We start from the raw sequence: 144,179 nt of genomic DNA, 5'->3' as shown, positions 1-144,179 counted from the left end.
CTGAACCTAACACTTATGAAAAGTGTCCCCTCCTACCGTGATACCGTCCGGTTGGTGGAACTTTCCTTTGTGATGTGACGCAGCACAGCCGTCATTCTTACCCCCTTGTCGCCGTGCGCCGCCTCCTCAGCGTTGTTTGAATCAGTCCCGTAGCCTGCGCTGTTAGGTTAGCCCTTGGCCATGCACACATTTTGTGCTGCCCGTCTTCTGACATCATTTGGTGTCAGGCTGGCTGCGCCTGTGCGGCCGCGCTGGCCGAGATCCCGCCTCGTACTGTCTTCTGATTTAATCCCACTGGGGGCCTGAGATCCATGGACATGCGCAGTGCATATCTGAACCTCCACCTCTCACTCATCTCCCTACGGCTTCTTCAGACTGTGCGGTGTCAGCTGGTCCCTAATAGCATGCCACGGCCGTGACACCGCACAGTCTTAAGAAGCCGTAGGGAGGGGAGTGAGAGGCGAGGATATGCACTGCGCATGGCCACGGATCCCAGGCCCGCGGTGGGATTACATTAGACGACACTGCGAGGCGGGATCTCGGCCAGCGCAGCCGCACAGGCGCAGCCAGTCTGACACCAAATGATGTCAGAACACGGGCAGCGCAAAATGTGTGCATGGCCAAGGGCTAACCTAACAGCGCACGCTACGGGACTGATTCAAACAATGCTGAGGAGGCGGCGCACGGCGCCAAGGGGGTAAGAATAACGGCTGTGCTGCGTCACATCACAAAGGAAAGTTCCACCAACCGGACGGTATCACGGTAGGAGGGGACACTTTTCATAAGTGTTAGGTTCAGCATGTGCAAGGACCATAATTAAAAGAGCTAAGTTTACCTTTTCCAGCATTAGTGCTGTACACGATGGCTCTTTCAGCTACAAACGCCTGGGGGGGGGGTTAAAGTTTCCCTTTCAACTTGCTCCAGTGCAGGCTTCGGCCTACACTCTGCTCCCTCTCCTCCTCCTGCTGACCCTGGGCTCTAACACCGCCAGTTGGGGCCCAGATGTGCTAGCTGCACAGAGCCAAACATGTTGTGAATTCTGTTTGTGGGCTCCCCCGGTGGTGTTTTATGGTAGTGCCACTTATTTGCCTTCTTCTATCCTTGATCACCTGTTGACACCCATTAGGGGAGTTTCCTATTTAAGGCTGCTTGGCTGCTGGTCTGATGCCGGCCAACAATGTATCAGTAGCATTCTGTTGCATTCTCCTGCCTCAAGATCCTGTTCAGCTAAGTTGAATTTTGTTTCTAGTTTATGCTATTTTTGTCCAGCTATTTGCAATGTGACTCTCTGTAGCTGGAAGCTCTCGTGGACTGAAATTGCCACTCCAGTGGCATGAGTTGTCACTGGAGTTTTAAAGTAATTTCAGGATGGTGTTTTTGAGTAGTGTTTTGAAGTTGACCGTGAAGTGACTCTTTCCTGTACTTCTGCTATCTAGTAAGCGGACCTCACTGTGCTAAATCTGCTGTTCATCCTACGTATGTCTTTTCCTCTTGACTCACCGTCAATATCTGTGGGGGGCTGCTATCTCCTTTTGGGGTTCATCTCTGGAGGTAAGGCAGGCCTGTATATTCCTCTGATAGGGGTAGTTAGATCTCCGGCTGGCGCGTGGTGTCTAGGGCATCGTAGGAAACACTCCCCGGCTACTTCCAGTGTCGTGTCAGGTTCAGGTCACGGTCACTTTAGTTCCCATCACCCGAGAGCTAGTCCGTTGTTATTTTGATTTCCCTGCCATTGGGAAAACCATAACAGTTTGGCCGGCCTACATGTGTTAAAACTATGCACTAAAGCAGGAAAGGATATGAAAAGGTTTTATTTCCTTCGGTGTTTGGAAAGTGCACCTTAGTGCTTATTTGTACTCCTTGCTTAAACTGCAGTCTTCAGCCTTTTTTTTTTTTCCTCTCCTCTTAATCTCTGAATGGCTTTGGTTACACCTGTTTGAATCATGGATCCACAGAGTTTGGTTGCAGGTCTGAATAACCTGGCTACAAAGGTCCAGAACTTACAAGATTTTGTTATACGTGCTCCAATGTCTGAACCTAAGATCCCTATGCCTGAATTTTTTACCGGAGACAGATCCCGTTTTTTGAATTTCAGAGAGAATTGTAAATTGTTTTTGTCTCTGAAATCTCACTCTGCTGGTGATCCTGCGCAACAGGTTAAAATTGTTATTTCTCTATTGCGGGGTGACCCACAAAGTTGGGCATTTGCATTGTCGCCAAGGGATCCTGCGTTATTAAATGTAGATGCGTTTTTTCTGGCTTTGGGGTTGCTTTATGAAGAACCTAATTTGGAGATTTTGGCTGAGAAAGCCTTGATAGCTCTTTCCCAAGGGCAAGATGAAGCTGAGATATACTGCCAAAAATTTCGTAAATGGTCAGTGCTTACTAAATGGAATGAGTGCGCTCTAGCAGCTAATTTCAGAGAAGGTCTCTCTGATGCCGTGAAGGATGTCATGGTGGGGTTCCCTGTGCCTACAGGTCTGAATGATGCCATGAAATTGGCTATCCAGATTGATCGGCGTTTACGGGAGCGCAAATCTGTGCACCATATGGCGGTATCTTCTGAGCAAAAATCTGTGCACCATATGGCGGTATCTTTTGAGCAAAAACCTGTGCACCATATGGCGGTATCTTCTGAGCAAAAACCTGTGCACCATATGGCGGTATCTTCTGAGCAAAAACCTGTGCATCATTTGGCGGTGACCTCTGAAAAGGCACCAGAGCATATGCAATGCGATAGTGTATTGTCTAGAGGCGAACGACAGAATTACAGGCGCAAAAATGGGTTGTGCTTCTATTGTGGAGATCCAGCTCATGTTATATCAGCATGCTCTAAACGCATAAAGAAGGTTGATAAAAAGGTTGATAAATCTTTTTCTATGGGTACCTTGCAGTCTAAATTTCTTTTGTCCGTGACATTGATTTGTACTTTATCATCTGTTACTGTGGATGCTTATGTGGATTCTGGCGCCGCTCTGAGTCTCATGGATTGGTCCTTTGCCAAGCGTTGTGGGTTTGATTTAGAGCCTCTGGAGGTTTCTATTCCCTTAAAGGGTATTGATTCTACACCTTTGGCTAGCAATAAACCACAATATTGGACACAAGTGACTATGCATCTTTCCCCAGACCATCAGGAGATTATTCGTTTCCTTGTGTTATATAATCTACATGACGTATTAGTACTTGGATTACCATGGTTACAAATTCATAATCCAGTCTTGGACTGGAGATCAATGTCTGTGCTGAGCTGGGGATGTCAGGGGATTCATGGGGATGCACCTTTGGTTCCCATTTCTTCATCTACTCCCTCTGAGATCCCAGCATTTCTGTCAGATTTTTATGATGTCTTTCAGGAGCCTAAAACTGATTCTCTCCCCCCTCACAGAGAGTGTGACTGCGCTATTGAGTTGATTCCCGGTAGTAAATTTCCTAAGGGTCGCTTGTTTAATTTGTCTGTACCTGAACATACTGCTATGCGGGAGTATATCAGAGAATCTTTGGAAAAGGGTCATATTCGCCCCTCTTTGTCTCCACTGGGGGCAGGGTTTTTCTTTGTGGGTAAAAAGGATGGTTCATTGAGACCTTGTATCGACTATCGACTTCTGAATAAGATTACAGTTAAATACCAGTACCCGTTACCTTTACTGACTGATCTTTTTGCTCGCATAAAGGGGGCGAAGTGGTTCACTAAGATCGATCTACGTGGTGCGTATAATTTGGTGCGGATTAAGCAGGGGGATGAGTGGAAGACCGCATTTAATACGCCTGAAGGCCATTTTGAGTATTTGGTAATGCCTTTCGGTCTCGCGAATGCCCCTTCCGTTTTTCAGTCCTTTATGCACGATATTTTCCGTGAATATCTGGATAAATTTATGATTGTGTATTTGGATGATATTTTGATTTTTTCGGAGGACTGGGAATCTCATGTTCAACAGGTCAGGAGAGTTTTTCAGGTTTTACGAGCTAATTCTCTATTTGTGAAGGGCTCAAAGTGTATTTTTGGGGTTCAGAGAATTTCCTTTTTGGGATATATTTTTTCCCCTTCATCTATGGAGATGGACCCTGTTAAGGTTCAGGCTATTTGTGATTGGGTACAACCTACTTCTCTAAAGAGTCTTCAGAAATTCTTGGGATTTGCTAATTTCTATCGCCGATTCATAGCGGGTTTTTCTGCCATTGCTAAACCTTTGACTGATTTGACCAAGAAGGGTGCTGATGTTGCTAATTGGTCCTCTGCGGCTGTGGAGGCCTTTCGGGAGCTTAAGCGCCGCTTTTCTTCTGCTCCTGTGTTGCGCCAGCCTGATGTTTCGCTCCCGTTCCAGGTTGAAGTAGATGCTTCCGAGATCGGAGCAGGTGCAGTTTTGTCGCAGAAAGGTCCTGACTGCTCAGGGATGAGACCATGTGCGTTTTTCTCTCGAAAGTTTTCGCCCGCTGAGCGAAATTATGATGTTGGAAATCGGGAGCTCTTGGCCATGAAGTGGGCATTTGAGGAGTGGCGTCATTGGCTTGAGGGTGCTAGACACCAGGTGGTGGTCTTGACTGACCACAAAAATCTAATTTATCTTGAGTCAGCCAGGCGTCTGAATCCTAGACAGGCGCGCTGGTCATTGTTTTTCTCTCGATTTAACTTTGTGGTTTCATATCTGCCTGGGTCTAAGAATGTGAGGGCGGATGCCCTCTCTAGGAGTTTTGAGCCTGACTCGCCTGGTGATTCCGAACCTACTGGCATCCTGAAGGATGGGGTGATATTGTCAGCTGTCTCCCCAGACCTGCGGCGCTCTTTGCAGGAGTTTCAGGTGGATAGGCCTGATCGCTGTCCGCCTGGTAGACTGTTTGTCCCTGATGACTGGACCAGTAGAGTTATTTCGGAGGTTCACTCTTCCGCGTTGGCAGGTCATCCTGGAATTTTTGGCACCAGGGATCTGGTGTCTAGGTCCTTCTGGTGGCCTTCCTTGTCTCGAGATGTACGTATTTTTGTGCAGTCTTGTGATGTTTGTGCTCGGGCTAAGCCCTGCTGTTCCCGGGCCAGCGGGTTGTTGTTGCCCTTGCCTATTCCTAAGAGGCCTTGGACGCACATCTCTATGGACTTTATTTCTGACCTTCCTGTTTCTCGTAGGATGTCCGTCATCTGGGTGGTGTGTGACCGTTTTTCCAAGATGGTTCACTTGGTACCTTTGCCCAAATTGCCCTCCTCCTCTGAGCTGGTCCCTCTATTTTTTCAGAATGTTGTGCGTTTGCATGGTATTCCTGAGAATATAGTGTCTGACAGGGGTACTCAGTTTGTGTCTAGATTTTGGCGGGCGTTCTGTGCCAGGATGGGCATCGACTTGTCTTTTTCGTCTGCATTCCATCCTCAGACTAATGGCCAGACTGAGCGTACTAATCAGACCTTGGAGACTTACTTGAGGTGTTTTGTGTCCGCTGATCAGGACGATTGGCTTGATTTTTTGCCATTGGCAGAGTTTGCCCTTAACAATCGGGCCAGTTCTGCCACTTTGGTTTCTCCATTTTTTTGTAATTCAGGGTTTCACCCTCGCTTTTCGTCCGGTCAATTGGAGTCTTCGGATTGTCCTGGAGTAGATGCTGTGGTTGATAGAATGCATCAGATTTAGGGACAGGTTGTGGACAATCTGAAGTTGTCCCAGGAGAAGACTCAACAGTTCACTAATCGTCATCGGCGTGTCGGTCCTCGTCTTTGTGTTGGGGACCTGGTTTGGTTGTCTTCTCGATTTGTTCCTATGAAGGTCTCGTCTCCTAAGTTTAAGCCTCGGTTTATCGGCCCTTATAGGATTCTGGAGGTTCTCAATCCTGTGTCCTTTCATTTGGACCTCCCAGCATCTTTTACTATTCATAATGTTTTTCATCGGTCTTTGTTGCGGAGGTATGAGGTGCCGGTTGTTCCGTCTGCTGATCCTCCTGCTCCTGTGCTGGTTGAGGGTGAGTTGGAGTATGTGGTGGAAAAGATCTTGGACTCCCGTGTTTCCAGACGGAAACTTCAGTATCTGGTTAAGTGGAAAGGCTATGGTCAGGAGGATAATTCTTGGGTGACAGCATCTGATGTTCATGCTCCTGATTTGGTTCGTGCATTTCATAGTGCTCATCCAGATCGCCCTGGTGGTTCTGGTGAGGGTTCGGTGCCCCCTCCTTAAGGGGGGGGTACTGTTGTGAATTCTGTTTGTGGGCTCCCCCGGTGGTGTTTTATGGTAGTGCCACTTATTTGCCTTCTTCTATCCTTGATCACCTGTTGACACCCATTAGGGGAGTTTCCTATTTAAGGCTGCTTGGCTGCTGGTCTGATGCCGGCCAACAATGTATCAGTAGCATTCTGTTGCATTCTCCTGCCTCAAGATCCTGTTCAGCTAAGTTGAATTTTGTTTCTAGTTTATGCTATTTTTGTCCAGCTATTTGCAATGTGACTCTCTGTAGCTGGAAGCTCTCGTGGACTGAAATTGCCACTCCAGTGGCATGAGTTGTCACTGGAGTTTTAAAGTAATTTCAGGATGGTGTTTTTGAGTAGTGTTTTGAAGTTGACCGTGAAGTGACTCTTTCCTGTACTTCTGCTATCTAGTAAGCGGACCTCACTGTGCTAAATCTGCTGTTCATCCTACGTATGTCTTTTCCTCTTGACTCACCGTCAATATCTGTGGGGGGCTGCTATCTCCTTTTGGGGTTCATCTCTGGAGGTAAGGCAGGCCTGTATATTCCTCTGATAGGGGTAGTTAGATCTCCGGCTGGCGCATGGTGTCTAGGGCATCGTAGGAAACACTCCCCGGCTACTTCCAGTGTCGTGTCAGGTTCAGGTCACGGTCACTTTAGTTCCCATCACCCGAGAGCTAGTCCGTTGTTATTTTGATTTCCCTGCCATTGGGAAAACCATAACACAAACACCAGCCAATGTGTCAGTGGGGTTCAGCACCGCCAGCTGTTCCCCTGCTGTGTAGCCGGCAACGTGTCCTGCAACAGCCACGCAGGCACAAGAACTGAAATTGAAGGAAACCTGTCCCCCCTCCCCCAGGCGTTTTTACGTTTTACAGCCACCTTGTACGACAGTAATGCTGCATGTGTGCAAGGTGGCTCAGAAACTTATTCTCCTTGCCCATGTTGAAGTGAACACGTCTAAAAATGAGTCCTCTGCGACCATTAAAACGTCCCTCAGGTGTGATTTTCCTTTGTATTGACACGCAACAAGCTCCTTGGTAGCGCTGCCCGTCTTCTGGCACCATTGTTTGGCTGCCTGCGCCTCTGCGGCCGCCTTGCCCCACACAACGCCCCTCGGTGTCTTATTTATTGGGACTGCGAGGGTGTGATTGATGGGCATGAACGGTGCATTTCTTCGCCTGTCCCTCATCTCCTTCCGCCTTCTTCGGACTGTGCGTCTTCATGGCCGTGGCATGCGATAAGGGATCAGCTGACGACGCATAGTCTGAAGCTGGTGTAAGAACCCAAGCGAGAGGCGAACATATGTACTGCGCCAGGCCATGAATCCCAGCCTCGCAGTGTTTTAACAATGTTAAGACACTGGGGGGCTGGGAGTCATGGTCATCGCAAACCGCAACGGCCGACATAACATGATGTCAGAGGATGGGCAGCGCTAACAGCGCAAGGCCAAGGGATAACACAAAAGCGCAGACTCCTGTGCAACAAATAACGATGCTCAGGAGGCCGCGCAAAGCACCAAGGTGGCATTTTTGCCAGCTGTACTGCGTCTCTTTACGAAGGGAACTCACGCCTCAAAATCAGTTTGACTGTGTAAGGGCCTAAATGTTATACGTGTTCCTTTCAGCGTGTGCAAGGAGCAACATTAAAAGAGCAACCTTTGACTTGTGCAGCATTACTGCTGCATAAGCTGTGGCTCTTCTACTTTGTAACCCCTGAGGGGGGGTTAAAGGTTACCTTTGAAATTGGTTCAATTAGGCTTCGGCCTACACTCTGCTCCCCCTGCAGAGCTCGGGCTCCAACACCGCCAGTTGGGGCCCGGTACTGCTAGCTGCACAGAGAAAAACACCAGCCAATGTGTCAGTGGGGTTCAGCACCGCCAGCTGTTCCCCTGCTGTGCAGCCGGCAACGTGTCCTGCAACAGCCACGCAGGCACAACAGACCCAAAGCTGCCGCCAGTGCAGGCTTCGGCCTACACTCTGCTCCCTCTCCTCCTCCTGCTGACTCTGGGCTCTAACACCGCCAGTTGGGGCCCGGTACTGCTAGCTGCACAGAGCAAAACACCAGCCAATGTGTCAGTGGGGTTCAGCACCGCCAGCTGTTCCCCTGCTGTGTAGCCGGCAACGTGTCCTGCGACCGCCACGCAGACACAAGAACTGAAATTGAAAGGAACCTGTCCCCCCTCCCCCAGGCGTTTGTATGTTTTACAGCCACCTTGTACAGCGGTAATGCTGCATGTGTGCAAGGTGGCTCATAAACATATTCTCCTCGCACATGTGGAACTGAAAACACGTCTAAAATGTGTCCTCTGTGTGACCATTTAACCGTCCCGGAGGTGTGACTTTCCTTTGTAATGACACGCTGCAACCCCCTTGGTAGCGCTGCCCGTCTTCTGGCATCATTGTTTGGCTGCCTGCGCCTCTGCGGCCGCCCTGACCCACACAACGCCCCTCGGTGTCTTATTTATTGGGACTGCGAGGGTGTGATTGATGGGCATGAGCAGTGCATCAGTTCGCCTGTCCCTCATCTCCTTCCGCCTTCTTCAGACTGTGCGGCTTCATGGCCGTGGCATGCGATAAGGGATCAGCTGACGCCGCACAGTCTGAAGCGGGTGTAAGGACCCGAGTGTGAGAGGCGAACATATGTGCTACGCCAGGCCATGAATCCCAGCCCCGCAGTGTTTTAACAATGTTAAGACACTGCGGGGCTGGGATTCATGTTCATCGCGAACCGCACCGGCCGACATTAAATGATGCCAGAAGATGGGCAGCGCTAACAGCGCTAGGCCAGGGGATAACACGACAGCGCAGACTCCTGTACAGCAAATAACAACGCTCAGGAGGCTGCACCCAGCACCAAGGTGGGATTCTTGACATCTGTGCTCCGTCTCATTACGAAGGGAACTCGCGCCTCCAACACAGTTTGACTGTATAAAGGGCTAAATGTTATACGTGTTTCATTCAGCGTGTGCAAGGAGAAACATTAAAAGAGCAACCTTTGACTTGTGCAGCACTACTGCTGCATAAGCTGTGGCTCTTCTACTTTGTAACCCCTGAGTGGGGGTTAAAGGTTACCTTTGAAATTGGTTCAATTAGGCTTCGGCCTACACTCTGCTCCCCCTGCAGAGCTCGGGCTCCAACACCGCCAGTTGGGGCCCGGTACTGCTAGCTGCACAGAGAAAAACACCAGCCAATGTGTCAGTGGGGTTCAGCACCGCCAGCTGTTCCCCTGCTGTGCAGCCGGCAACGTGTCCTGCAACAGCCACGCAGGCACAACAGACCCAAAGCTGCCGCCAGTGCAGGCTTCGGCCTACACTCTGCTCCCTCTCCTCCTCCTGCTGACCCTTTGCTCCAACACTGCTAGTTGGGGCTCTAGGAAGACAAGCTTGAATAGGTCCCCATCCTGGTTCCAGCACCATCAGCTGGTTCCGGGCAGAGCCTTTGGCTTAGGTGCCTCCCTCTGGGTATCCGAGTTCCACCAACGTCAGGTGGTCCTTGGTAGTGCTTTCAGGCACGGGTACCTCCTGCTTAGTAACCGGGTTCCAGTAACGTCAGCTGGTCCTCGGTAGTTCCATTGGCTCTTGGACCTTCGGCTACCCATCCGGGTTCCAGCACCGTCAGCTGGTTCTCGGCAGTGTCTTTTGCTCTTGTACCTTCTGCTCCCCATCCTGGTTCCAGTACCGTCAGCTGGTTCCAGGCAGAGCCTTTGGCTTAGGTGCCTCCCTCTGGGTATCCGAGTTCCACCAACGTCAGGTGGTCCTTGGTAGTGCTTTCAGGCACGGGTACCTCCTGCTTAGTAACCGGGTTCCAGTAACGTCAGCTGGTCCTCGGTAGTTCCATTGGCTCTTGGACCTTCGGGTAGCCATCCGAGTTCCAGTTCCATCAGCTGGTTCTCGGCATTTTCTCAGCCTTCTTGTACCTTCTGCTACATTTCCAAGTTCAAGAGACTAAACACGATGACCCGGAAGACCACACCTAAGATGACGACGACACCAGAGACGACAACCACCGTGATGACGATGACCCTGGAGACGATGACCCTGAAGACCACCCCGATGACGACGACCCCGGAGACGACGACCCTGAAGACCACCCCGATGACGACGACCCCGGAGACGACGACCCTGGAGACGACGACGACCTGGAAGACCGAGAAGCAGAAGAACAAGAGGCTGCAGAACAAAGAGCAGAAGAACATTAAGCATAAGACTAAATATCAGAGCAAAAGATATTATCTAAATTATAAGCAGAAGAAGACTAAGCAGTGTATGGGGGTGAGTCCGTTCCTCCTCGTGGTGCCCCTGGATAAAGCCTGATGCTGCAGGCCAAACTGAACGCGGACAAATGTAACTGTTTTGTGACAGGCAGAACGGAAGGTGTAATCTTCAAACTTTTATAGATAACAACTACGGGAATGCCTGTCACAAATAAGAATATGATGAAGAAGTAGAATATGATGAAGATAATAGTAAAATAAAAAGAATATGAACAATGTAACCAAAAAAATAATAGGTAGAAGATGAAGAAGAAGATGAATAAGGTGAAGAAGTTGATGTCAAAGAAGCTGATGATGAGGATAATGAAGAAGAAAGTGTGGGAGAAGTAAAAAAGAAGGTGAAGGGCGTGGAAGTAGTGAAACATCATTATCTGACAAAATAAAAAAAAAATTAACATAGTCAAAATCTTTCTAACGCCGAACGTCATAAAAAACAAAACAAAATCCTGCTATTCTATTTGATTGGGCTAAACCTCTGTGCCTTTAATGTCTCCGCCACGTCCCCCAATACATCCTACATTATTCTTAGTTGTTTTCCTTCATGTAGAATGAACCTACAAGTTTATAAAGGGTTTATTTTAATTCCGATATTTTCGTCCCATTGACTTGCATTGGGATCGGGTATCGGTATCGGATTAGATCCGATACTTTGACGGTATCGGCCGATACTTTCCGATACCGATACTTTCCGATATCGGAAGGTATCGCTCAACACTAGCTAGAACATGATAACGCAATATCAAAGCTGACAGTGGCCAAAAAAACATAATAACATTAAATGATCAAAAACTAATCTCTGTGTTATGGGGTTACCTTGACATTGTGGAGCCAGAAGATCCACAGCGTCTGATTGCTCCTTCTTTGGCGCTGAGAAGATGCACATCTCCCTCATTTTAAATGTGTTTATTTCTTCTGGCAGAACAGGGGTTAATCGGCCATGTTGGAAATCCTAGTGTTCACAGCTGTGCTCAGTTAGCCACTCCTTTCCCTTTTATAATCTGGGCTCTGTTACAAATCCTTGTCAGAGCTAGAATTTGCTGCATGGCTAACGGTGGGAGAGGAGTACATATGAGAAGAAGAGTTGGAGGAGCTATCTGTGACTGTTGTTTGGTTTGTATGTGTGGTAATTCCCATATCTTTCTCCATTTTGGTTTATTCCCCCACCTTCACACCCCGGTGCATTCCTCTGTTATATGTGAGTGAACATTTTGTATGCCTGGCGTTTTCTGTTAACCTTTGTCTGTGTTGCCTTGTTTGTCGGGTTGGTGTACAATGGTGCACAGTAGCATCCTTTCTTCCCTGGGTAGGGGACGAGAACAGACAAAAGGCTAACTCAGGAGATAAGGCAAGGGCGGTGGCCCTGGCATCTTCACCATCTGAAGCATCCTGGGGAGCCGGGTGAGCTAGAGTGCCCCCTAGTGATAGGGACATGGAAGGAGCGCCTGGTCCCAGGTCACCCCACAGCTGTATTGTGACACCCTGATTACCTAGTAGTTGGAGAATGCCACGAATCCATTAGTACCAGTCATAGTGCCCACACACATTGCTACACTAAAAAGCTAGCGAAAAGAATATCCCTTAACTACAAAGAGCAGTAAAAGAGTGAAAACAACATTCCCAAAGCCAGCCACAGCGTCAAAGATTATAGCAAGCCAAAAGATGCTGTATGGGACAGTTACGGTATATCAGGCCTGCACCTTTAGCATTAAATTAATGTACAGTACATGTGCACAAATATGCTATGTGGTCAATATACAAACATATTCAAATATAATGCATCAGAATGCTGCGACTAATGGATACATTTAATCAAAGAGCCCAAATGCCACATCAAGATGTATCTATATATGGATAGACCCTATCACATGGAGAGGTAGGACATAAGTGATAGGGTCCATCCATATTTAAATATACCTTGACGTGGTTAGATGGCTTTTGTACTTCTGAAACAACAACCTAAAAGACAAAAATTCAAAAAACAAACCAGAAAAAAATGCTTACCAACACCAAGTCAGATCACAAATGCACAAGCAGGATGCAGCAGACCCCAATTATAAAGGTGGGGGCAGCACAGGTGCAAACTAGTGGGGTCTGCTGCATCCTGCTTGTCCATTTGTGATCTTAGTGTTGGCAAGGCTGTTTTTATCTGGTTTGTTTTTTGAATTTATGTCCTTTAGGTTGTTGTTTTAGAAATTAGTGTTAAGACTCGCAAGCGTGAGGACCCTTGACGTGGGTTGGTAGCTTGTCTATTATTGCCAAAATATCAACCAATACCTCATTTAATGTATTTATCATATACATTATTTTTCATCTTTTATTGCGCATTTTACCATTTTTGCAGGATGCATCCAGGCCCCTTTTTTGTTGGTTGGGTGTACTAGGGCATCTGTCCTTGTGGGGTGCACTCATATAGTGCTGGGCAGCCCACCTGACATAATATTATGGGTGTCATTAATAGGCTGTAAGCTGGACACTGTGCATCACACATACAGTACCTGTGTGACTGGCATTCTATTCAAGCCTCATTTGTGTGCATTTTTCACTAGGCAGCAACCCCCTCTATAATTTGGCAGGCTTGTGAGCGGCTGCTTTCATCAGTAGTTTGCACCTGTGCTGCCCCGCCTTTGTAATTGGGGACTGCTGCATACTGCTTGTGCATTTGTGATCTGACTTGGTGTTGTTAAGTCTATTTTGTCTGGTTTGTCTTTTGTATTTCTGATCAAAAAATGCTAAGAACCTGAGATTTTTAACATTTACAGAAATAGTGGAGAATTGTGGTGTACAGAAGCATAGGGTATGTTTGTTGTTATATCACTATGAACATAACTGTGTAGGATGCTAGCAGGTGCGTAGTATGCAGTGACACACAGGAGGCAGAACAAGGGTTAACAGGTTCTTTATGTATAAGAATAGTAATGGTACAAGCAGTGGGGTGAGGAATGTGATTGGAGGATAGGGGGAAAGTCAAATGCAATAGAATGTAATAGGTTAACTTATCAGTCTCTGTGTGCTGAGGAAGGCGGCTGAAAGATCCCACGGTGGCGCCTCAGATGTCTCCGATACGGTCACGCAGATGAGCGATGCACTTTCTCCTTGCGACGATGAATCCTCCGGGTTCTTCAGCACGCGATCTCCTGATCCATGAGCACGGTGAGGCAAGGGTGATGGTAGGCGGCACAGAAGAAGAAGCAGAGAGTTCAGTGAGAAAGGCCGAAGTAGGAACACACAGTCCAGCGGACACAGCCACAGGCATGGGCCGGTTCTCAGCAGGCACCGCAAGGATGGGACTAAGCGGTGCCTCCGCGGTAGTGAGCGGAGCGAAGATCTGTACTTTATCTTGGTCACTACCCGGTGAGGAAGTCTCTCTGTACAGCGGGTAGGAAGCACCAGCAGTCTGGCTAGCTGGGGGTATAGGCACAATTAGCGGGCGTGGGTCCGTGAAGAGGGAGTTAACCGTCTTACTGCTCACAAGCTCGGTCCCCGCCGTTTCCTGTTTTCCCGCTCAAACTGCTATTTAAGTCCGACCCACCCCCCCATCAGTCAGGTGCCCTGTGCTGCTCTGGTCATTAATCTATTCTCCCTGCAACACTGGTGACAGCCCCGATGGTTCCAGCCCAGATACGCAGGAGAGATCATCAACTTGGTTCTCCTCCCTACACTCCAGCGCTCTTTTTCCTTGCCATTCCACTAGTGAGACTCTTTGAGAAGCGTATGGCCATCTTCTCTTCCTTTGTGCGAATTGTTGCCAGACAAAGTTCTCTTGGTCATAGCATTTGGGGGGCTTGCCAGCTGTTGTCCGCTCGAAGTATCTCAGTTCAGAAGAAGTAGTGGAGCCCTCTTGTGGGGCCGAGTCCAGCTGTGGGGGAAGAGCCATGAGGGAGCTTGCATCCTCTGGTTCTAAGCTCTCAGAGCCTACTTCTTCACCCCCTTCTTTGTCCTCTGCTTCTACCGGTATATGGACCATTTCAGGAGCTTCGGGCTCTTCTACTCGAACAGGGTTCTTAGACAAGCAAGGTCAGAGCATGTTCCGATGAAGAATTCGAGTGGGGGCATCTTCTCTTCCCTTAAGTTGAACTTCATAAACAGGTCCCTCTGGACTAACTCTTCTCTTCACCCGATATCGGTCTTTCTCCCAACAATTTTCCAGCTTGTCTCAATGGTGCTTCTCCCATACTAAGACATGGTCTCCAACTCAAAACTTTGTGGCTCCGGACATGGTCCTCTCTGCATGTTCTAGTTCCTGTAACCTGGTCTGGACCAACCAGTGTAAGGTCTGCAGGCAGTGTTGATGTTCTCGAACCCAGGAGGACACCACTGTCCATGGGTAGTCCTCTTCTGGGTCCTATACCAACTTGGTGATTCCTTTTCCATCTCGGCCGAACAGAAGGGAATAAGGTGTATATCCCGTGGTTCAATGTATTCGATTATTGTTGTCAGGACTCTGAACATTTTGATTAACTTTTGTGCATTACTGCCCTTTTCCAAGATGGCATCTTTGGTCTCATGTGCACTGTGTCTTCCTGCTACCACCCCAGCCTTCAGTCTGTGCTAGAGTATTCTGCCTTGCATCCAGCTCCTGATCACTCCCTGGCTTTGCACCTGCACCTGCTCCTGTGAACCTGTGTGGAGATCCGGCTACTCAGCTCTGAGTTTCTGCTGCATACATCGGTTTCCAGTAATCCCCCATCTGGCTGATTGTGTTTGTTTCCATCTGCATTTGCTCGACATGTAAGCTGTTGCTGCTCTGCTTAAACCTGAGACTTTTACCCAGGCCTCCCTGGTTGTGCAAAGATATTATTTGAACTGCCTTATAAGCATATCTATCTGTGTTTGGACTACAAAGGACTTATTCGTGTCAAGTATCCTCAAGAATAATTGTGCTTCATAGACTTTCTGCATGATTGCATTTTCCTCTGAAGTTTCCTATAGACTGTTAAGCTTCATTTAATATTTACACCAAGTGTTGTGGACTTGAGTTTCTCTCTGCACCTGTTTGAATCACTGTGTGATAATATAGACTTTACCACTTATAAAACTGTGTCCTGTAGTTGTATTGTTCTATGCAAAGAGTCTCCTGAGTTATCCCTTATAATCATTACAGGATACTCTAACCTCAAAAGAGGAGACTGCTGGAACAATGACTGCAGAAAGCAGACTAGAGCAGGTGTTCTCCATAATTAGATAACTGCAGAAAGATGTGGAAGGTCTGCAAAAGAAGTTTGGAAGCTTTGAACACAATCAACAAGTGTTTGGACAAACTTTGCAGGACTTAAGCACCCGCATGGCAACCCAGGAAAGCAAACTTGCTGGCATAGAGTCCCAGTATGGACGGACTTTTCAGGACATAAGCACGCAAATGGCTGCACAAGCGACTTTACCATCTGGGCAACCGCCACCAGCTAGCCCACCTAAGTTGCCCCCATTCAGATTTAATGGTGATCGTGACAAATTTCGTGGCTTTGTGAATCAATGTATGCTATACTTTGATGTGCATGATGACTGTTTTACTAATGATAGATCCAAAGTATTGTGTGTAATAATGCTGCTGACCGCACGAGTGCTCACCTGGGCGAATCCGATGATTGAGTCTTATGACCCGCGGTTAAATAATTTGGACGATTTTTTGTCCACTATGGCATTAATGTTTGATGACCCTAATTGCCATGCAACCGCTGAATCTGCTTTATTGTCTTTACGCCAGGCTAAACGTTCTGTTATTGAGTATGCTACTGAATTCAGGAGATTAGCGGTAGATACTAATTGGGACAGTTATGCACAATTACCTATTTTTAAAAGGGGTCTGTCTAGCATTGTAAAGGATGAATTAGCTCGCTCTGAATCACCACAAGAGCTAGAACCATTTATACAGCATTGTGTGCGCATTGACATTCGCCTTACTGAGCGTAGGCAGGAGAAGTTTGCTGCATATAACCGTGTTTCTAACTTTTCCCTTCCTTCCAAAGAGCCTGCATGTAAAACATCTCGAGAGGTAGAGGAGGTGCCCATGCAAATTGATTCTGTTCAGTGGCGCGAGAGTAATGAGCACCGGGAGCATCGCCTTCGAGAAAGTCTATGTTTCTACTGCGGCTAGTCTGACCACTTTCTAATCAACTGTCCCATGTGTCCCAAGTGGCCTAACAAGGTGCTAGCAGCAATAGGGGAGTATGACAACTGTGATGATGAATCTGACATCTCTGAATGTAGCCTGCCTTTAAAGGGTGTATTCCATTCACATTCTATGACTTCACAAGCCAAGGAGCTAAATGAAAGAACTCTCACTGTTCTCTCCCAATTAAGATCCTGTGTACAGGACAGTGGATTTCCAGTGCAGCTATGATTAACTCTGGTGCAGGTGGCAATTTTATGGATATGGCATTTGCCAAAGAACATGGTATTGAAATTCAGCAAAGAGCCTCTCCAATTACCATGGAAACAGTGGATGGGTCACCTTTAATCTCCAGGCCTGTGGATCAGGAGACCGCACCCCTTGAGATTTTGTTGGAGCCTAATCATCAAGAGCAACTCTCTTTCTTGTTAATTTCTTCTCCTCATTTTCCTGTGATTTTAGGCATCCCTTGGCTGCTTTCTCAGAATCCAACTATCAACTGGAAGACCAAGGAGATTATCTTTCCAACAAGGAGCAACATAGCATTAACTGAAGCTGTCCCCAAGTCCACAGCTACGGGACCACCAGTACAGGAATTTACTTTACCTTCAGCATATAAAGAGTTCTCTGACATCTGTGACAAGAAGAATGCAGATCAGCTTTCTCCACACAGGCATTATGACTGTCCCGTTGAGTTGCTTCCTGGGGCAGCTATTCCTTTTGGTAACGTATATCCTTTGGTGGCACCTGAGCTTCGAGCCTTAAAGGAGTATATTGATGAAAATCTGGCCAAAGGCTTCATACGTCCTTCTTCCTCACCAGCAGGGGCACCTATATTTTTTGTAAAGAAGAAGGATGGGTCCCTGAGACCCTATGTGGACTATCAAGAGCTCAATAAGGTAACCCTACGGAATCGTTACCCTTTGCCTCTGATTCCCGAATTACTGGAAATAGTCCGCCATGCTAAGGTGTTCTCTAAACTGGATCTTCGTGGGGCTTATAATTTGGTGCGTATTCATCCAGGGGATGAGTGGAAGACAGCATTCCGATGCCGTTATGGACACTTTAATTATCTCATGATGCCCTTCGGGCTTTGTAATACCCCTGCAACGTTTCAACACCTTGCTAATGACATTTTCAGAGATTTGTTGGACCAGTTTGTGGTGATCTATTTGGACGATATTCTAATCTTTTCTGACTCTCTACAGGAACATGAAGAACATGTCAAAGCTGTTTTAAGACGTCTGAAAGAGAACCATCTGTATATCAAGCCGGAGAAATGTGAGTTCCATCGTTCTGAGATACAGTTCTTAGGTTATATCATCTCTCCCCAGGGGCTGAACATGGAATCTGGTAAGATTCAGGCTATCCTTGACTGGCCGGTACCCAAGAACGTTAAGGAGGTCCAACGTTTTATTGGTTTTGCAAATTTCTACAGACGCTTCATTGAAAATTTTTCTGATATTGTCCATCCCATTACTTCCTTGACAAAGAAGGAAAAGCCCTTTAAGTGGTCATCACAGGCTCAAGAAGCTTCGGCTTAAGATCTGTTTCACCTCAGCACCGTTGTTCATACACCCAGATCCAACACTTTCTTTCATTGTGGAGGTGGACGCTTCTGATAATGCCTTGGGGGCTATTCTGTTGAGAATTCTGCTCTTGGGTTCCCTCCGGTGGTTGTTGGTAGTAATGCAGTTGTCCCTGGGTTGCAATCCTGGGCAGGTGTCCCTGCTGATTGCAGCTCTGACTGGGATATTTAGGTGTCCAGGATTCATTAGCCCTTGCCAGTTGTCCATTGTTCTTGGAGGTTTTGAATCTCTGTCTGGTTCCTCCTGCCCTGCTGCCAAATCAGCAAAGATAAGTGTCTGGTTTTGTTTCTACAGCACACATGCTGTGTGCTTTACAATTCAGTACTATTCAATGTTTTTTCTTGTCCAGCTTAGACTGTGTTTGGATATTTCAGTCAAGTTGGATTCTCAGGAGATGCAGATATACATTCCATGTCTTTAGTTAGATGGTGGAATTTTTATATTATCTGCTGTGGATATTTTTAGGGTTTTAATACTGACCGCTTAGTATTCTGTCATATCCTTTCCTATTTAGCTAGTGTGGCCTCTTTTGCTAAATCCTGATTTCTGCCTGCATGTGTCTTTCCTCTAATACTCACAGTCAATATTTGTGGGGGGCTGCATATCCTTTGGGGTTCTGCTCTGAGGCAAGATAGAATTCCCATTTCCATCTATAGGGGTATTTAGTCCTCCGGCTGTGTCGAGGTGTCTAGGATGTGTTAGGTACACCCCACGGCTACTTCTAGTTGCGGTGACAGTTTAGGGTTTGCGGTCAGTACAGGTTCCACCTACTCCTGAGAAAGTCTCATGCGGCTCCAAGGTCACCGGATCATAACACTATTCTCTCCCAAAGAACTGGAAAGAAGGGTCTGCTACATCCTTGTGCTTTCTTTTCCCGTAGACTAACCTCAGCAGAGAAGAATTACGATGTGGGAGACAAGGAATTGCTGGCTATTATTGCGTCTTTCAAGGAATGGAGGCATCATCTGCAAGGAGCTGCACAACAGATCATAGTGCTTACTGACCATCGCAATTTAGAGTTCCTCAGATCCGCTAGATGTCTTTCTCCTCGTCAGGCTCGTTGGAATTTATTTTTAAATCAAATTAACTTTGTTATCTCGTACCGTACAGGTTCTCGTAATGGGAAGGCTGATGCTTTATCCCGAATCCATGCTGCGGATTCCGTACCTGGAGCCCCGTCCAAGACCATTCTATCTGATGCCAATTTCATCGGAGAAATCCACGATCAGGACTTGTGGAAGAAGTGCAGGGAGGCCTATGACAGTGATGTATTTCTGGCCAACCCACCTATTGATATTAATCTTGTCTTTAAGGGTGGCATGTGGTTCAGAGATCGACGTATCTACGTCCCTGAGGTCGTCCGTCTGCAGATCCTCAAGTTGGTACATGACTCCAAGTTGGCTGGTCACAGGGGGGTACAGAAGACACAAGAGTTCCTAAGCCAATTTTTCTGGTGGCCAACTAAGGACTATGTTCTCTCTTGCGATGTATGTGCTCGTTACAAGACTCCTCGTGTGGCACCTACGGGTCTCCTGCAACCATTACCTGTTCCGTCCTGACCTTGGGGGTCTATATCAATGGACTTTATTGTGGAGCTGCCTATATCGGGGGCATGAATATGATCATGGTAGTAGTTGATCGACTGACTAAAGCTGCTCATTTTGTTCCATGCACCGGCCTCCCCTCAGCTAAGGATACAGTGAACTTGGTTATTCAGAATGTCTTCCGGCTGCATGGGGTCCCGGATGAGATCATCTCTGACCGTGGCGTACAGTTCACTTCAAGATTCTGGAAGGGGTTTTGCTCTGCACTCAATATCAATGTCTGTCTCTCTTACACTTACAAATCTGGAGGTTCTGAAGGAATCCCTGACCACGGCTCAAAAACGTTATAAGAGATCGGCTGATAGATTCCGTAAACCTGCACCCATGTTCAAGGTAGGAGATTCTATGTGGTTATCAACTAAGAATCTGAAGTTAAACATTCCTTCACAAAAACTTGGACAGAAATTCATTGGCCCTTTCAAGATCAACGGTATTGTGAGCTCTGTGGCCTGCCATCTGAAGCTGCCTAGGACTATGAAGGTACACCCAGTTTTTCATGTATCTTTACTAAAGCCTGTATCCCCTAATACCTTCCAGGGACGTGTTGTGCCACCTCCGCAGCCTGTGGTGATTGATGGGCAAGAACAATTTGTGGTGGAGGAAATTATTGATACCAGGATTCGCAGGAATCGGCTCCAATATCTTATAAGATGGCAGGGATATCCCCCTGAGGAAGACTCTTGGGAACCTGTGGAAAACATCAATGCCCAACAGATCTCTCGCTTTCATCAAAGATTCCCTGAGAAACCAGGTCCAGGATCGTTCTGAGGCCGCTTCTAAGGAGGGAGTAACGTCAGGACTCTGAACATTTTGATTACCTTTTGTGCATTACTGCCCTTTTCCAAGATGGCGTCTTTGGTCTCATATGCACTGTGTCTTCCTGCTATAAAACTCCACCCCAGCCTTCAGTCTGTGCTAGAGTATTCTGCCTTGCATCCAGCTCCTGATCACTCCCTGGCTTTGCACCTGCACTGCACCTGCTCCTGTGAACCTGTGTGGAGATCCTGCTACTCAGCTCTGAGTTTCTGCTGCATACATCGGTTTCCAGTAATCCCCCATCTGGCTGCTTGTGTTTGTTTCCATCTGCATTTTCTGGACATGTAAGCTTTTGCTGCTCTGCTTAAACCTGAGACTTTTACCCAGGCCTCCCTGGTTGTGCTAAGATATTATTTGAACTGCCTTATAAGCATATCTATCTGTGTTTGGACTACCAAGGACTTATTCGTGTCAAGTATCCTCAAGAATAATTGTGCTTCATAGACTTTCTGCGTGATTGCATTTTCCTCTGAAGTTTCCTATAGACTGTTAAACTGTGTTTAATATTTACACCAAGTGTTGTGGACTTGAGTTTCTCTCTGCACCTGTTTGAATCACCATGTGATAATATAGACTTTACCACTTATAAAACTGTGTCCTGTAGTTGTTTTGTTCCATGCAAAGAGTCTCCTGAGTTATCCCTTATAATCATTAAAATTGTATACCCACACCAGTTCCGAGACGTATTCTGGCCACCAGGCCTTCCAATCTTCCTCTAGAGTCCTTAGCATCTGGATCAGTGTACGGTTGAATCGTTCACATGCACCATTACCTTGAGGGTGGTACGGTATGGTGCGGGATTTGTCAGATGGTGCAGTTCATCCATTACTTTTCCCAAGAAATAAGCTCCATGATCAGAGTGAATTCTCTTTGGACACCCATAGGGTTGAATGACGTTCTTACATATTGCATATGCAGCAGACTGCAGACTGATCCCGTGTCAGAGTCACCTCGGTGAACTTTGTAAAATGATCCACCATTACTAGGCAATGTTCGTAGCCTTGATGGGCCGGGCTGATGGTCAGATAGTCAAGAGTTCCAGAGGAGCGGAGGTTATAATGGACTGAACGGGAGCCTTCTGTTCTGGCGGCTTAGCCAGTTCACGTTCGGCACTTTTTACAGGCCTCATCCACTTTTGCCTTCAACTGAGGATGGAAGATGAACAGTTGTAGCTATTGGAAGATCTTATCTGGACCGAAGTGGACTCCTTGCACGTGTGCAGTGACAGCAATTTCAGATAGTGACGTTGTTGGATTGAGGACTTGCCAGGTCACATTCGACTCGGTCCGCAGTTACGCTTTTTGATATAGTAAGCTGTTCATCATTCTTAGTTGTTCCCACTGTTGTAGGATCCACAACGCCTCCGGGGACAAGGTCCCCCTTTCCGATGAGCTTGGTAGTCTCTGAGAAGCCACACTGTTGTGAGTTTGGTTTTTGGGCTCCCCCGGTGGTCACTGGTGGTACTGGACTTGTGTGCTTCACTTTCTCTGTTCACCTGTTTCCATCAGGATATGGGTGTATCCTATTTAGCCTTGCTGCTCAGTTATTCTAGTGCCGGCCATCAATGTAACCAGAGCCTTTCTGTTGCATGTTCCTGCTTCTAGACTACTATCAGCTAAGTTGGACTCTTAGTCCTAAGTTTGTTTTGCATTTTTGTTCCAGTTCACAGTTATGTTATTTTTCTGTAGCTGGAAGCTCTTGTGGGCCGAAATTGCCACTCCGGTGTCATGAGTTGACACATGAGTCTTAAAGTAATTTCGGGATGGTACTTTAATAGGGTTTTCAGCTGACCGTGAAGTTTCCTATTGTATCTTCTTGCTATCTAGTAAGCGGACCTCGCTTTGCTGAACCTACCTTCATACTGCGTATGTCTTTTCCTCTGAACTCACCGTCAATATATGTGGGGGGCTTCTGTCTCCTTTTTGGGGGAATTTCCCTAGAGGTAAGCCAGGTCTGTCTTTTCCTCTATTAGGGTTAGTTAGTCCTCCGGCTGGTGCTAGGCGTCTAGGGATAAAACGTAGGTACGCCACCCGGCCACTGTTAGTTGTGTGGTAGGTTTAGCTCACGGTCAGCTCGAGATTCCATCACCCAAGAGCTGTTCTGTTATTTATGTTCTCTGACGTTCCCTTGCCATTGGGAACCATGACAGTATGGCCGGCCCAGTGTTAAAACCGTTGGCAGAAGAAAGGAGAGAAAAAGAAGTCTGCAGATTTTTTTTTTTTTTTTTCCTCTGAGCTTGCTCTATAGTTGACTTAGTTGCATTTCTGCTCTAATTGCAGCCTTCGTCTCTCTCTCTCCTTCTAATCCTTGAATGGCTCTGATCTCACCTGATTAAAATGGATCCTCAGAGTTTGGCTACAGGTTTGAATAATCTTGCTACGAAGGTTCAAAATTTACAGGATTTTGTTATTCATGCTCCTATATCTGAACCTAGAATTCCTATACCAGAATTTTTCTCCGGGGATAGATCTCGTTTCCTGAATTTCAAAAATAATTGTAAATTATTTCTTTCCCTGAGATCTCGCTCCGCTGGAGATCCCGCACAGCAGGTTAGGATAGTAATTTCCTTGCTGCGGGGTGACCCTCAAGACTGGGCATTTGCATTGGCACCCGGGGATCCTGCGTTGCTCAATGTGGATGCGTTTTTTCTGGCTTTGGGGTTGCTTTATGAGGAACCTAACTTAGAGATTCAGGCTGAAAAAGCCTTGATGGCCCTATCTCAAGGGCAAGATGAAGCTGAAATATACTGCCAAAAATTTCGTAAATGGTCTGTGCTTACTCAGTGGAATGAGTGCGCCCTGGCGGCGAATTTCAGAGAGGGTCTCTCTGATGCCATTAAAGATGTTATGGTGGGGTTCCCTGCACCTACAGGTCTGAATGAGTCCATGACAATGGCTATTCAGATTGATCGGCGTTTGCGGGAGCGCAAACCTGTGCACCATTTGGCGGTGTCTTCTGAGAAGGCTCCAGAAAATATGCAATGTGATAGAATTCTGTCCAGAAGCGAACGGCAGAATTTTAGGCGAAAAAATGGGTTGTGCTTCTATTGTGGTGATTCAACTCATGTTATATCAGCATGCTCTAAACATACAAAAAAGGTTGATAAGTCTATTTCAATGGGCACTTTACAGTCTAAGTTTATTCTGTCTGTGACCTTGATTTGTTCATTATCGTCAATTACCGCGGATGCCTATGTCGACTCTGGCACCGCTTTGAGTCTAATGGATTGGTCCTTTGCCAGGCACTGTGGGTTTGATCTAGAGCCTCTGGAAGTTCCTATACCTCTGAAGGGTATTGACTCTACACCATTGGCTAGTAATAAACCACAATACTGGACACAAGTGACTATGCGTATGAATCCAGACCATCAGGAGATGATTCGCTTCCTTGTGTTGTACAATCTACATGACGTTTTGGTGCTTGGATTACCATGGTTACAATCTCATAACCCAGTCCTTGACTGGAAAGCAATGTCTGTGTTAAGCTGGGGATGTCAGGGGGCTCATGGGGACGTACCTTTGGTTTCCATTTCGTCATCTATTCCCTCTGAGATTCCGGAATTTTTATCTGATTATCGTGATGTTTTTGAGGAGCCTAAGCTTGGTTCACTACCTCCTCACAGAGATTGCGATTGTACCATAGATCTGATTCCGGGCAGTAAATTTCCAAAGGGTCGTTTATTTAATCTATCTGTACCTGAACATGCTGCTATGCGAGAATATATTAAGGAGTCCCTGGAAAAGGGACATATTCGTCCTTCTTCATCTCCCTTAGGAGCCGGTTTTTTCTTTGTATCTAAAAAAGATGGCTCTTTGAGGCCGTGTATTGATTATCGACTCTTGAATAAAATTACAGTCAAATATCAGTATCCTCTGCCACTGCTGACTGATTTGTTTGCTCGAATAAAAGGGGCTAAGTGGTTCTCTAAGATTGATCTCCGTGGGGCGTATAATTTGGTGCGAATTAAGCAGGGGGATGAGTGGAAAACCGCATTTAATACGCCCGAGGGCCATTTTGAGTATTTAGTAATGCCTTTTGGTCTTTCAAATGCCCCTTCAGTCTTTCAGTCCTTTATGCATGACATTTTCCGTGAATATTTGGATAAATTTATGATCGTGTATCTGGATGATATTTTGATTTTTTCGGATGACTGGGATTCTCATGTCCAACAGGTCAGGAGGGTTTTTCAGGTTTTGCGGGCTAATTCCTTGTGTGTGAAGGGTTCTAAGTGTATTTTTGGGGTTCAAAAGATTTCTTTTTTGGGGTACATTTTTTCCCCCTCTTCCATTGAGATGGATCCTGTCAAGGTTCGGGCTATTTGTGATTGGACGCAACCTTCTTCTCTTAAGAGCCTTCAGAAATTTTTGGGCTTTGCTAATTTTTATCGTCGATTTATAACTGGTTTTTCTGATGTTGCTAAACCTTTGACTGATTTGACCAAAAAGGGTGCTGATGTTGCTGATTGGTCCCCTGCTGCTGTGGAGGCCATTCGGGAGCTTAAGCGCCGCTTTTCTTCCGCCCCTGTGTTGCGTCAGCCTAATGTTACTCTTCCTTTTCAGGTTGAGGTCGATGCTTCCGAGATCGGAGCTGGGGCGGTCTTGTCGCAGAAAAGTTCCGACTGCTCCGTGATGAGACCTTGTGCGTTCTTTTCTCGAAAATTTTCGCCCGCCGAGCGAAATTATGATATTGGTAATCGGGAGCTTTTGGCTATGAAGTGGGCTTTTGAGGAGTGGCGTCATTGGCTTGAGGGGGCTAGACATCAGGTGGTGGTATTGACCGATCACAAGAATTTGATTTATCTTGAGTCTGCCTGGCGCCTGAATCCTAGACAGGCGCGTTGGTCGTTGTTTTTCTCTCGGTTTAATTTTGTGGTCTCATACTTACCAGGTTCTAAAAATGTGAAGGCGGATGCCCTTTCTAGGAGTTTTGAGCCTGATTCCCCTGGTGATTCTGAACCTACAGGTATCCTTAAGGATGGGGTGATATTATCTGCTGTTTCCCCAGACCTGCGACGGGCTTTGCAGGAGTTTCAGGCGGATAGACCTGATCGTTGCCCGCCTGGTAGACTGTTTGTTCCTGATGATTGGACCAGTAGAGTCATCTCGGAGGTTCATTCTTCTGTGTTGGCAGGTCATCCCGGGATCTTTGGTACCAGGGATTTGGTGGCTAGGTCCTTCTGGTGGCCTTCCCTGTCTCGAGATGTACGAGTTTTTGTGCAGTCTTGTGATGTTTGTGCTCGGGCCAAACCTTGTTGTTCTCGGGCTAGCGGATTGTTGTTATCTTTGCCTATTCCGAAGAGGCCTTGGACTCACATCTCTATGGATTTTATTTCTGATCTCCCTGTTTCTCAGAAAATGTCTGTCATCTGGGTGGTGTGTGACCGTTTTTCAAAGATGGTTCATTTGGTGCCCTTGCCTAAGTTGCCTTCCTCATCCGAGTTGGTTCCTCTGTTTTTTCAAAATGTGGTTCGCTTGCATGGTATTCCGGAGAATATCGTTTCTGACAGGGGGACCCAGTTCGTGTCTAGATTTTGGCGGGCGTTCTGTGCTAGGATGGGCATTGATTTGTCTTTTTCGTCTGCGTTCCATCCTCAGACTAATGGCCAGACTGAGCGAACTAATCAGACCTTGGAGACTTATTTGAGGTGTTTTGTGTCTGCGGATCAGGATGACTGGGTTGCCTTTTTGCCGTTGGCGGAGTTTGCCCTCAATAATCAGGCTAGTTCTGCCACTTTGGTTTCTCCTTTCTTTTGCAATTTGGGGTTTCATGCTCGTTTTTCTTCCGGTCAGGTGGAGTCTTCGGATTGTCCTGGAGTGGATACTGTGGTGGATAGGTTGCATCGGATTTGGGGACAGGTGGTGGACAATTTGGAGTTGTCCCAGGAGAAGACTCGGCATTTTGCTAACCGCCGTCGTCGTGTTGGTCCTCGTCTTCGTGTTGGGGACTTGGTGTGGTTGTCTTCTCGTTTTGTCCCTATGAGGGTTTCTTCTCCTAAGTTTAAGCCTCGGTTCATCGGCCCGTATAAGATTTTGGAGATTCTTAACCCCGTGTCCTTTCGATTGGACCTCCCAGCATCTTTTTCTATCCATAATGTCTTCCATCGGTCATTATTGCGCAGGTATGAGGTACCGGTTGTGCCTTCCGTTGAGCCTCCCGCTCCGGTGTTGGTTGAGGGTGAATTGGAGTACGTTGTGGAGAAGATCTTGGACTCCCGTGTTTCCAGACGGAAACTTCAGTATCTGGTCAAGTGGAAGGGCTACGGTCAAGAGGATAATTCTTGGGTGACAGCCTCTGATGTTCATGCCTCTGATTTGGTCCGTGCCTTTCATAGGGCTCGTCCTGATCGCCCTGGTGGTTCTTGTGAGGGTTCGGTGCCCCCTCCTTGAGGGGGGGTACTGTTGTGAGTTTGGTTTTTGGGCTCCCCCGGTGGTCACTGGTGGTACTGGACTTGTGTGCTTCACTTTCTCTGTTCACCTGTTTCCATCAGGATATGGGTGTATCCTATTTAGCCTTGCTGCTCAGTTATTCTAGTGCCGGCCATCAATGTAACCAGAGCCTTTCTGTTGCATGTTCCTGCTTCTAGACTACTATCAGCTAAGTTGGACTCTTAGTCCTAAGTTTGTTTTGCATTTTTGTTCCAGTTCACAGTTATGTTATTTTTCTGTAGCTGGAAGCTCTTGTGGGCCGAAATTGCCACTCCGGTGTCATGAGTTGACACATGAGTCTTAAAGTAATTTCGGGATGGTACTTTAATAGGGTTTTCAGCTGACCGTGAAGTTTCCTATTGTATCTTCTTGCTATCTAGTAAGCGGACCTCGCTTTGCTGAACCTACCTTCATACTGCGTATGTCTTTTCCTCTGAACTCACCGTCAATATATGTGGGGGGCTTCTGTCTCCTTTTTGGGGGAATTTCCCTAGAGGTAAGCCAGGTCTGTCTTTTCCTCTATTAGGGTTAGTTAGTCCTCCGGCTGGTGCTAGGCGTCTAGGGATAAAACGTAGGTACGCCACCCGGCCACTGTTAGTTGTGTGGTAGGTTTAGCTCACGGTCAGCTCGAGATTCCATCACCCAAGAGCTGTTCTGTTATTTATGTTCTCTGACGTTCCCTTGCCATTGGGAACCATGACACCACACATCATCTTAGTAAACCCAGTTCGCCATCTTCCTGTTAAAGCTGAACCCGCTCATCTCAGGTTCATCCCAGTATGTTGTCTTGGGCTGGGGTATGTATCTGTCCCTGCGTTGCCACCACCATCCTGGTGCTCGGGTCTGGTACTCTTCCTCATGGCATCGGCATGTGTATTTTCTGCCCCTCTCCTGTAGGTGATTTTATAATGGAACTTCGCCATCCTGGCTACCCACTGCTGTTCCAAGGCCCCTTCAGTCCTGCATCTGTGACAACACAGCCCCAAGTCCCAGCAGACTCCTGTCAGTGTGGAGAATGAACAGTTGAGAGAAATCCACGTAGGCCAGGATGGGAGCTTTGGTGAGTGCCCTTTTGAGATGTTGAAAGGCTTCATCTTGAGGTTCCTGCCAATAAATTCTCCAGTTCTTGCCACCAGGGGGTACCTTCTTCAACAGTTCCTGTAAGGGCTTTGCCCATCGAGCGAAATTCTTCACAAACCGCCTGTAATAACCAGTCAGTCCCAGGAACGCTTGCACATCCTTCATGTTCTATGGAGTGGGCCAGTCTTGAATCATGGTGACCTTCTCTGGAGGGTTCCACCCCTTTCGGAAGAAACGACATGACGACATGCGGAACAAATGCCACTTCTGGGGCTTCACCTTTAGTCCTTGCTTCTGAAGGCGGGCCAACACTTGTTCCAGGCATTGCAGATGTTCCTTAAATGAAGCTGCAAAGACTATAATGTCATCCAGATAGATGAGGGTCGACTCAAAGTTCAAGTCCCCAGGCACCTCTCCATGAGATGCTGGAAAGTTCCAGGAGCATTGGCTAGGCCAAACGGCATGCGGTTGAACTCGTAAAGTCCCATGGGAAGAATGAAGACAGTCTTTGCTCGATCTTGTTCAGACATGGGGACTAGCCAGTAGCCGCTGGCAAGGTCCAGTGTAGAGAAGAACTTGGCTTTCCCCAGGGCAGACAGGGACTCCTCAATCCGGGGCAGTGGGTACGAGTCCTACACCATACAGGCATTAAGTTTTTGGTAGTCCACACAAAACCGCAAGGTGCCATCTTTCTTTCGCACCCACACAATTGGGACAGCCCACGGACTCTGGCTCTCTCGGATCACACCGGCTTGTAACATCTGATTCAGCATGTTTTTCACTTCCTGGTACAACTGTGGGGGAATTTGTCGGTAATGCTTTCATATGGGCGTGGCACTTCCAGTTGGTATTTCGTTCACAATGGCCGCGAAGCAGCCAAAATCATCTTCGTGGAGGACGAAGACTTCCTTATACTTCCCCAGCAGAGCTTCTACCTGTCATACCTGAGTGGGTTCGTGTTCGGCCAGTTCAGCCCGCATTTGTTCCAATATGAGCCAGCCTTCCTTGATGTAACAAGGTTCTGACACTGAGATGGAGTTCACTGACACAGTCCAGGGGTTTCCAGGTTGTGCTTCCAATTGCACTGGTTGGGGGGGGTATTACTTCTTCTGGTAGGTTCATGATTCAGGCCACCACACTTCTGGGAATGACAGTAATGTCCTGATCTTCTAAGTTAATGCAACGCACCGGAACGTTTCGCATCTCGGCTTCAGAAAAATGGCCGCCGCGATCTCCATCTGCGCACGCGCGGCATCCCACGGCCATTTTCCTGAAGCCTGGGGCAGCAGAGAGCTCCATCTGTGCACGCGCGGCCTCAGGAAGATGGCCGCCCCCACCGATCACCAGGGAAATAGCGCCGATCGCGCTCTTTATCTTCACCTGTGATGTGGATTCGCCAGTTGGGCATGCGCAAACCACTACGCCACCAACGGAAAAATAAGCAAGATCTGGGGGAAGAAACAGCGATGTCACCACGCCCCTTTGACCAGACCACCTGGATTGACAGGCGAAAACGGCGACTTTGGTAACGTATTTTGGCAGCATAGGTGGGTTATCAGGGTACACAAAATACACTATTGTAACACACAGCTCAGGCCCTATTTACCGGTATTTTTAGCTCATACTGAAAAAACGGGGTGACAGGTTCCCTTTAATTAAGTGGAACTAAATGGCATTGGAATTAAACTCACCAGAGGAGTAATATAAATAAGCCATGGGCTTAATAAAGTCCATACACTAATTTATATTGCTCGTCAGGTGAATTGCGGTTCCTATGCATTTCAGTTCAGCCTAAGCATAGTGTTCACTGGTGCCCATAGGCAGATTATAATGAGCGCAATCTGGGCTACTACCCAGAGTCCAAGGCTCCAGGGGAGCTATGGCCAGATTGCCCTCATTACAATATATTGTGCGCCACCATTGGCATTGCTTTTTGCTGGGCATGGAGCCTTTCTGAAGCTCCAATGCCCGCAATAGAGAATGGCAGAACCTGTGAAGGGGAGCTCCCGTCGCCTTCTCTATGACTCAGAAGACATGTACTTGCCAATCACAAGATGAAGTGATGCCACAGGAGATTGTGTGGAGAGGTACGTATTATTTTCTTTTCCAATAAAGTGAATTAAATGGAGGTGGGAGAGAGGATATTATATTATAATGAATTGAGGGTGGAAGAGAGGATATTATAAAGAATTGAAGGTAAGGGGTGGGACAGAGGAAATTATAATGAATTGAAGGTGGGGAGTGGTAGAGAGGATATATTATAATGAATTGAAGGTGGAGGGTGGGAGAGAAGATATTATAATGAATTGAGGGTGAGGGGTGGACAGAGGAAATTATAATGAATTTGTGGTCGGGGTGGGAGAGAGGATATTATATTATAATCAGGCCCGCCAACAGGGCATTATTGCCCTGACTGGCGTATGGGGCCCGATGACCAGAGGAGGCCCTGCATCGGGCCCCGTTTCTTCTGGTCATCGGGCCCCAGTGGCAGGATTCTGCCGGTGCAGTAACTGAACCTGTGCCCCTGACACAGGATCAGTTAAACTCTATTGCCGTGCAGGCCTGGGCCCACACGTCAATAGTTAAAAGCTGCCAGCCAATCGGAGGCTGATGTCAGCGCACACGTCGCCGGCGTATGATGTCATTTTCATTCACTGGCAAGTGCATACCTGGACTGCGTTGATGGAACTTCACCACAGGAGCACGGCCAGGTAAGAAGAAAGATATTTTTATTTTTGTTGAAAGAGGCAAGCTCGGGGCAGAATGGGAGACACGGGGGCAGGATGGGAGACACGGGGGGGGGCAGGATGGGAGAAACAGGGGAACAATGGAGATACAGAGGGAAGAATGGAGACATGATTAAATATGGAGTCATAGGGGGAAGGATGGAGATATGGGGGAAGAATGGAGATGTGGGGGAAGAATGGAGATATGGGGGAAGAATGGAGATACAGGGGAAAGAATGGAGACACGGGGAAGAATGGAGATACAGGAGGAAGTATGGAGACACGGGGAAGAATGGAGATACAGGGAGAAGAATGGAGACACAGGGAAGAATGGAGATACAGGGAGAAGAATGGAGGCATGGAGAAGAATGGAGACAAGGGGAAGAATGGAGACACAGGGGGCAGGATGGAAACACAGGAGGCAGGATGGGAGACCCAGGGGGCAGGATGGGAGACCCAGGGAGCAGGATGAGAGACACAGTGGGCAGGATTGGAAATACAGGGGGCAGGATGGGAGACACGGGGGGCAGGATGGGAGAAACGGGGGAACAATGGAGATACCGAGGGAAGAATGGAGACATGATTAAATATGGAGTCACAAGGGGCAGAATAGAGATGCAGGGGCAGAATGGAGATACAAGAGGAAGAATGGAGACATGGGGCAAGAATGAAGATACAGGGGGAAGAATGGAGACACAGGGGGAAGTATGGACACACAGGGGGAAGTATGGAGACATGGGGAAGAATGGAGACACAGGAAAGAATGGAGACATGGGGAAGAATGGAGATACAGTGGGAAGAATGGAGACATAGGGGGAAGGATGGAGATATGGGGGAAGAATGGAGATACAGGAGAAAGAATGGAGACACGGGGAAGAATGGAGATACAGGAAGAAGTATGGAGACACAGGGGGCAGAATGGAGATACAGGGGGAAGAATGGAGACACAGGGAAGAATGGATATAAAGGGAGAAGAATGGAGGCATGGGGATGAATGGAGACATGGGGAAGAATGGAGATACAGGGAGAAGAATGGAGGCATGGGGAAGAATGGAGACACAGGGAAGAATGGAGACACAGGGGGCAGGATGGAAACACAGGGGGCAGGATGGGAGAACCAGGGGCAGGATGGGAGACCCAGGGTCAGGATGGGAGACCCAGGGAGCAGGATGAGAGACACAGTGGGCAGGATGGGAAACACAGGGGGCAAGATGGGAGACACGGGGGGCAGAATGGGAGAAACGGGGGAACAATGGAGATACAGAGGGAAGAATGGAGACATGGGAAAATATGGAGTCACAAGGGGCAGAATAGAGATGCAGGGGGCAGAATGGAGATACAAGGAGAAGAATGGAGACATGGGGCAAGGATGAAGATAAAGGGGGAAGAATGGAGACACAGGGGGAAGTATGGACACACAGGGGGAAGTATGGAGACATGGGGAAGAATGGAGATATGGGAAAGAATGGAGATACAGGGGGAAGAATGGACACAGGGAAGAATGGAGATACAGAAGGAAGTATGGAGACACAGGGGGAACAATGGAGATACAGGGGGAAGAATGGAGACACGGGGAAGAATGGAGATACAGGAGGAAGTATGGAGACACAGGGGGCAGAATGGAGATACAGGGGGAAGAATGAAGACACAGGGAAGAATGGATATAAAGGGAGAAGAATGGAGGCATGGGGATGAATGGAGACATGGGGAAGAATGGAGATACAGGGAGAAGAATGGAGGCATGGGGAAGAATGGAGACACAGGGAAGAATGGAGACACAGGGGGCAGGATGGAAACACAGGGGGCAGGATGGGAGAGCCAGGGGCAGGATGGGAGACTCAGGGTCAGGATGGGAGACCCAGGGAGCAGGATGAGAGACACAGTGGGCAGGATGGGAAACACAGGGGGCAAGATGGGAGACACGGGGGGCAGAATGGGAGAAACGGGGGAACAATGGAGATACAGAGGGAAGAATGGAGACATGGGAAAATATGGAGTCACAAGGGGCAGAATAGAGATGCAGGGGGCAGAATGGAGATACAAGAAGAAGAATGGAGACATGGGGCAAGAATGAAGATAAAGGGGGAAGAATGGAGACACGGGGGAAGAATGGAGACACAGGGGGAAGTATGGACACACAGGGGGAAGTATGGAGACACGGGGAAGAATGGAGACACGGGGAAGAATGGAGACACGGGGAAGAATGGAGATACAGGGGGAAGAATGGAGACATAAGGGGAAGGATGGAGATATGGGGGAACAATTGAGATATGGGGGAAGAATTGAGATATGGGGAAGAATGGAGATATGGAGAAGAATGGAGATACAGGGGGAAGAATGGAGACACAGGGAAGAATGGAGATACAGAAGGAAGTATGGAGACACAGGGGGAAGAATGGAGATACAGGGGGAAGAATGGAGACACAGGGAAGAATGGAGATACAGGGGGCAGGATGGAAACACAGGGGGCAGGATGGGAGACACAGGGGGCAGGATGGGAGACCCAGGGGGCAGGATGGGAGACCCAGGGGGCAGGATGAGAGACCCAGGGGGCAGCATGGGAGACACAGGGAGCAGGATGAGAGACACAGTGGGCAGGATGGGAAACACAGGGGACAGGATGGGAGACACAGGGGGGCATGGTGGAGACAGGGTGCAGGATGGAGACGTGGTATAGGATGGATACAGATGGAGCAGGATGGAGACAGATGGTGCGGTCAGGTAAAGAGAAAGTTTTTTTATTTATATTGAAAGCGGCAAGTCGCAATATGTTTTGACGGCAGGATGGAGACTCAGGGGGCAGGATGGAGACATATGGGGCAGGATCATAGGGCAGGATGGAAACAGATGGGGCAGGATCATGGGGCAGAATGGAGACAGATGGAGCAGGATCATGGGGCAGGATGAAGACAGATGGGGCAGCATGATGGGTCAGGATGGAGACAAATGGGGCAGGATCATGGGGCAGGATGGAGACAGATGGGGCAGGATCATAGGGCAGGACAGAGACAGATGGGGCAGGATCATGGGGCAGGACGGAGACAGATTGGGCAGGATCACGATGCAGGATGGAGACAGATGGGACAGGACATGGGGCACGATGGAGACATTTGAGGCCTTCATTCCACTGTATTTGCTGTCTGTTACCCTCGTTCTATACAGTATTTTGGGTGTAAAAAATACAAAAATACAGGCCACATATTGAGCATTGTCGTACCTCTGTCAGACGCCTGAGCTATCTGTGGGCTACAAATTTGGGCATTTCAGGCCTCCATTCCACTGTATTTACTGTCTGTTACCTGTTATGATCTGGTGGCCTAAGAGCAGCATGAGACATACTCTGGAGAAGGTGGTACCTGTACTGACCGCAGACCCTGAACCTAACAACGCAACTAGAAGTAGCCATGGAATGTACCTAGCGCTCCCTAGACATCTCGACACAGCCGGAGGACTAATTACCCCTAGAGATAGAAAAGGGAAAACTATCTTGCCTCAGAGAAAATCCCCAAAGCACAGGCAGCCCCCCACAAATATTGACTGTGAGAGGAGAGGGAAAAAACATACACAGACTGAAATCAGAATTTAGCAAAGGAGGCCACTTCTAGCTAAATAGAAAGGATAGGACAGAGTACTATGCGGTCAGTATTGAAATACTAGAAAATATCCACCACAGAAAATACAAAAACTCCACAGCTAACTAAAGACATGGAGGGTATATCTGCATCTCCAGAGATACCAGCTTGGCTAAACAAATCCTTATACAGACCAAGCTGGACAAGACAAAACATGGAAAATAACTGAACAATAAGACCACAGCATGTGGACAGCAAAATCAAGGCCAGAACTTATCTTTGTTGAAAAGAACTGCAAAGCAGGAGAGACCAGGCAGAGATGTGAATCCTCCAGGAACAATGGACAACTGGCACTGACTAAAGGGTGAAGCAAGACTAAATAGCCCTGTCCAAATTGCAAAAAGTGAAAACACCTGATAAATGCTGTGATTCAGAGAAAGCAGCGCTACCACTTACAACCACCGGAGGGAGCCCAAGAGCAGAATTCACAACAGTGCCCCCCCCCTTGAGGAGGGGTCACTGAACCCTCACCAGAGCCCCCAGGCCGATCCGGACGAGCCAAATGAAAGGCACGAACCAAATCATCAGCATGAACATCGGAGGCAACAACCCAAGAATTATCCTCCTGGCCATAACCCTTCCATTTGACAAGATACTGAAGCCTCCGCCTCGAAAAACGAGAATCCAAAATCTTCTCAACCACATACTCCAACTCCCCATCAATCAACACCGGAGCAGGAGGATCAATAGAGGGAACAACGGGCACCACATATTTCCGCAACAAAGATCTATGAAAAACATTATGGATGGAAAAAGAGGCTGGAAGGGCCAAACGAAAAGACACTGGATTGATAATCTCAGAAATCCTATAAGGGCCAATAAACCGAGGCTTAAACTTAGGGGAAGAAACCTTTATAGGGACATGACGGGAAGACAACCAGACCAAATCCCCAACCCGAAGCTGGGAACCAACACAGCGACGATGGTTAGCAAAATGCTGAGCCCCTTCCTGAGACAACACCAAATTGTCAACAACATGAGCCCAAATTTGCTGCAACCTGTCAACCAGAGAGTCCACCCCAGGACAATCAGAAGGCTCAACCTGCCCTGAAGAAAAACGAGGATGAAAACCAGAGTTACAAAAGAAGGGTGAAACCAAGGTAGCAGAACTTGCCCGATTATTAAGGGCAAACTCGGCCAATGGCAAGAAAGCCACCCAATCATCCTGATCAGCAGACACAAAGCATGTCAAATAAGTTTCCAAAGCTTGATTAGTTCGCTCGGTTTGGCCATTTGTCTGAGGATGAAATGCGGAAGAAAAAGACAAATCAATGCCCAGCCTAGCACAAAAGGCCCGCCAAAACCTAGAAACAAACTGGGAACCTCTATCGGACACAATGTTCTCTGGAATGCCATGCAAACGAACCACATGCTGAAAAAACAATGGAACCAAATCAGAAGAGGAAGGCAACTTAGGCAAAGGTACCAAATAAACCATCTTAGAAAACCGGTCACAAACCACCCAGATAACTGACATCCTCTAGGAAACCGGAAGATCCGAAATAAAATACATAGAAATATGCTTCCAAGGCCTCTCAGGGACCGGCAAAGGCAAAAGCAACCCACTAGCGCGGGAACAGCAAGGCTTGGCCCGCGCACAAGTCCCACAGGACTGCACAAAAGAACGCACATCCCGTGACAAAGAAGGCCACCAAAAGGACCTACCAACCAAATCTCTGGTACCAAAAATCCCAGTATGACAGGCCAACACAGAACAATGAACCTCCGAAATCACTTTACTAGTCCATCTGTCAGGAACAAACAATTTCCCCACTGGACAGCGGTCAGGTTTATCAGCCTGAAATTTCTGAAGAACCCATCGTAAATCAGGGGAGATGGCAGAAAGAATCACCCCTTCTGTGATGAGGGAACAGCCGCCATCTTGGACGGGCCTACTAACAGAGATTGGCGTGACTCCATTTTGTCTCCTGGTCACAGGTCTGCAGAGAGGAGTGCTCCTGGCCCCCACCTTTTCTAATGAACATAGTGCCTATTAGTATGGTAATCGGCTGAGCTCAGTGTAGATTGCAGAAGGTACTTCAAAGCTCAGTTAAGGCCCCGTCTCACTAAGCGATTTACCAACGATCACGACCAGCGATATGACCTGGCCGTGATCGTTGGTAAGTCGCTGTGTGGTCGCTGGGGAGCTGTCACACAGACAACTCTCTCCAGCGACCAACGATCAGGGGAACGACTTCGGCATCGTTGAAACTGTCTTCAACGATGCCGAAGTCCCCCTGCAGCACCCGGGTAACCAGGGTAAACATCGGGTTACTAAGCGCAGGGCCGCGCTTAGTAACCCGATGTTTACCCTGGTTACCAAAAAAAACAAACAGTACATACTCGCCTTTCGGTGTCCAGGTCCCTCGCCGTCTGCTTCCTGCTCTGAGTGAGATCCGGCCGTACAGCGAGAGCAGAGCGCAGCGGTGACGTCACTGCTGTGCTCTCACTTCTCACTGTACGGCCGGCAGTCAGTGAGAGCAGGAAGCAGACGGCAAGGGACCTGACGGACATCAGAAGGCGAGTATGTACTGTTTGTTTTTTTTTACATTTACGCTGGTAACCAGGGTAAACATCGGGTTACTAAGCGCGGCCCTGCGCTTAGTAACCCGATGTTTACCCTGGTTACCAGTGAAGACATCGCTGGATCGGTGTCACACACACCGATTCAGCAATGTCAGCGGGGCCTCAACGACCAAAAAAAGGTCCAGGCCATTCCGACACGACCAGCGATCTCGCAGCAGGGGCCTGATCGCTGGTACGTGTCACACATAGCGAGATCGCTATGGAGGTCGCTGTTGCGTCACAAAACTTGTGACTCAGCAGCGATCTCGCTAGCGATCTCGCTATGTGAGACGGGGCCTTTAGGAAGCCACACCAGCAGGGGGCTTGGAAATGCTTTGGGGCTTAATTAAACCACGCATGTCAAGTGGCCACTGGATACACATCTATTATGGCCGTCCAGTCGAACCGTCTCCAACATGGAATCGTGAATTATGGACGCATCGTCCGAGGTACCGGCTCATAAAAAATATTCCCCTTGCCCTAAAGAAATGGTGCATCTAATAGTGCGACTCCTGTGTCCGTGGGAGGTCTGAAACCCGAGATATAGAGATCAGCCTCCCACAGGGACCGAATGGGTCCAGGTTTGATCCCAGTACGACCGGCAGAACAAACCACAGGCGCTGGTACTGCCCGTGTGCTGACCCGATCATCCTGAGAGCAGTTATCCCATATATTAGATATTGGAATAAATCTTGCAGGGAGGCAGAGGGGGTGGAGATTGCTAAGCCCACCCAGCTACAGGCGGAGGGACCCAAAGGTTTAAGGTCTGAGGACCTGGAGAGGCAGGGACACACAGAAGATGACCAACTAAGAAACAGGGCATATGCCAGCCAGAGGGGGGCAAGCACATGCTTTCTGGGGGCTGCCCGGCAACTAAAGTTTTGGACCTGCGGAACGCTGCGCCCCCCGGCTTCCACAAGCAACCTCTAACCTGGTAAATTGACCTCCAGCTTTATACCTTAAGCCTTGTATCATTGTTGTTATATTGTACTCTGACTGTAACTCTTGATATATTGTGATTGTATATTTCTTGTAATTACCTAGTGCGCCCTTAAGGCAATTAAATCATAAATTAATTTTGGGCTGATCCTTTTACTCTGATTGCGAATCTTAGAATACCCAGCGTGGGTAACATGGCAGTCTTCCCGGCGGCCATTTGCTCTAGGTGCAGTTCCCTTACTGACCTGAGAGACAAAGGGGGCGCCGGAGAGCTGTGCCTGTGTAGTGACGTCACGGATTGGTGACGTGGGAGGAACAGGGACTTCCTTCACAGTGGTGGCAGCGTACGTGGGATCAGAGTAATAGTGTGCGTGGGACCCCTACTCCCAGACACTAAAGACTACCAGTGGTAACTTTCGCTGCTGGGGTCTTAAGGTCAGCCCAGCACTAGACGGTCAGAGTGTAAATATAATAAGTTGTGTGCAAGGTCAGGGTTACAGCTGTGTCAGTAACCAGAGGTTCCAAAGATGGCAGAGGGCACCAGGAGTGCAGTGAGGGCGCAGGCCAGTGCTATGGTCGATGAGGAGGTGGTGATGGACTTTACTGTTCAAGGCGAGGGGGAGCTCAGCCCAGACTCCCCAAGGAGCCAGCCACCCGTGCTTAGTCCGGCAAGGGACTACCCACCACCTACCCGCCCCAGCCTGTCCACATCAGAGGCCCTTGTTGCAGCGGCAGTGGCACGTCTCGAGGCGGGTAATGAAGACGCCTATATGAGACTCATGGCAGCTGCAGAGAAGGCAGCGGAGGCCGAGCGTGCAGAACGCCGTGAAGCGGCGGAGCAAGAGCGTGCAGAACGCCGTGAGGCAGCGGAGCGGGCAGAGAAAGCTGCAGAGCGGGCAGCGGAGCAAGCAGCGGCAGAGAGAGCAGCGGAGCGCCAGCACCAACTGGAGATGGCTCAACACGGGCTCCCGCTGGATGCCCCAGCACCACCAGAGTCCAGGGTTTCCAAAGTCCGGGCCGAGGACTTCCCTCTGCTTGAGAAGGATGGAGACCTGGATTCCTTCTTGCTGGCCTTTGAAAGGACCTGCCTTCAACACCATCTGGCCCCGACTCAGTGGGCAAGATACCTGACCCCCCGTTTGAGGGGTAAGTCCCTGGAAGTTTTGGGGGACTTACCTGCCGGGGCGGAGCAGGACTACAGCAGCATCAAGCGGGCCCTGATCCAACACTACAACCTCACCCCGGAGTCCTACCGCAAGAAGTTCCGGAGCCTGCAGCGGGGCCCAAAGGACACCTGGACCAACCACATGCGGGCGTTGCTGAGAGCTGCAGAGCACTGGACCTCGGGTCTAGCGCTCACCACCCGCCAGGAGGTCCAGGAACTGTTCGTCACGGAGCAGTTCTTGTGGAACTGCCCAGAGGACCTCCAGCAGTTCCTTCGTGACCGGAAACCGAAGGGGGCTTCTGCTACAGCCGCCCTGGCAGACGAGTATGCCAATAACAGGGCACCTGAGCCGAAGAAGCCTGCCAGCAGCACCTGGAGAGGGGGTAAGCCCAATCCTGCCCCTGTTTCCCCAGCCCCCAGAGTGCAAGGGGTGTACCCCCTGCTGCCCTCTCCAGGCCCGACGCAGAACCCAGACGTTGTCATCACTGCAACCAGCTGGGACACTTCAAGGCTGTATGTCCCCAGCGTCTTAAGACCCTGTCCCTGGAACCGTCCACTGTTTTATGTGTGGGAGGGGGTGGTGGGAGGTCCCTGGACAATTACCAACCCGTCACTATCGGCCGCTCAGCGGTCATGGGACTGCGGGACACAGGCGCTGAACGAACCCTGATATGTCCTGAGGTGGTGTCCCCTCAAGACTTGGTGCCGGGGAGAACCCTTTCCGTCTCCGGAATTGGAGGCGTGGAACCGGCGCTGCCTGTCGCCAAGGTGTTTTTGGACTGGGGCGCCGGAAGTGGAGTGCGGGAGGTGGGAGTAACGTCAAATATTCCTGCCAATGTATTACTTGGGACCGATTTGGGGCGGATAGTGTCTCAGTATGTGGCCACTGAACCCCCAAGTTCGGCTCCCCAAGAATGTCATGACTCTACTGTGAATGTTGATGTATTGAATGTGCCTCCAACAGTGGAGGAGGGATTGAAACCTGAGGGTAATCCATGCACGGACACCACACACACAGGGCTCACAGGGAGGACAGGTGAGGAGACTGTAGGGGAGAGCTCAGAGGTGGAGGGAGGGGCTGCTATGGGCAGTGTAGGGCCCCTAGGTGAATCCAGCCTGCTGAGTCTAGGGCCCCTGCAGGAAGAGGAACAGGCCATGGGGGGCGGAGGCGTCCCAGGAGAGGAGCCACCAGGTAAGACCCCAGGGCAGGAGTTCCCCACACCCGGGATGTCAGGAGGGCAGGGAAGTCTGCCTGACCCGGCGACTTGGTCAGGAGCCGGGGGGAAGCAGGCGCTACCCATGGGCACAGCGGCCGTGGCCGCTGTCCCCAGGAGTGGGAGCGCCGGAGCCCAAGGAGCCTTGCAGAGGTCCGACGGCTTCCCCCTCTCTGACCAAGTGGTGGCCGAGTCAGACAGCGGCCAGGAGACAGATCCCGGGGAGCTGACAGCGGATGTGGCAGTGTCGTCCATTCTCGCCACATTGAGTCAGGGATTTCAGTGTTGTGATTCGGTTCGTGGGCTCCCCCGGTGGTCTCTTGTGGTACTGGTGTCCTGCAAGCTTTGCCTTCTCAGTTCACCTGTTCCTATCAGGATGTGGGAGTATCCTATTTAACCTTGCTCCTCAGTCATTCTAATGCTGGCCATCAATGTATCCAGAGTGATTCTGTTGCATGTTCCTGCTCCCAATTTTCTGCTCAGCTAAGTTGGACACTTTAGTCCTTAAGTCTATTTTTGTATGTTTTGTCCAGTTTGCACTTATGTGAATCTCTGCAGCTGGAAGCTCTTGTTGGGCTGAAATTACCACTCCAGTGGCATGAGTTGTCACATGAGTTAAGGTAATTTCAGGATGGTGTTTTGAAGGGTTTTGCAGCTGACCGCGAAGTCCTCTGTTGTATCTTTCTGCTATTTAGTTAGCGGGCCTCTCTGTGCTAAATCTGCTTTCATACTACGTGTGTCTTTTCATCTGCTCTCACCGTTATTATATGTGGGGGGCTGCTATCTCCTGTGGGGACATTCTCTGGAGGCAAGCCAGGACTGTGTTTTCTTCTACCAGGGGTAGTTAGTTCTCCGGCTGGCGCGCGGCATCTAGAGACAACGCAGGAATGCCCCCTGGCTACTTCTAGTGTGGTGTGTAGGTTTAGCATCGCGGTCAGCTCTAGTTTCCATCACCCGAGAGCTTGTCCGTTTATTCTATGCTTCTGATGTTTCCTTGCCATTGGAAACCATAACATTTCAGGCAGCGTTGGAAGCTGACGCTAGCCTGAAAGCTCTCAAGGAGCAGGCGGCACAGCCTCCTGGGGAGTCAGACCGCGAGCGGGTGGTCTGGGACCAGGGATGGCTGTTCCAGGTAACGGTCCAGCAGGGTTCACCGGAGGCGTGGCCCAGGGACCGACAGTTAGGGGTACCCTATCTGCTCAGAAAGAGGGAGGAGGGGGCAGAAACAGCCTCAGAGAGAGACAGAGGAGGAGGCAGAGACTGCCTCAGGGAAAGAGAGAAGGAGGCAGAGACAGCCTCAGAGAGAGACAGAGGAGGAGGCAGGGACAGCCTCAGAGACAGAGAGGAGGAGGCAGAGACAGCCTCAGAGAGAGACAGAGAAGGAGGCAGAGACTGCCTCAGGGAAAGAGGGAAGGAGGCAGAGACAGCCTCAGAGAGAGACAGAGGAGGGGGCAGGGACAGCCTCAGAAAGAGAGAGGGAGAGGCAGAGACAGCCTCAGAGAGGGACAGAGGAGGAAGCAGAGACTGCCTCAGAGAGAGAGTGGAGGAGGCAGAGACAGCCTCAGAGAGAGACCGAGGAGGAGGCAGAGACAGCCTCAGAAAGAGAGAGAAGGGCGAGACAGCCTTAGAGAGAGAGGAGGGGGCAGAGACAGCCTCAGAGAGAGACAGAGGAGGAGGCAGAGACTGCCTCAGGGAAGGAGAGAAGGAGGCAGAGACAGCCTCAGGGCGAGACAGAGGAGGAGGCAGGGACAGCTTCAGAGACAGAGAGGAGGGGCAGGGACAGCCTCAGAGAGAGAGGAGGGGGCAGAGACAGCCTCAGAGAGAGACAGAGGAGGAGGCAGAGACAGCCTCAAAAAGAGGGAGGAGGAGACAGAGGCAGCCTCAGAGAGAGGAGGAGGAGGGGGCAGAGACAGCCTCAGAGAGAGAGGAGGGGGCAGAGACCGCCTCAAAGAGAGACAGAGGAGGAGGCAGAGACTGCCTCAGAGAGACAGAGGAGGGGGCAGAGACAGCCTCAGAGAGAGAGGAGGGGGCAGAGACCGCCTCAAAGAGAGACAGAGGAGGAGGCAGAGACTGCCTCAGAGAGACAGAGGAGGAGGCAGAGACAGCCTCGGAGAGAGAAAGAGGAGGAGGCAGAGACCGCCTCAGAAAGAGAGAGGAGGAGGCAGAGACAGCCTCAGAGAGAGAAGGAGGAGGGGGCAGAGACCATGGTAACGCTGCTGGGTTGTCCCGGCAAGGAGGAGGTGCGGAAGGGCGCATGGGGGAACACAGGAATGTGATGCCCCCTAGCGCCCTCTAAAGCAGGGAGGTGTGATGAGGGAACAGCCGCCATCTTGGACGGGCCTACTAACAGAGATTGGCATGACTCCATTTTGTCTCCTGGTCACAGGTCTGCAGAGAGGAGTGCTCCTGGCCCCCACCTTTTCTAATGAACATAGTGCCTATTAGTATGGTAATCGGCTGAGCTCAGTGTAGATTGCAGAAGGTACTTCAAAGATCAGTTAGGAAGCCACACCAGCAGGGGGCTTGGAAATGCTTGGGGGCTTAATTAAACCACGCATGTCAAGTGGCCACTGGATACACATCTATTATGGCCGTCCAGTCGAACCGTCTCCAACATGGAATCGTGAATTATGGACGCATCGTCCAAGGTACCGGCTCATAAAAAATATTCCCCTCGCCCTAAAGAAATGGTGCATCTAATAGTGCGACTCCTGTGTCCGTGGGAGGTCTGAAACCCAAGATATATAGATCAGCCTCCCACAGGGACCGAATGGGTCCAGGTTTGATCCCAGTACGACCGGCAGAACAAACCACAGGCGCTGGTACTGCCTGTTATGATCCCAATGGCAGAGGATCTCTGATATTCCGGCAAGATAGCAAAAACATAAATACTGCTCTAGGGAGGTGGAAACTGGGCTAACCGCATACCTGATCTTAACACACACAACTAAAAGCAGCCGGTGAACGTGCCTACGTTGGTTCTAGACGTCTCGAGCCAGCCGGAGAACTGACTAACCCTAAAGGGAAAATAAGACCTCACTTGCCTCTAGAGAAATTGAACCCCAAAGATATAGAAAGCCCCCAACAAATAATAACGGTGAGGCAAGAAGAAAACACAAACGTAGAGATGAACTAGATTTCAGCAAAGTGAGGCCCACTAGTCTAGATAGGCAGAAAATAGATAGTGGACTATGCGGTCAGCAGAAAACCCTACAAAAACATCCACGCTGAACATTCAAGAACCCCCACACCGACTGACGGTGCGGGGGGAGAACATCAGCCCCCTAGAGCTTCCAGCGAGCCAGAAAATCAAATATAAAGCAAGCTGTTGTGAAATTGGATTTTGGGCTCCCACGGTGGCCACTGGTGGAATTGAACTGGTGTGCATCATCCTCTCTGTTCACCTGTTTCCATCAGGATGTGGGAGTCGCTATTTAGCCTTGATCCTCTGTCACTTCCATGCCGGTCAACATTGTAATCAGAAGCCTTTCTGTGCATGTTCCTGCTGCTAGACAACTCCCAGCTAAGTTGGACTTTAGTCCTTGTTTGTTTTTGCATTTTGTTCCAGTTCACAGCTGTAGTTTCGTTTCTGTGTCTGGAAAGCTCTTGTGATCTGAAATTGCCACTCTGATGTTATGAGTTAATACTAGAGTCTTAAAGTAATTTCAGGATGGTGTTTTGATAGGGTTTTCAGCTGACCATGAAAGTGCCCTTTCTGTCTTCCTGCTATCTAGTAAGCGGACCTCAATTTTGCTAAACCTATTTTCATACTACGTTTGTCATTTCATCTAAAATCACCGCCAATATTTGTGGGGGCCTCTGTCTGCCTTTCGGGGAAATTTCTCTAGAGGTGAGCCAGGACTATATTTTCCTCTGCCAGGATTAGTTAGTCCTCCGGCCGGCGCTGGGCGTCTAGGGATAAAACGCAGGCTACGCTACCCGGCTACTGTTAGTTGTGCGGCAGGTTTAGTTCATGGTCAGTTTAGTTTCCATCCTTCCAAGAGCTAGTTCTTATGTTTGCTGGGCTATGTTCTCTTGCCATTGAGAACCATAACAGCAAGCTGGACAAAAACACTGAAAAATGCAAACGATCCAAATGGTTCAAAACAGACTTAGCTTTTCTTGCATGAGACAGACTGAAAGGAATCCGGAGGAGACCAAATAGGTCTGGATACAACGATGCCAGGCAAGAGACTGAGTCCAGAGGAGACTTAAATAGGGAACACCCGCTGCTTAACGACACAGCTGGAGCTCAGGCCTGCAACAAGACATGCCTAACACAATACCGTTAGTGACCACCAGAGGGAGCCCAGAAACACAGTTCACAACAGTACCCCCCCCTTGAGGAGGGGTCACCGAACCCTCACCAAGACCCCCAGGGCGATCAGGATGAGCAGCATGAAAGGCATGAACCAAATCAGCCGCATGAACATCAGAGGTGACAACCCAGGAATTATCCTCCTGACCATAGCCTTTCCACTTAACTAAATACTGGAGCTTCCGTCTAGAGATACGAGAATCCAGAATCTTCTCCACCACGTACTCCAACTCGCCCTCAACCAAAACCGGGGCAGGAGGCTCAACAGCAGGAACCATAGGCACCACGTACCGCCGCAACAAGGACCTATGGAACACATTATGAATAGCAAATGACGCTGGAAGGTCCAAGCGAAAAGACACCGGGTTAAGGATTTCCAAAATCTTATAAGGACCGATAAAGCGAGGCTTGAACTTAGGAGAGGAGACTTTCAAAGGAACATGCCAAGAAGACAACCAAACCAAATCCCCAACACGAAGTCGGGGACCCACACCGCGGCGGCGGTTGGCAAAACGCTGGGCCTTGTCTTGTGACAATTTCAAATTGTCCACCACATGGTTCCAAATTCGCTGCAACCTATCCACCACAGAATCAACCCCAGGACAGTCAGAAGGTTCAACCTGGCCCGAGGAGAAACGAGGATGAAAACTAGAGTTGCAGAAAAAGGGTGAAACCAAAGTGGCAGAACTAGCCCGATTATTAAGGGCAAACTCGGCCAGTGGCAAAAAGGTAACCCAGTCGTCCTGATCAGCAGAAACAAAACATCTCAAATAAGTCTCCAACATCTGATTAGTTCGCTCGGTCTGGCCATTAGTCTGAGGATGAAAAGCCGACGAAAAAGACAAATCAATACCCATCTTAGCACAAAAGGATCGCCAGAATCTGGACACAAACTGGGATCCTCTGTCAGACACAATATTCTCAGGGATGCCGTGCAAACGAACCACATTCTGAAAGAACAAAGGGACCAAATCAGAGGAGGAAGGCAACTTAGGCAAGGGCACCAAATGGACCATTTTAGAAAAACGATCGCACACCACCCAGATGACAGACATCTTCCGATACCGGAAGATCCGAAATGAAATCCATGGAAATGTGCGTCCAAGGCCTCTTTGGGATAGGCAAGGGCAAAAGCAACCCGCTGGCACGAGAACAGCAAGGCTTAGCCCGAGCACAAATCCCACAGGACTGCACAAAAGAACGCACATCCCGCGACAAGGAAGGCCACCAAAAGGACCTAGCCACCAAATCTCTGGTACCAAAAATCCCAGGATGTCCCGCCAACACCGAAGAATGAACCTCAGAAATAACTCTGCTGGTCCATCTATCAGGGACAAACAATCTCTCTGGTGGGCAACGATCAGGCCTATCAGCCTGAAATTTCTGCAGCACTCGTCGCAAATCTGGGGAAATGGCAGACAAAATCACTCCCTCTCTGAGAATACCAGCCGGCTCAGAGACTCCCGGAGAGTCAGGCACAAAACTCTTAGAAAGTGCATCAGCCTTCACGTTCTTCGAGCCAGGCAGGTACGAGCCCACAAAGTCAAAACGGGAGAAAAACAACGACCAACGAGCCTGTCTAGGATTCAGGCGCTTGGCAGACTCGAGGTAGATCAGATTTTTATGATCAGTCAAGACCACCACACGATGTCTAGCTCCCTCGAGCCAATGTCGCCACTCCTCAAATGCCCACTTCATAGCCAACAACTCCCGATTACCAACATCGTAGTTCCGCTCAGCAGGCGAAAATTTCCTTGAAAAGAAGGCGCATGGCTTCATCACGGAGCCATCAGAACTTTTTTGCGACAAAACAGCCCCTGCACCAATCTCAGAAGCATCAACTTCAACCTGGAAGGGAAGAGAGACATCCGGCTGGCACAAGACTGGCGCTGAAGTAAACCGACGCTTCAGCTCCCGAAAGGCCTCCACGGCCGCAGGAGACCAATTAGCAACATCAGAACCCTTCTTGGTCATATCCGTCAAAGGTTTAACCACGCTGGAAAAATTAGCGATAAAACGACGGTAAAAATTAGCAAAGCCCAAGAACTTCTGCAGGCTCTTAACAGACGTGGGCTGCATCCAGTTATGAATGGCACGGACCTTGACTGGGTCCATTTCCACAGTAGAAGGGGAAAAAATAAACCCCAAAAAAGAAACCTTCTGTACCCCAAAGATACATTTTGAGCCCTTCACAAATAGAGCATTCCCCCGCAGAACCTGAAACACCATCCTGACCTGGTTCACATGGGACTCCCAATCATCAGAAAAAACCAAAATATCATCCAGATAAATAATCATAAATTTATCCAGATATTTCCGGAAGATGTCATGCATGAAGGACTGAAACACAGAAGGGGCATTAGATAATCCGAAAGGCATCACCAGGTACTCAAAATGACCCTCGAGCGTATTAAATGCCATTTTCCATTCATCTCCCTGCTTTATGCGCACAAGGTTATACGCACCACGAAGATCTATCTTGGTGAACCAACTGGATCCCTTAATCCGAGCAAACAAATCAGACAACAATGGCAAAGGATACTGAAATTTAACCGTGATCTTATTCAGAAGACGATAATCTATACAAGGTCTCAAAGACCCGTCTTTCTTGCCCACAAAAAAGAATCCTGCACCAAGAGGGGACGAGGATGGGCGAATATGTCCCTTCTCCAAAGACTCCTTTATATAACTCCGCATCGCGGCATGCTCTGGCACAGATAAATTAAAGAGTCATCCCTTAGGAAACTTACTACCAGGAATCAAATCTATAGCACAATCACAGTCCCTATGAGGACCTGGTCTCATTAAATACATCCTGAAAGTCTGACAAAAACTCAGGGATCTCAGAAGGAGTAGAAGAAGCAATAGACACCAATGGAGAATCGCCATGAATCCCCTGACACCCCCAACTAGACACAGTCATAGCTTTCCAATCTAAAACTGAATTATGGGCCTGTAACCATGGCAGACCCAAAACGACAACATCATGCATTTTATGCAGTACCAGAAAACGAATCACCTCCTGATGTACAGGAGTCATGCACATGGTCACTTGCGTCCAATACTGAGGTTTATTCTCTGCCAATGGCGTAGAATCAATTCCTCTAAGAGGAATAGGATTTTCCAAAGGCTCCAGGACAAAACCGCAGCGCTTGGCAAATGACAAATCCATCAGACTTAAAGCAGCACCAGAATCCACAAAAGCCATAACTGGGTAAGAAGACAATGAACAAATCAAAGTCACAGACAAAATAAACTTAGGTTGAAAAGTACCAATGGCGACAGGATTAACTTCTTTTTTTAAACGTTTAGAGCATGCTGAGATAACATGTGTTGAATCACCACAGTAGAAACACAACCCATTTTGACGTCTATGATTTTGTCGCTCGGCTCTGGTCAGAATTCTGTCACATTGCATAGAATCAGGTGACCGTTCAGACAGCACCGCCAAAGGATTATCAGCTTTGCGCTCCCGCAAACGTCGATCAATTTGAATGGCCAGAGCCATTGAATCATTCAGACCTGTAGGGATCGGAAACCCCACCATCACATTTTTAATGGCTTCAGAAAGACCATTTCTGAAATTTTCGGCCAGTGCACACTCATTCCATTGAGTAAGCACGGACCATTTCCGAAATTTTTGGCAATATACCTCAGCTTCGTCCTGACCCTGAGAGATAGCCAGCAACATTTTTTCAGCCTGATTTTCAAGATTTGGCTCCTCATAAAGCAAACCAAGTGCCAGGAAAAACGCATCAACATTCACCAATGCAGGATCGCCTGGCGCCAGAGAGAAGGCCCAATCTTGAGGGTCGCCACGCAAGAAGGAAATAACAATCCTAACTTGCTGAGTGGAATCACCAGAGGAACGAGGTTTCAGAGACAGAAACAATTTGCAATTATTCCTAAAATTCAGGAACTTAGATCTATCTCCAAAAAACGGCTCAGGAATAGGTATCTTTGGTTCAGACATAGGGCTATGGATAACAAAATCCTGAATGCTTTGCACCCTAGCAGCAAGCTGCTCCACACTAGAAGTCAGAGTCTGGACATTCATATCTGCAGCAGAGTTTCAGCCACTCAGAGAAAAAGGGGATGGAAGAAGCTAGGCAAACTGCAGCAACACAAAAAAAAAAAAAAACTCAGAACTTCTTTTTAATCCCGCTTCTGCGATGCATTAAACATTTTCCTTTTGGCCTGGCATTCTGTTATGATCCCAATGGCAGAGGATCTCTGATATTCCGGCAAGATAGCAAAAACATAAATACTGCTCTAGGGAGGTGGAAACTGGGCTAACCGCATACCTGATCCTAAGCAGCTGGTGAACGTGCCTATGTTGGTTCTAGACGTCTCGAGCCAGCCGGAGAACTGACTAACCCTAAAGGGAAAATAAGACCTCACTTGCCTCTAGAGAAATTGAACCCCAAAGATATAGAAAGCCCCCAACAAATAATAACGGTGAGGCAAGAAGAAAACACAAACGTAGAGATGAACTAGATTTCAGCAAAGTGAGGCCCACTAGTCTAGATAGGCAGAAAATAGATAGTGGACTATGCGGTCAGCAGAAAACCCTACAAAAACATCCACGCTGAACATTCAAGAACCCCCACACCGACTGACGGTGCGGGGGGAGAACATCAGCCCCCTAGAGCTTCCAGCGAGCCAGAAAATCAAATATAAAGCAAGCTGGACAAAAACACTGAAAAATGCAAACGATCCAAATTGTTCAAAACAGACTTAGCTTTTCTTGCATGAGACAGACTGAAAGGAATCCGGAGGAGACCAAATAGGTCTGGATACAACGATGCCAGGCAAGAGACTGAGTCCAGAGGAGAATTAAATAGGGAACACCCGCTGCTTAACGACACAGCTGGAGCTCAGGCCTGCAACAAGACATGCCTAACACAATACCGTTAGTGACCACCAGAGGGAGCCCAGAAACACAGTTCACAACAACTGCCCGTGTGCTGACCCGATCATCCTGAGAGCAGTTATCCCATTTATTAGATATTGGAATAAATCTTGCAGGGAGGCAGAGGGGGTGGAGATTGCTAAGCCCACCCAGCTACAGGCGGAGGGACCCAAAGGTTTAAGGTCTGAGGACCTGGAGAGGCAGGGACACACAGAAGATGACCAACTAAGAAACAGGGCATATGCCAGCCAGAGGGGGGCAAGCACACGCTTTCTGGGGGCTGCCCGGCAACTAAAGTTTTGGACCTGCGGAACGCTGCGCCCCCCGGCTTCCACAAGCGACCTCTAACCTGGTAAATTGACCTCCAGCTTTATACCCTAAGCCTTGTATCATTGTTGTTATATTGTACTCTGACTGTAACTCTTGATATATTGTGATTGTATATTTCTTGTAATTACCTAGTGCGCCCTTAAGGCAATTAAATCATAAATTAATTTTGGGCTGATCCTTTTACTCTGATTGCGAATCTTAGAATACCCAGCGTGGGTAACATGGCAGTCTTCCCGGTGGCCATTAGCTCTAGGTGCAGTTCCCTTACTGACCTGAGAGACAAAGGGGGCGCCGGAGAGCTGTGCCTGTGTAGTGACGTCACGGATTGGTGACGTGGGAGGAACAGGGGCTTCCTTCACACTTTCCTTCAGAATACTGACCGGCTCAAGGACCCCAGGAGAATCAGGCAAAAAGCTCCTAGAGAGGGCATCAGCCTTAACATTCTTAGAACCCGGAAGATACGAGACCACAAAATCAAAACGGGAGAAAAACAGGGACCATCGGGCCTGTCTAGTATTCAGCCGTTTGGCAGACTCGAGATAAATCAGATTCTTATGATCGGTCAAGACCACAATACGGTGCTTGGCCCCCTCAAGCCAATGTCGCCACTCCTCAAATGCCCACTTCATAGCCAACAACTCACGATTGCCGACATCATAATTGCGTTCCGCAGGCGAAAACTTTCGAGAAAAGAAGGCACATGTTTTCATCAAGGAACCATCAGAATTCCTCTGGGACAAAACGGCCCCTGCCCCAATCTCAGAAGCGTCAACCTCAACCTGAAAAGGAAGAGAAACATCCAGCTGACGCACCACAGGGGCAGAAGTAAATCGGCGTTTAAGCTCCTGAAAGGCAGAAACAGCCACAGCGGACCAATTCGTAACATCAGCGCCTTTCTTCGTCAAATCGGTCAGGGGTTTAACCACACTGGAGAAGTTGGCAATGAAACGGCGATAAAAATTAGCAAAGCCCAAAAATTTCTGAAGGCTCTTCACGGATGTGGGCTGGATCCAATCATGAATGGCCTGAACCCTAACTGGATCCATTTCTATAGATGAGGGAGAAAAAATGAAGCCCAAAAAAGAAATCTTCTGTACTCCAAAGAGGCACTTAGACCCCTTCACAAACAAGGCATTATTACGAAGGATCTGAAATACCATCCTGACTTGTTTCACATGAGACTCCCAATCATCTGAAAAAATCTAAATATCATCCAAATATACAATCATGAATTTATCAAGATAATTCCGAAATGTATCATGCATGAAGGACTGAAACACAGATGGAGCATTAGAGAGTCCGAATGGCATCACAAGGTATTCAAAATGGCCTTCGGGCGTATTAAACGCAGTTTTCCATTCGTCCCCCTGCTTAATACGAACCAGATTATATGCCCCTCGAAGGTCAATCTTAGTAAACCAACTAGCCCCCTTAATCCTAGCAAACAGATCAGAAAGCAAAGGCAAAGGGTATTGGAATTTGACCGTGATCTTATTCAAGAGGCGATAATCAATACAGGGTCTCAAGGAGCCATCTTTTTTGGAAACAAAGAAAAAACCTGCTCCCAATGGTGAAGAAGATGGCCGAATATGCCCCTTCTCCAAGGACTCCTTCACATAGCTCCGCATGGCGGTATGTTCTGGCACAGACAGGTTGAAAAGTCGGCATTTAGGGAACTTACAGCCTGGAATCAAGTCAATAGCACAATCACAGTCCCTATGCGGTGGAAGGGAACTGGACTTGGGCTCATTGAATACATCCTGGAAATCTGACAAAAACTCAGGAATTTCAGAAGAGGGGGAGGAGGCAATTGACATCACAGGAACGTCACCATGAACCCCCTGACAACCCCAACTAGTCACAGACATAGATTTCCAATCTAATACCGGATTATGCACCTGTAACCATGGGAAACCCAGCACAATAGCATCATGCAAATTATGCAACACCAGAAAACGACAATCTTCCTGATGGGCTAGCGCCATGCACATGGTCAGCTGTGTCCAAAACTGAGGTTTATTTTTAGCCAACGGTGTAGCATCAATGCCCCTCAAAGGAATAGGACTCTGCAAAGGCTGCAAGGGGAAACCACAACGTCTGGCAAATTCTAAGTCCATTAAATTTAGAGCGGCGCCTGAATCCACAAATGCCATGACAGAAAATGACGATAATGAGCAGATCAGGGTCACAGATAACAGAAATTTAGGTTGTACAGTACTGATGGTAACAGAACCAGCGATTCTCTTGGTACGCTTAGGGCAATCAGAAATAACATGAGCAGAATCGCCGCAGTAAAACAACCTATTCTGACATCTGAATCCTTGTCGTTCAGCTCTAGACACAATCCTATCACACTGCATAGGCTCAGGACTGTGCTCGGAAGACAATGCCATAGTGTGCACAACTCTGCGCTCGCACAAGCGCCGATCAATTTGAATGGCCAGAGACATAGAATCACTCAGACCAGCAGGTGTGGGGAACCCCACCATAACATCTTTAACGGATTCAGAAAGACCCTTTCTGAAGATTGCCGCCAAGGCATCCTCATTCCATTTAGTCAGTACAGACCATTTTCTAAACTTCTGGAAATATGATTCTGCCGCTTCTTGACCCTGAGACAGGGCCAACAAGGTCTTCTCAGCATGATCCACTGAATTAGGTTCGTCATACAATAACCCAAGCGCCTGAAAAAGGTGTCTACATTAAGCAACGCCGGATTCCCAGGTTCCAGGGCAAATGCCCAATCCTGGGGGTCACCACGCAGCAGAGATATAATAATTTTAACCTGCTGGATGGGATCACCAGAGGAACAGGGTTTCAGAGAAAAAAACAGTTTACAGTTATTTTTAAAGCTCAGAAATTTGGACCTATCCCCAAAAAACAAATCAGGAGTTGGAATTCTAGGCTCTAAAACTGGAGTCTGAACGATATAATCGGAAATACCCTGTACTCTAGCAGCAAGTTGATCCACACGATAAGCCAATCCCTGAACATCCATACCAGCGCCGAACTCCTGAGCCACCCAGAGGCAAAGAGGGAAGAGAAAAAAAAACACAACAGACTACAGAAAAAAAAAATGGCTCAGCACTTTCCTTCCCTTCTTCTGAGATGCGGTTAACTCATTGTTGGCCAGTTGTACTGTTATGATCTGGTGGCCTAAGAGCAGCATGAGACGTACTCTGGAGAAGGTGGTACCTGTACTGACCGCAGACCCTGAACCTAACAACGCAACTAGAAGTAGCCATGGAATGTACCTAGCGCTCCCTAGACATCTCGACACAGCCGGAGGACTAATTACCCCTAGAGATAGAAAACGGAAAACTATCTTGCCTCAGAGAAAATCCCCAAAGAACAGGCAGCCCCCCACAAATATTGACTGTGAGAGGAGAGGGAAAAAACATACACAGACTGAAATCAGAATTTAGCAAAGGAGGCCACTTCTAGCTAAATAGAAAGGATAGGACAGAGTACTATGCGGTCAGTATTGAAATACTAGAAAATATCCACCACAGAAAATACAAAAACTCCACAGCTAACTAAAGACATGGAGGGTATATCTGCATCTCCAGAGATACCAGCTTGGTTAAACAAATCCTTATACAGACCAAGCTGGACAAGACAAAACATGGAAAATAACTGAACAATAAGACCACAGCATGTGGACAGCAAAATCAAGGCCAGAACTTATCTTTGTTGAAAAGAACTGCAAAGCAGGAGAGACCAGGCAGAGATGTGAATCCTCCAGGAACAATGGACAACTGGCACTGACTAAAGGGTGAAGCAAGACTAAATAGCCCTGTCCAAATTGCAAAAAGTGAAAACACCTGATAAATGCTGTGATTCAGAGATAGCAGCGCTACCACTTACAACCACCGGAGGGAGCCCAAGAGCAGAATTCACAACAGTTACCCAAGTTCTAAACAGTATTTTGGGTCTAAAAAATACAGGCCACATGTTGAGCATTGTGGTACCTCTATCTGACGCCTGATCTATCTGTGGGCTACAAATTTGGGCATTTCAGGCCTCCGTTCCACTGTATTTGCTGTCTGTTACCCTACACCGTGTGCAGAATTATTAGGCAAGTTGTATTTTAGAGGATTATTTTTATTATTGATCAACAACTGTGTTCTCAATCAACCCAAAAGACTCATAAATATCAAAGCTTAATATTTTTGGAAGTTGGAGTGGGTTTTTTAGATTTGGCTATCTTAGGAGAATATCTGTTTGTGCAGGTAACTATTACTGTGCAGAATTATTAGGCATCTTAATAAAAACCAAATATATTCCCATCTCACTTATTTATTTTCACCAGGTAAACCAATATCTCAACACAAAATTTAGAAATAAACATTTCTGACATGCAAAAACAAAACCCCAAAAAAATAGTGACCAATATAGCCACCTGTGATGCTGTAAGAATCAGGCTGCACTCAGATGTCATCCGAGTGCAGTCCCATTTGAGAGAGTAGATTCAAACAGGGGCAACGGAGAGTGGACCCACTGGACCGTGACGACGAACCCCTCTCGGACGAGCTGACCAGGTGGACTGCCCCCTATACAGGGAGCGTTAGGGGCAGGCCCGTGAGGGACTATCGCCACGGAAGCTGGAGGGTCGACTGAGATAAGAAGGGTACACTGCAGGAACACAGGGACCGAAGGAAACAGCGGAGGAAACAGAGGGAATGGCAAGGAACTACTGAGACGAGGGAGAAGATGGGAATACTACAGAGACACGGAGGCTGACGAGACAATATGGAGACACAGAGGCTGACGGGAGCAAGGTGTGGTAAAGGAGCCGGGCAGGTACCGCAGAGAAACAGGAACTGAAGGAACAAATCAGGAACACAGGAAAATCAGGCAGGTACTTGCAGAGGAAGGAGGAGTCCCAAGGTCAGAAAGCTAGGAACGCACAGAGACCACAGGTGACCAGAAGCACTTGTAAACACAAATGATCATCAGGCACAGAGGAGCAGCAGGAAGCAGCTTATATACCAGTGTGAGAGCTAATTCCGGGTTACAGTCCTCCAGGATGACGGAGAGGACAGGAAGGAGTGCCAACAGAGGAATCAGATGTGCGCACGCGCAGAGCTGAATGCGCCGCGCGCGCGCACCCGGCGAGCTGCAGAAGCCGGGGGCGAGCGCTGCATGACAGTACCCCCGTCTTTACGCCCCTCCTTTTTAAGACTTGAAAGAAACCGGGACAAAATGCGAGGGGCCTGAATGTTCTCACGAGGCTCCCAGGACCTCTCCTCAGGACCAAAACCTTTCCAGTCAACCAAAAACAAAGTTCTCCCTCTAAGTTTTTTCATGGCTAAAATGTCCCTAACTTCAAAGACATCATCCTCGGAAACAGGCGAAGGAGAACAAAGGTTAGAAGAATGAAACTGATTAAAAACTACGGGTTTAAGGAGAGACACATGAAAGGAATTAGAAATACGCAGAGAGGCAGGCAACTTAAGTTTGTAAGAAACGTCATTAATACGAGACAAAACTTCGAATGGACCGATATAGCGAGGACCCAGCTTATGTGAAGGAATTTTGAGACGGATAAATTTAGAAGAAACCCAAACCTTGTCCCCAGGATGGAATATAGGAGAATCGAGGCGTCTTTTGTCCGCATGTCTCTTCATCCTGACTTGAGCCAACTCAAGGGCAGACTTGGTCTCCTGCCAGACCCTGGAGAACTCTCTAGACAGAAGATCAGCCGCTGGTACAGTAGAGACAGGAGGAACCGGAAGAGGAAGGCCAGGATGTTGACCGTAGACAATAAAAAATGGAGATTTGTTAGTAGCTTCGCTGGAATGGTTATTGTAAGAAAACTCAGCCCATGGCAGCAAGTCAGACCAATCATTCTGATGGGAATTGGAAAAATGACGGAGATAAGTTACCAAGGTCTGATTAGTACGTTCCACCTGGCCATTGGACTGCGGATGGTAGGCCGAAGAAAAGTCAAGCGAAATGTTCATAGATTTGCAGAGGGATTTCCAGAAGCGGGCGGTGAATTGAACACCTCGGTCAGAAACAATATGTAAAGGAAGACCATGAAGACGAAAAATATGGTGAACAAAAATCTTTGCCAATTCGGAAGCAGAAGGCAAACCAGGTAGTGCAATGAAATGAGCCATCTTGGAGAAACGATCCATGACCACGAAGATGACGGTACAACCAGATGAAGAAGGCAGGTCAGTGATGAAGTCCATCGATAAATGTTGCCACGGAGTGGAGGGTACCGGTAAAGGATGCAAAAGCCCGGAAGGTAGTTGCCTGGGAATTTTATTCTTGGCACAGGAGGGACAAGAGGCGACAAAACTTTGGACGTCCTTGGACAACGTAGGCCACCAGTAATAGCGAGAGATCAGACGGAGGTTTTTTTTGAGACCAACATGTCCAGCTAATTTGGAGGCATGACCCCAAAGTAAGACGCGTTCTCTGTTCTCTTCAGCAACTAAGGTCTTACCCGGAGGCAACGAGGAAAGAGAGAGAGGAGCAACTGTGATGACTCTTGCAGGATCGATGATGTGCGCAGGTTCTTCCTCCATATCCACCGCCTGGAATGACCTAGACAGAGCGTCGGCTCTGGAGTTTTTATCTCCTGGCAGGAAACGAAGTTCGAAGTCAAACCTGGCGAAAAACAAGGCCCACCTGGCCTGCCGAGGATTTAGTCTTTGCGCAGAGCGGATATATGCCAGATTCTTGTGATCTGTGTAAATTACAAAACGATGTAAAGCCCCCTCCAAGAGGTACCGCCACTCCTCCAATGCCAACCTGATTGCCAAAAGTTCTTTATCACCGATAGAATAATTCTTTTCAGAGGAGGAGAAGATCTTAGAGAAAAAACCACAGGGCACAAGACGACCAGAAGAGGATTTCTGCGAGAGCACAGCTCCAGCTCCAATTGCAGAAGCATCTACTTCAAGGATGAAGGGTTTATTGGCCACAGGACGATGAAGAATAGGAGCGGAGGCGAAGGCCTGCTTGATGGACCGGAAAGCCTCTTCGGCCTCAGACGACCATAGATGAGGATTGGCACCCTTCCGAATCATGGAGGAGATTGGAGCAGAAAGAGAGGAAAAGTGAGGGATAAACTGCCGATAGTAGTTAGCAAATCCAAGAAATCGCTGAATTGCTTTCACTCCAAGAGGACGTGGCCAGTTGAGCACGGCAGAAACTTTTCCTGGATCCATACACAAACCAGCGTTGGAAATGATGAAACCCAAGAAGGGAAGAGATGACTGTTCGAAGACACATTTTTCCAGTTTTGCGTACAGCCGATTCTCTCTCAAACGCTGAAGTACTTGCCGTACATCTCTTCTGTGAGTAGACAGATCTGGAGAGAACACAAGGATATCGTCCAAGTACACTGCAACACAGGTGTAAAGTAGATCCCGAAAAACATCATTTACAAACTCCTGGAAGACTGCGGGTGCGTTGCATAAACCGAATGGCATAACCAAATATTCATAATGACCATCTCTGGTATTAAACGCAGTCTTCCACTCGTCACCGGAACGGATACGGACCAAATTATAAGCTCCTCTGAGATCCAATTTGGTAAAGATTCGTGCTCCACGTAGACGATCAAAGAGTTCTGGTATGAGAGGAAGTGGGTACTTGTTCTTGATCGTGATAGTGTTGAGACCCCGATAGTCTATACATGGGCGAAGAGAACCGTCCTTCTTCTTGACGAAGAAGAACCCAGCTCCTGCAGGTGAGGAAGACTTTCGAATGAAGCCTCTGGCCAGATTCTCTTGGATATATTCGGACATGGCTTGAGTTTCGGTAGGAGACAATGGGTAAATACGTCCTCGAGGTGGAGTAGAACCAGGAACAAGGTCTATTGGGCAGTCATAAGAGCGGTGCGGCGGCAAGATCTCCGCCTCCTTCTTGTTAAAGACATCCGAGAAGGCGCAATAGGCTGGAGGAATTCCCGTGGATTCCGAAGCAGACCGAAAGGAGGACGCAGGCTTGACAGGAAGCAGGCACCTGTTCAGACAAGACTGTCCCCACCGTAGAACATCTCCAGAGCGCCAGTCCAGAGTGGGTTCGTGATCTCTCAGCCAAGGAAGACCCAAAAGGAAAGAATGAGACAATGAAGGTAAAACATAAAAGGCCAGTTTCTCACGATGAAGAGCTCCAATCTGAAGTTCAACTTCCTCCGTAACTAAGTTGACGGTCTCCCGCAAAGGCTGACCATCGACGGAAGCTATTTGTCTAGGAGTCTCCAAGGGTCTAATAGGTATCCCAAGCCTGTTAACAACCTCGAGCTGAACAAAGTTCCCAGCCGCTCCTGAATCAACATAAGCCTCCAGAGAAAAGTGACGGGAACCTAAATGTAGAATAACAGACAAAACCAGAGGTGGAGAGGAGTCATAACCACCTAGGAAGGCCTCTCTTACCTGTCCTAGGCGGAGGCGTTTCCCGACCTCTGGGGACAGGCGCGTAAGAGATGAGAGGCACTACCGCAGTAAAAACAGAGACCTTGTGTGAGTCTCTCCTTGCGGCGCTGCTCGGAAGACTCAAAGCGATCGTCCTGCATGGGTTCAGGAGAAGATGAAGAAACCACCGGGGCTGTTTGAGAAAAAGAAGTCCCTCGAGCAATAGTGGTCTGGCGAAGAGGTCTCTTTTCTCTGGCAAGCTCGCGAGTGCGCTCCTGAAAGCGCAGATCAATGCGTATGGCCAAGGAGATAAGATCACCCAAAGAGGTGGGAGTGTCCCGTCCTGCCAGCTCATCCTTAATCCGTGAAGACAAACCACGCCAAAACGCTCCAACCAAAGCCTCATTATTCCACCCAAGGTCTGAAGACAGAGTCCGGAAACGGATGGCGTACTGAGCTACGGAGAGAGTAGCCTGGCTAAGGTTAAAGAGGGACTCTGTGGTAGAGACCAGACGTCCAGGTTCATCAAAAACCTTGCGGAAGGTATCCAGGAACGGATTGAGTTGGGAGACCAAAGGATCATTACGCTCCCAGAGGGGATTAACCCACGCCAAAGCCTCGCCCTCCAAATGGGATACTATAAAAACAACCTTAGCTCGATCGGTGGGATAAAGTAGCGGAGACAATTCAAAATGCAACTGGCATTGATTAAGAAAGCCGCGGCACGCTTTAGGATCCCCACCATACCGAGGCGGTCTAGCAAGTCGGGGCGAGGGTTGTGGCGCAGAGACAGGAGCGGAGACAGAGGCCACATTCTGGAGGGCGAGAAGCCGATCATTAATAGAGGCCAAAAAATTTGAAATATGGGACTGAGTGTCCCATTGTAGACCTAGCTCCAGCTGAAGGGCAACCAACTGCGGAGCAATACCAGGATCAGAAGGCTGTAAAGCCGCTAGGCGAGACTCCATATTTTTTAAAAACGACATGATCCTAGTCTGGTTTTCACGCAAAAAGAGTAAGTCTTTTTGAGTAGCGGAAGCTCCAGCGGGGTCCATGGCCTGATGATACTGTGATGCTGTAAGAATCAGGCTGCACTCAGATGTCATCCGAGTGCAGTCCCATTTGAGAGAGTAGATTCAAACAGGGGCAACGGAGAGTGGACCCACTGGACCGTGACGACGAACCCCTCTCGGACGAGCTGACCAGGTGGACCGCCCCCTATACAGGGAGCGTTAGGGGCAGGCCCGTGAGGGACTATCGCCACGGAAGCTGGAGGGTCGACTGAGATAAGAAGGGTACACTGCAGGAACACAGGGACCGAAGGAAACAGCGGAGGAAACAGAGGGAATGGCAAGGAACTACTGAGACGAGGGAGAAGATGGGAATACTACAGAGACACGGAGGCTGACGAGACAATATGGAGACACAGAGGCTGACGGGAGCAAGGTGTGGTAAAGGAGCCGGGCAGGTACCGCAGAGAAACAGGAACTGAAGGAACAAATCAGGAACACAGGAAAATCAGGCAGGTACTTGCAGAGGAAGGAGGAGTCCCAAGGTCAGAAAGCTAGGAACGCACAGAGACCACAGGTGACCAGAAGCACTTGTAAACACAAATGATCATCAGGCACAGAGGAGCAGCAGGAAGCAGCTTATATACCAGTGTGAGAGCTACTTCCGGGTTACAGTCCTCCAGGATGACGGAGAGGACAGGAAGGAGTGCCAACAGAGGAATCAGATGTGCGCACGCGCAGAGCTGAATGCGCCGCGCGCGCGCACCCGGCGAGCTGCAGAAGCCGGGGGCGAGCGTTGCATGACACCACCTTTCTTTATGATGACACTCAACAGCCTTCTATCCATAGATTCTGTCAGTTGCTTGATCTGTTTACGATCAACATTGAGTGCAGCAGCCACCACAGCCCCCCAGACACTGTTCCGAGAGGTGTACTGTTTTCCCTTCCTGTAGATCTCACATTTTATGAGGGACCACATGTTCTCTATGGGGTTCAGATCAGGTGAACAAGGGGGCCATGTCATTATTTTTTCTTCTTTGAGACCTTTACTGGCCAGCCACGCTGTGGAGTAGTTGGAGACATCTGATGGAGCATTGTCCTGCATGAAAATCATGTTTTTATTGAACGATACCGACTTCTTCCTGTACCACTGCTTGAAGAAGTCTTCAAGAAACTGGCAGTAGGTCTGGGAGTTGAGCTTCACTTCATTCTCAACCCGAAAAGGTCCCACAAGTTCATCTTTGATGATACCAGCCCATACCAGTACCCCACCTCCACTTTGCAGGCGTCTGAGTTGGAGTGGAGCTCTCTGTCCTTTACTGATCCAGCATCTGGCCCATCAAGAGTCACTCTCATTTCATCAGTCCATAAAACCTTTGAAAAGTCAGTCTTAAGATATTTCTTGTAGGAAAGCTGCGGAGACACCATCATGTGTTTCTCGACGCAAGCAGTGAATAGCCAGACCTTTCCCCGGGAAGGAACAACCACGGGAAGGGCAGCATCCAATAAAGGAAAACATCCAATACAGGAAAACCACCTATGCCAAGCATGGTATCCATCCACAGACAGCTGTTTCGGGGTGTTTGCCCCTCATCAGTGTGGAGTAGGAATGAGGGGCAAACACCCCGAAACAGCTGTCTGTGGATGGATACCATGCTTGGCATAGGTGGTTTTCCTGTATTGGATGTTTTCCTTTATTGGATGCTGCCCTTCCCGTGGTTGTTCCTTCCCGGGGAAAGGTCTGGCTATTCACTGCTTGCATCGAGAAACACGTGATGGTGTCTCCGCAGCTATCCTACATGCATTTGCATATTTCCCATAAGGGATGGGGGCAGTGTTCTGGATCACTGCGTTGAGAAACACGTGATGGTGTCTCCGCGGTGTTGGATGTTTTGGTCTCCCCGAGGCCAATCATCTGTTCCTTCACAGCCTTTTACTAGGCACTTCTCCTAATAGCCAGATTCCTACTCCACACTGATGAGGGGCAAACACCCCGAAACAGCTGTCTGTGGATGGATACCATGCTTGGCATAGGTGGTTTACCTGTATTGGATGTTTTCCTTTATTGGATGCTGCCCTTCCCGTGGTTGTTCCTTCCCGGGGAAAGGTCTGGCTATTCACTGCTTGCGTCGAGAAACATGTGATGGTGTCTCCGCAGCTATCCTACATGCATTTGCATATTTCCCATAAGGGAAGGGGGCAGTGTTCTGGATCACTGCGTTGAGAAACACGTGATGGTGTCTCCGCGGTGTTGGATGTTTTGGTCTCCCCGAGGCCAATCATCTGTTCCTTCACATTAAGATATTTCTTGGCCCAGTCTTGACATTTTATCTTATGTTTCTTGTTCAAAGGTGGTCATTTTTCAGCCTTCCTTACCTTGGCCATGTCCCTGAGTATCGTACACCTTGTGCTTTTTGTTACTCCAGTAACGTTGCAGCTCTGAAATATGGCACAACTGGTGGCAAATGGCATCTTGGCAGCTTCACGCTTGATTTTCCTCAATTCATGGGCAGTTATTTTGAGCCTTTTTTGCCCAACACGCTTCTTGCGACCCTGTTGGCTATTTGCCATGAAATGCTTGATTGTTCGGTGATCACGCTTCAAAAGCTTGGCAATTTCAAGACTGCTGCATCCCTCTGCAAGACATCTCACAATTTTGGACTTTTCAGAGCCTGTCAAATCTCTCTTCTGACCCATTTTGCTAAAGGAAAGAAAGTTGCCTAATAATTAAGCACACCTTACATAGGTGTTTGATGTCATTAGACAACACCCCTCCTCATTACATAGATGCACATCACCTGATTTACTTAATTTGTAGTTGGCTCTCAAGCCTGAACAGCTTGGAGTAGGACAACATGTATAAAAAGTACCATGTGATCCAAAAAACAACTTGCCTAATAATTCTGTGCGCAGTGTAGTTCTAAACAGTATTTTGGGGTAAGAAAAAAAACAGACCACATATTGAGCATTGTGGTACCTCTGTCAGACGCCTGATCTATCTGTGGGCTACAAATTTGGACATTTCTGGCCTACATTCACTTTTTTTGCAGTGTGTTACCCTAGTTCTATACAGTATTGTTCTGTTTAAATTAAAAATATATAGGCCACATATTGAACAGTGTGGTATCTCTGTCAAATAACTCGTCTATCTGTGAGCTAAAAATTGTGGCATTTGAGGGCTCCTTTGAACTGGTTTTGCTGTGTCTTACCCTAGTTATTACCAACAGTTTAAAAAAAAATTTACCTACAGTCCGGATAATTTAAATTGTGGTTTTACGCACACTGATCACATATAAGTTTGCTCCAAATTCAGCCATTTGTAGTGAACGTGGAAAATATTGTAGTAGTCCATTTAAAATGAGCAAGGTGCATGGCAAGGGATGGGGAAGTGGATGTGATGCTGATGGTGCATGCCGAGACTGTGGGCAAGCTGAAATTAGGCCACAACAAACACCCACATTTTCTCGCTCGACCTTCCTATCCCAATTACTAGGGGACCGCAGCACACCACTATTGAACCCAGAGCAGTGTCAAAAGGTTGTTGGTTGGATAGCGGATAATGCTTCCAGTCACTGTACCACCACCACGTCTTCCAGACGGTGAAGTCTGAGTAGCCGTGAGTCTGGACCGCATATTACTCACCCTGATCCTCCTTCCTCCCACCATGCTCAGTGCTTGGAGACAACTGTTCCCACACTTGGACACTCCGATGAGCTGTTCACTTTTCCATTTATAGATTCAGGACTCTTGGCCGGTCTATTTGAAGTGGGGCAAGATGAGATCGCATGTAGCAATGCCCAAATATTTGGGAAAGTGTCACAAGAGGTGAATGATGATGAGAGACAATTGCCAGAAAGTCAGGAGGAGGACCAGGGTGTGGATATAGAAGACGAGGTGGTGGATGATATATTAACTGACCCAACCTGGCAGGAGGACATGCAGAGCGAGGACAGCAGCACACATGGGGAAAGAGGCATAGCACCCCAACAGGCAGGAAAAAGCAGTGTGGTGGCCACAGACAGAAAGCGTGCATCCGTTCCCCGTAACACCAACATGACAGAAGTTGCCAGTCCAACTGTTAGGCCTTCACGAGTCTGGTTGTTAAAGACTCTGCCGATAATCTCAAACAGGCCATTTGCACCACCTGCCATGCCCGCATCAGCAGGGGTAACAAAACTACCAGCCAGACCACCACCAGCATGATCAAGCATATGGCAGCAAAGCACCCGACTTTGTGGGCGAACCCCAGGCTCCAGAAACAGTGTCTGCAGGTGACACCACTGCTTCTTCCACTGTTGTGCATGCAAGCGAATCCCCTGTCCACGGTGCATGCGAAGATGCCTCGTGCCCTGCACCTGTCATTCGTCACAGTCAACTAGCACCATCATCAAGCACATCCACGTCCTTGTCCCAGCGCAGCCTTCAGTTCTCCATACCCCAGTCATTGAAAAGCAAGCGGAAATACGCAGCCAGCGCCCCACAGGCCACAGTACTAAATTCACACATTTCTCATCTGCTTGCGTTTGAAATGTTGCCTTTTAGGCTCGTGGAGATGGAAGCTTTCCACAACCTGATGGCAGCGGCCATCCCAAGGTACTCAGTCCCCAGCCAACACTATTTCTCCCGGTGTGCTGTCCCGGCATTACACAAGCATGTGTCCCACAACATTACCAGTGCTCTCAACAATGCTGTTATTGGGAAAGTCCACCTAACCACAGACACATGGACAAGTGCTTGTGAGCAGGAATGGTACATCTCACTGACAACACACTGGGTTAACTGTTATGATCCTTAGTGGCTGAGGATCACAGATAGGACTAGCTAAGTTACTGAACATAGAACGAGCTCTAGGGAGGTGGTAACTGGACTGACCGCAAAACCTGATCCTAACCAAACACACTAAAGGTAGCCGGTGAACGTGCCTAAATTCCTGGACGTCTCGACGCAGCTTGAGAAACTTGCTACCCCTATAGAGAAAGTAAGACCTCACTTGCCTCAGAGAAATGACCCCAAAGATATAGGAAGCCCCCAACAAATAATAACGGTGAGGTAAGGGGAAAATACAAAACGTAGAAATGAAAACAGATTCAGCAAATGAGGCCCACTAATACTAGATAGCAGAAGACAGGCAGGGAACTGTGCGGTCAGTAAAAAACCCTATACAAAATATCCACGCTGAGAATTCAAGAACCCCCACACCAACTAACGGTGTGAGGGGAGAAACTCAGCCCCCTAGAGCTACCATCAAGCAAGGAAATCACATATTAGCAAGCTGGACAAGGACAAATAAATAACCAAGAAACATATTGAACTCTGATGAGCAAAAAATAACCAAACAGAAACTTAGCTTCTCTTGGCGAGACTGATAGCGAGGGAATTCAGGAGTGATCAAAATAGCACTGAATACATCGACAGCAGGCAACAACTGATAGTCCAGGAGAGCTAAATAGGAAACCAGCTAACAGATAACGAGACAGCTGATCCAGCCTCAGACCTGCAGAATGACACAAAGAGCCACCAGAGGGAGCCCAAAGACAGCACTCACACAGTACCACTTGTGACCACAAGAGGGAGCCCAAAAACAGAGTTCACAACAGTACCCCCCCCTTGAGGAGGGGTCACTGAACCCTCATCAAAACCCCCAGGGCGATCAGGATGAGCCACATGGAAGGCATGAACCAAATCGGCCGCATGAACATCAGAGGCGACAACCCAGGAATTATCCTCCTGACCATAGCCCTTCTACTTAACCAAATACTGAAGCCTCCGTCTAGAAATACGAGAATCCAAGATCTTCTCCACCACGTACTCCATTTCACCCTCAACCAGCACCGGGGCAGGGGGCTCAACAGAAGGAACCACAGGCACCACATACCTCCGCAACAAAGACCTATGGAACACGTTATGAATGGCAAACGACGCTGGGAGGTCCAGACGAAATGACACCGGGTTAAGGATTTCCAAAATCTTATAAGGACCGATGAAGCGAGGCTTGAATTTAGGAGAGGAGACCTTCATAGGAACATACCGAGAAGACAGCCATACCAAATCCCCAACATGAAGTCGGGGACCCACACCGCGACGGCGGTTGGCAAAGCACTGAGCCTTCTCCTGTGACAACTTCAAATTGTCCACCACATGGTTCTAAATCTGCTGCAACCTATCCACCGCAGAATCCACCCCAGGACAGTCAGAAGGCTCAACCTGACCCGAGGAAAAACGAGGATGAAAACCAGAATTGCAGAAAAAAGGCGAAACCAAAGTACTCAAAATGGCCTTCGGGTGTATTAAATGCTGTTTTCCATTCATCCCCCTGCTTAATACGCACAAGGTTATACGCACCACGAAGATCTATCTTGGTGATCCAACTGGACCCCTTAATCCGAGCAAACAGATCAGATAATAATGGCAAAGGATACTGAAATTTCACCATGATTTTATTTAGAAGACGATAATCAATACAAGGTCTCAGAGAACCATCCTTCTTGGCCACAAAAAAGAATCCTGCACCAAGAGGGGAGGAGGACGGGCGAATATGTCCCTTCTCTAAAGACTCCTTTATATAGCTCCGCATCGCGGCATGTTCTGGTACAGACAAATTAAAAAGTCGTCCCTTAGGGAACTTACTACCAGGAATCAAATTTATAGCACAATCACAATCCCTAGGAGGAGGTAGGGCACCGGATCTGGGCTCATCAAATACATCCTGGTAGTCCGACAAAAACTCAGGGACCTCAGAAGGAGTGGAAGAAGCAATTGACACCAAAGGAGCATCGCCATGAATCCCCTGGCAACCCCAACTTGAAACAGACATAGCTTTCCAATCCAGTACTGGATTATGGGCCTGCAACCATGGCAGACCCAAAACGACAACATCATGCAAATTATGCAGCACAAGAAAGCGAATCACCTCCTGATGTACAGGAGTCATGCACATGGTCACTTGAGTCCAATACTGAGGCTTATTCTCAGCCAATGGTGTAGCATCAATTCCCCTCAGTGGAATAGGGAATTCTAAAGGCTCCAGGACAAAACCACAGCTCCTGGCAAACGACAAATCCATCAGGTTCAGGGCAGCACCTGAATCCACAAAAGCCATAACCGAGTAGGATGACAGAGAACAAATTAAAGTAACAGACAAAATGAATTTAGGCTGTATAGTACCAACGGTGACAGTTTTAGCGATTTTTTTTAAGCGCTTAGATCATGCTGAGATAACATGAGTTGAATCACCACAGTAAAAGCACAACCCATTTTGACGTCTATGATTTTGCCGCTCAATTCTGGTCAGAATTCGGTCACATTGCATAGACTCAGGTCTCTGTTCAGAAAACACCGCCAGATGGTGCGCAGATTTGCGCTCCCGCAAACGCCGATCAATCTGAATGGCCAAAGCCATTGAGTCATTCAGACTTGCAGACGTGGGGAACCCCACCATAACATTCTTAATGGCTTCAGAAAGACCTTCTCTGAAATTTGCAGCCAGGGCACACTCATTCCATTGAGTAAGCACCGACCATTTCCGAAATTTTTGACAATACACCTCAGCTTCATCCTGGCCCTGAGAGAGAGCCAGCAAGGCCTTTTCTGCCTGGTTCTCAAGATTAGGTTCCTCATAAAGCAAACCAAGCGCCAGAAAAAACGCATCCACATTCAGCAATGCAGGATCTCCTGGCGCCAGGGAGAAAGCCCAATCTTGAGGGTCGCCACGTAACAGGGAGATAACAATTCTAACTTGCTGAGCGGAATCACCAGAGGAACGAGGTCTCAAAGAAAGAAATAATTTACAATTATTCTTAAAATTCAGAAACCTAGATCTATCTCCAGAAAACAACTCAGGAATAGGTACTTTTGGCTCAGACATAGGACTGCGAACAACAAAATCCTGAATGCTTTGCACCCTTGCAGCAAGATGATCCACACTAGAAGTCAGACTCTGAATATCCATGTCTGCAGCTGAACTCAAAGCCACCCAGAGATTAAGGGGATGAGAGAAGCTGGACAGACTGCAGCAAAGGGAAAGGAAAAAAAAAAAAATTGTACTCAGGACTTCTCATATCCCACTTCTGCGATGCATTAAACACTTTTTGGCCTGCTGTACTGTTATGATCCTTAGTGGCTGAGGATCACAGATAGGACTAGCTAAGTTACTGAACATAGAACGAGCTCTAGGGAGGTGGTAACTGGACTGACCGCAAAACCTGATCCTAACCAAACACACTAAAGGTAGCCGGTGAACGTGCCTAAATTCCTGGACGTCTCGACGCAGCCTGAGAAACTTGCTACCCCTATAGAGAAAGTAAGACCTCACTTGCCTCAGAGAAATGACCCCAAAGATATAGGAAGCCCCCAACAAATAATAACGGTGAGGTAAGGGGAAAATACAAAATGTAGAAATGAAAACAGATTCAGCAAATGAGGCCCACTAATACTAGAGAGCAGAAGACAGGCAGGGAACTGTGCGGTCAGTAAAAAACCCCATACAAAATATCCACGCTGAGAATTCAAGAACCCCCACACCAACTAACGGTGTGAGGGGAGAAACTCAGCCCCCTAGAGCTACCAGCAAGCAAGGAAATCACATATTAGCAAGCTGGACAAGGACAAATAAATAACCAAGAAACATATTGAACTCTGATGAGCAAAAAATAACCAAACAGAAACTTAGCTTCTCTTGGCGAGACTGATAGCGAGGGAATTCAGGAGTGATCAAAATAGCACTGAATACATCGACAGCAGGCAACAACTGATAGTCCAGGAGAGCTAAATAGGAAACCAGCTAACAGATAACGAGACAGCTGATCCAGCCTCAGACCTGCAGAATGACACAAAGAGCCACCAGAGGGAGCCCAAAGACAGCACTCACACAGTACCACTTGTGACCACAAGAGGGAGCCCAAAAACAGAGTTCACAACAGTTAACATAGTGGATGCCGGGACCCAGTCAGACCTTGGGATGGAACACGTCCTCCCGATGCCGAGGATTGCGGGCCCTGCATCAATCAGGGTTGCCCACACAGTCTACAGCTCCTGCACTTCCTCCTCCTCTTCAGCCTCCATCTCTGAATTGAGCACATCAGTCACAAGCTGAAATAGGCTGTGCGGGATCTAATCTGCTTAGGTGACAAACTACACAATGCTAAATAGTTGTGGACAGCTCTGAAAGAGCATTCAGATTTGTGGCTGACACCGCTGAACCTACAGCCAGGCAGCATGATTGTGTGTGACAACGGCTGGAACTTGGTGGCGGCTCTGAGGCGAGGTGAGCTCACACACGTACCATGCCTGGCCCATGTGCTTAACCCTAGAATGCGTGACCATAGAATTCTACACTATTACGTACCTGGGGCCTTTGAGGCCTGTTTTCAAATAACATGGAATAACTCAAAAAAATTTTTTTTTTCAAAGTTATTTGAAAGTAAGCATGCATTCCCACTAGCTCTGGGGTCCGCCAGGAGGGGATCCGTAATGGATCTGACCTCCTGGTGACCTCAGCTAAGGCTGGTGGAATCCCGGCATTCCATCAGCCTTAGCTGGAGTTACCAGGAGGTCAGATCCATTATGGATCCCATTCTGGTGAACCCCAGCGCTACTTGGAACATAGCCTAAGATGTGTATAATTCCAAAAAAAAATTATGTACATAAAACAACAAAAATGTAACTAAACGGGCACGCCCAATATATTCACTCAGTACAATTTTTTATGATGGATACATTTTTTCTTATAAAAAGTTTTTACATAAAGTCTGTAGCAAACTTGGTGCAGGAATATTTATTTTCCACTTTACATATTCCCCCGACAATTCTTGCATATTATTTTTTCTTCAGAATGTTCCCTGCATACATTTTGTCCGCAAGTAGAACAGAAACGCTCCGATTTTCTTTCTTTCTTTGCTGGACAAATATAGCAGCGCTTTCTTTTTTTTTCTCTTTGCTCTGGCTGTTCCTGAAAGCATATTCCACATCGGATCATTGCCTCTGTAATTTGCCTTGATAAGCATTTTGTGCTGCTTCTCTCTAGCATAGTAGGCATCAAAAGTTCATAACAAAGTTCTGTCAAAAATATACGTCTATTGTCCTTCCTGTTGGCATGGAATTCTGGATTAGTTTGACAATAAACAATATAGCTATTGAGGGATGACACATCAAGGATATTGGAAAAAAGGGCAACAGGCCAACGTTTAGTCTGCCTTTTACATGAATATTCAGTAATCATTTCGTCCATCTTGTCGACACCTCCTTTTGTCTTATTATAATGAAGTATAATTTCAGGTTTTTGTTTCCTGTCATTGGTGTCAATACTTTCATCGTGATGCATTGTGCTCAGTAATATCACAGATTTTTCTTTCTTGGCTTTATAGGACACCATTGTTGCCTCATTGCAGAAACCGAATACACTCTCGTAGATTGGTCGCTGTGCATTGTGCTTCATTATTGGTGGAATTTCGCGGCGGTTTGGTCTCATTGTACCAACAAGTGTTAGTTGTTTCTGAAGCAAAAAATTGGCCAGTTCTAAATTAGTAAAATAATTATCCATAGTGATATTTTTTCCAGAATGGAAAATTGGTAAAGCTAGTGTTTTCACTATGTTGGAACATAGATCTTTCTGGACTGGAGCGTCAGCTTCTTTTCCACAGTAAATCATGCCATTCATCCCATAATAAGTTGCTGAATCGCACATCCAGAAATTTTTTATGCCGTATTTAGCTGGCTTACTGGGCATATATTGGATAAATTTGCAACGTCCCCTAAAGGCAAGAAGTTGTTCGTCCACTGTCACATATTCGCTAGAATTGTAAAGTTTGTAACAGTTCTTGATAAAAAGATTCCATATATAGCTAATAGGCGCTAATTTATCGGTTGCCAACCTCACAGGCCGAGTTCTCTTTTCATCAAAACGAATGCATCTCCGAATAGCCTCAAATCTATCTACGGACATAGTGGCTTTGTAATGTGGATCTGCAAATGGGTTCAGAAATAACTGTCTGATTGGCACATCATATGATTTAGTCGACCCTGCCAGAAGAGTAAGGCCAATATAGGCATATAGTTCCTCTTTAGTTAAATTTTTCCAAGTTTTTTTTTTTTCCGAAGCAATACGTTTACCTTCCACATTCGTACACAAAACTACCTCATCTGCAATATCATCTGAAACAAATTTACTGAAAACATCTTTTTTGGACATGAATTGGGAAATTCCGACAGCTCCTTGAGGAACTCTAATAATGTTATGTGATGGGGTGCGTGCATGAGCCACAGCAGTACTGTTCCAAAAAACATTTGTTTTAGATGTTCTACTTGCACATTCTGCTGGATCCATTACTTCTTCATCATCTGAGGAATCGCTGGACGATGAAGTTGATACATTAGCTGGTGGAATATACTCTTCATCCGACAAAGAAATGTCACTGTCTTCATCACTATTGAAAATAATCACCTCAATTTCTTGGACAGTCAATCCCCTTGATGTAGACTGTGCCATTGTAATCTTAGATGTGAGTAAACTAAAATGAAAAGTAAAAAATAAAGATTACAATCAGGCTTGTGCACTATACACTGTGTGTGCTAAGACTTTGTTAGTGTTTGTGTGCTTAGGGTAAAGTACAGCCCCCCTACTCTTACCTTCAACAGATCACTTTCTTGTAAGTGCAGTAGAAGCCTCTGGTTTTGGAGCTCAGAAAGGTTCTTTGTTACAGACCAAAGAAAGCTGACTTCTTCCTCCAAAGTCTCTCCAGCAACTAGGATTTAGGACTAAAGGACCTGTACTGACATCATAATCACGTTACTTTGTGAGGGGAAACTCCCTTCCAGGATCACATTACCATGTCAGGCAGAATCCACACTCTTCCCAGCAACAGCCATCGACCAATAGTCATAAAGACTGAGTCATAAGTTCTTCCCCAACAACAGTACAGACAAAAAGACTGAGGAGTACATGTAAACCAAAGCAGGCCTCAAAGGCCCCAGGTACGTGAATCTGGGGTAGTCACAAAAAAAGCGTTGCTATACGAGATGCCTATAACATAAAAATATATGAACAACTGGATATTACTAACAACTATATACCTGAGGATTACCTTGAGTTTCAAAATTCTAACTAATGTAGTTTTACAGATAATAGAAAACAAGTAACCTAGCAGGCCTGCGAGGCCCCAGGTACGCGTTCTAGGGTTAACCTCATCGTTCAACGGTTTCTCAAAAGCTACCCGGAGCTGCCGGATCTGCATGTGAAAATAAGCCACCTGTGTGCCCATTTTAGAAAGTCAGCTACAGCTTCAGCTGCCCTTGCTATGCTTCAGCAGCATTTGCAGCTTCCAGCTCACCAACTGGTGTGTGATGTCCCCACACATTGGAACTCTACACTGCATATTTTGGAAAGGATTTGTGAGCAGAAGAAGGCAATTGTTGACTACCAGCATCAACAAGGCCATCGTTATTCAGTTCAGACTCCACACATAAGACCTCAGGAGTGGACATAGATGTCAGACATATATACCATCCTGCAAAACTTTGAGGACTCCACCAAGATGGTGAGTGATGATGATGCCATAATTAGCATCACCATCCCACTTCTCTGCATTCTGAAAAGCTCTCTGCTCACAATGAAAGAGGATGCATTGCAGGCGGAGCACTAGGACATGGAGCAAGGAACCATACAGGGTGGTTACACACAGCCCAGCCTCATGTCCTCCCAACATGGATTGGTAGACAATGAGGAAGAGGAGGAGGAGGAGGAACAGGAGCTACTTTCATGCTCTACAGACTGTACTAGAAGCACAACTATCATACCGTCTGTTCAGCGTGGATGGCCTGAGGACAGGGATGATGTGAAGGAGGAGGACAGCATGGTCAGTCATCCTGTTGGTGAGGACATGGAAGTCTTGCCTGTTAGCAGTCTGGCACGCATGGCTGACTTTATGTTGCCCTGCCTTTCCCGCGACCCTCGCATTATGAAAATTTTCCGTGACACTCATTACTGGTTGGTGACACTTCTAGACCCACGCTACAAGGATAACTTTCAATCTCTTCTTCCAGAGGCAGACAGGTGTACTAAAATAGTGCAGTACCAGAGGGCCCTTGTTGCGGAATTACTAAAAAATTCTCATCTGAGAATGCTGGTGGCAGACGTCCTAGTTCATTGGAAAACCAAGGAGTACAGACAAGAGAGACACAACTACAATCCAGCAGAGGCAGGGGAACACTGGCAAAATTCTGTGAGAGTTTTGTCAGACCCTGCCATCACCCTGGCCCAGAGGCAAGGGGTACTGTCACAAGGAGTGCAATGTTTGGGAAGATGCTGAGGGAGTACCTTGCTGACCGTACCAACATTCTCCGTGATTCCTCTGTGACTTTTAATTATTGGGTATCCAAGCTGGACATGTGGCATGAACTGGCTCTCTACGCCTTGGAGGTCCTGGCATGCCCTGCTGCTAGCGTTTTGTCAGAGCGGGTTATTAGTGCCGCTGGTGGAATTATAACTGATAAGCACATTCGCCTGTCAACTGAAAATGCTGACAGGCTGACTCTTATAAAAATGAACAAGGGCTGGATTGGGCCAGACTTCTGTACACCACCAAATGATAACAGTGAAACATAACCTCCAATACAGTGTCTTTTTTTGGGTATACTCTTCCTGATTTTGACAATTTGGTGTTATCTTCCTCCTTCTCCTCATCCTCATCATCCACCACCACTAGAACACCAGGGTGAACGTGTTCCGTGATGCTACAGCCACTCTAGTTTTTTGCAAGGTGTTTGTGATGGCCGTAAATAATAAAAAAAAAAAAAATGTGTACCCCCCAGTGGGAAATGTTTGTCCCATACTCTTAGTGTATGGCCATGCCAAGTATAGGAGACCTGCTCCTTTAAATTGGGAATAGATTCATAGGAGGACATCGTCACCGTCTCTTCAGACACCACAACTAGAACACATGGGTGAACGTATTCCGTGATGCAACAGCCACTCTATTTTTTGGCAAGGGTGTTTATGATGCCCATAAAAAAATGTAAAAACAAAAAAATAATGTGTACCCCCCCAGGGGGAAATGTTTGTAAGCCCATACACTTAGTGTATGGGCATTACAAGTATAGGAAATCATTTCCGTTTTAATGGGAACATTTTTTTATATGGCCCTTCTCCACATCTTTCAAGAGGCATTTGCGTGCCTCCTAATTTTTTGCAGGCCTTGCATTCACTGCATAGGCAAACACTATGGGAGACCCACTTGCTAATAATGGGAACATTGTTTTCAGGAGGCCCACCTCTACGTCTCTTCCAAGGCTTATTGGGGTGCGTGTGAATTTGGTGCAGGCAGGCCTTGCATTCAATGCATAGGCAAACAGTATGGCAGTAACAAATGAATAATGTGAACTAGGTTTTCCTGTGGCCATCCAGTACGTGGGCTCAAAGGCTTATTGGGGTGTGTGTAACTTTGGGGCAGGGCAGGCCTTGCATTCAGTGCATAGGCAAACAGTATGGCAGTAACAAATGAATAATGTGAACTAAGCTTTCCTGTGGCATCCAGTACGTGGGCACAAAGGCTTACTGGGGTGTGCAACTTTGGGGAAGGGCAGGCCTTGTATTCAATGCATAGGCAAACAGTATGGCAGTAACAAATGAATAATGTGAATTAGGTTTTCCTGTGGCCATCCAGTACATGGACTCAAAGGCTTATTGGGGTGCATGTAACTTTGGGGCAGGGCACGCCTTGCATTCAATGCATAGGCAAACACTATGGGAGACCCACTTTCTTATAATGGGAACATTTTTTCAGGAGGCCCTCCTGTATGTCTCGTGAAAGGGGTATTGTGATGCGTCCTAATTTTTGCCAACCCAGCCACTCACTGCCTAAGCAATAACAGTATAGGAGACCCACTGTTTAATAATGGCCCTTTAAGAATATTAATGCCGCCTGATGCCACTATAAAAATAGGGTTTGTGACTTTAAGAGTCCCTCCTTCATAAATGAAACAAGATGAGATGTGTCTGATGATGTGTCACACACCACATGGACAGCCAAGGTTGTTAAATGTTACAATGACATTTCCCGGGGAATGCATATGAATTGGTTGAAAGCAATGCTAAAGTTGAAAAACCCATCCAAATTGCTACATGTGAACATAGCCCAAGTGGTTGAGGTACATTTTTGGGGGTATCATTATTTTGCCATTGCAGCACCCCAGGTTACCAGTTGCTGCAGTGATGTTGCTTTTCCTTCGGGGAAGGTGATGTCATGCTCGGAGGCAAAGGAGTTCTCTTCACCAGGTAAGGCACACACGTGCAACACATTCTAAATCCAGGCCAGGAGGGGGAACTCAAGACCCGGATTCAGGGGAGCTTCCCTATGCTTTATGTTTCCTGACCTGGAGGAGGAGCTAGTTCAGTTGTAGAGAGACACAGAAGGAGAAGGGCGTCTGGAAGACGTGAGAGTCCTGGCAGCCAAGTGGAGCTGCAGCCTCTGGGAAGGAGAAACCTGTAGGGTTGCATGTGGAGCAGCTGGAAGGGAAGGAGCACAGGAGAGAGACAGAGCTCAGAGGGGAACTGTGGCAGGACACCCTCAGAGCTAAAGAGCAGTAATCCGGGAATCGGGAGCCCAAGGCTTTCCTGGACTCTAGGACACGGAGCAGAAACGGAGGGCACTACACTGTACGTCACCTGCCAGCACCACGCCTGAGATGCAGCAGCACCTGAGGAGCCCAGGGCATCTGAGAGTCCCTGTAAAAAGGCTCAAGCTGCCCGTCATGCAGGTACCTGTCCCAGGACAGGGGGAAACTGGAGGACATTGTAGGAAGCTTAAACCAGGAAGGACCTCACTTAGAAAGTAAGAAAGGCTCATGGACCTCTACTAGGAAAGGAGAACTCTCACTTGCCACTGAGCCGGCCGGACCATAATCACCCGTGCCTTCTACCCTGGACTGTGGCCTGTCACCCACAAAGTAAACCAGGTAAAGACTTATCACTTGTCTCCTCCATTTATTCACCGGCTACACCATCTACGCCACACACCATAGGACCCCTGGGGACCCCGCTCCACCTGTGGGAAGTGTAACATCTGGGCTGCCGCAACATCCCCCAGGGGACCCCTTTAATGCAGCGCCGGTCCCCCTATTGACCCAACTCCACAGGTGGCGTCACGACAAACTTTGAACATTAACCCCTTTAATGTTTATGCCCAGGGCCACGGACCGGGTCGCAGCCACCGTGACATCCCCTTTGCGTACCAAGTACCCCACTGCCCTGTGGGTGCATCAACTTTTGGCGTCTCGCACTGGATTTCGTGCCCTGGCATCTCCGGGTACTGTGCGCCATGGATTACAATGGACTGTGATATACTGTGTGAGATTGAAATATGGCTGCCATTGCTGCACCACGAGGTGGATAAAGCAAGAAGATGTGTTGCCATGGGTGGAGTTCAAGAACCGGCACGAAAGCTGGATCCACCCCCTACCGAGACTGTAATGAAAAACAAAGATGTCCGTCACCAGGACGGGTCCGCCCCCAGAAGGAGCTGGCGGAAAAGTGCGTGAGACACAGAAAGAGGTACCACGTGGAACAGCAAGGCAGCAGGATGGCTGCGTTTAACCTGGTCAAGTCCCTGGTAAACAGCGAAGAGGCGCTGCCAGAACAAGGAGATACCATAAAAGATGTCCCCGGTCCACAGCGGCATGAAACCTCGGACCTGCAACCTATCTTGGACCCGGAGCTCCTCGCTGCAGAGATGGAGGAGCTGGCCCAGCAACTGATGAAGACCCAGATGACATTGGTGGCCGCCTGGAAAGATTTCCTGGCCTGGAGAATAAAGACCACCCAGCCACCACACCACTTACCAGCCGTGTTCCCAGTCCCAGCAGAACCTGCACCGTCGACCTCGGTGGAGCCGGAGAGCAACATGCTGATGAAGGAGATGCCGCTGACGGGAGATCTGGAATCCGCTCCTACAGCACCGACAGAGCCAGAAAGCAAGACCCTGCCGGAACGTGAGACAACATTGCTGATGGGAAACCTGGTCCTTGCGACTACCGCCCCAACGGAGCCAGAAAGTGAGGCCCAGCCAGAAAGCGAGACACCAAACACTGAGATGACCACGCCGCAGCACCAGGCCCTGCAGCCCGCGGATCAAGCACAGCAACAACCAGAATTCCAGACCCCAGCGGAGAAGGCCAAACAAGACACTGGCACCAGTGAGACAGGTATGTTCACTGCCCCGGTAGCTGAAGACACTTTAATGGGACCACTAGCACCCCCGCCAACCTTAGTGCTCAAACAAGTTACAACTGCCATGACTTGGGACTGCATAACTGACGCATGTGACACATTGACTGAGCCCTTGATCCCTGTAGCATCGCCCCTGAAGGCATGTAGACCTAAAAAGACACTTCACTGGAAACACCCTCAGACAGACCTTATGGGATTTCCTATAGAAAACCCAATCTGCAGCTAATAGTGTGACAATAACTGAAACAGAGGACTACTGCAACAAGCAGATTCTAAAACTGGCTAATGAAGAAAGACAGAGACAAACTAAATGGGAGGCTATGGAGCAATATAACTTATCAGCTAAAGCTCAATCTCGTTTAATTAAACCTGCCAGTAGAGGGCCCACTAGAATTGGAACTGTAGTATCCTTTAACTTGGACAGAGGTTGGGGATTTATCAGAGAGCACGTTGGCCAAAGAGAACTGTTTGTAAACTGCAGGGATGTGGAATCACACCTGTTAAGAGGACACCCTGACCATGATTTGTACCCTGGTGACAAAGTCGCTTATACCCGGCACCATGGAGAAAGGGGATACTACGCCCTTCATGTGAAACAGTGCCATGACCCTTATGATCATCCCCATGTAGCCACTGAAAGTGGAACTGAAACACAGACTCGGGCTACACAAACAGTGGAACTTGGACGTTCTTCTAAGGAGTCACCTGCTGACCCCTGTGTTCATGGAATTCCCCAGTCAGGAAGCTGTATACACCAGGATCGCCCTGGAAAAAGCAAATGTAAAAGGACATTCACCTGCGTGAAATAACCAATGTAAATATGTTGTTTTGATGTCTTTTCTTTTGCAGTACTTATGGACAAAATGTTTCCCTGGTAACTGATTTTATAAATAGTTGGCACCAGATAAGGGGCACCCTGGTTCTACCCACTTGCCGGCATGGGTAGGGCCTTGTTTGCCTTGTTTACATGGTTTCTTTACAGACTCAAAGCAGAATTGTATATATGTGAACCCGTTTTGCTTTTCAGGACTGGAGCAAAACTACCTGGCGCAGAAGAGGACCAGGACTGGTCAATGCACCTTGTTCCTTTTAAGTTTGCACTTTAACCTGTGTGCACTTGTAATAAAGAGTTATTTTATTGTTCTGTTATGCAACGTTCAAAAACCGAACCTCTCATAAAGGGATGCTCAAGTTTAACCAGTTTCACCTGTTGATATGCATATCCGAAATTGTCTTTAACCTGTAATGCTGTTTTTCTTTTCCCAGTCCTGGAGTACTGGTGTTAACGGGGGGAGAGTGCAACACCCCAGGTTACCAGTTGCTGCAGTGATGTTGCTTTTCCTTCGGGAAAGGTGATGTCATGCTCAGAGGCAAAGGAGTTCTCTTCACCAGGTAAGGCACACACATGCAACACATTCTAAATCCAGGCCAGGAGGGTGATGCTCCTTAACATATTTCCCAGGAAAACCCATTTTGGTTTTGTTTTTGTATGTTTTAGTGTGCACTTGTAAAAGTGGCTTCATACTCTGACAACATATATGCAAATATCTTTTTAGGCTGGTGGGAGGAGAATGTTGTGTACCCATCCAAGATTTTCCAAGATCAGGTCTGTCATTGGCATCACTATATTGCTGCCATATTTTTTCTATGGATGGGTACTGAAGTAGATTGAATACAATTTTTGAATGATCTCAACATTAACTCTTACAACATTTTCTTCATGCACTGTATTTCTAACAGCTCCGTCACCTTTTTGGACTTGAAGATATTTGTGCAGGGTCACCGTCTGGCTACTGACCTTTTTCGTAAACCGACTGCAACCCACTCATTGTCGGAATTCAGCAGCTTTCCTCCCATGCATACGAAGGTGGGTGTGCCCAAAGGTCAGTTTTCATGCATTAGACGCAACTGCACTCATTACCAAGACTTTCTATCACAGGCCCGTGGACTTACTGACTGATTTAAACAAAGGGGATACCCTAAACGGGTCATATCAACAGCCTTCCAATGGGCACGACAACAGGACCAGACATCACTCTTATCTTCCAGACCATGTAGCCAAGTTCAGCAAACTAGATTCATCATGGATTATAACAACAGCTGGCATCAGGTGAGAGGCATTCCATCAAGACATTGGTCGGTTCTCAGAACTGATGCCTAGACGGCTGTGGTCACCAGTGACAAGCCTCTTCTTACGGCAACAAGAGCCCCGAATTTATGGGAGCTTTTTTATAGGAGCTACTTTTCCAGGCCTACTACTAGGCTCAGTAGGGGCATTGTCCTTGAGGGTTCATTCCCTTGTGGGGACTGCAATATTTGCCCCTTTATTACCCCGGGATGCCTTTCTAAATCCAGTTAATCTCAGCAGCCATCCACTAAAATCCTTTATTAATTGGAAATCTAGGGATGTGATATATGCTATAGTCTGTCCCTGTAATAAGGTATATGTGGGACAAACATCCCAAGAATTGAGGACGAGGGCTCAGAAACATATATCTATGATTCATTTGGCAGCTGCTGATCAGAGAAGGAGCAAAACTCTCACATCTGTAGCCGCTCATTTTTCAGCAGCACATAGGGGCTCCACCTCAAATATGAAGATTATTGGATTACAGAAAATCCCTTTTGGTGGCAGGGGTGCCAGTACACAGAAACGTTTATTGCAAATTGAGCCCAGGTGGATTTTTGATCTTCGATCTGTGGCACCAACCAGGCTAAATGAAGAGCTCCTTTTCACGGGCTTCTTGAGCAGAATTACTGTAGATAATGACTATGTCTGAATGATTTATAGTTTCTTAAAAATCTTTTTCTCTTTATATCAGGTGGCATTAGGCGAGATCCCATTGTGGACTCATCCCGGCATGACCCATGTTAACCTTTTTCTGTGTGGCCCCAGTTTCATCACCAGACATGTTGTCTTATTTACTCGATTGAATATCCCGGTATATCATTCTTCAGTGACATTACAGGCCTTGATCCACAAACTGAACTAATCTATGTAGTCAAATTAGGTGGCATCTATATTTACACAGTCCATCTGCTTTCCGTTGAAAGACAGAAAAAAACATTGTTCTATTTATACCTTTGAGTACGACCAAGAATTGAAGGATATCCACTCACTCGTCTTTATTTTGGGAGGCACAGTGTGTGGTCCACTTCTTATCTTCATCAGGCGGCATTGGGTGAAATCTTATTATGGACTTATCAGGATGTGATGGATGACAAAGGCGCTTTATCTTTTCCCAATGTTGGATATGTTATTTCATTCAATGGATTGTGTTGTTCAATACATCACCTTTCAGTGCTACTATGGTCTTTTGACCCAGAAACTTACAAATTTATAAAGGTACCGTCACACTCAGCAACTTTGCAAAGAGAACGACAACAATCTGTGATGTTGCAGCGTCCTGGATAGCGATCTTGTTGTGTTTGACACGCAGCAGCGATCTGGATCCCGCTGTGCCATCGCTGGTCGGAGCTAGAAGTCCAGAACTTTATTTAGTCGCCAGGTCGGCGTGTATAATCATGTTTGACATCAAAAGCAACGACGCCAGCAACGAGCATAGGGGGCGTCGCAGCGTCTCCTTCTAGCCAGTCGGTACACTCCGGCTGTTTGACATGGAGCTAACAACCAGCGAGAACGAGAAGTGAGTCGCCGTTACGTCACTGGATCGCTCCTGCATCGTTCTGGAGTTGCTGTGTTTGATGTCTCTACAGCGACCTAAACATCGACGCTCCAGCGATCTAGTTTAGGTCGGCTTGTTGTCTATATCGCCGCAGCGTCGCTGAGTGTGACGGTACCTTTAGGTCTGATTGGATGGTGTCTATGGCCATATGGTCTAATTGTGTTCTGTCAGGATTCCACAAAACACATTGCTTCATCAGGAATGGATGGCATTGTAGTCCATGTTACGCTATTATCATTTTTCATTTCCCTTTTTTGAATTTAGAACCCCTCTATCTCATTTATTTGACTGAATATCTGGGGGCATTACCATCTAGATGGTTCCATTCAACCTTGCCATGATGCTATGGTCTCATTTATTTGACCAAGTTTTTGATCTATTGTCTCCCAGTATATCTGAGGAGTCCCTTATAGTCACATGGTATTTCTTGGGTTTCATTCTGATGAATTATCTTGTTACATATTTTTCTAACTATGTATTCCACCTAACAGTTATATGGGATATATATATGGTTCTTTTTACATATTGGGCTTCTCCACAGAATAAAATATTGGTCATTGATCACATTTAAATATTTACTGTTATTCATGCTATTTATCTCTCTTTAAATGAAATCAATTATCATGGCCAATAAGCTTTCTTTATACTGATTTAATATGAGGTCTGTCTGAGGGCTAATATCTATTACACTGGTCAACAAAAAAAAAAAAAAGATTTTCTGGCATGGACTTTAAGAACAGTTTTAGACTAATTTGGGGGTGCTGAATTCAAATCTGATCTTATAATTTCTCTATCACATCACGTTTTTGCGCTAAAGGTATATAGCCCATTTTCATGAATTCCATGATAAATATAAGTAGTGTATGAAAAGTGCCGGTTTGTATGGTTCACTAAGGTAAATTTAGTTTTCATTTAGTCTCCCAATAAATGTGAGAATATCTTTGTTTTCTTTGAACATGCATAATTCCCATTTGTTATGATAACACCCTTGTTTTCTGTGCTACTGGGACAGTAGAGCTACAGCAGAGCATTGGGTGAAAACTGAATGGCCTCAGCGACAGAGTTTGGCATCTGGCGATAAGAATGTCATCCATGATCCTCTAGTGGATAGGAAGGACATTGTCTTTCCTCTCTTAAATATTAACATAACATAATTCTAATTCTAGGCATTCAGGACCTGAAAATTACGTCACGGCTTGCTGTGATTGGTCGCGTCGCGGCCACATGGGCGGCACGCGACCAATCACAAGCCGTGACGTCACGGAAGGCAGTAAACGCGCGCATTTTAAGCAAAGAACGCTGCCGGTTCCCTCGGTAAGGTCCAGGCTGCATCGGAGAGGTGAGTATAGCAATATTTTGTATTTTAATTCTTTTTTTTACACATTAATGTTGTTTCGATACCGATACCCGATACCACGAAAGTATCGGATCTCGGTATCGGAATTCCGATACCCGCAAGTATCGGCCGATACTTGTGGTATCGGAATGCTCAACACTAGTTATTGGTCATGTTTACATGTGTTTAAAATGGTTTTAACATTGTCTTGTTTGAGGTGTAATAAAAGTTTTTGGATATTTTATTATCTTGTGGATGTGCATACCATTATTAGTCTAGTCTTTTTTCCTTCCTATGTCCACACTCTGACAACATTGGTTACAGCTGTAACCTAGGAGTCAGAAATGCTTTCAGGGGTCTTCCCCATGATGTTCCCATGTCATTTGAGCACTGTTCCCATTCATTTCTGTCGTCTTTAGACCGTAAAAGGACCCCCGTGGGGATCACAGCACAAATGCTCGGGTTTCCCATAGACTTACATTGGGCTCGTTGCTCGGGTCGAGTACCCGGGTATTCCAATTTGCTCAACCCGAGCAACGAGCACCTGAGCATTTTAGTGCTTGCCCATTACTACTGTACACTAATACTGTATACACCTGGATCACTATATTACCTGTACACTATACATTGTATACAGAGCTCCTGTGTATAATGTCACCGGTAATCACTGTATTACCTCTACACAGACACTGCATACTAAGTGCAGATCTCCTGTGTATAATGCAGGGCCGGACTGGGTCTAAAATGGGCTGCGTCAGCTAACGTAACCTCCGGCCATCAGTAAAACTGAGTCCAAAATGAAGGGCTGCCTTATATCTCCTAGGCTGCTACCTCACACATATGCTCCCCCCCCCCCGGGTGGTGCAGCCTCTCCTCCCATGTCTGAGAATATGATTTTCTGCCTAGAACTGTGGCTGGCCCATTTCTTTGTGCCCGAAGCTCTGAATGGGTTGGTTGTACTGCTACTAGATTCCGCTGGATTTTATCTGCGCATAGAGACTAAATATGACTACTGTATATAATTACTGTTAGCTATGCTTTAGAACTCTATAATCCAGAGTGCTACAGGTGGCTAAATAATATGGGCGCTGACAGCTGCATTTAAATAGCGCTTCCAGCCATCGGACTGGAAATGAGCGCATCGCTGACCCCGTCACGTGATTGGGGGTCAGCGATGCATTGGCATGACAATCAGAGGTCTATTGAAGACCTCTATAATTGTTGATGCCGTATTGCTGTGAGCGCCACCCTGTGGTCAGCCCTCATAGCACTGCAGCAATTCTACTAAACAGGAGCGATCTGAGCATCACTCCTATGTAGCAGAGCCAGTCAGGCTATGCCAGCTTCTAGCCTCCCATGGAGGCTATTGAAGCATGGCAAAAGTAAAAAAAAGTTTTAAAAAATATGAAAAAAGTAAAAAAAATATAAAAGTTTAAATCAGCCCCCATTCGCCCAATTCAAAATAAAACAATAAAAAAATAAAATATACACATATTTGGTATCGCCGAGTTCAGAATTGCCCGATCTATCAATAAAAAAAGGATTAACCTGATCGCTAAACGGCTTAGTAAGAAATAAATTTGAAACACCAAAATTATGTTTTTTTGGTCGCCGTGACATTGCATTAAAAAGCAATAACGGGCAACCAAAAGAATGTATCTGCACCAAAATGGTATAATTAAAAACGCCGGCTCGGCATGCAAAATATAAGCCCTTACCTAACTACAGATCACGAAAAATGGAGACGCTACAGGTATCGGAAAATTGCACAATTTTTTTTTTAAGCAAAGTTTGGATTTTTTTTTTTGCCACTTAAATAAAAAAGAACCTAGACATGTTTGGTGTCTATGAACTCATAATGACCCAGAGAAACATAATTGCAGGTCAGTTTTAGCATTTAGTGAACCTAGAAAAAAAGCCAAGCAAAAAACAAGTGTGGGATTGCACTTTTTTTGCAATTTCACAGCATTTGGAATTTTTTGCCCATTTTCTAGTACATGATTTGCAAAAACCAATGATGTCGTTCAAAAGTACAACTTGTCCCACAAAAAATAAGCCTGCACATGGCCATATTGATGGAAAAATAAAAAAGTTATGGCTCTGGGAAGGAGGGGAGCGAAAAACGAAAACGCAAAACCGAAAAAAACTGAGGTCATGAAAGAGTTAAAGGGACTCTGTCAGCACAGAATGACTGTTGAAGCCAAGAGCAGGCGGGGCCAATCATTTATATACAATTTCCTGCCTGCTTGTTTTCCCTCAATCTCCACCCTTGTCTTACTTAATTGACAGCTCTGGCTTCATTGGGCCAGAGAAGGGTGGTGATAGATGGAAACCAAGCTGGTGCGAAGGTGCATATAAATGATTGGCCCTGCTGTGAAGCACAGACCACCTGTACTTGGTTTCAACAGTCATTCTGTGCTGACTGAGTACCTTTAGGCTATGTGCACATGTTGCGGATTTCCTGCAGATCCGTTGCATTTTTTTCCATGCAGAAACACTGCAGATCCGCAAGTGATTTACAGTACAATGTAAATTATTGGGGGGAAAAATGTTGTGCTAAAGGTGTGGAAAATTCCGCACTAAAAACGCAGCATATTCAAAAAAGGACCATGTCAATTCTTTTTGCGGATCTGCAGTGATTCTGCACCCATTGACTTCCATTGATTCAGTCAAATCTGCAGCAAAACTGAAGGATCTGCGGTTTTGCTGCGGAGTTGGGTGCGAGATCGGGAGGGGGAAGAGTGTGTGGGCGGAGACTATGTGTTTGGGCAGAGTGTGTGTGTGCGGAGAAAATGTGTGTGTCTGTGTGCGGGTGTTTGTGTGTGTCTGCGGTGGTCTGCGGGGCTGTGTGTCTGCGGTGGTCTGCGGGGCTGTGTGTCTGTGTCTGTGTGTGGGGGTCTGCAGGGATCGTGGGCTGTGTGGGGATTGTGAGGCTGTGCGGGTATCGCGGGGCTGTGTGGGGATCGCGAGGATCGCGGGACTGTGTGGGGATTGCAGGCTGTGCGGGGATCGTGGGGCTGTGTGTATCTGTGTGGATGTGCATGGGTGTGTGCGGGGTTCTGTGTGTGAGGGTCTGTATGTAGGTAGGCATCGTCCGATGGGACTAGTAGTCCCATCCTGCTATGCCTGCTACAGTGACCTGCCCCATACCGCTGGGCCCTGGGCTACCACCCAGATTGACCCTATTATAATCCACCCCTGTGTGTAATGGAGTGTGGGTTGGACAAATGTTAAAGAGGAGGTTGGACCAGAAATGACATCACTCACAATTCTTTTTTTTTTTTTTGTTCAATAATAGATCTTTATTTAACTTTCAAAAATGCATACAAATCTGCATTAAAATGCATCAAATCCGCACCTGCGTTATATGCCAAGAGATGCAGATTGTGTGCGGAAAATTCCGCAGGCCAATCCGCAACGTGTGCACATATCCTTACAATTTCCCTGACAAAAATTTGAAAAACACATACAAATCTGCATTAAAAAAAGCATCAAAAAACGCATTATAAAACACATTAAAAAAACGCATAAAAAACACAGCAAATCCAAACCTGCATTTTCTGGCAAGAGAGGGAAGAATCTGCACAGAAAATTCCACAGGCAAATCTGCAACATGTGCACATACCCTAAAACACAGCTAAAAATTAGCATAAAAACTAATTTAAAAGGCAGCAAAAACACCTAGTGTGAACTTAGCCTAAAATGTATTCTATTTGACAGTCCAGAAATTCTGATTCTTTAACATATGTTCCAGCACTGAACCACACTATAATCTAAGAACAAACAGCGCTTCCTGGTGTGGTACAACAGAAATAACCAAGAAAAAGAGGGACAGTATACTGCTCACCTCATGCTGTGCAAGCACAAAAAATATGTCAGGATTTAACAAAAAAGTTCTGCTGCACTTCTACTGAAAAAATGCGAGAACCCAAACTCCCTCCAGAGGAGAAACAATAAAGAAAACTGTTCCAGGAGGAACTGTAGAGGCTCACACAGTACCAGCAAAGCCTAAAGGTACCTTCACACGAAACGACATTATAACGATATCGCTAGCAATCCGTGACGTTGCAGCGTCCTCGCTAGCGATATCGTTTCGTTTGACACGCAGCAGCGATCAGGATCCTGCTGTGATGTCGCTGGTCGCTGAATAAAGTCCAGAACTTTATTTGGTCGTCCGATCGCTGTGTATCGTTGTGTTTGAAAGCAAAAGCAACGATACCAGCGATATTTTACACTGGTAACCAGGGTAAACATCGGGTTACTAAGCGCAGGGCCGCGCTTAGTTACCCGATGTTTACCCTGGTTACTAGCGTAAAATGTAAAAAAAACAAACAGCACATACTCACATTGCGTCCCCTGCAGTCTGCTTCCTCCTCTGACTCAGCGCCGCAAAGTGAAAGTGAAAGCAGCACAGCGGTGACGTCACCGCTCTGCTCTCACTGTACGGCGCTCAGTCAGTCAGGAAGTGGACGCAGGGGGACGTGAATGTAAGTATGTGCTGTTTGTTTTTTTTAGATTTTACGCTGGTAACCAGGGTAAACATCGGGTTACTAAGCGCGGCCCTGCGCTTAGTTACCCGATGTTTACCCTGGTTACCAGGGGACCTCGGCATAGTTGATCGCTGGAGAGCGGTCTGTGTGACAGCTCTCCAGCGACCAAACAGCGACGCTGCAGCGATCGACATCGTTGTCGCTATCGCTGCAGCGTCGCTTCGTGTGAAGGTACCTTAAGAGATTTTAGATATCTCCTGCACACAGCTTGTTGTTTTATTGTCATCAGTATTTTGTGCTTTCCATGGTTTATTTAACAAAGAGCTTGTCACTTCTTTCAGCGATTTTTCGATGGATGATGAAAAATGCTATCAAATGAAAAAAAAGCATGTACAACAGTATTTGAAACCCATTTATTTTTGTGATTTTTTTTCCAAATTTACCATCTTGTCTTGGTAACCAGAGATGGTAGTTTGGATTAGCACAGTTGAATTAAATTAGTGATGTGTACAAAGTAAACATTGACCTACAAACATGTGAAATTTAACAATGCCTGTGGCTGACCAAGGTGTGAAGGTGCACAATGCCTAAGCAACTCAATGGCAGACCAAAGTATTAAACAGTGTCTTACAAACTCAATGCACTGCCAGTCTTTTTCCAGACCAATTCACCTCCCTCAGCTGTTACCTTTGTTTGTGTATTTTTTCATGAACATATGCCTTGTATTGGTGATCTGTGTTCATTAGAGTTGAGCGACTTTTACTTTTTTAGGATTGAGTCGGGTTTCTCAAAAGTCGAGTCAGGTGAAATCGGCCGATTATTGCGTAAAGTCGGGGGGCCGACCGAAACACAAAACCCAATGCAAGTCAATGGGGAATCAAAGTCGGCAGTGAGTGGAGGACAGGAAAACACCTACAGTGCCCATTTTAAATCCAAAAATATCAATTCTTGTTACTTAAGCTTGTCAATCTTAATTTACCTTATAATAATAGTTAGTCATTGAAAATTGGGGGTCATTTGCCTAAAGTTGTGGGGGGGTAGGGCTGGTTCAAGTTTTTTGTAGGCCCAGGAAACACGGACTATGTCACGGCGGTGGAGCAGGGAGAGGTAAGTATTTAAACTTTGCAAGTGCTGTGATCCTGAGCAAGCAGGGGGGACCACTCGTTCGCATTGGCGCTGGCACAGGGCCCCTCAAAGTACGGCGATGTGTTTGATAGCAGGGCGCCTCCCACTGGCAGAGACACTTTTGCGTACTATGAGGGGCCCTGTGCCAGTGACGTCGCCAACGAGTATGCCCCCCACCTGATGAAGGAACCTGCACTTTCATCTGCACCTTCCTCTTTGTCCCCATGTAAGGTGGTATAGTATGCGGGAAGGGGAACCTGACTTTCAGCAGGGTCAGATTCTGGCTGTGTAGAGTGCAAGGGGAATGTAGTGGTCTGAGTCAATGTACCAGCAGACTCATCTAGCAGTGGCTGGGCAATGGGCAGGATGAGAAGGAAACACAGTTAGTAGGCCCAAATAATAAAGTAGGCTAAATGCAGATTGAATGTGGTAACAGGACTAAACAGGCGGCATTGCTTTGTTCAGTGCAGGACAACTGTAATGAGTGGCAGACACAGTTAGTAGGCCCAAGTAATAAAGTGGGCCAAATGCAGTTCAAAATTGATAACAGGAGTAAACAGACGGCACTGCTTTGCTTAGTGGAGGAGAACAACAAGCAGTGGCAGACACCGTTAGTAGGCCCAACCAAACAAGTAGGCCAAATGCAGTTTAATATTCGAAGCAGGATGAAAATTGAGGCTCAGCTTTGTTCAGTGGAGGAGAAAAGCAAGGAGCGGCAGACACCGTTAGTAGGCCCAACCAAACAAGTAAGCCAAATGCAGTTTAATATTCGAAACAGGATGAAAATTGAGGCTCAGCTATGTTCAGTGGAGGAGAAAAGCAAGGAGCGGCAGACACCGTTAGTAGGCCCAACCAAACAAGTAAGCCAAATGCAGTTTAATATTCGAAACAGGATGAAAATTGAGGCTCAGCTTTGTTCAGTGGAGGAGAAAAGCAAGGAGCGGCAGACACCGTTAGTAGGCCCAACAAAACAAGTAGGCCAAATGCAGTTTAATATTCGAAACAGGATGAAAATTGGGGCTCAAAGTTGTTCAGTGGAGGAGAAAAGCAAGGAGCGTCAGACACCGTTAGTAGGCCCAACCAAACAAGAAGGCCAAATGCAGTTTAATATTCGAAACAGGATGAAAATTGAGGCTCAGCTTTGTTCAGTGGAGGAGAAAAGCAAGGAGTGGCAGACACCGTTAGTAGGCCCAACCAAACAAGTAGGCCAAATGCAGTTTAATATTCGAAACAGGATGAAAATTGAGGCTCAGCTTTGTTCAGTGGAGGAGAACAAAAAGCAGCGGCAGACACCTTAGTAGGCCCAACCAAACAAGTCGGCCAAATGCAGTTTAATATCTGAAACAGGATGAAAATTGAGGCTCAGCTTTGTTCAGTGGAGAACAACAAGCAGCGGCAGACACCTTTAGTAGGCCCAACCAAACAAGTAGGCCAAATGCAGTTTAATATCTGAAACAGGATGAAAATTGAGGCTCAGCTTTGTTCAGTTGAGGAGAAAAGCAAGGAGCGGCAGACACCGATAGTAGGCCCAACCAAACAAGTAGGCCAAATGCAGTTTAATATTCGAAACAGGATGAAAATTGAGGCTCAGCTTTGTTCAGTGGAGGAGAAAAACAAGCAGCGGCAGACACTTTTAGTAGGCCCAACCAAACAAGTAGGCCAAATGCAGTTTAAAATCCGAAACAGGATGAAAATTGAGGCTCAGCTTTGTTCAGTGGAGGACATCTGCAATGGGAGACAGACACAGTTAGTAGGCCTAAATAAGTAAGTAGGCTAAATAGATAAACTCAAAATTATACCGCGCTTAGGTGATTCAGGGTATTCTATCTCTAATGACCGGAATGTCATCCAAGTACCTGTGATGATAAATGCGAATGTACAACTACAAATGGTGGTGGACTCAGTGCTAGACTACTGAGCCACCTGGTAGCCTATATGTATTTGCAAAATGCACTGAACACACAAAGAAGAAGCCAAAAAGGAGCCAAAAAATGCCCTGTTTACCATGAATGTCGGTACACAGCGAACCCCGCATGAACCATACATATAAGTACTGAAAAGCCCTTACCGTGTGCTGTGACTGGTTGATCATGCGGCTCTTCCTAGTAAATGTCCAGGAGGATGTGCGGTGTGCTTCAGGAGAATGTGACAGGTAAACGCACAAAGTGTGCCTGCGGGTAACGGGCGACGGGTGGGCACACAGATGATGGTCCTGTGTGACCTGTGTGGGGTATCGCTGGTAAGTGCAGAGCCAGAGAACGTCCCGGCCGGAGGCGTTCCTGGTTGCACTTGGAAACAAAGATGGCCGGCGCTGCCAGGCAGCGTGTGACGTCACAGGCCTACGGAGCCCTGCTGGGACCAAAAAGCAAACCAACGCGTTTCGAAGGGTAAACGCCCTTCTTCATCAGGGTTGAAGCCTGCAGGAGAGCTCCTCTTCAATATATGCCTTCGCTACCCCTATGTGCCCACCCCCTAAAACCACTTGCCCGTCCCAGTCAGCTCAATTGACAGTGAGCTGTGAAAGCTGCCAATCACCATAGCATCAACCTCCCTATAATACACGGATTGCCCCTAGTTTGGGAACATGGATCAATGTACATACATGAAGATGGCAACCCTATGATGTATATAGAAAAAATTTTTAAAAGTACAGATGCCCAAAAAATAAATAAATAACAATACCTTTTATTAATAAAACATGCTAAAATATGCTGATAAAAATTAAAATACACAAATGGAATAGAATGCGGTGTGATTCTATGCCCTAAAAAGGCGTGTATATGCCTATTAAAATGATTATAAATGTGCACGCTCATGTGTCCACTAAATATGTGTGTAAATGCATGGGGACTGTGCGATGGAACAGGGCAGAAATCATACTCACACCTCCGTCTGCCCGCAGTCGCTACGCTAAAAATCTAAGATAAAACCATATAGTATTACACTCATGCCATTAAAATGCGTATAATTCAAACTCGTGGTTCAGGCCTTTAGGGGTAAGGCAATCTAACCTGAATATCCATTCTGACTCGACTTTGGACATTTGTTTCAGGAAATTGCCCCCTCTCAAATTTTGGTGAACTTTCTGAATTCCGCAAAAATGCACCTCCTTCACACTCCTATTGTGCACCTCTCTGAAGTGACGGGATAGAGGGTGGCCTAGGAACCCCTTCTGGATGTTTCTCAGATGTTCCTTTATACGTATCAGAGGGCATAGAAGAACTAGCAGCCAACATCTTACATAGACTAAAAAATAAAGAAAATGAGATCATTGATAAAAAAAATCAGGAAATTCAAGAGGGACAATATACCCGAACATATATACAATATTTATCCCACACGGGACATTAGAGATTGCGAATCCATTAAAGATCAGCAGCTGAACTCCAGCCAGCTGGTGGTCCTGGATGAGTACATCTCAGAGCAGCAATGTAATGGAACAGATAGTGTAATTAATCTATCATTGTATGCAGATTCTAACTCAACGCAGTACACACCGGTCCGCAGTAGAGGCCATATCTCGGAGTCGGCACCTAGTCCCTCAGCTTGGGATGATAACTTGACTAGGTCACCTCCAGATTCCACTGATCCAAATAAAACCTTGGAATTCTCCATATATCCCAATACACCTTTGGGTATGGAAACCAGTCCCCTATTGGACCGTACTATTCAGACTATTGCCCCTGTATCGGTCTCCAATCGTTTTACCCCTCTGTCATCATATAGGGAAGAGGACCATGCCGCCGCATCCCCACCAGGGGAGGGATGTTCTAGCACGGCGCGGTCCGAGATAGTAAGTGGCGCAGAGGGGGGTCATAGACCAGGGAAGGCAACCAATCCCCCTTTCAAACCCACAATCACAAAACCTAAGACATGTACATTAAAAACTGTAACTAGCAAAGGTTTTAAGCCCAGCATAAAGGGAAAGGGTTCTGCCCCTATGCAGAAAGGATCAAAAGGGGCAGGTGGGCATATACCACTCAGTAAGGATTTTTTTCGGGTAAGATCTTTAAAACCAAAAGAGGTAAGAGGGGAGGGAAACTCACCAAAAAGAAAATAGTGGGTTCAACCGGTAATTCCCAAAAAATATACAACTTAAGTTTATACCAGCTAACAGAGAGTGATGTCTCCCTCCTGCAGAAGGGCCTAAAATTCGCCCCATCCACCTCGGCCAAACCCTTTAATTTGTATATTGGGATGAAAAAGTTTCTACGTAACCTGGCCCTAAAGAAATATTTTTTGAAAAAGGAACGGACAGGTACAACGAACAATATTCAAGAACCACCCAAATTTATTCATACCACACTATCCAATCCGTCCTCCTTTAACCCCATACAAGAATACTCCAATGCGTTCCATACATTCGATACATTGGTCACTGCGGACATTAGGAAATTACAGAGAGGCAAAAGGATGCATACATCCAGTAATTTAAATTTTCAGGAAAGAATCTCTCTAAAAAATCTGCAAACCAATAACGATATTATCGTCCGCCCTGCTGACAAGGGTGGGGGAATCATCATCTTGGAGAGGACTAAATATCAGGAGGAAGCGGAACGACTCCTTGGTGATACAATCACCTATAGAAAATTATTGGGCGATCCCACCCCGCAGTATGTGCGAAAACTGAACATTTTAGGTCAGAAGGGGAAATCATTGGGTATCCTTAACAAAAAAGAGTTGATGTTCATTATTAATTCTAATCCCAGTGTGGCCTTCTTTTACCATATACCCAAGATACACAAAAACTTGGTGAACCCTCCAGGGAGGCCCATTATCTCGGGCATTGGCAGCCTTACGGCAAATTTATCAAAATACGTTGATACCCACTTGCAAAAATGTATGGCCCTGATTCCGGCATACTTAAAGGATACAGGTCACACCTTGGAGATTCTGGAAATGATCGAGTGGAACCCCAAATACCTCCTAGTAACCTTGGATATTAAATCCTTGTATACTGTTATCAACCAGGAGATGGGTTGCCAGGCATCGGGGAATTTCCTCCACAAATTAGGTACATATTCCACAACCCAGATTGAGTACATACAGGAATGTATTATGTTTATTACCAAACACAATTACTTCATGTACGAGGGCCGGTTTTTCCTACAACAATGGGGCACGGCAATGGGGACGCGTTTCGCTCCCTCGTTTGCGAACATATACGTAGCCAAGTGGGAGGAGTCAGCCATCTATGATAGAGGCCAGCTACGTACGGGGGTGGTGCTGTGGCGTCGGTTTATAGACGACGTCATCCTCATTTGGGAGGGCTCCAGGGCTGACCTGGACTCATTCATTCACGGTTTGAATACTAATAACTTTGGCCTGGAATTCACACCCACTGTGAGCGGCAGCACCATCAACTTCCTTGATTTGACTATCTTCGTGGACGAGGGCCACTTACGCACAAAATGTTACCGGAAAGAGGTGGATTCGAATAGTTTTATTCATACCAGCAGTTGCCACCTTCCGGTGTGGCTCACAAACATCCCGAAGGGACAATTTACCAGGATCCGACGCAACTGCACTAACCTTGATGACTTTGATCAGGAGTCCGGGCATCTCACACAACAATTCCTGGAGAAGGGGTACCCTTTGCCACTGGTGGAACAGGCAGTAAAAGAAGTAAGGGCCATACCCAGGAATACTCTGATACACAAACAGAGACCCGACCCCCAAGGAATAATATCTATTTCCGAACAAATTAAACAACTGCCCATTATAACACAATTCCATGCAGGTTATAGGCAGTTTCAGGGGATCATTCGGAAACATTGGGCAACCCTGCAAAGGGATAGGATCATAGGGGAATTTTTACCGCCATACCCCAGGTTTGTGTACAAAAAAGTTCAGACGCTAAACAATCTGTTGGCCCCTACGGCCAAATTGGCCTATAATAAGCAGGGTCCGTTAGGAAACCAGCAGTCCAACCCCAACGGGGGTTTCGTGACATGTGGGGGGTGCTACTGTTGCATCCAGACAGGCAGTAAGAGAAGCTGCCAAACTATATTTAGGAATTCCAGCGGTACGGAGATATTCAATATCCGGGACAAGATAACATGTTTTTCAACAGGTATAATCTATTTGATTCAATGTCGCTGTGGTAAAGTGTATGTGGGCAGGACCAAGAGAAAACTAATGATACGTATAAAGGAACATCTGAGAAACATCCAGAAGGAGTTCCTAGGCCACCCTCTATCCCGTCACTTCAGAGAGGTGCACAATAGGAGTGTGAAGGAGGTGCATTTTTGCAGAATTCAGAAAGTTCACCAAAATTTGAGAGGGGGCAATTTCCTGAAACAAATGTCCAAAGTCGAGTCAGAATGGATATTCAGGTTAGATTGCCTTACCCCTAAAGGCCTGAACCACGAGTTTGAATTATACGCATTTTAATGGCATGAGTGTAATACTATATGGTTTTATCTTAGATTTTTAGCGTAGCGACTGCGGGCAGACGGAAGTGTGAGTATGATTTCTGCCCTGTTCCATCGCACAGTCCCCATGCATTTATACACATATTTAGTGGTTCAATCACCAATGTCCCAAAATGATGTAACTGGCACTTCTAAATACAATATAATCACCGATAGTTACCCTAGGGAGTAACTATCATGAAGAGATCCAGAGTAACAGTAATTAAAGCTTTTATTGGAAAAATTTATAAAACGCATAAAAATGCCCAAACACCCTAACATAAGGTGGAGGCTAGGTGCAGTACATCATTCAATTATATCAATTGCAAGGTAGTGATGTCCTCATGATGTATACATTTCCGTGCATATAGGTTGCATATAGGTTGCCTAAGCATACCAACAGTATATAAACAATACCAATGTACACAGATCAAAATAAACAATCCCAGTGATATCTACCTGCAGGCTGCACCGCTCTCCGCCTCACCCCAACGCGCGTTTCGCACCGAGCTTCTTCCGGGGGCGTGTCTGGAGTGGGTAGGTGCAGGGTTTTTAAAGTAACCATCTGCCAATGGCAGCGAATGTTTGTGAGCATGTGACCGGGAGTAGCGTGGGGTCGTAACCTGGTTACCTGATGACAATCGGCGCCTACACCGCCGCCTGCTTCCTGAAATGAAGGTCACTTCCGGACCTGCGCTCCCTGGAATGCTCGCTGGTACGGAGAGCGGTGCAGCCTGCAGGTAGATATCACTGGGATTGTTTATTTTGATCTGTGTACATTGGTATTGTTTATATACTGTTGGTATGCTTAGGCAACCTATATGCAACCTATATGCACGGAAATGTATACATCATGAGGACATCGCTACCTTGGAATTGATATAATTGAATGATGTACTGCACCTAGCCTCCACCTTATGTTAGGGTGCTTGGGCATTTTTATGCGTTTTATAAATTTTTCCAATAAAAGCTTTAATTACTGTTACTCTGGATCTCTTCATGATAGTTACTCCCTAGGGTAACATATTTAGTGGAAACATGAGCGTGCACATTTATAATCATTTTAATAGGCATATACACGCCTTTTTAGGGCATAGAATCACACCGCATTCTATTCCATTTGTGTATTTTAATTTTTATCAGCATATTTTAGCATGTTTTATAAATAAAAGGTATTGTTATTTATTTATTTTTTGGGCATCTGTACTTTTAAAAATTTTTTCTATATACATCATAGGGTTGCCATCTTCATGTATGTACATTGATCCATGTTCCCAAACTAGGGGCAATCCGTGTATTATAGGGAGGTTGATGCTATGGTGATTGGCAGCTTTCACAGCTCACTGTCAATTGAGCTGACTGGGACGGGCAAGTGGTTTTAGGGGGTGGGCACATAGGGGTAGCGAAGGCATATATTGAAGAGGAGCTCTCCTGCAGGCTTCAACCCTGATGAAGAAGGGCGTTTACCCTTCGAAACGCGTTGGTTTGCTTTTTGGTCCCAGCAGGGCTCCGTAGGCCTGTGACGTCACACGCTGCCTGGCAGCGCCGGCCATCTTTGTTTCCAAGTGCAACCAGGAACGCCTCCGGCCGGGACGTTCTCTGGCTCTGCACTTACCAGCGATACCCCACACAGGTCACACAGGACCATCATCTGTGTGCCCACCCGTCGCCCGTTACCCGCAGGCACACTTTGTGCGTTTACCTGTCACATTCTCCTGCGGCACACCGCACATCCTCCTGGACATTTACTAGGAAGAGCCGCATGATCAACCAGTCACAGCACACGGTAAGGGCTTTTCAGTACTTATGTGTATGGTTCATGCGGGGTTCGCTGTGTACCGACATTCATGGTAAACAGGGCATTTTTTTGGCTCCTTTTTGGCTTCTTCTTTGTGTGTTCAGTGCATTTTGCAAATACATATAGGCAACCAGGTGGCTCAGTAGTCTACCACTGAGTCCACCACCATTTGTAGTTGTACATTCGCATTTATCATCACAGGTACTTGGATGACATTCCAGTCATTAGAGATAGAATACCCTGAATCACCTAAGCGCGGTATCATTTTGAGTTTATCTATTTGGTCTTTTCAGAAGTGGCACATGTTCTGAGGTACCAGCAGCTGGGCAATTATACCGGTTAGTCCCACAGGTTTAGTGGGCAGCAGTGTTGAGCGCCAGTGGTACTGTTTTCAAGTAAGTAGGCTAAATGCAGTTCAAAATTGGTAACTGGAGTACACAGGCAGCATAGCTTTGTTCAATGGAGGACAGCTGTAATGAGTGGCGCAGACAGACTTAGTAGGCCTAAAATAAAAAAAGGAGGCTAAATGCAGTTCAAAATTGGTAACTGGAGTACACAGGCAGCATAGCTTTGTTCAATGGAGGACAGCTGTAATGAGTGGCGCAGACAGACTTAGTAGGCCTAAAATAAAAAAGTAGGCTAAATGCAGTTTAAAATTGGTAACAGGACTCAACAGGCGGCATTGCTTTGTTCAGCGGAGGACAATTGTAAGGAGGGGCTGACACAATTAGTAGGCCCAAAAAAGTAAGTAGGCTAAAACCAGTTCAAAACTGGTAACAGGAGTAAACTGGCGGCATCACTTTTTTTAATGGAGGACAACTGTAATGAGTGGCGCAGACACAGTTTGTAGGCCCACATTAAAAAAGTAGGCTAAATGCAGTTCTAAATTTGTAACAGGAGTACACAGGCGGCATAGCTTTGTGCAGTGGAGGACAACTGTAAGGAGTGGCGCAGACAGACACAGGTAGTAGGCCCAAATGATAAAGTAGGCGAAATGCAGTTCAAAATTGGTAACTGGAGTACACAGGCAGCAATGCTTTGTTCGGTGGAGGACAACTGGAAGGAGTGGCTGACACAGTTAGTAGGCAAAAATAGTAAAGTGGGCTAAATATCTGCCAAAACAATGTTCCTAAATAAACAGGTGGCATAGCTAAGTACAGGGGTGGGCTCCTCTGCTGAGTAGCAGACAGTGGTAGTTCGCGCACAGTATTAACTGGTCTAAATGGAGGGCAGGGCCCCTGTATATTTTTACTATCATCTATCATTTCAACAAATTTGTATTGGCAGTGCCATTGAAGGATTTAACAGCAGAGACTAAACAGTGGTGGAGCAGTGAGAGGTAAGTTTTGCAAGTGGTAGAGCACTGTTTGACCTGGGGGGAACACTCTCTCATGGGCGGCAGTACTGGCATAGGGCCCCTCACATTACGACGGTGTGTCTGACGTTGGGTGTGCACCACCACCATCAGAGACACTTCATTGTACTATGAGGGACCCTGTGCCAGTGCCGTAGCCCAAAAGTGGGCACACCCACCTGTCCAGGCAAACGGCACTTGCACGGGTGCTTGCGCCAAGTGGTGACCACGGCCCTGTGGGGGGAGTCAGACCATTTAGGGAGGTATGAAAATGGCCTATGGTGGACATTCAGCAGCTGCAAATGGAGGAATTGGAGCAGTCAGTAAGAGGAGGCCAAAAGCAAGACATTTTTCAGGCAAGCTACGTGTCAGCAGGGGAAGGTGGGGCAAAATAATTTGAAATCCATGATTTCGGGTAGCCAGATGAGTCCTTTTTTCGGTCAGTATTGAACCAGCAGCACTGAAGACTCTTTCTGATAGCACACTAGCAGCTGGACAAGCGAGCTCCTGTAATGCATATTCTGCCACTTCAGGCCAGGTGTCTATTTTAGATGCCCAGTAATCAAAGGGGAATGACCTGTGAGGGAGAACATCGATAAGGGAGGAAAAATAGTTCATAACCATACTGGACAAATGCGTCTCCTGTCACTTTGAATCGATGCAGCAGTACCTGTCATGTCTGCGGTGATTGCGAAATCACTCCACAACCTGGTCATAAAACCCCTCTGTCCAACGCCACTTCTGATTTGTGCACCTCTAACACCTCTGCCCTGTTGCCCCCTACAGCTCGTGTGAGAACCATCACCGCCGCTGTGTGCTGGGAATGCGTGAACCAAACGGTCTACAAGAGTTGCTTGTTTGGTAGCCAATATTTGCTCAAAGTTCTCATGTGGCATGATATTTTGTAATTTCCCTTTATATCATGGATCCAGGAGGCAGGCCAACCAGTAATCGCCATCGGTCATCATTTTTATAATGCGGAGGTCGCTTTTTAATATACGCAAGGCATAACCAGTCATGTGGGCCAATGTTCCAGGTGTCAATTCACTGCTTGTGCTGGGTTGAGGAGCACTTTCTTGCAAATCAACATCACTTGATGTACCTGACCTTGCAACGCCACCAGTTTCTATTGCCCCCTGAGAAGCATCCTCCTCCCATAAATATTCATCCCCATCATCCTCCTCCTCCTCTTCATCCGCCACCTCATCCAGGAGAGTTCCCTGAGCAGACAATGCCTGACTGTCATCAAGGCTTCCCTCCTCCTCAGCCACAGACGCCTGCTCCTCAATGTGCATCAAACTTTGCATCAGCAGACGCATTAGTGGGATGCTCAAGCTTATGATGGCATCGTCTGCACTTACCAGCCATGTGCATTCCTCAAAACACTGAAGGACTTGACAGAAGTCTTGTAGCTTCCACCACTGCACACCAGACAACTCCATGTCTGCTATCCAACTGCCTGCCCGTGTATGTGTATCCTCCCACAAATACATTACAGCACGCCTCTGTTCGCACAGCCTCTGAAGCATGTGCAGTGTGGAGTTCTACCTTGTTGCAACATCGATTATTAGGTGGTGCTGGGAAAGCTTCAGCGATCACTGATGGTTCAGCATACGGCTGGAGTGTACGGGCGACCGGCGGATGTGCGAGCAAAGTCTTCGCAGCTTCAAGAGCAGGGCTGGTAACCCCGTATAATTTTTCAGGAAGCACTGCACCACCAGGTTCAAGGTGGGAGCCAGGCAAGGTACAATATGTGTTTCAGTTCTGAAAGGGCTATGGCAGCCATAAAATTCCTTCCCTTATCACTGACTACCTTGCCTGCCTCAAGATGTACACTGCCCAGCCATGACTGAGTTTCTTGCTGCAAGTACTCGGCTAGTACTTCCGCGGTGTGTCTGTTGTCGCCCAAACACTTCATTTCCAACACAGCCTGCTGACGCTTACCACTAGCTGTTCCATAATGGGACACCTCGTGTGCAACACTGGCAGCTGCGGATGGAGTGGTCGTGCGACTGCGCTCTGTGGATGAGCTTTTGCTTCTGGAGGAGGAGGGGTTGCGAATGCCTACAGCCATCTGTTTCCTAGACCGTGGGCTAGGCAGAACTGTCCCACTATGGCTGTCCCCTGTGGACCCTGCATCCACCACATTAACCCAGTGCACCGTGATGGACACGTAACGTCCCTGGCCATGTCTACTGGTCCATGCATTCTACTGTCAGAACTCTGAACATTTTTTACCTTTTGTGCATTACTGCCCTTTTCCAACATGGCGTCTTTGGTCTCATGTGCACTTGTCTTCCTGCTATAAAACTCCACCCCAGCCTTCAGTCTGTGCTATATTATTCTGCTTTGCATCCAGCTCCTGATTACTCCCTGGCCTTGCACCTGCACCTGCTCATGTGAACCTGTGTGGTGACCCTGCTACTCTGCTCTGAGTTCCTGCTGCATACACCAGTGTTCAGTAATCCTCCTTCATCTGCTGCTCGTGTTACTTCCATCTGCATTTGCTGGACATGTAAGCTGTTTGCTGCTCTGCAAAACCTGAGACTATTAACCAGGCCTCCCTGGTTGAGCTAAGATATGATTTTAACTGCCTTATAGCATATCTATCTGTGTCTGGACTAAGTCAAGGATCTATTCGTGTCAAGTTTCCTCAAGAATAACTGTGCTTCATAGACTTTCTGTTTGTTTGCATCTACCTCTGAAGTTTCCTATTGACTGCTAAGCTGCATTTATTATTTGCACCAAGTGTTGTGGACTTGAGTTTCTCTCTGCACCTGTTTGAATCACCGTGTGATAATATAAACTTTACCACTTATAAAACTGTGTCCTGTTGTCTTGTTCCACGCAAAGAGTCTCCTGAATTATCCCCTATAATTATTACAGGATAATCTAGCCATAAAAAAAAGGAGACTGCTGGAACAATGACTGCAGAGAGCAGATTAGAGCAGGTGTTTTCCATAATTGGATCACTGCAGAAAGATGTGGAAGGTCTGCAAAAGAAATTTGGAAGCTTTGAACACAATCAACAAGTGTTTGGACAAACTTTGCAGGACTTAAGCAATCGCATGGCAGCCCAGGAAAACAAACTTGCTGGCATAGAGTCCCAGTATGGACGGGTTTTTCAGGACATAAGCAAGCAAATAGCTGCACAAGTGACTTTACCCTCTGGGCAACCGCCACCAGCTAGCCCACCTAAGTTGCCCCCATTCAGATTTAATGGTGATCGCGCCAAATGTCGTGGCTTTGTGAATCAATGTTTGCTATATTTTGATGTGCATGCTGACCGTTTTCCTACTGATAGATCCAAAGTATTGTGTGTAATAATGCTACTGACCTCACGAGCGCTCACCTGGACGAATCCGATGAATGAGTCTCGTGACCCATGGTTAAATGACTTGGATGATTTCTTGGCTGCTATGGCATTAATGTTTGATGACCCTAATCGCCGTGCAACCGCTGAATCTGCTTTGTTGTCTTTACGCCAGGCTAAACGTTCTGTATTGAGTATGCCACTGAATTCAGGAGATTAGCGGTAGATACCATTTGGGACAGCTATGCACAATTGCCTATTTTTAAAAGGGGTCTGTCTAGTATTATAAAAGATGAACTAGCTCGCTTGGAGTCACCATAAGAACTAGAGACATTTATACCGCATTGTGTGCGCATAGACATTCGCCTTACTGAGCGTAGGCAGGAGAAATTTGCTGCATATAACTGTATTTCTAACTTTTCCCTTCCTTCCAAAGAGCCTGCAGGTAAAACATCTGGGGAAGTGGAGGAGGTGCCCATGCAAATTGATTCCATTCAGAGACGCGAGATCAATGAGCGCCGGGAGCATCGCCTTCGTGAAAGTCTATGTTTCTACTGCGGCCAGTCTGACCACTTCTTGATCAATTGTCCTAAGTGTCCTAGATGGCCTAACAAGGTGCTAGCAGCAATAGGGGAGTATGACAACTGTGATGATGAATCTGACATCTCTGAATGTAGCCTGCCTTTAAACGCTGTATTTCATTCACTTTCTATGACTTCACCCCCCCCAAGGAGCTGAAGGAAAAGAACTCTCACTGTTCTCTCCCTTTTAAGATCTTGTGTTCAGGACAGTGAATTTCCAGTTCAGCTATGATTGACTCTGGTGCAGGTGGCAATTTCATGGATATCGCATTTGCCAAGGAACATGGTATTAAAATTCAGCAAAGAGCCTCTTCAATTACCATGGAAACAGTGGATGGGTCACCTTTAATCTCTGGGCCTGTGGATCAGGAGACCGTACCCCTTGAAATTTTGTTGGAGCCTAATCATCAGGAGCAACTTTCTTTCTTGCTAATTTCTTCTCCTCATTTTCCTGTGATTTTAGGCATTCCTTGGTTGCGTTCTCAGAACTCAAATATCAACTGGGAGACAAAGGAGATTATCTTTCCAACAAGGAGCAACTCAGCGTTAACAGAAGCTGTCCCTGAGTCCACGGCTACGGAACCACATGTACAGGTATTTTCTTTACCTCCAGCATATAAAGAGTTCTCTGACCTCTGTGAAAAGAAGAATGCAGATCAGCTTCCTCCACACAGGCATTATGACTGTTCCATTGAGTTGCTTCCTGGGGCAGATATTCCTTTTGATCACGTATACCCTTTGGCGACACCTGAGCTTCAAGCCTTAAAGGAGTATATTGATGAAAATCTGGCCAAAGGCTTCATACGTCCTTCTTCCTCACCAGCAGAGGCACCCATTTTTTTGGTAAAGAAGAAGGATGGGACCCTGAGATCCTGTGTAGACTATCGGGAACTCAATAAGGTAACCATACGAAACTGTTACCCTTTGCCTCTGATTCCCAAATTACTGGAAAGAGTCCGCCATGCTAAGGTGTTCTCTTAGCTGGATCTTCGTGGGGCTTATAATTTGGTGCGTATTCGTCCAGGGGATGAGTGGAAGACAGCATTCCGATGCCGGTATGGACACTTTGAATCTCTTGTGATGCCCTTCGGGCTTTGTAACGCCCCTGCAGCATTTCAACACCTTGTTAATGACATCTTCAGAGATTTGTTGGACCAGTTTGTGGTGATCTATTTGTACGATATACTAATCTTTTCTGACACTCTAAAGGAACATGAAGAACATGTCAAAACTGTTTTAAGACGTCTGAAAGAGAAGCAACTGTATATCAAGCCGGAGAAATGTGAGTTCCATTGTTCTGAGATACAGTTCTTGGGATATATCATCTCTCCCCAGGGGCTGAACATGGAATCTGGTAAGATTCAGGCTATCCTTGACTGGCCGGCACCCAAGAACATTAAGGAGGTCCAACGTTTTATTGGTTTTGCAAATTTCTACAGACGCTTCATTCAAAATTTTTCTGATATTGTCCGTCCCATTACTTCCTTGACAAAGAAGGAAAAGCCCTTTAAGTGGTCATCACAGGCTCAAGAAGCTTTTGATCGGCTGAAGATCTGTTTCACATCAGTACCGCTGTTGATACACCCAGATCCAACACATCCTTTCATTGTGGAGGTGGAGGCTTCTGATAATGCTTTGGGGGCTATTCTCTCCCAAAGAACTGGAGAGAAGGGTCTGCTACATCCTTGTGCTTTCTTTTCCCGTAGACTAACCTCAGCAGAGAAGAATTACGATGTGGGAGACAAGGAATTGCTGGCTATTATTGCGGCTTTCAAAGAATGGAGGCATCATCTGCAAGGAGCTGCACAACAGATCATTGTGCTAACTGACCATCGCAATCTAGAGTTCCTTAGATCCGCTAAATGTCTTTCTCCTCGTCAGGCTCGTTGGAACTTATTCTTAAATCAATTTAACTTTATCTCGTACCGTCCAGGTTCTCGTAATGGGAAGGCTGATGCTTTATCCCGAATCCATGCTGCGGATTCCGTACCTGGAGCCCCGTCCAAGACCATTCTATCTGATGCCAATTTCATCGGAGTTATCCACGATCAGGACTTGTGGAAGGAGTGCAGGGAGGCCTATGAAGGTGATGTACTTCTGGCCAACCCACCTGTGGATATTAATCTTGTCTTTAAGGGTGGCATGTGGTTCAGAGATCGAAGTATCTACGTCCCGGAGGTCGTCCGTCTGCAGATGACTCCAAGTTGGCTGGTCACAGGGGGGTACAGAAGACACAAGAGTTCCTGAGCCGATTCTTCTGGTGGCCAACTTGCCTGAAGGATACCAAGGACTATATTCTCTCTTGCGAGGTATGTGCCCATTACAAGACTCCTCATGTGGCACCTACGGGTCTTCTACAACCATTACTGTTATGGTTCTCAATGGCAAGAGAACATAGCCCAGCATACATAGGAACTAGCTCTTGGAAGGATGGAAACTTAAACTGACCATGAACTAAACCTGCCGCACAACTAACAGTAGCCGGGTAGCGTAGCCTGCGTTTTATCCCTAGACGCCCAGCGCCGGCCGGAGGACTAACTAATCCTGGCAGAGGAAAATATATTCCTGGCTCACCTCTAGAGAAATTTCCCCGAAAGGCAGACAGAGGCCCCCACATATATTGGCGGTGATTTAAGATGAAAATGACAAACGTAGTATGAAAATAGGTTTAGCAAAATCGAGGTCCGCTTACTAGATAGCAGGAAGACAGAAAGGGTACTTTCATGGTCAGCTGAAAACCCTATCAATACACCATCCTGAAATTACTTTAAGACTCTAGTATTAACTCATAACATCAGAGTGGCAATTTCAGATCACAAGAGCTTTCCAGACACAGAAACGAAACTGCAGCTGTGAACTGGAACAAAATGCAAAAAACAAACAAGGACAAAAGTCCGACTTAGCTGGAAGTTGTCTGGTAGCAGGAACATGCACAGAAAGGCTTCTGATTACAATGTTGACCGGCATGGAAGTGACAGAGGAGCAAGGTTAAATAGCGACTCCCACATCCTGATGGGAACAGGTGAACAGAGGGGATGATGCACACAAGTTCAATTCCACCAGTGGCCACCGGGGGAGCCCAAAATCCAATTTCACAACAGTACCCCCCCCTCAAGGAGGGGGCACCGAACCCTCACCAGAACCACCAGGGCGATCAGGATGAGCCCTATGAAAGGCACGGACCAGATCGGAGGCATGAACATCAGAGGCAGTCACCCAAGAATTATCCTCCTGACCGTATCCCTTCCATTTGACCAGATACTGGAGTTTCCGTCTGGAAACACGGGAGTCCAAGATTTTTTCCACAACGTACTCCAACTCGCCCTCAACCAACACCGGAGCAGGAGGCTCAACGGAAGGCACAACCGGTACCTCATACCTGCGCAACAATGACCGATGAAAAACATTATGAATAGAAAAAGATGCAGGGAGGTCCAAACGGAAGGACACAGGGTTAAGAATCTCCAATATCTTGTACGGGCCGATGAACCGAGGCTTAAACTTAGGAGAAGAAACCCTCATAGGGACAAAACGAGAAGACAACCACACCAAGTCCCCGACACAAAGCCGAGGACCAACCCGACGCCGGCGGTTGGCAAAAAGCTGAGTCTTCTCCTGGGACAACTTCAAATTGTCCACCACCTGCCCCCAAATCTGATGCAACCTCTCCACCACAGCATCCACTCCAGGACAATCCGAAGATTCCACCTGACCGGAGGAAAATCGAGGATGAAACCCCGAATTACAGAAAAAAGGAGACACCAAGGTGGCAGAGCTGGCCCGATTATTGAGGGCAAACTCCGCTAAAGGCAAAAAAGCAACCCAATCATCCTGATCTGCAGACACAAAACACCTCAAATATGTCTCCAAAGTCTGATTCGTCCGCTCGGTCTGGCCATTAGTCTGAGGATGGAAAGCAGACGAGAAAGACAAATCTATGCCCATCCTAGCACAGAATGCCCGCCAAAATCTAGACACGAATTGGGTTCCTCTGTCAGAAACGATATTCTCCGGAATACCATGCAAACGAACCACATTTTGAAAAAACAGAGGAACCAACTCGGAAGAAGAAGGCAACTTAGGCAGGGAAACCAAATGGACCATCTTCGAGAAACGGTCACACACCACCCAGATGACAGACATCTTCTGAGAAACAGGAAGATCCGAAATAAAATCCATCGAGATGTGCGTCCAAGGCCTCTTCGGGATAGGCAAGGGCAACAACAATCCACTAGCCCGAGAACAACAAGGCTTGGCCCGAGCACAAACGTCACAAGACTGCACAAAGCCTCGTACATCTCGTGACAGGGAAGGCCACCAGAAGGACCTTGCCACCAAATCCCTGGTACCAAAGATTCCAGGATGACCTGCCAACGCAGAAGAATGAACCTCAGAAATGACTTTACTGGTCCAATCATCAGGAACAAACAGTCTACCAGGTGGGCAACGATCAGGTCTATCCGCCTGAAAATCCTGCAAGGCCCGCCGCAGGTCTGGAGAAACGGCAGACAATATCACTCCATCCTTAAGGATACCTGTAGGTTCAGAATTACCAGGGGAGTCAGGCTCAAAACTCCTAGAAAGGGCATCCGCCTTAACATTCTTAGAACCCGGTAGGTATGACACCACAAAATTAAACCGAGAGAAAAACAACGACCAGCGCGCCTGTCTAGGATTCAGGCGTCTGGCGGACTCAAGATAAATTAAATTTTTGTGGTCGGTCAATACCACCACCTGATGTCTAGCCCCCTCAAGCCAATGACGCCACTCCTCAAAAGCCCACTTCATGGCCAAAAGCTCCCGATTCCCAATATCATAATTCCGCTCGGCGGGCGAAAATTTACGAGAAAAAAAAGCACAAGGTTTCATCACGGAGCAGTCGGAACTTCTTTGCGACAAAACCGCCCCAGCTCCGATTTCAGAAGCGTCGACCTCAACCTGAAAAGGAAGAGCAACATCAGGCTGACGCAACACAGGGGCGGAAGAAAAGCGGTGCTTAAGCTCCCGAAAGGCCTCCACAGCAGCAGGGGACCAATCAGCAACATCAGCACCCTTCTTAGTCAAATCAGTCAATGGTTTAACAACATCAGAAAAACCAGCAATAAATCGACGATAAAAGTTAGCAAAGCCCAAAAATTTCTGAAGACTCTTAAGAGAAGAGGGTTGCGTCCAATCACAAATAGCCCGAACCTTGACAGGATCCATCTCGATGGAAGAGGGGGAAAAAATGTATCCCAAGAAGGAAATCTTTTGAACCCCAAAAACGCACTTAGAACCCTTCACACACAAGGAATTAGACCGCAAAACCTGAAAAACCCTCCTGACCTGCTGGACATGAGAGTCCCAGTCATCCGAAAAAATCAGAATATCATCCAGATACACGATCATAAATTTATCCAAATAATCACGGAAAATGTCATGCATAAAGGACTGAAAGACTGAAGGGGCATTTGAAAGGCCAAAAGGCATCACCAAATACTCAAAGTGGCCCTCGGGCGTATTAAATGCGGTTTTCCACTCATCCCCCTGCTTAATTCGCACCAAACTATACGCCCCACGGAGATCTATCTTAGAGAACCACTTGGCCCCCTTTATGCGAGCAAACAAATCAGTCAGCAGTGGCAACGGATATTGATATTTAACCGTGATTTTATTCAAAAGCCGATAATCAATACACGGCCTCAAAGAGCCATCTTTCTTAGACACAAAGAAAAAACCGGCTCCTAAGGGAGATGACGAAGGACGAATATGTCCCTTTTCCAAGGACTCCTTTATATATTCTCGCATAGCAGCATGTTCAGGCACAGACAGATTAAATAAACGACCCTTAGGGTATTTACTACCCGGAATCAAATCTATGGCACAATCGCACTCCCGGTGCGGAGGTAATGAACCAAGCTTAGGTTCTTCAAAAACGTCACGATAGTCAGACAAGAATTCAGGAATCTCAGAGGGAATAGATGACGAAATGGAAACCAAAGGTACGTCCCCATGCATCCCCTTACATCCCCAGCTTAACACAGACATAGCGTTCCAGTCGAGGACTGGGTTATGAGATTGCAGCCATGGCAATCCAAGCACCAACACATCATGTAGATTATACAGCACAAGAAAGCGAACAATCTCCTGATGATCCGGATTAATTCGCATAGTTACTTGTGTCCAGTATTGTGGTTTATTACTAGCCAATGGGGTGGAGTCAATCCCCTTCAGAGGTATAGGAGTTTCAAGAGGCTCTAAATCATACCCACAGCGTTTGGCAAAGGACCAATCCATAAGACTCAAAGCGGCGCCAGAGTCGACATAGGCATCCGCGGTAATAGATGATAAAGAACAAATCAGGGTCACAGATAGAATAAACTTAGACTGAAAAGTGCCAATTGAAACTGACTTATCAAGCTTCTTAGTACGCTTAGAGCATGCTGATATAACATGAGTTGAATCACCACAATAAAAGCACAACCCATTTTTTCGTCTAAAATTCTGCCGTTCGCTTCTGGACAGAATTCTATCACATTGCATATTCTCTGGCGTCTTCTCAGTAGACACCGCCAAATGGTGCACAGGTTTGCGCTCCCGCAGACGTCTATCGATCTGGATAGCCATTGTCATGGACTCATTCAGACCCGCAGGCACAGGGAACCCCACCATAACATCCTTAACGGCATCAGAGAGACCCTCTCTGAAATTCGCCGCCAGGGCGCACTCATTCCACTGAGTAAGCACAGACCATTTACGGAATTTTTGGCAGTATATTTCAACTTCATCTTGCCCCTGAGATAGGGACATCAAGGCTTTTTCCGCCTGAAGCTCTAAATGAGGTTCCTCATAAAGCAACCCCAAGGCCAGAAAAAACGCATCCACATTGAGCAACGCAGGATCCCCTGGAGCCAATGCAAAAGCCCAATCTTGAGGGTCGCCCCGGAGCAAGGAAATCACAATCCTGACCTGCTGAGCAGGATCTCCAGCAGAGCGAGATTTCAGGGACAAAAACAACTTGCAATTATTTTTGAAATTTTGAAAGCAAGATCTATTCCCCGAGAAAAATTCAGGCAAAGGAATTCTAGGTTCAGATATAGGAACATGAACAACAAAATCTTGTAAATTTTGAACTTTCGTGGTGAGATTATTCAAACCTGCAGCTAAACTCTGAATATCCATTTTAAACAGGTGAACACAGAGCCATTCCAGGATTAGAAGGAGAGAGAGAGAGGAAGGCTGCAATATAGGCAGACTTGCAAGTGATTCAATTGAAAGCACACTCAGAACTGAAGGAAAAAAAAAAAAAAAATTTTTCAGCAGACTTCTTTTTTCTCTCCTTTCTCTGCCAATTAATTTAACCCTTTGTGGCCGGTCAAACTGTTATGGTTCTCAATGGCAAGAGAACATAGCCCAGCATACATAGGAACTAGCTCTTGGAAGGATGGAAACTTAAACTGACCATGAACTAAACCTGCCGCACAACTAACAGTAGCCGGGAAGCGTAGCCTGCGTTTTATCCCTAGACGCCCAGCGCCGGCCGGAGGACTAACTAATCCTGGCAGAGGAAAATATAGTCCTGGCTCACCTCTAGAGAAATTTCCCCGAAAGGCAGACAGAGGCCCCCACATATATTGGCAGTGATTTAAGATGAAAATGACAAACGTAGTATGAAAATAGGTTTAGCAAAATCGAGGTCCGCTTACTAGATAGCAGGAAGACAGAAAGGGTACTTTCATGGTCAGCTGAAAACCCTATCAATACACCATCCTGAAATTACTTTAAGACTCTAGTATTAACTCATAACATCAGAGTGGCAATTTCAGATCACAAGAGCTTTCCAGACACAGAAACGAAACTGCAGCTGTGAACTGGAACAAAATGCAAAAAACAAACAAGGACAAAAGTCCGACTTAGCTGGAAGTTGTCTGGTAGCAGGAACATGCACAGAAAGGCTTCTGATTACAATGTTGACCGGCATGGAAGTGACAGAGGAGCAAGGTTAAATAGCGACTCCCACATCCTGATGGGAACAGGTGAACAGAGGGGATGATGCACACAAGTTCAATTCCACCAGTGGCCACCGGGGGAGCCCAAAATCCAATTTCACAACACATTACCTGTTCCATCCCACCCTTGGGGGTCTATATCAATGGACTTTATTGTGGAGCTGCCTACATCAGGGGGCATGAATACCATCATGTTGGTAGTTGATTGCCTGACTAAAGCTGCTCATTTTGTTCTGTGCACCGGCCTCCCCTCAGCTAAAGATACAGTGAACTTGGTTATACAGAATGTCTTTCGGTTGCATGGGTTTCCGGATGAGATCATCTCTGACCGTGGAGTACAGTTCACTTCAAGATTCTGGAAGGGGTTTTGCTCTGCACTCAATATTAATGTCTGTCTCTCTTCTGCTTACCATCCCTAGACAAATGGTCAGACTGAGCGTACCAACCAGACGCTGGAACAATATCTAAGATGCTATGTCAGCCATCTCCAGGATGATTGGTTGGAGTTGTTGCCGTTAGCCGAATTTTCATATAATAATTCTCAGAGCGCCTCCACTAAATTTACACATTTCTTTGCCAATCTGGGTTATCATCCGTGTATTTTACCTAGGTCTCCAATTAATTCTCCGGTTCCAGCAGTGGAGGAAAGGCTGACTGCGATGAGACAAAATCTGGAGGTTCTGAAGGAATCCCTGACCACGGCTCAAGAACGTTATAAGAGATCGGCTGATAGATTCCGTAAACCTGCACCCATGTTCAAGGTAGGAGATTCCATGTGGTTAGCAACTAAGAATCTGAAATTAAACATTCCTTCACAAAAACTTGGACAGAAATTCATTGGCCCTTTCAAGATCAATGGTATTGTGAGCTCTGTGGCCTGCCGGCTGAAGCTGCCTAGGACAATGAAGGTACACCCAGTTTTTCATGTATCTTTACTAAAGCCTGTATCTCCTAATACCTTCCAGGGACGTGTTGTGCCACCTCCGCAGCCTGTGTTGATTGATGGGCAAGAACAATTTGTGGTGGAGGAAATTATTGATTCCAGGATTCGCAGGAATCGGCTCCAATATCTGATAAGATGGCAGGGATATCCCCCTGAGGAAGACTCTTGGGTACCTGTGGAAAACATCAATGCCCAACAGAAGATTTCTCGTTTTTATCAGAGATTCCCTGAGAAACCAGGTCCAGGATCATCCTGAGGCCGCTTCTAAGGAGGGAGTAATGTCAGGACTCTGAAAATTTTTTACCTTTTGTGCATTACTGTCCTTTTCCAACATGGCGTCTTTGGTCTCATGTGCACTTGTCTTCCTGCTATAAAACTCCACCCCAGCCTTCAGTCTGTGCTAGATTATTCTGCTTTGCATCCAGCTCCTGATTACTCCCTGGCCTTCACCTGCACCTGCTCCTGTGAACCTGTGTGGTGATCCTGCTACTCTGCTCTGAGTTCCTGCTGCATACACCAGTTTTCAGTAATCCTCCTTCATCTGCTGCTCGTGTTACTTCCATCTGCATTTGCTGGACATGTAAGCTGTTTGCTGCTCTACAAAACCTGAGACTATTAACCAGGCCTCCCTGGTTGAGCTAAGATATGATTTGAACTGCCTTATAGCATATCTATCTGTGTCTGGACTAAGTCAAGGATCTATTCGTGTCAAGTTTCCTCAAGAATAACTGTGCTTCATAGACTTTCTGTTTGTTTGCATCTACCTCTGAAGTTTCCTATTGACTGCTAAGCTGCGTTTATTATTTGCACCAAGTGTTGTGGACTTGAGTTTCTCTCTGCACCTGTTTGAATCACCGTGTGATAATATAAACTTTACCACTTATAAAACTGTGTCCTTTTGTCTTGTTCCACGCAAAGAGTCTCCTGAATTATCCCCTACAATTATTACATCTACTGACTGATTGCCTCAGTGCATGGAGAATGCGGTCTTTGACATGCTGGTGGAGGGCTGGGATGGCTTTTCTCGCAAAGAAGTGTCGACTGGGTAGGTCATAGCATGGTACTGCATAGGCCATCTGCATCGCTTTCAACCAACCGGTAGGGCATCATCTCTAACGAGATTAGTCTAGCAATGTGGTCGTTCAAACCATGTGTACGCAGATGAGAGGATGAGTACTTCCTTTTCCTAGTGAGAGTCTCTTGTAGGGTGAGCTGGACTGGAGAGCTGCATATGGTGGAATTAGCGGGGGTGGTGGTGGACATGGCAGATTGAGAGAGGGTTGGTGATGGTATTCTTGATGTTGGCCTACATACAGTGTTTCCTACCAAGAACCTTGTGATTCCCTGACTGCTTTGGCCTTGCGACGATATCTCCACATTTGCTGCTGGTGGTGTCCTAAGTGGTGGGCTTACAGTGAGGGAAGCAATGTAGTGTTGCTGACTACCTTCATTCTGAGCGGGTGCACTAACAGTACGGGACGTTTGGTAGTTAGTCCAGGCTTGCAAGTGCATGCTGGTTAAATGTCTACGCATGCACGTTGTATTTAAATTTTGGACATTCTTCCCTCTGCTAAAGGTCTTTGAGCATTTCTTACAGATAACTTTGCACTGATCATTCGGATCTTGGTTAAAAAATTCCCACACTGCACTCTTCCTACTATCTTTTCAGGCATTGCACACTGTGCTACTTTCACCGGATGGCCACGCTGTCCTAAAAGTGTTTTTGGTTTTGTCAAACGTTTTTGGCCAGAGACGGGCCTGCCAGATGAAAGCTGTTGCGATGTAGATGCCTGCTGCGGATCATCCTCCTCCGCTTCAGAGCTACTGCCAGCGGCACCCTGTTCCCCCAATGGCTGCCAATCTGGGTCAACAACTGGGTCATCTATCACCTCCTCTTCAATGTCATGTGCACCTTCCTCTGTGTCACCGTGTAAGGTGCTATAGCGTTCGGGACGGGCCACCATAGTCTCATCAGGGTCAGATTCTGGTTCAGTACACTGCGAGGGCAATGTAGTGATCTGAGTCAATGGAGCAGCATAATATTCTAGCTGTGGCTGTGCATCTGTGCACTCCATGTCCGATTCATCTTGTAATAGGCTGTTAACTATTTCCCTTTCTAACCCTGGCACGGTATGTGTAAAGAACTCCATGGAGTAAACTGTAGTGTCGCCTGCCGCATCCTTCACTTTTGCTTTGGGTGAAGGGCACATGGAAGCAACTTGTTCCTGACCGGGAGCATCCACTGACGACTCGCTGCTTTTATATTTCGAACTTTCTGAAGATGAGGCGAAAGAGCTAGAGGCTGAGTCAGCAAGGAAAGCCAAAACTTTTTCCTGCTGCTCTGGCTTTAAATGCGGTTTTCCTACTCCCAGATAAGGGAGCCTTCGAGGCCTTGTGTAGCCAGACGATGACGCTGGCTCAACAACTCGAGCCTTAGGTGCTATTTTGCTTTTCCCACTACCACCAGATGCTCCACCACCACCACCACCACCATCATTACCAGCTGGCAACGACCGCACACGGCCTCTTCCACCAGACTTCCTCATTTTTGGGAAAATGTAACCAAACTAACAACCGTTATATGGTACTGTAAAACAAGGTAGAAGGTGTATATAAACTTGTTGAGAATTTAAATCTCCCTTTTTTGAGGGGGAGACTGCAGCAAAACTCAGGCCCAGTGTATTACACTACAAAATGTAAGTGGCAGAACGTGGCTGGCAGATATACGACAAACAGAGCTGACATATATAAACTTGTTGTCAATTTAAATCTTCCTTTTTTGGAGGGAGACTGCAGCAAAAAACAGCCCCTATGTATTACACTACACAATGTAAAACTATTGCAAAACAATGGGGAGACAAAGAGCTCAATAGGGTCTTATCCTTGTTACATAGAGGAGAATATTCACCAAATTTTCTCACCTGGTTAGGATGAGATTAGAGCATATAGATAGCGGCTGCTGCAGATCCACAGGTCTTCACCGACCAAAGAAAATAATGTCTTCAAAGGGAGATTTGTAGTTAAAATTCTGCGCTGCCACTAAGATGAATTTCAGGAGAGTATAGTTGATTCACAGTGGTTTTATTCAACGCATTTCAGGGGTCTCATGCCCCCTTCATCAGGAATTACCACACAGAATATAGAGGCATCACAGGTATAAATAGTTTGCTAGATTACAAAAAAAAGGGCGTCAACAGGTCAGATGACTCAGTGTCAAAGTTCAAAGATAACACACAATTAACAATTCAAACGATTAGAGAGGTATATATAATGAAAAAAATACAATGACATCTTTTATATTTCTAGACAATAGTTCCAAATTTGCAGCATGCAGGAGGAGAAAAAAAAAAAGATCTCTACTTAAATGGACAAGAACCTGTAAGAAAAGGAATTACTCCAGTTCAGGATCAAAATGCCTTACAGATGAACTACCGTGTGGAATCAACAAGCTGCTTTTTCTTATCGAAAATCCATTGGAATCTTTACAATGAATGTGGAATAAAATCATGTTTTATTATTTTTAGTGTTGAGCATTCCGATACCGCAAGTATCGGGTATCGGCCGATACTTGCGGGTATTGGAATTCCGATACCGAGATCCGATACTTTTGTGGTATCGGGTATCGGTATCGAAACAACATTAATGTGTAAAAGAAAGAATTAAAATAAAAAATATTGCTATACTCACCTCTCCGACGCAGCCTGCACCTTACCGAGGGAATCGGCAGCGTTCTTTGCTTAAAATTCGCGCTTTTCCTTCCTTCCGTGACGTCACGGCTTCTGATTGGTCGCGTGCCGCCCATGTGGCCGCGACGCAACCAATCACAGCAAGCCGTGACGTAATTTTAGGTCCTTCAGTATTTTAAAATTACGTTCCGGCGTTGTGATTGGTCGCGTCGCGGTCACATGGGCTACGCGACCAATCACAAGCCGTGACGTCACGGGAGGCTGGACACGCGCGCATTTTAAAAGGAAGGAAGGAAAAGCGCGAATTTTAAGCAAACAACGCTGCCGGTTCCCTCGGTAAGGTGCAGGCTGCGTCGGAGAGGTGAGTATAGCAATATTTTTTATTTTAATTCTTTATTTTACACATTAATATGGATCCCAGGGCCTGAAGGAGAGTTTCCTCTCCTTCAGACCCTGGGAACCATCAGGGATACCGTCCAATACATGAGTCCCATTGACTTGTATTGGTATCGGGTATCAGTATCGGATTAGATCCAATACTTTGCCGGTATCGGCCGATACTTTCCGATACCGATACTTTCAAGTATCGGACGGTATCGCTCAACACTAATTATTTTACATTAACCCCTTAAGCCCCGAGGGTGGTTTGCACGTTAATGACCGGGCCAATTTTTACAATTCTGACCACTGTCCCTTTATGAGGTTATAACTCTGGAACGCTTCAACGGATCTTGGCAATTCTGACAATGTTTTCTCGTGAGATATTGTAATTCATGTTAGTGTTAAAATTTATTCGATATAACTTGCGTTTATTTGTGAAAAAAATGGAAATTTGGCGAAAATTTAGAATATTTCACAATTTTCCAACTTTTAATTTTTATGCCCTTAAATCACAGAAATATGTCACGCAAAATACTTAATAAGTAACATTTCCCACATGTGTACTTTACATCAGCACAATCTTGGAACCAAAATTTTTTTTTGTTAGGGAGTTATAAGGGTTAAAAGTTGACCAGAAATTTCTCATTTTTACAACACCATTTATTTTTAGGGACCACATCTCATTTGAAGTCATTTTGAGGGGTCTATATGATAGAAAATACCCAAGTGTGACACCATTCTAAAAACTGAACCCCTCAAGGTGCTCAAAACCACTTTCAAGAAGTTTATTAACCCTTCAGGTGTTTCACAGGAATTTTTGGAATGTTTAAATAAAAATGAACATTTAACTTTTTTTCACACAAAATTTATTTCAGCTCAAATTTGTTTTATTTTACCAAGGGTAACAGGAGAAAATGGACCCCAAAAGTTGTTGTACAATTTGTCCTGAGTACGCTGATACCCCATATGTGGGGGTAAACAACTATTTGGGCGCATGGCAGAGCTCGGAAGGAAAGGAGCGCCATTTGACTTTTCAATGCAAAATTGACTGGTATTTATATGGGACACCATGTTGCGTTTGGAGAGCCCCTGATGTGCCTAAACATTAAACCCCCCCACAAGTGACACCATTTTGGAAAGTAGACCCCCTAAGGAACTTATCTAGATGTGTGGTGAGCACTTTGACCCACCAAGTGCTTCATATAAGTTTATAATGCAGAGTCGTAAAAATAAAAAATCATATTTTTTCACAAAAATGATCTTTTCGCCCCCAATTTTTTATTTTCCCAAGGGTAAGAGAAGAAATTGGACCCCAAAAATTGTTGTGCAATTTGTCCTGAGTACAACGATACCCCATATGTGGGTGTAAACCACTGTTTGGGCGCATAGCAGAGCTCGGAAGGGAAGGAGCGCCATTTTACTTTTCAATGCAAAATTGACTGGAATTGAGATGGGACACCATGTCGCGTTTGGAGAGCCCCTGATGTGCCTAAACATTGAAACTCCCAAGTGACACCATTTTGGAAAATAGACCCCTTAAGGAACTTATCTAGGTGTGTGGTGAGCACTTTGACCCAACAAGTGCTTCACAGAAGTTTATAATGCAGAGCCGTAAAAATACAAAATCATATTTTTTCACAAAAATGATCTTTTCGCCCCCAATTTTTTATTTTCCCAAGGGTAAGAGAAGAAATTAGACCACATTAGTTGTTGTGCAATTTGTCCTGAGTACAACGATACCCCATATGTGGGTGTAAACCACTGTTTGGTCGCATAGCAGAGCTCGGAAGGGAAGGAGCGTCATTTTACTTTTCAATGCAAAATTGACTGGAATTGAGATGGGACACCATGTCGCGTTTTGAGAGCTCCTGATGTGCCTAAACATTAAAACCCTGCAAAGGAAGAGGGAGAGCTAGGGAGCACTACCAATGGGCGAGGAGCCAATTGCGACCTATAAGGTAAGTATAATAAGGGGTGCAGCTCAATGTATAGCAGCAGCATATACCAAACAAACAAGAAAAGAGACTATGCATATAGGGCGCACACCCAGAATACAATTAAGTTGAAAAAAATACAAAAAATTATTTATTAATGAGGAAGACAGAAAACACCAATAAAAACATATTAAAATACAACCAACACACCAATGGTCCTATACAGAGTAAATATATGGAGACAGCTAAAGATACAATAATATATGGTGAGTCACGTCACCAACACACTGCTGGTACTTTCGTAAATGTAAGATACAAAGATGTAGCATAAATAGCACAACACATATGCACAAACGGTGACTTATGTGCACAATGGCTTATGTGCACAGAGCAAGGTAGCAGGTAAACTCTGGGCGTCCCCAGAGTACCATATAGTGCAGGAGTGCCCCTATATAAATGAAAAGGCTAATGCTAGCAAGGGGGCCTCGATAAGCCTACTAAATTGCAGCAAGAGGAGATAAGTGTAAATCCCCTAAAAAAAAAAAAAAAGATTTGGGAGTTTAAATACCAAAAACATTAAAACCCCCCACAAGTGACACCATTTTGGAAAGTAGACCCCTAAGGAACTTATCTAGATGTGTTTTGAGAGCTTTGAACCCCCAAGTGTTTCACTACAGTTTATAACGCAGAGCCATGAAAATAAGAATTCTTTTTTTTTCCACAAAAATAATTTTTTAGCCCCCAGTTTTTTATTTTCCCAAGGGTAACAGGAGAAATTGGACACCAAAAGTTGTTGTCCAATTTGTCCTGAGTACGCTGATACCCCATATGTGGGGGGGAACCACTGTTTGGGCGCATGGCAGAGCTCGGAAGGGAAGGAGCGCCATTTGGGATGCAGACTTAGATGGATTGGTCTGCAGGAGTCACGTTGCATTTGCAGAGCCCCTGATGTACCCAAACAGTACAACCCCCCCACAAGTGACCCCATATTGGAAACTAGACCTCCCAAGGAACTTATCTAGATGTGTTGTGAGAGCTTTGAACCCCCAAGTGTTTCACTACAGTTTATAACGCAGAGCCGTGAAAATAAAAATTCTTTTTTTTTCACAAAAATGATTTTTTAGCCCCCAGTTTTGTATTTTCACAAGGGTAACAGAATAAATTGGACCCCAAAAGTTGTTGTCCAATTTTTCCTGAGTACGCTGATACCCCATATGTGGAGGGGAACCTGTTGTGAATTTGCTTTTTGCTCCCTCTAGTGGTTACTAGTTTTTTGACTCTGGTTTTTCTGTCATTCCTTTTATCCGCACCTGGGTCGTTAGTTAGGGGTGTTGCTATATAAGCTCCCTGGACCTTCAGTTCAATGCCTGGCAACGTAGTTATCAGAGCTAGTCTGCTGTGCTCTTGTCTACTGATCCTGGTTCCAGTTATATCAGCTAAGTCTGCCTTTTGCTTTTTGCTATTTGTTTTGGTTTTGTATTTTTGTCCAGCTTGTTCCAAATCTATATCCTGACCTTTGCTGGAAGCTCTAGGGGGCTGGTGTTCTCCCCCCGGACCGTTAGACGGTTCGGGGGTTCTTGAATTTCCAGTGTGGATTTTGATAGGGTTTTTGTTGACCATATAAGTTACCTTTCTTTATTCTGCTATCAGTAAGTGGGCCTCTCTGTGCTAAACCTGGTTCATTTCTGTGTTTGTCATTTCCTCTTACCTCACCGTCATTATTTGTGGGGGGCTTCTATCCAGCTTTGGGGTCCCCTTCTCTGGAGGCAAGAAAGGTCTTTGTTTTCCTCTACTAGGGGTAGCTAGATTCTCCGGCTGGCGCGTGTCATCTAGAATCAACGTAGGAATGATCCCCGGCTACTTCTAGTGTTGGCGTTAGGAGTAGATATATGGTCAACCCAGTTACCACTGCCCTATGAGCTGGATTTTTGTATTCTGCAGACTTCCACGTTCCTCTGAGACCCTCGCCATTGGGGTCATAACAGTTTGCCAGGCCAGTATTAAATGTTTAATGCATTGCAGAAGAGGGATTATAAGAAAGAAGATTCTGAGTTTTTTTTTTCTCCTTCCCCTTTACCTCAGAGTGGCTATGCTTGCTGCAGACATGAATGTCCAGACCTTGATTACAAGTGTGGACCAGCTGGCTACTCGTGTGCAGGGCATACAAGACTATGTTATCAGAAATCCTAGGTCAGAACCTAAAATACCGATTCCTGAACTGTTTTCCGGAGACAGGTTTAAGTTTAGGAATTTCGTGAATAATTGTAAATTGTTTTTGTCCCTGAGACCCTGTTCATCAGGAGATTCTGCTCAGCAAGTAAAAATTGTTATTTCGTTCTTACGGGGCGACCCTCAGGATTGGGCTTTTTCGCTGGCGCCAGGAGATCCGGCATTGGCTGATCTTGATGCGTTTTTTCTGGCGCTCGGTTTACTTTATGAGGAACCCAATCTTGAGATTCAGGCAGAAAAGGCCTTGCTGTCTATGTCTCAGGGGCAGGACGAGGCTGAAGTGTATTGCCAAAAATTTCGGAAATGGTCCGTGCTGACACATTGGAACGAGTGTGCACTGGCCGCTAATTTTAGAAATGGCCTTTCTGAAGCCATTAAGAATGTTATGGTGGGTTTTCCCATTCCCACAGGTCTGAATGATACTATGGCACTGGCTATTCAAATTGACCGGCGGTTGCGGGAGCGCAAAACCGCAAATTCCCTCATGGTGTTGTCTGAACAGACACCTAATTCGGTGCAATGTGATAGAAAAACCGCAAATTCCCTCATGGTGTTGTCTGAACAGACACCTGATTTAATGCAATGTGATAGAATCCTGACTAGAAATGAGCGGAAAATTCATAGACGCCGGAATAGCTTGTGCTACTACTGTGGTGATTCTACACATGTTATCTCAGCATGCTCTAAACATATAGCTAAGGTTGTTAGTCCTGTCACCGTTGGTAATTTGCAACCTAAATTTATTCTGTCTGTAACTTTGATTTGCTCACTGTCATCTTATCCTGTCATGGCGTTTGTAGATTCAGGTGCTGCCCTGAGTCTCATGGATCTCTCATTTGCTAAGCGCTGTGGATTTACTCTTGAACCATTAGAAAATCCTATTCCTCTTAGGGGTATTGATGCTACACCATTGGCAGCAAATAAACCGCAGTATTGGACTCAGGTTACCATGTGCATGACTCCTGAACACCGCGAGGTGATACGTTTCCTGGTTTTACATAAAATGCATGATTTGGTCGTTTTAGGGCTGCCATGGTTACAGACCCATAATCCAGTCCTGGACTGGAAGGCTATGTCAGTCTCAAGTTGGGGCTGTCGTGGTATTCATGAGGATTCCCTGCCTGTGTCTATTGCTTCTTCTACGCCTTCGGAAGTTCCGGAGTATTTGTCTGATTATCAGGATGTCTTCAGTGAGTCTGAGTCCAGTGCACTGCCTCCTCATAGGGACTGTGACTGTGCTATAGATTTGATCCCAGGCAGTAAATTTCCTAAGGGAAGACTGTTTAATCTGTCGGTACCTGAACATACCGCTATGCGTTCATATATCAAGGAGTCTCTGGAAAAAGGACATATTCGTCCGTCTTCTTCCCCTCTTGGTGCGGGATTCTTTTTTGTGGCAAAAAAGGACGGATCTTTGAGACCTTGTATTGATTATCGGCTTTTAAATAAGATCACTGTCAAATTTCAGTATCCTTTACCGCTGTTGTCTGACTTGTTTGCCCGGATTAAGGGTGCCAAGTGGTTCACCAAGATAGACCTTCGTGGTGCGTACAACCTTGTGCGCATTAAGCAAGGTGATGAATGGAAAACCGCATTCAATACGCCCGAAGGTCATTTTGAGTACTTGGTGATGCCTTTTGGGCTCTCCAATGCGCCTTCAGTTTTTCAGTCCTTTATGCATGACATTTTCCGGAAGTATCTGGATAAATTTTTGATTGTTTATCTGGATGATATTTTGGTTTTTTCTGATAATTGGGATTCGCATGTGGAGCAGGTCAGGTTGGTCTTTAAAATTTTGCGTGAAAATTCTTTGTTTGTCAAGGGCTCAAAGTGTCTCTTTGGTGTACAGAAGGTTCCCTTTTTGGGGTTCATTTTTTCCCCTTCTGCTGTGGAGATGGACCCAGTCAAGGTCCGAGCTATTCTTGATTGGACTCAGCCCTCGTCAGTTAAGAGTCTTCAGAAGTTCTTGGGCTTCGCTAACTTCTACCGTCGTTTTATCGCTAATTTTTCTAGCATTGTGAAACCTTTGACGGATATGACCAAGAAGGGCTCCGATGTAGCTAACTGGGCTCCTGCTGCCGTGGAGGCTTTCCAGGAGTTGAAACGCCGGTTTACTTCGGCGCCTGTTTTGTGCCAGCCTGACGTCCCACTTCCCTTTCAGGTTGAGGTGGATGCTTCGGAGATTGGGGCAGGGGCCGTTTTGTCGCAGAGAGGCCCTGGTTGCTCTGTTATGAAGCCTTGTGCCTTTTTCTCTAGGAAATCTTCGCCTGCCGAGCGAAATTATGATGTGGGCAATCGGGAGTTGTTGGCCATGAAATGGGCATTTGAGGAGTGGCGTCATTGGCTCGAGGGTGCTAAGCATCGTGTGGTGGTCTTGACTGATCACAAAAATCTGATGTATCTCGAGTCTGCTAAACGCCTTAATCCGAGACAGGCCCGCTGGTCATTGTTTTTCTCCCGCTTTGATTTTGTTGTCTCGTATTTACCAGGTTCAAAGAATGTGAAGGCCGATGCTCTTTCTAGGAGCTTTGTGCTTGATGCTCCTGGAGTCGCTGATCCTGTTGGTATTCTTAAAGATGGAGTTATCTTGTCAGCTATTTCTCCGGATCTGCGACGTGTGTTGCAGAGATTTCAGGCTGATAGGCCTGAGTCTTGTCCACCTGACAGACTGTTTGTCCCGGATAAGTGGACCAGCAGAGTCATTTCCGAGGTTCATTCCTCGGTGTTGGCAGGTCACCCGGGAATTTTTGGCACCAGAGATCTGGTGGCCAGGTCCTTTTGGTGGCCTTCCTTGTCAAGGGATGTGCGGTCATTTGTGCAGTCCTGTGGGACTTGTGCTCGAGCTAAGCCTTGCTGTTCTCGTGCCAGCGGTTTGCTCTTGCCCTTGCCTGTCCCGAAGAGACCTTGGACACATATCTCCATGGATTTCATTTCTGATCTTCCGCTATCTCAGGGCATGTCCGTTATCTGGGTGATATGTGATCGCTTCTCCAAGATGGTCCATTTGGTTCCTTTGCCTAAGCTGCCTTCCTCTTCCGATCTGGTTCCTGTGTTTTTCCAGAACGTGGTTCGTTTGCACGGCATCCCTGAGAATATTGTGTCAGACAGAGGATCCCAGTTCGTTTCCAGGTTCTGGCGATCCTTTTGTAGTAGGATGGGCATTGATTTGTCGTTTTCGTCTGCTTTCCATCCTCAGACTAATGGACAGACGGAGCGAACCAATCAGACTTTGGAGGCTTATTTGAGGTGTTTTGTCTCTGCTGATCAGGACGATTGGGTGACATTCTTGCCGTTGGCTGAGTTTGCCCTTAATAATCGGGCTAGTTCCGCCACCTTGGTTTCGCCTTTTTTCTGCAACTCTGGTTTCCATCCTCGCTTTTCTTCGGGTCATGTGGAGCCTTCTGACTGTCCTGGGGTGGATTCTGTGGTGGATAGGTTGCAGCAGATCTGGAATCATGTGGTGGACAACTTGAAGTTGTCACAGGAGAAGGCTCAGCGCTTTGCCAACCGCCGCCGCGGTGTGGGTCCCCGACTACGCGTTGGGGATTTGGTGTGGCTTTCTTCCCGCTTTGTTCCTATGAAGGTCTCCTCTCCCAAATTTAAACCTCGTTTTATTGGGCCTTACAAGATATTGGAAATCCTTAATCCTGTATCTTTTCGTCTGGATCTTCCTGTGTCGTTTGCTATTCACAATGTATTTCATAGGTCCTTGTTGCGGCGGTACATTGTGCCTGTAGTTCCTTCTGCTGAGCCTCCTGCTCCGGTGTTGGTTGAGGGCGAGTTGGAGTACGTGGTGGAGAAGATCTTGGATTCTCGCCTCTCCAGGCGGAGGCTTCAGTACCTGGTCAAGTGGAAGGGCTATGGTCAGGAGGATAATTCCTGGGTGGTCGCCTCTGATGTTCATGCGGCCGATTTAGTTCGTGCCTTTCATGCCGCTCATCCTGATCGCCCTGGTGGTCGTGGTGAGGGTTCGGTGACCCCTCACTAAGGGGGGGGTACTGTTGTGAATTTGCTTTTTGCTCCCTCTAGTGGTTACTAGTTTGTTGACTCTGGTTTTTCTGTCATTCCTTTTATCCGCACCTGGGTCGTTAGTTAGGGGTGTTGCTATATAAGCTCCCTGGACCTTCAGTTCAATGCCTGGCAACGTAGTTATCAGAGCTAGTCTGCTGTGCTCTTGTCTACTGATCCTGGTTCCAGTTATATCAGCTAAGTCTGCCTTTTGCTTTTTGCTATTTGTTTTGGTTTTGTATTTTTGTCCAGCTTGTTCCAAATCTATATCCTGACCTTTGCTGGAAGCTCTAGGGGGCTGGTGTTCTCCCCCCGGACCGTTAGACGGTTCGGGGGTTCTTGAATTTCCAGTGTGGATTTTGATAGGGTTTTTGTTGACCATATAAGTTACCTTTCTTTATTCTGCTATCAGTAAGCGGGCCTCTCTGTGCTAAACCTGGTTCATTTCTGTGTTTGTCATTTCCTCTTACCTCACCGTCATTATTTGTGGGGGGCTTCTATCCAGCTTTGGGGTCCCCTTCTCTGGAGGCAAGAAAGGTCTTTGTTTTCCTCTACTAGGGGTAGCTAGATTCTCCGGCTGGCGCGTGTCATCTAGAATCAACGTAGGAATGATCCCCGGCTACTTCTAGTGTTGGCGTTAGGAGTAGATATATGGTCAACCCAGTTACCACTGCCCTATGAGCTGGATTTTTGTATTCTGCAGACTTCCACGTTCCTCTGAGACCCTCGCCATTGGGGTCATAACAGGAACCACTGTTTGGGTGCATGGCAGAGCTTGGAAGGGAAGGAGCGCCATTTGGAATGCAGACAGATGGATTGGTCTGCAGGCGTCACGTTGCATTTGCAGAGCCCCTGATGTACCCAAACAGTACAACTCCCCCACAAGTGACCCCATATTGGAAACTAGTCCCCCCAAGGAACTTATCTAGATGTGTTGTGAGAACTTTGAACCCCCAAGTGTTTTACTACAGTTTATAATGCAGAGCCGTGAAAATAAAAATTATTTTTTTTTCACAAAAATGATTTTTAGCCCCCCAAATTTTTATTTTCCCAAGGATAACAAGAGAACTTGGACCCCAAAAGTTGTTGTCCAATTTGTCCTGAGTACGCTGATGCCCCATATGTTGGGGTAAACCCCTGTTTGGGAGCACGGGAGAGCTCGGAAGGGAAGGAGCACTGTTTTACTTTTTCAACGCAGAATTGTCTGGAATTGAGATCGGACGCCATGTCGCGTTTGGAGAGCCCCTGATGTGCCTGAACAGTGGAAACTCCCCAATTGTACCTGAAACGCTAATCCAAACACACCCCTAACCCTAATCCCAACTGTAACCCTAACCACACCCCTAACCCTGACACACCCCTAATTCTAATCCCAACCCTAATCCCAACCGTAAATGTAATCCAAACCCTAACCCCAACTTTAGCCCCAACCCTAACCCTAACTTTAGCCCCAACCCTAACCCTAACTTTAGCCCCAACCCTATCCCTAACTTTAGCCCCAACCCTAACTTTAGCTCCAACCCTAGCCCCAACCCAAGCCCAAACCCTAGCCCTAACCCTAACCCTAACCCTAGCCCTAACCCTAACCCGAGCCCTAACCCTAGCCCTAACCCTAACCCTAGCCCTAGCCCTAATGGGAAAATGGAAATAAATACATTTTTTTAATTTTATTATTTTTCCCTAACTAAGGGGGTGATGAAGGGGGGTTTGATTTACTTTTATAGCGTTTTTTATATCGGATTTTTATGATTGGCAGCTGTCACGCACTAAAAGACACTTTTTATAGCAAAAAAGTTTTTGCGTCTCCACATTTTGAGACCTATAATTTTTCCGTATTTTGGTCCACAGAGTCATGTGAGGTCTTGTTTTTTGTGGGACGAGTTGACGTTTTTATTGGTAACATTTTCGGAGTTTTTGATCACTTTTTATTCCGATTTTTGTGAGGCAGAATGACAAAAAATCAGCTATTCATGAATTTCTTTTGGGGGAGGCGTTTATACCGTTCCACGTTTGGTAAAATTGATAAAGCAGTTTTATTCATCGGGTCAGTACGATTACAGCGATATCTCATTTATATCATTTTTTTATGTTTTGGCGCTTTTATAGAAAAAATAATTATTTTGACATTGCTTTATTCTGAGGACTATAACTTTTTTATTTTTATGCTTATAATGCTATATCATGGCTCGTTTTTTGCGCAACAAGATGACGTTTTCAGTGGTACCATGGTTATTTATATCCATCTTTTTGATCGCGTGTTATTCCACTTTTTGTTCAGCGGTATGATAATAAAGCGTTGTTTTTTGGCTCATTTTTTTTTGTTCTTTCTTACGGTGTTCACTGAAGGGGTTAACTAGTGGGACAGTTTTATAGGTTGGGTCGTTACGGACGTGGCGATACTAAATATGTGTACTTTTATTGTTTTTGTTTTTTAGATAAAGAAATGTATTTATGGGAATAATATTTTTTTTTTACTTCTTTATTTAGGATTTTTTTTTTTATTTTTTTTTTTACACATGTGCAAATTTTTTTCTTTACTTTTTTACTTTGTCCCAGGGGGGGAAAACATGACAGATCGCCGATCTGACAGTTTGCATAGCACTCTCAGATCGGCGATCTCACTCACATCGCTGCAGGCTTACCAGCGCCTGCACGGCACCCAGAAATACTCCCTGCAGGACCTGGATGCAGCCCCGTGGCCATTTTGGATCCAGGGACTGCAGGGAGGAAAGGCTCGGTACAAGGTGAGTACATCGCCTTGTAACGATCGTCTCAGGGAAGCACGCAGGGAGCCCCCTCCCTGCGCGATGCTTCCCTGTACCGCCGGTACACTGCGATCATGTTTGATCGCGGTGTGCCGGGGGTTAATGTGCCAGGGGCAGTCCATGACCACTCCTGGCACATAGTGCCGGATGTCAGCTGCGATAGGCAGCTGACACCCGGCCGGGATCGGCCGCGCTCCCCCCATGAGCGCGGCAGATCGCTATGACGTACTATCCCGTCGGTGGGAATTAAGGCCCACCCCACCTCGACGGGATAGTACGTCATATGGGATTAAGGGGTTAAAAAATATAAATATATATATGAAGATTAATTTGTGGTAGTTTGTGGTAATCTAAAATTATGAAAATTATAATTAGTGAGTGTAAAATTGCGTCACGTACAGAAGAGTAACAATTTAAGCTGCAAACCAGCGCATAAGGTGAGCACAGAAACAAAGTGAAAGTAACACTTCACCTGTCCAAGGACCAATGATAGATATCATATGTAACAAGAGACAATTTAGCATTGCCAAGGGAGGGGAATGAATGAATACACAACACTCAGTGATCACAAAGAACAGCAGAGTGAGGCCATGTGCACACGTTCAGTATTTTTCGTGTTTTTTTCGCGTTTTTTCGCTATAAAACGTGATAAAAACGCTTACATATGCCTCCTATTATTTACAGTGTATTCCGCATTTCTTGTGCAAATGTTGCAGAAAAAAAAGCAACATGTTCATTAAAAATGCGGAATTGCGGGGATTCTGCACACCTAGGAGTGCATTGATCTGCTTACTTCCCGCAAGGGGCTGTGCACACCATGCAGGAAGTAAGCAGATTATATGCGGTTGGTACCCAGGGTGGAGGAGAGGAGACTCTCCTCCACGGACTGGGCACCATATAATTGGTCAAAAAAAAAGAATTAAAATAAAAAATAGTCATATACTCACCCTCTGATGGCCCCAGGAGTGTTCCCGCCTCTCAGCGCTGCATGCTGCCGCTTCCGTTCCTATATAGATGGTGTGGTTCAGGACCTGCGATGACGTCACTGTCTTGTGATTGGTCGCGTGACTGCTCATGTGACCGCTCACGTGACCGTGACGTCATTGAAGGTCCTGAACCACACCATCTATAGGAACGGACGCCGCTGAGGAGATCAGCTGTCTGCAGAGGGTGAGTATAACCTTTTTTTTTTTTTATTATTATTTTTAACATGATATCTTTTTACTATTGATGCTGCATAAGCAGCATCTATAGTAAAAAGTTGGTCACACTTGTCAAACACTATGTTTGACAAGTGTGACCAACCTGTCAGTCAGTTTTCCAAGCGATGCTACAGATCGCTTGGAAAACTTTAGCATTCTGCAAGCTAATTACGCTTGCAAAATGCTAAAAAAAACGCGAACAAAACGGGAAAAAACGCAAAAAAAAAATGCGGATGTAAGGTTCTCAGTATTTTTGCTACATTTGCTGTTGTTTTCTGTTATTGAAACCTAAGTTTTCCGTCGCCATTTTTGCTTTGTCTTGTTGTAGCTACTTTGCCCTGAGTCAGTATGGAGTTTCTAGCTTCCTTGTTTCCGCCCTGTTCTCTGTCTCTTGCCTTTATAAGCAGCCTCAGCTGTTCAATCAGTGCTTCTGAATCATGTCTGCAGTCAGCCTGTGACCTGCTCCTGGAAGTCCTGGACTTGGTATTTGTGGACACTGGAACTCTGCTGCATGCTAATCTACATTTGCAAGGGAAGTAACACAGAGAGAGACTCTGAACCAGTTTGTGCTTCATGTTGAACTTAACGTTTATTCTGATCTGCCGTGTCATCTGCCATGTCTCCTGCCTGTGTACCTGCAATTGTGTAAAGCCTTTTTTCCTGTGGCATACTTGTATGCAGTAATACAAGCAAGTCATAACTAAACCTGTGTCTACTGTGTCTTCCTCGCACCCAAGCACAAGACGCTAAACAGACTATGTACAATACATCACAGCGGATTTCTTGCAGAAAATTTCCGGTTTTCTTCAGGAAATTTCTGCAAGAAATCCTGACGTGTGCACATACCCTAAAGGAGGATTGAGTTACTCCTGTCGGGAGGGGTCACTCATTACACTCTGTGAAGCTGCCACAATCAGCACTGTCTCCCAGGATTTGATCCCAAGAGTAAATAAACCATTGTTCAGGAAACAGTTGTGATGGAGACAATTTGTATGGATTAAAAGAGTGAAAGCGCTCCTCTCCCAGGCAGACTCAGACTATGCAGACATGAGGGCAGAAGAAGAATTTTCTTGTAAAAAATATAAAAATATAAAAAAAGGAATTACATGGATTACAGGCAGAAATTACAACTAAACATATCAATGAATGACTCCAAGATAATCCAAAATGTAAATATATATTTAAATCTTAAATGGCTCAAAGCACAAAGGATTAAAAAATCAATCATAACTATACAAATAAAAATATAAATATAGAAATATCAAATTCATAAAAAAGGGGGGGAGGGCTGCGCATTCAGATAAAACCTTGGTAGTTTCACTAAATATCTATATAATTGTCTAAGGGTTTTTCTGTCTGTCTGTCTGTCCTGGAAATCCCGCGTCTCTGATTGGTCGAGGCCGCCCGGCCTCGACCAATCAGCGACGGGCACAGCATGGCGACGATGATGTCATAAAGGTTGCCTCGACCAATCAGCGACGGGCACAGTCTGCCGCGAATTCGCCTTGACCAATCAGCGACGGGCACAGTATCGACGTAGATGTCATAATGGTTGCCATGGCGACGATGATGTCATAAAGGTTGCCTCGACCAATCAGCGACGGGCACAGTCTGCCGCGAATTCTGGAATCATCATTGTCCATATACTACGGGGACATGCATATTCTAGAATACCCGATGCGTTAGAACCACGTTCTGCCACGTACTGCGTGGCTGTGCAATATACTACATGGCCTGTGCTATACACTACGCATACATATTCTAGAATACCCAATGCGTTAGAATCGGGACACCATCTACTGTAGTATATATATAAATAAATAAAAATATATAAAAATAGGGGAAAAAAAATTGCACTATTCAGATGAAAACCTCAGTTATTTCATTTAAGCCTTGTGGTTTCAGGCTCCCTAATTTGTAGATCCAATATACTTCTTTCCTATTTAATTTCATGGATCTATTAGGTACATGCTTAGGTATATGATCGATAGGGCTGATTTTTAATAGTTTAAAGTTATTAAACTATTTTAGTTAAACTTATTATGCACCAGGGCATAATGTCTGGACAGACCATGAGTGAGTAAGCCTTTTTTTATATTGTGACGATGGGAATTCAGTCTGAGGTGTAGGGGCTGTGTAGTTCTCCCTACATACTGTTTACCGCAGGGACATTCAATAACATATATTACAAAGTCAGAATTGCAATTCAGAAAAAAAGGAATCATACATTTTTCTTTAGTGGAGCAGGAGATTATACAATCAGATTTATGATTTATGCTGGAACAGCATAAGCAATTTTTTGTGCCACATTTAAAAATTCCTTTGGTGGAATTACTGGTGAGAAACCCATTGGCCCCTGTATGGGATCTCAGGCGGCTAGGGGCTATTAAGTCCTTAATTGTGGGGGCTCTTCGAAATGTGATCCCCGGATTTCTCGGAAGAATTCTATTTAAAATAGGATCATTTAGCAGTATGTGCCAATTCTTGTGGAAAATTTTACGGATTTCCTTGTGTTCGGTGGAGAATTGTGTTATGAAGTTCAGTGCATAATTATTATTAGCTACTCTTTTTTTCTTTCTGCTCTAATAATGTTCCTTGATTTAATTTAATAGAGTTTTTGAAGGCGTTTTTAATTAAATGTGAAGGATAGTTCTGGGCACAAAATCTTTTCTTTAAAACATTAGACTGTTCTTTGAAGTCTGTGTCTAATGAACAGTTCTTTCTGATATGGTTAAATTGGTTGCTGGGGATATTATTTAACCATTTGTTGTAGTGCCCACTGCTGTAATGGATGTAACCATTGGTATCTACTTTTTAAAAAAATGTTTTGCTACAAATCTTTTCTTCTTTAACAAAAAGGGTGACATCTAAAAAATTGATTGAAAAATTATTATGGACTACTGTAAAAGAAAGATTCCAACTATTAAAATTTATTGTCTGGATAAAATATTCAATATTAGTGGAGCTATCCCAAATAAAAAATAAATCATCAATTAATCTCTTATATAAAATATTTTTACACCAATTCTCATTAAAAATAAACATTTCTTCAAAAATCCCCATAAAAAGGTTAGCAAACGTAGGCGCTACCTTCGAGCCAATTGCGGTCCCCTTGATTTGCTGATAAAATAATTTGTCAAAAGTAAAATAATTGTTATTACACTCAGCACACTCAGCAACTTTGCAAAGAGAACGACAACAATCTGTGACGTTGCAGTGTCCTGGATAGCGATCTCGTTGTGTTTGACACGCAGCAGCGATCTGGATTCCGCTGTGCCATCGCTGGTCAGAGCTAGAAGTCCAGAACTTTATTTCGTCACCAGGTCGGCGTGTATTGTCATGTTTGACATCAAAAGCAACGACGCCAGCAACGAGCATAGGGGGTGTCGCAGCGTCTCCTTCTAGCCAGTCGGTACACTCCGGCTGTTTGACATGGAGCTAACAACCAGCGAGAACGAGAAGTGAGTCACCGTTACATCACTGGATCGCTCCTGCATCGTTCTGGAGTTGCTGTGTTTGACGTCTCTACAGTGACCTAAACAGCGACTCTCCAGCGATCTAGTTTAGGTCGGCTCGTTGTCTATATCGCCGCAGCGTCGCTGAGTGTGACGGTACCTTTTGTTTCTGCGCTCACCTTAAGCGCTGGTTTGCTGCTTAAATTGTTACTCTTATGTACGTGACGCAATTTTAAACTCAATAATTATAATTTTCGTAATTTTAGATCACCACAAACTACCACAAATTAATCTTCATATATTTATATTTTTTAATGTAAAATAATAAAACATGATTTTATTCCACATTCAATGTAAAGATTCCAATGGGTTTTCGATAAGAAAAAGCAACTTGTTGATTCCACGCAGTAGTTCATCTGTAAGGCATTTGCTTCTAAACTGGAGTAATTCCTTTTCTTACAGGTTCTTGTTCATTTAAGTAGAGATCTTTTTTTTTTTTTTTTCTCCTCCTAAATACTGCAAATTTGGAACTATTGTCTAGAAATATAAAAGATGTCATTGTATTTTTTTTCATTATATATACCTCTCTAATCATTTGAATTGTTAATTGTGTGTTATCATTGAACTTTGACACTGAGTCATCTGACCCGTTGGCGCCCTTTTTTTTTGTAATCTAGCAAAACTATTTATACCTGTGATGCCTGTATATTCTGTGTGGTAATTCCTGATGAAGGGGGCATGAGACCCCTGAAACGCGTTGAATAAAACCTCTGTGAATCAACTATACTCTCCTGAAATTCATCTTAGCGGCAGCGCAGAATTTTAACTACAAATCTCGCTTTGAAGACACTACACAATGTAAAAGGCAGAACGTGGCTGGCAGATATACGACAAACAGAAGTGACGTAGATCCACTTAGTGGCAATTTAAATCTCCCTTTTTTGGGGGGGAGACAGCAGCAAAAAAACAGGCCCTATGTATTACACTACACAATGTAAAAGGCAGAACGTGGCTGGCAGATATACGACAAACAGAACTGACGTATATAAACTTGTTGGTATTTTAAATCTCCCTTTTTTTTGGGGGGGGGGGGGGAGACTGCAGCAAAAAACAGGCCCTGTGTATTAGACTATACAATGTAAGTGGCAGAACGTGGCTGGAAGATATATCAAAAAATACAAGGACTGTACTACAATTTCAATCTCCCTACAATGATCTCAGGACAAGTATGGCAGCCAGCAATAAAAAGGACTGCTGCATATAAATGTGTGGACAAATAAACAAGATAACTCTGCAGAAAGGAGCAACAGGATTTTTGCTTTTAAAAAAGCAGTTGGTTTGCACAGCGGCGTACAAACAGCAATGCAGCTATCAGGGAGCCTTATAAGGCAGCCTAATAAGCTGCAGAGCTGATGCACAAAAATCTAGCCTCCACTGTCCCTGCAAAGAAAAGGTGGTGTTAGACAGTGGAAATCGCTACAGCACAAGTGGTTTGGGGGTTAATCTTCCCTCCCTAACAATATACCTGCTTCTGATGAAGCTGCAGCAACCTCTCCTGTTATGACCTGGTGGTTACGGAGCGGTACTGAGATGACCTGGTGGGTAAAACCAATCATGGACAAACTTAGAGGAGGTAGCAGCTCCACAGACAGTAATCACTGATATGACCTAGTGAATACGGAGCAGCACTGAAATGACCTGGTGGGTAAAACAAATAATGTACTAGCTCTGAGGAGGTGGTAACTCTACTGACCGCAATCCCTACTCCTAACACCAACAATAGAAATAGCCGTGGAGCGTACCTAACTCTGCCTAGACGCCTCTGCACAGCCTAAGAACTAGCTACCCCTGAAGATGGAAACGGAAAACTATCTCACCTCAGAGAAACCCCCAAAGGGAGACAGCCCCCCACAAATATTGACGGTAAGTGGAGAGGGAAATGACAAACTCAGAAATGAAACTAGATTTAGCAAAGGAGGCCAAAACTATCTAAATAGACAGAGATAGGAAAGGCTACTGTGCGGTCAGTATAAAAACTAAAAAGTCCACGCAGAGTTTACAAAAAAATAACCACCACACCGACTCACGGTGTGGAGGGGCAAATCTGCGACCCCAGAGCTTCCAACTAGCCGGAATATTTCATAATGACAAGCTGGACAAAAGAGACAAAATTAAACTGAACAGAAGGTCATAAGCAGGGAATCACCCAAAAACTAGCAGACTTATCTTAAGCTGAAAATGGACTGGCCAACAGAGAACTTCCAGGAAAGAACTGAATCCACAGGAAATACATTGACAGCTGGCATCCACTACAGCCAAAAGCCCAGTTAAATAACAAAGGCCAGGGAACCGATTAGTGAACGCAGCTGCTAAGTTCCACTTGAAACCACCAGAGGGAGCCCAAGAGCAGAACTCCCAAAAATACCATTCGCAACCACAGGATGGAGCCCAAGAACGGAATTCACAACACTCTCCCTATGCTGAGATCGGCAGAAGTAAGATGGCGATCGGCGTGCATGCCCCTTTATAGCCCCTGTGACGCCGCAGAAAGCAAGCCAATCACTGTCATGTCCTTCTCTAAGATGGTGGGGACTGAGACCTATGTCATCACACTGCCCACACTCTGCGTCCTCCTTCATTGGCTGAAAAATGGCGCTGAAAGCGTCATACGAAACGCGACTTTGGCGCGAAGATCGCCGACCTCATGGCCGATCCCACACTGGGATCGGGTCGGGTTTCATGAAACCCAACTTTGCCAAAAGTCGGCGATTTTTGAATTTGACCGATCCGTTTCGCTCAACTCTAGTGTTCATGCTTCTGTGGTGGAAGCAAAACTGAACTTTGGGATCCTAAAAAAACACACCAAAAAACGCACCAAAACATGCATTTTGGACACTGCTTCTTCTCTGCCAAGAGTTCAGGTTTTGCTGCAGAATAAAAATGCAGCAAAAACGCCTAGAGTGAACTTAGCCTCACTATATGTTTTTCATTTACATGTGCTCATTTTGTTCTTCCCTCTCAGATACATCCTGCGTCATTATTTTCAAGGTAATTCACAAGTAAAATCAACTGCAGTTACAGGTTGAATGGATATTACTAAATGGTTACAGTAGATTATTGAATAAATGTCTTATTCCATAGGACCTTAACACAACTTTAAGATAAGAATAAGCAATGCCATGTGTCATTCATTCCCAAGGGCAAAGAAATAAACACAGATGAAGAAATATTAACATCAATGGCAATCTACCAATACCAGGCTGTGGCACCAGCACAAACCAAAGCAAAGTAAAACTCGCTTTGAAGTCCAACAGTACAAGGTCAATGTCAGATTACTGAAGGTTTTTGGCCAATTGTTTTGTTTTACATTTATAAGATAGCTGTCTTAACTTTTTTAGACTGAACAAAGAAGCAATCAAATTAACTTTTTTGTTTTTAATAAAATGATTTTCTCCATTAGAGGATTTTCCACATGCTTTTTCACTATTTGACATTGTTCCCTTATCCATTCCTTCAGCTTATACTTTGTGCATGCAACATATCTCAGACCACAAGTTGTATATGTGATAATGCTATAGAGAGTCTTAGGAGTGAAATGATGAACACTGGAAATGGCAATTTACGGTGGCAGAGAAACTCCAAGAATTTGCAAGGTCTGCCTCGCAAAATGTCACTGGGACCTTCAGAAGGGTAAGATGTAGCCAGAGGAACCCAAACTGATGATGCTGAAGGTACAGATGGGACACGAACTGTCTAAAGATGCTGCCCGCATGGCAGAGGAAAGGAAAGCGCAGACAGGACAGGGTCTGGCTAGAGGTACGGTCGTGAACGCCGAGAGAAATTACAGAGATACTAGAGTCTGCCTGTAAGACAGGGAAAGGACAGGAAACGTTGCCCTGTGTGAACTGTGCTGCCAATGTGAAGGATGCCTTGCTGTTTAGTAACATTCAACTGTTAAAAAAGAACTGTGATTTTCTGGTGTTTCATGGAACCTGGGAGCCAGAAGCTGGAGTAACAGAGACTAAGGGAATTCCAGCAACAGAAGTGAGTACTCTACTATACCATACCAATCTCTCCATGTGCAAGGTGCCGGGGTGCTCACTGACTGTGACTTAGTAGATTCACCCACGACTACCACCCCATGCCACCTTGTTACACATGGACGCATACAGAGCACATACACAGGTTTTTCTGACACAATATTTCCACAGACACGGTTGCAGTGAAGAAAAAATTGTTTTTACGCACAGTACTCCCACAGTCATGGGTGCAAAGTATAACTATTTTTAAGGCCCACAAGTCATACCGACACCGCAACAGAGTGTACAGAGAGGCTTTTTGGCACAGTACTCCAAGAGGCATGGTTGTAGAGTACAGACACAGTAGCTTAAAAGACAGCTATTTTAACATAGAGTACATACTCACCAATCACCTTGTCCCTGAAGCCATTGATCATCTGTAAAAAAATATTAAAATAATAAACCAACAATATACTCCCTGATCTGCAGTAATCCATGTAATAATGAGTGTCCCACGATGATCTCCCGTGGAGAGCTGTCACATTGGCAGATGCGACCACTCTCCAGGGGCTCCAGGATACAGTGACAGAAAGTATCCCTCCGCAAAGTATCCCTCCGCCGCTGTGAGTACAGTATAGTTCATACTGTCACTTGCGGCACAGCTGCATGGGAAAAAATTATTTTTACGCACAGTACTCCCACAGACACGGGTGTAAAGTTTAACTTGTTTTTAAGGCCCACAAGTCATACCGACACAGCAACAGAGTGCACAGAGAGGCTTTTTGGCACAGTACTCCCAGAGGCATGGTTGTAGAACACAGACACGGTAGCTTAAAAGACAGTTATTTTTTTAGGCACCGCCGCAACTCGTGCAGATACAGTGGTACAAACATAAAAATTGAGCTTGGTTTAAGTTCGTAAACATGCAGCACATAAATGCATGTTTACATTGGCCATAAAGCATATAAAACTTACAAGAGAAAAAAATGATCAAAAACTCTGTTGTAACTAAATTAGTAAAAAGCAAAAATGCATTTAAATAATACAGGGTTCTTAGTAATACTGTTTTTGATCAAAAATAGCATAAAAGCCATCTCACTGTCAACAAAGTGACCCTGATCGGGACAGTCCTACACTGTCTAATATTAAAAACCTTACCATGTGTCAGAGTTGACCTCAGTGTGTGAATAAGGACAAACAAAAGGATCAGGTCCTGACCTGTGGACACCAGTCTGGAAAAGCCTTTAAATGTAATTACCAGCTCTGGAGAGGGAGGCCACACCCCGAGTTGCACATAATGCAAAAGTACAAAGAAAAAAACACAAAAATTGAGCTTGGTTTAAGTTGGTATTCATGCGGCACATAAACACATGTTCATTTAAATAACACAGGGTTCTTAGTGATGCTGTTGTTGATCAAAAATAGCACAAAATCCATCCCACTGTCGACAAGGTACAGTAACATTTTTCTTTAGACACACTACCCGTGAAATCATTTTTAGACACATTACTCATATTGACACAGCAGTAGAATAAAAGTATTTTAACGTCCAACAAATGGGACAGACACTGCTGCATAGTAGAATTGTTTTTTTAGACACACTATTCGTATAGACACATCGGTAGGATAAAATAATTTTTTCGGCCCATAAATGGGAAAGAAATGGCTGCATAGTAGATTTGCTTTTCAGACACAGTACTCCTAGAAACATGAGTGCAGAGTATTCAAATCTTTTAGAAGTCCTTTTTTTCTCTGAAGAGGCAATTTGCATATCATTGTGAATGGAATGGTTCACAAATAAACATATCCAGGTGTTAAGGCCCCGTCACACATAGCGATTTACCAACAATCACGACCAGCGATACGACCAGGCCGTGATCGTTGGTAAGTCGTTGTGTGGTCGCTGGGGAGCTGTCACACAGAAAGCTCTCTCCAGCGACCAACGATCAGGGGAACGACTTCGGCATCGTTGAAACGGTCTTCAACGATGCCGAAGTCCCCCTGCAGCACCTGGGTAACCAGGGTAAACATCGGGTTACTAAGCGCAGGGCCGCGCTTAGTAACCCGATGTTTACCCTGGTTACCAAAAAAAACAAACAGTACATACTCACCATCTGATGTCCGTCAGGTCCCTTGCCGTCTGCTTCCTGCTCTGACTGAGTGCCGCCGTACAGTGAGAGCAGAGCGCAGCGGTGACGTCACTGCTGTGCTGTGCTCTCACTGTACGGCGGCACTCAGTCAGAGCAGGAAGCAGACGGCAAGGGACCTGACGGACATCAGATGGTGAGTATGTACTGTTTGTTTTTTTTTTACATTTACGCTGGTAACCAGGGTAAACATCGGGTTACTAAGCGCGGCCCTGCGCTTAGTAACCCGATGTTTACCCTGGTTACCAGTGAAGACATCGCTGGATCGGTGTCACACACACCGATTCAGCGATGTCAGCGGGACCTCAACGACCAAAAAAAGGTCCAGGCCATTCCGACACGACCAGAGATCTCGCAGCAGGGGCCGGGTCGCTGGTACGTTTCACACATAGCGAGATCGCTACTGAGGTCGCTGTTGCGTCACAAAACTTGTGACTCAGCAGCGATCTCGCTAGCAATCTCACTATGTGTGACGGGGCCTTTAGAATGGCCAAGTCAAAGTCCAGACCTCAATCCAATTGAGAATCTGTGGAAAGAGCTGAAAACTGCTGTTCACAAACGATCTCCATCAAACCTCACTGAGCTCGAGCTGTTTGCCAAGAAGAATGGGCAAGAATTTCAGTCTCTTGATGTACAAAACTGGTAGAGACATATCCCAAGCAACTTGCAGCTGTATTCGCAGCAAAAGGTGGGGCAACAAAGTATTACGTTAAAGGGACAGAATAATATTGCACGCCCCATTTTTTCAGTTTTTGAATTTCCACAAAAATTTAAAATAACCAATAAATTTCATTCAACTTCACAATTGTATTACACTTGTTGTTGATTCTTCACCAAAAATTTACATTTGGTATCTTTATGTTTGAAGCATGATACAGTATGTGGGAAAAGGTTGTAAAGTTCCAGAAGGCCAAATACTTTCGCAAGGCACTGTAGGAAGGTGTTTGGAGGAGCAATCTGTGAGTGTTGCATGGGTTTGTAAGTGTGATGATTCCCTTCCCTCCTTTTACTTTGTTTTTTTCCCACGTCCTAAAATCCCCAGTGCATTCCTCTGTAATATGTGAGTGAATATTTGTATGCCTGGTATTTTCAGGAACCCTTGTTCGTGTTGCCTTGCTCGTTAGGTTAGTGTACTGTGGTGCAAGGCAGCGCCCCTCTTCCCTGGGTGGTACTAAAGAACAACTGCTGACGCACTACTCAGTAAATAACAGTGCTACTAAGATGGGGGTGCTTAACTAGTGGCCGAATGATAATCTAGCACAAAAAAGAAGAACAGAAGCCACTGAACAAATGTTAGCACACCACCTGTTGCATATCAAAAAGGGAACAACTTTAATGGGTAACACATAACAATAAAACCATTTAAAAACAATACAAAACAACACCCCCCATCAGGCCCATATAGCTCATACATGTATATTGTGACATGCTACGTAAAGCCGGCTGTATGACCACATGGGGTACCGTTAATGTCTCCTGAGATGATAAAGGACTGGTCATGCAAAAAATCTGGGTACAAATAACCCACTAAACATCACACAGAGGGGAGAGGGAGAAGAAGAGCAATACGACCGATCCACTCAAATATAGTCCCCTAAAGAACCTGTGCCCCTGGAATATCCCAAATGTAAGCGCCTGAGATATGCAATAATATCCTGCAAGGAATCAAGGTCCGGGCGCACTCAGCAGGAAATCCCTGCGGCTCACCTGTGTGGAAAAACAACAGCCAAATAGTCACCTACAAATAGAGTCACATGAGAGCTGGACCGACACGGGGGAGAAGGACCCAACGCGTGTCGCGGTTACTCGGACCGCTTCGTCAGGGGAAAGTGCCTGGGTGGGGGAAGAGAACAGACGGAAGGCTGGTTCAGAAGATAAGGCAAGGGTGGTGGCCCTGGCATCTTCACCTTCAGAAGTATCCCGGGGAATAAGGTGAGCTAGGACACCCCCTATTATTAGGGACAGGAAAGAAGCCCCTTGGCCCGGGTCACCTGACAGCTGAGTCATGACAGGCAATGAGACGGCTGAAGCCAATTTTTTACTTGCCACACAAATAGAAAACACACAGCAGTCCTGAAAAATTATTTCTTTGGCCTACAAATGGCAACTAGATGGCTGATGCCAATTATTTATTTCCAAGATTACTAAATTACACACATGATTGTGACTTGTAGGATCTCTACTTCCAACAGCGCTATAGAGTTCAAGTCCTCTTTTTCTCTGAAGAGGCAATGTGCATATTAAAATACACACAGCAGTACTGAAAAATTATTTCTTTGTTCTGCTAATGACAATTAGACGACTGATGACAATTTTGTATTTCTTTGACTACTACAAAATATGCACCAGAAACAGCAATCTCACAAGCGGGGGGTGCAGAGCACACATAGCGGCCTAAAGGAATATTGCTCCAGCAGGTGGTGGAATGCAGCAGCTTAAAGGATCAGTACTCTCACAGATGGGTTTGCAGAGTACACACAGTGGTTTTTAGCACAATACAAGCACAAATATGGGTTGCAGAGTACACACAGTGCTTTTTGGCAGAGTGGCGCAGTCAGAATCTGTCCCTCACTCCTGCTGCGTCCTTCCCCTACACTAAAAAGGGCAGAATGGTGGCATCACTCGTGACCCAGCCTTTATACAGGCCAGGTCACATGGAGCGCTGGCCAATCACAGACAATCTCTTATAATTGGACATGTGGTTGCATTATAATACATGTTAAATAGAAGTCAGTATACAGCTATCATGATTTAAAGTGATTCTGGTTAACTCCGTATAAAGTATAACTGTTCTAGTATTATCATCTAGTATTATTTTCCTGACATATTACAGCAACAGTCACGGTCATAAACAGCTTACAACGCAGCAAAGTGATCTAATTGTTAAAAGTTATCAATCAGAAGAAAGGTTAAAAACAATATTTCTAAGGCATTAGACATACCATGGAACTCTATAAAGATAATCATCCAGAAGTGGCTTAAATTCGGCACAACAATTACATAAAAAAGTTATGACAAGACAAGAAGAAAAGTGTTCTGGAAGGATAACAAAACGTTTACAGCAACATTAAAGAAACTGCAGGAATTTTTGTCAAATATTGGTTGTGTACTACAAGTGAGAACAATCTCCCATATTCTTCTTCATACGTCTAGATTTGGGCTTGGGTGGCAAGATGGAAACCTTTTTTTAACAAAGAAAAAGATCCACGTTTTGCCAAAAAATATATCAAGTCTATCAAAAGCACGTGAAAAACAGGTTATAGCCAAGGTTGAACTTTATTTGCCATAATTGCGAAAGGTATATTTGGTACAAAGCCAATATTGTACATCACCAAAAAATACCATAGTTGAGGCATTATGATGATTTGGGGCTATTTTTCTATAGTTGGAGCTAGGGTTTAAGTCAATGTGGAGGAAATTATGAACCGCTCCAAATATCAGTCAATTTTACTTCAAAGCCTTCAGCCTCTGCAAAAAAAAAAAAACTTTATGATGAAGAAAAATTTCACCTGTCAGCACAACAAGGACTTAGGCTGTGTGCACACGATGCGAAATTGGTGCGGATCCGCAGCGGATTTTTCCACACAGAAACGCTGCAGTTCCACACTGTGATTTACAGTACAATGTAAATCAATTGAAAAAAAAAAAGGCTGTGCTAATGGTGCGGAAAAATCCACATGAAAACCGCTGTGGAACAAAAGAAGTAGCATGCTACTTCTTTTGTGCGGAACTGCAGCGTTTCTGACCCCTTCCATAGCAGAAATCTGCAGGGGTAAAAACCACAGAAAATCCACACAAAATCTGCATCAATACCGCACAAAATCCGCATAAAATCCGCACCTGCGGTTTCTGCCAGGAGATGCGGATTTTGTGCGGAAAATTCTGCACCCCAATCAGCAACGTGTGCACATAGCCTTAAACATGCCTCCAAATCAATAAAAGGATGGCTTCACCAGAAAAAGATCAACATTGTGAAATGACCCAGCCAATGCCCAAACTTAAAGGGACTCTGTCACCTGAATTTGGTGGGCTATGTAAATGCCCTGTGTCCGGTCCGATGGGCGGTGTTTCCTCTTCTTTCATTCACCCCTTCCTTTCCCGCTGGCCGCAATATTTTCTTGAATTTCAGTAGGTTTTCTCCGTAGTTCACGCGTGCGCAATGCAATCTTGCCTTGCGCACGCGCAGTATGCTTTGCCCAACTGCGGGAAAAGCCGAAAAGCATTAGTGCGCATGCACCGCCACACTATGTCCCGGAACACAGCGAAATACTTCCGGGACACAGTGCGCCAACTGAAATCCAACTGAAGATTTGTGGTTTGATCTCTAGAAAAAAGTACATAGGAGATACCCTAGCAATTATCACCATTGAAAGCAATGAAAATGTGTAAAAATGCAGCAAAGACACGACGTGTGAACATAGCCCAAGCGGAGGAGGATTTTTTTTCTCTAATTTATTTTCCCTTGTATATAAGTCATTATCCTGGAAATAATATTTCTTAACATTTTTTCCACTAAAATCCATTTTATCTTCAGTTTTGTATGTTTTATTGTCAGACTGTAAAAGTGGCAAAATACTCTGACACCATTGTTCCAATCAGCGATCAAGGATTCCCTGTGCTGTTCTAATGCCATTTCAGCACTGCTTATCGATTTGAGAAATTTTTAGACCCCTTCAGACCTACGGGGAAAGGAGGCGGGGGTGGCGCCAGAAAAATTTTCAAGTTTCCCATTGATTTCAATTATACTCGTTACTCAGGTTGAGCACCGGAGAATTACGATTTGGTCCGCTCGAATAACAAGCATTTCAGTGCTCGCTCATCACCACATCTAGCATTTTACCAGGAGTGTATATATTTTTTACAACAATCTGCCTGCTGCAACTAACTGATTATATATCTTTTTGCCATTAACCATGTCTCTACTGCAAGTCCCCGATTGCATATATCTCTGATATTAACCATTTGTCTGCTGCATGTTTTGGATTGTCTATCAATCTCTTGTTCTATTGTATAGCTGTACACATGGTTAGGCCTGTTTCACACGTCAGTGCCTCCGGTACGTGTGGTGACAGTTTTCTCACGTACCGGAGACACTGACTCACGTAGACACATTAAAATCAATGTGTCTCTGCACATGTCAGCGTGTTTTCATGGACCGTGTGTCCGTGTGAAAAACACGTAGAAATGTCAGTGTTCGTGGGAGCGCACGGATCACATGAACCCATTAAAGTCAATGGGTCTGTGTAAACACGTACCGCACACGGATGCTGTCCGTGTGCTGTCCGTGTGCCATGCAGGAGACAGCGCTACAGTAAGCGCTGTCCCCCCAGCGTGTGGTGCCGAAGCCGCCATTCATTTCTTCTCCCCAGCAGCGTTCGCTGGAGAAAAGGAATGAAAAATCAATGTTTTTTTAATAATTTTTGTGTTTAAAATAAAGATCCTTGTCACCTGCCACCTCCCACCCCCTGTGTGCCCGCCCGCTGGCATTAAAATACTCACCCAGCTCCCTCGATGCTTCCTCTCAGCGTCGCAGCTTGTCCTGTATGAGCGTTCACGTGGTGCCACTCAGTACAGGGACAAATATGCGGCTCCACCTCCCATAGGGGTGGAGCCGCATATTCATCACTGTAATGAGCGGCACCACGTGACCGCTCATACAGGACAAGCTGCGACACTGAGAGGAAGCATCGAGGGAGCTGGGTGAGTATTTTATTTCCAGCGGGCGGGCATACAGGTGGTGGGAGGGGGGAGGTTACCGGGAACTTTATTTTAACCACAAAAAAAAACAATGATTTTTCATTCCTTCTCTCCAGCGAACGCTGCTGGGAAGGAATGAATTCCGGCTTCAGCACCCAAAGCAGGGGACAGCGCTTACTGTAGTGCTGTCTCCTGCACGGTCCGTGTAGTACTCAGTCGGCACACGGGCGGCACACGGCTCCCGCACGTGTGCCACACTGATGTGCCACATGAGCACACGGACACGGATAACTCCGGTACCGATTTTTTCGGTACCAGAATTATCTGGACGTGTGAGACTGGCCTTATGTGGTTTTTTTCAATCTTTACTTGTTCACCTCTTGGCTCTCATGCATATCCTGCAGTGCTGGTGCTCACTGATCGATGTGCTGGCCATCAATCCTTGCTGTGCTGCACTGCTGCCTCCCTTCCATGCTGTTCACCTTGACCTTGTAGATCCCACTTCAACAGATAATTCATTAAAATATATTAGTAAGTGCCACACAATCCCACTCACCAACATATTTGTTAAAATAAAGATACATTGGCCAACCACGTAAATCACAGGATCACTGTTTCTTTAATGTTTAAAAATTTCCCTGTGTTCATGATGCCTGCTCTCATGCAGACTATCTAAATTTTCACCTCAATGACTGAACAGAGCTTTCATGAACACTCTGCACAATCATAGAGAGCTCAGTGTGTGCAGTCCGCTTTCTACAATCCGTTCAGGATGGGTGAGCATTCCATTGGACGCCAAATATTTTTATTTCCGCAAACATAAACACAATTAAAAACCTTTAAAGAGAGGGCATGGCTTAGCTAGGGTTGCATGATGAAGCATCCTGCTGGAGCTCTGCATGCTCAGGAGAAAAAAAATCTGCTCTAACCTCTTGCTATCTCTCTCAAGATGTCCAGGAAAAAGAGATCTGAGTCATGTGAACCCCCGCCGCAGTTGTGCCTAGAAAATATGCCAGTAACCCCCCCTATTCCAAACCACAAGCCAGACGCAGCTATACTGCATGGTGCAGCAATGGCGCTGGACCCTCTGGAGCTGGGAAAAAATACAAGCCGGTGTGACCCTTACGGAAGGTGAAGAGGGGACTGGAGCTGACTTTCCCGCAGTCATGATGGCACCAATGCTTCCTCGATTACTTTTGGAGCTACAGTATGATGCAGATAGACTTACAAAGTCTTCATGTCCTGATTAAAGCTTTACCTACTAGGCAAGATCTGGACACTTTAATTGCTAGAGTGGAAGCTACACAAGAATGGGCACTTACAGCTTTTAAAAGTGACTTACCGTATATACTCGAGTATAAGCTGACCCGAGTATAAGCCGACCACCCTAATTTTGCCACAAAAAACTGGGAAAACTTAATGACTCGAGTATAAGTCTAGGGTGGGAAATGCAGCAGCTACCGGTAAATGTCAAAAGTAAAAATAGATACCAATTAAAGTAAAATTAATTGAGACATCAGTAGGTTAAGTGTTTTTGAATATCCATATTGAATCAGGAGCCCTATATAATGCTCCATACAGTTTATGATGGCCCCATAAGATGCTCCATATTAAAATATGCCCCATATAATCCTGCATAAAGGTTAATAATGGCCCCATAAGATGCTTCATAGACACATTTGCCCAATATAATGCTGCACAAATGTTGATTATGTCCCCATAAGATGCTCCATAAAGATATTTGCCCAATATAGTGCTGCACAAACGTTGATTATGGCCCCATACAGACACTTGCCCCATATAGACACTTGCCCCATATAGTGCTGCACAAATGTTATGGTCCCATAAGATGCCCCATATAGACACTTGCCCCATATAGTGCTGCACAAATGTTATGGCCCCATATAGTGCTGCACAAACGTTATGGCCCCATATAGTGCTGCACAAACGTTATGGCCCCCATATAGTGCTGCACAAATGTTATGGCCCCATATAGTGCTGCACAAACGTTATGGCCCCCATATAGTGCTGCACAAACGTTATGGCCCCCATATAGTGCTGCACAAACATTATGGCCCCCATATAGTGCTGCACAAACGTTATGTCCCCCATACAGTCATGGCCAAAAGTATTGACACCCCAGCAATTCTGTCAGATAATACCCAGTTTCTTCCTGAAAATGATTGCAAACACAAATTCTTCGGTATTATTATCTTCATTTTATTTGTCTTAAATTAAAAAACACAAAAGAGAATGAAGCAAAAAGCAAAACATTGATCATTTCACACAAAACTCCAAAAATTTGCCAGACAAAAGTATTGGCACCCTCAGCCTAATACTTGGTTGCACAACCTTTAGCCAAAATAACTGCGACCAACCGCTTCCGGTAACCATCAATGAGTTTCTTACAATGCTCTGCTGGAATTTTAGACCATTCTTCTTTGGCAAACTGCTCCAGGTCCCTGATATTTGAAGGGTGCCTTCTCCAAACTGCCATTTTTAGATCTCTCCACAGGTGTTCTATGGGATTCAGGTCTGGACTCATTGCTGGCCACCTTAGAAGTCTCCAGTGCTTTCTCTCAAACCATTTTCTAGTGTTTTTTGAAGTGTGTTTTGGGTCATTGTTCTGCTGGAAGACCCATGACCTCTGAGGGAGACCCAGCTTTCTCACACTGGGCCCTACATTATGCTGCAAAATTTGTTGGTAGTCTTCAGACTTCATAATGCCATGCACACAGTCAAGCAGTCCAGTGCCAGAGGCAGCAAAGCAACCCCAAAACATCAGGGAACCTCCGCCATGTTTGACTGTAGGGACCGTGTTCTTTTCTTTGAACGCCTCTTTTTTTCCTCCTGTAAACTCTATGTTGATGCCTTTGCCCAAAAAGCTCTACTTTTGTCTCATCTGACAGAACATTCTTCCAAAACGTTTTAGGCTTTTTCAGGTAAGTTTTGGCAAACTCCAGCCTGGCTTTTTTATGTCTCGGGGTAAGAAGTGGGTTCTTCCTGGGTCTTCAACCATACAATGCCTTTTCATTCAGATGCCGACGGATAGTACGGGTTGACACTGTTGTACCCTCGGACTGCAGGGCAGCTTGAACTTGTTTGGACGTTAGTTGAGGTTCTTTATCCAACATCCGCACAATCTTGCGTTGAAATCTCTTGTCAATTTTTCTTTTC

The sequence above is a fragment of the Ranitomeya variabilis genome, chromosome 1 (genome assembly GCF_051348905.1).
Source record: "Ranitomeya variabilis isolate aRanVar5 chromosome 1, aRanVar5.hap1, whole genome shotgun sequence".
NCBI lineage: Eukaryota > Metazoa > Chordata > Amphibia > Anura > Dendrobatidae > Ranitomeya > Ranitomeya variabilis.
The sequence above is the reverse complement of the archived record's forward strand: the minus strand, read 5'-3'. Positions refer to the sequence as shown.